Raw genomic sequence first — 144,179 nt, forward strand, 5'->3', positions numbered from 1 at the left:
CCCTCTCCTTTATCCTTCTACTTGGAATCTCTCTCCTTCTACCTGTCTCTGTCTGCTGAAATTGTGTTCATCTTTCCAGGTACATCCCTTACTTTTTCATCTTTAAGAAGTCCTCTCAGAAACCCCATAGGATATTTTCATGATATATACCATATTCCATGGTGTAATGTAGATTTTTAATTTTTAATTTTCTGAAGGTTTTTAATTTTCTGAGGGCAAGAGCTATAACCTAGTCATCTTCCTCTCCTAAGTGGGGAGTATCACCATGCCCTGACCAAGTAGCTATGATATGGGTACTAGCTCCATAAATGGACGAGCAGTGAGGAAAAAAGGAGATGATTATGGATGAATGAAGAATGTTAATAAGAGAAGTTTATTACACAGTGAAGCAGTGTTGGTAGCTCCAAAATCTCTCTTTTGGAAGGATTTGGGACAGCATCCTAATAAAAAAGGCCTGGAAGCACTTTATAAAAGGGAGAGAGAAGATCACATGTCAAACTAGAAGGATGGAGGTGAGAGGAGATAGGGCTCCAGAGAGGAGCAAGCCCCTTCTGTCCCCTTGAACTTCCTGCCAGTGCATGGGTTGCCCCTCATTAAATGTAATAGTAATTGTTGCTTTGGTGTAGTGAAATACATGTCTTGATGAAATTGCATTACACCATTTTTGAAAGAGAGAATACTCAAACATGTGTCACTTCTGTTTCTTGAAAGCAATTGTGATCCTGAACTATGCACACTTCTGGTTGGGATTATTTCTGTTTTTTACTGCCTGTTTGATTGAAGATGTGGCATGGAAAGCATAAGTTGAAGAGATGAGTGCAGGGCTCATCTATCCCTGGAATTGTCTTTCCCACAATCCCTGACCCAGAATATGAGCACTACAGGAATTCTGAAGAAATGGGTCTCTTGCTACCTCCTAGTAAAAGATTATTTTTGAAAAAGAAATGGTAAATCTAAACTTGTGCTTTATCTTGATATGAAAATATAGACAGCCATAGAAAAATTTAAAAATTAACTGGGCATGGTGGTGTATACCTGTAGTATCAGGTATATCAGTATCACTACCTGTGATCATGTCACTGCACTCCAGTCTGGGCAAGAAAGCAAGACTCTGTATCTTAAAAAAAGAAAAAGAAAAGAAAGGATATGTCATTATAGGAAAATATATAGACAAAAAGGAGCTTTGAGAAAACCTGTGAAGTCAGTAGGGATGCTGCCTTGTAAGGCAGAGTTTCTAAACTCCATCAAGTTGATAAAGTATGACTCAAAATTTATCTCTGTTTATACCTTAAACTGAGTGCTTGCTATATGATCACAAAGATCACAAATATGGCCCGGCTTCATATCCCATGCTTAAGAGAAAAACTGTGTATAGGTAAGGCACTTCAAATTAGAAGAGTGAAGTATTCTTCATTTTCTAAGCATCCCCAAATAGATATATTTACAATAAATTCTTCTAGAGAGGTAGCTCACAGGTCTATGAGAAAATCAATCACAAAGATGGCACTATTATGTAGGTAAAATATAAAATACTACTCAATTTTTTTCTTTCATGTTCTAAAATGTATTACTTCCAAAATGTCTTGTGTGCAATATAAATGTAGGGACTAATTTCCAAGATCATGTAAATTTTAATTTTATCCATGAGCAAAAAGACGGGCTGCTTAAAAAACATAATACTGATTGTTGTTTTTGGTGGTCCCAATTTCTCCTGCAAATATGTAGCAAATTCCTTGAAAATTGAGACTCTGGGCTGGGTGTGGTGGCTCACACCTGTAATCCTAGCACTTTGAGATGCTAAGGTGGGTGGATCACCTGAGGTCAGGAGCTCAAGACCAGCCTGGCCAACATGGTGAAACCCCATCTCTACTAAAATAAAAAAATTAGCCAGGCATGATGATGGGTACCTGTAATCCCAGCTACTCTGGAGGCTGAGATGGCAGAATTGCTTGAACCCAGGAGATGGCCATTGCAGTGAGCTGAGATTGAACCACTGCATTCCAGCCTGGGCAGCTGAGCCAGATGCCGTCTTAAAAAAAAGAAAAAAAAAAAAAGAAAAAGAAAATTGAGACTCTGGGCAAACACAATTATTTTGGGTTCCTGAGGTTAACAATTGAGACTTTAATTCAAACCTTACAGGTAAAGACATCAGATTCCATTTTTATCTCACCATTTCTCCCACAAGCATTGAGAATTTTTCTTTCCTGACAGTCAAGGATGTCTTTTGGGAAGGTCTTCATTTTGGCATTATCTTGACAACCAATGATATCTAATGCAAAGAGAGAGGGGAGAAAGAATATTACAGTCATATTTTCTTGTTTTTTTTCCCCATTCATTAAGTTTTTTCACTGTTCATGAAAAGTAAGTCATTTTAATTTCTTAAATGCTTTGATTTACCACTACTTCTATTTTCTTTTGTAAAACCATGTTCTGAAAATAACAGAGTCATAATCCTTTGGAAATAAAAGGATTATAGCCAGAAAAGCTGTTTTGTTAATCTAATGGATATACTGTATTAAAATATTAGTTCTGTTATTTGCTCTTTCAGCTGATATGCCCTATTGTGACACAACATAATCCCTTGCTAAATTTGTTCAGTTTTGCAAAGATAAGTTAGTTTTAGATAAATAAAGCGTAGTCTTGCCCATAGGAACAAACTGCTGCCCACTGCCTGGCATCACAGCCCCAGAACTCAGCTATTTCCAGGAGCCCACAGCATCTCATTTCTGGGCTGGGCTAGAAAGACCACTACTGAAGTCTAGAGGCACTTTTCTGAAAGGCATTTTTGTCTTGTTTTGTTGAGGGGAGCATGAAAGATAGTATATATTGGCGGCCACCTGGAGTATTTGCCCAAATTTGTAATCTCTATTTGATATCTAAGCTATACTCAATTTGTAATATCTATTTAATATGCTCAATTTGTAATATCTATTTAATATTTAAACCATACTCACCCCTCTCCTCAAAGACAAGAATTTGGTGAGTTTATTTGGGCATTTTCTCTTTGATCATGAGGCCCATATTATATCTCATATTATACTCCAAACCAAAAATATTTGTTGAGGCAAGTAAATTCATAGGCTTCTTCCAAGGAGAAGAAAGATGTTGTGAATTGTTTTCCTCTGAGAAGGCTACAGTGCTTCATGTGATTTATCTTTCTGAATTTGCAGCTTTAGAAAACATGTTTTTTCTTCACATACATTGAACAAAAATATTAATCCTGATTGTCTCCAACCACTCATCATTGGATATATGTTGTCAAATATTTCCTGAGGCACAATATGCTATGATGTACCTTTAAGTTCCCAGAATAGGTTTACAGTAGTGAGAGGGAACTGAGGAGCAGCTGAAGGTCTTATTTTGTGATAGCAACACATGTTGATGTTAGGGAGCTTCCAAGGTGATGCTGCTGTTCTTTCATCTTGAGTTTGGTCAATTTTTTCTTTTCTTTTCTCTTCTTTCTTTCTTTGTTTCTTTTTTTTTTTTTTTTTTTTTTTTTTTTTTTTTTTGGAGACGACGTTTAACACTGTCGCTTGGGCTGGAGTACAATGGCCTGATCTCAGCTCACTGCAACCTCCGCCTCCCGGGTTCACGCAATTCTCCTGACTCAGTCTCCTGAGTAGCTGGGATTACAGGCATACACCACCACACTTGGCTGATCTTTTGTATTTTTAGTAGAGACGGGGTTTCACTATGTTGGCCAGACTGGTCTCAAACTCCTGACCTTGTGATCTGCCCTTCTCGGTCTCCCAAACTGCTGGGATTACAGGACTGAGCAATTGTGACCAGCCACCTTCGATCAATCTTAAGGATGTTTTGTTTTGTTTTAAATTTTCATAGTCATCACTCTCTTTGGAAAGAGCTTTTAAATTCCAGGGCAAAGCAGGCCTACCTTTTCAAATATATTTCTTTGAGTGCTTAAGAAACTGAGTTGCTCCATCTTTCTGCACCTTCTCCATTTTTTTTCCCGCAGTTTTTCACTTGAATTTCAGGACCTGGCTGTTAAGAGAAAGTAAAGAGAACCAGAACGAGACAATTCAGTCACTTTTTTTTGGAGTCTGTCAACTTTCTGGATACAGACCCATTATTATTACAATATTTAAGTCAGATTTGGAACTCCATAAAATGCCTACACTATTGTCCTTTTAACCAAACTTTTCATGAGGAACCAAACCTATCTTTTATTAAAATAATTGACTGAGTATATGTGATACCTAGCTAATGAATATTTGTCTTAGAAGTATGAATTTTAAATTACCCAAAACTGTTTTAGAATCCCTTAGTTTATATTCACAGAAAATGTTTGCCTATGACAACATTCTTAAGTAAGCTGCTGTGTACCAGTTCTCATTTAGGAGAAATGTGTTAGTATTGCTTTATAAAACTAATATAAGCTCAAGGCCACTGAATACAGAGAAACTCATTTTCATTTATCTAACTGTATGTCTTGTACTTTGCCTTTGTTCAAACAATACAGTCCCCAATTCTAGAATGACTTTCTTTTCTTTTTTTGTTTGTTTTTGTTTTTGTTTCTTTTGTTTTGTTTTTTGAGACACAGTCTCTCTCTTTCACCCAGGCTGGAGTACAGTGGTGCAATCTTGGCTCACTGCAACCTCTGCCTCCCAGGTTCCAGTGATTCTCCTGCATCAGCCTCCCAAGTAACTGGGATTACAGGCGTGCACTGTTATGCCCAGACCGTTTGTTCCCCAAAGAAGACCACCAGAGTCCAGAGTCAAAGCCAAGCGGCAAGGATCTTTACTACAAGTTCGAACTTGGTCCCTCCATTCCACAGCATACAAGAGGGCCCCGAACAATGCGAGTGCTTGCTTTTTATAGCCCGATGTAAACAGGATATGTAAAGTTACAGGGGAACAAGGTAATTCTCTCGGTTACAGCATTACAATTGGTTAATATTATACATTTAGCATTTTTTAGTGGTTCCTGCTGCTTCCTTATCGGAGATTTCCCAGGTGGTGTTTTTCTGAAGTTTGAAAGAAATATGGAGGAATGTGTTTGTGCTGGGCTCAGGAAGTTAGGAGATATATGGGGGATGTGTCTCATTCCTTTCGTTCCCCCCTTCTTTTCAGGTAACTCTAGAGCCAATCTTGGGTCTTATAAGTCTGACTCTGTTTCAGCGTTTACAGGTTGGTATTGGGCTCTGAGGACCATGAGCTGAACGGTGTCAAGCCTTTCTCTGACAAACTGCAAAATTCTGTTAACAACACAAGGTCCTACGGTTAGCAGAAATAGTAGACTTAGCAGGGGTCCAAGGAAGGGGGCTAACAGAGAAAACATAGAGGAATTCCACCATTGGTCTGTAGCTGAAGCAAACTGCCGTGTTTTTACTTCAGCGCTTAACTTGCGTAACTGTTGGACTCGGTCTTTTACAAGCCCTGATTCATTTATGTAGAAACAACAGTCCTCTTTCAGAAACATACATGTACCACCTTTTTCAGCAGTGAGTAGGTCTAGGGCCCTCCGGTTCTGCAAGGTTACCTGGGCTAAGAACGTGAGCTGCCGCTGAAGGGAGGCAAGGGACTCAGCTGACTCCTCCATAGCAACGGCAAATTGTTGGTACAACTTGTTGCTTTCTATGAGGATGTGACCTAGGGCTCCCCCCGCTATCCCGGCCGCAATGAGGGATGCAGTGAGGGAGATTCCTGCAATGAGGGGGAGAAATATGGCTTGTGCAGGTCTCGGTCTAGGGACTGGGTGAATAGCAGTACTAGTCCAGTTACCGGTGTACCCTAGGAACTCGCCAGCAGTTAGTAGAGTCAACCGGGGAACTAATGTGACAGGAAGACACAGTAGGTTGGTAACAGAGGGACTAGATAGGTCCTTAGATAATGCCCCATTACACCAGAAGAATATGCCCGGCGGAGCCCTTAGGGTGATATTAGGGGGCACTGCAGTGATGCTGCAGAGGCTGGAATTGGTTCCTGAGAAACAGTAGGGAAACTTCTCCTGACTGGGGTTTAGGTATAGGGGCACGTTTAGGATAGGGGCATATGAGAGGTTTCGAAGGTTGTTAGCTTGGACAGAGGTAGAGGATCCCCATGGCAGAGGGACAGCGGTTAGCGGTGGACGCCCTAGGGTGGCACACAGAAAGCAGCCATACAGGCTGTGAAGTCCTGTAAGGTTAGCAAGCTCTAGTCCTTCCTGTAATAATTTTAACCAGGAGAAAGGATGTAAGTCTTGTGTTAGTCTGTTTTCCTGTCGTTGGATATTCCCGTGGACCAGGGGCAGTACCTGCACTAGGCCTCGCCACAGATAGAGGTGACTGCTAGGCCATGTGGAGGAGGGGGAGTAGTATACAGCCCCATGTTGAGGCGTGGTCCAACGGGAGTTCCAGGGGTCTCTAACTATCCATGTATATGAAAAGTCTCCATCCCGTCTACAATGGAAGGGCCACTTAGGGTCCAACTGTTCTTTCTCTCCCCAATAACGGGACCTATGGATGTTACAATAGTTATAAGGACAGCCGGCATCTTGGTGCCACCAATAGTGTTTACAATTGTATTCAGTCTGATCAAACTCAAAACATATTATTGGTGTCACTGGTTTGGCTATTTGAAAGCCAGTAAAATTTAGTAAAATTGGGCTATTGCACCCTGAGGAGGGGCAATCAGCACTGGCCAATAATTTCCCCGACTTATGAGGTTGTCCAGGGTGGGTTCGGTTTTCATAAAGCCAGAATCTCCAGACAAAGGGATTAGATGCTGGTTTGATGTTTTCCCCAGCGGCCACTAGGGCGGCTAGCGTTAGGGCTAGACTACCTAACTGCATGTTTGCAGTGAGCTATGTTGCTGGCGCAGGGTGAGTTTTAAGGGGTTGTTCTTAGCTCTGTCCACAGTCCATGTGGCCAGTGCTTCAGCTGCTGCCGTGATTGGTCCCAGAAGGTCGGAGGTTGGGTCCACTGGCTTGACGTGGGTGTAGTGGATCCACGATGCGATGCCTTCTACCTTCAGGGCAGTGGGTGTTGTCAGGAGTACCTGGAGTGGTCCCTTCCACCTGGGTTCTAGGGTCTCTTGTCGGTGTCGCTTAACCAGGACCCAGTCTCCCGGCTGGTACGGATGGGGTGTCGGTGGGGGACCAGTCTCATATAGTTCCTTCAGCTTGGGCCAGATTTCTTGATGAATTTTCTGCAAGGCTTGTAGGGAAAATAAGAATTCAGAGACATTTTCTGTTTCAGATTTGAGCAGATCATCTTTTAGACTGGGAACGAGGGGTGGGGGTCTGCCATACATGATTTCGTAAGGGGTAAGGTCTCTTTTAAGGTCCGATTCATCCTCTCTACCTGTCCTGAACTCTGGGGCCTGTAAGTGCAATGTAGTTTCCAATTTGCCCCAAGGATGGAAGCCAAATCCTGACTTACCTTAGCGACGAAGGCGGGCCCATTATCTGACCCTATCTGGATGGGGAAGCCATACCTGGGAAGGATATCTTCCAGAATTTTCTTTGCTACGACCTGAGCAGTTTCTCTTTTGGTTGGGAATGCTTCAGTCCACCCTGAAAAAGTATCTACAAAGACAAGTAAGTACCAATACCCGTACTTTCCTGGCTTTATTTCAGTAAAATCTACTTCCCAGTAGATACCGGGCCTGGTTCCCCTAAGTCTTGTTCCCACTGCAGCCTGGGACTGGGGGTAGGCGTTGTTAAGCTGGCAGACTTTGCAACTTGTCACGATGCTGCTGGCCATCTCGGCTGTATGTCTGAATTTGAGCTTAGAGCGTCTGATCAGGTCTATCATCCGCCGAGCACCCAGGTGGGTGGTTCGATGGATGTGTTCTAACACTTGTTGTCCTAATTTTTCTGGTAGGATGGTTTGGTCATTAGTATCAGTCCACCACCCATTCTGGATCTGTTTCAGGGGAAGCTTGTCAATCCACTGGAGATCTTGTTCTGAAAAATCAGGGAAATATGGCAAGTCCCGGGGGCCCGGGTCAGGGAGCTGGAGTGCAAGGAGTTGGCTGGGAGCCTTTGCCACATTTCTTGCAGTTTGGTCTACCAGAAAATTGCCTTGAGCAGTTGGAGTGGTTGGTTTCTGATGCCCTGGGCAATGCACAATGGCTAACTTTTCTGGCTTCCATAGCGCTGTTAACAGGGCTAGGATCTCTTGCTTGTTTTTTATCTCTTTTCCTTCAGCCGTTAGTAACCCTCGCTCCCTGTAAATGGCCCCATGTATGTGCGCCGTAGCAAAAGCATATTGGCTGTCTGTATATACTGTCAGCTTCTTCCCTGCCCCTAAGGTAAGAGCTTGGGTGAGCGCTATCAGTTCGGCCTTCTGGGCCGATGTCCCCGGGGGCAGGGGTTCCGCCCAGATTACCTCAGTCTCCGAAGTCACTGATGCTCCAGTGTACCTCTGGCCTTGATGTATGAAGCTGCTCCCATCAGTGAACCAGACGAGGTCAGCGTCAGGGAGTGGGCGGTCCTGCAGGTCCTCTCGAACTCCATGCACCTGAGCTAGTATCTCGGTGCAATCATGGAGTGGCGCGTCCAGGTCCGGGTTGGGCAGCAGTGAGGCAGGGTTTAAGGTCGTTGGGGGCAGGAAGGTTATCCTGATAGGATTTAGTAGTAGTCCTTGGTAGTGGGTGAGCTGGGTGTTACTTATCCATCGATTAGGTGGCTGTTTGAGTACACCTTCGATGGCATGTGGGGTAACGACCCGCAATTCTTGACCCATGACAAGTTTATCAGCACCTTGTACCATCAGAGCCATGGCTGCAATCATTTGGAGACAAGGGGGCCACCCGGCAGCCACTGGGTCTAAATTCTTTGACAGGTAGGCAACCGGCCTCCACCAGGGGCCTAAGTTCTGAGTTATTACCACCTTGGCGGCACCCTTACTCTCGTCCACGTATAAGTGGAAGGGCTTGGTGACATCAGGTAGTCCCAGTGCAGGCGCAGAGAGTAAGGCTGTTTTGATCTGTTGGAAAGCCGACTCGGCTTCGTCTGTCCAATTAAATGGCTGCTGCCCCCGTGTTGCCTGATACAAGGGTTTAGCCAGTTCTGCGAACCCAGGTATCCATAGTCTACAAAATCCCGCCGACCCCAGGAATTCCCTCACTTTTCAGGTGGATTGTGGCCTGGGGATCTGCAGAACAGTCTGCTTCCGGGCATCTGTTAACCAGCGCTGCCCTCCTTTTAGCAGGTACCCCAGATATGTTACTTCTGGCTTACAGATTTGAGCTTTCTTTGCCGAGGCTCGGTAGCCTAGATTTCCCAGAGCTTGTAAGAGACTCTTGGTCCCTTGAATACAAGCTTCTTGGGTCTCAGCAGCAACCAGGAGGTCATCAACATACTGTAGTAAAGTTATTTCAGGGTGTTTATGTCGGTACTCACCCAGGTCTTCATGGAGGGCCTCATCGAACAGGGTAGGAGAGTTTTTGAATCCTGCGGCAGCCTGGTCCATGTCAGTTGGCCACTTATGCCCCTTCCAGGGTCATTCCACTCGAAGGCGAAGAGCTTTTGGCTCTGAGGGGCTAAAGGCAAACTGAAGAAAGCATCTTTCAAATCTAAAACAGTGTACCATTGATGTTTAGGGTTTAGGGTACTCAGGAGGGTATACGGGTTAGGCACAGTTGGGTGTATGTCCACAACCCTCTTATTGATTTCTCTTAAATCTTGTACAGGTCTCTATTCTCCACTATTAGGTTTTCGTACCGGCAACAATGGAGTATTCCAGGGCGAGTGACATGGGCGAAGGACCCCTTGGTCAAGGAGCCGGCGGATATGTGGGGCAATTCCTTTCTTGGCCTCTAGGGGCATCGGGTATTGGCGTACCCGCACGGGGTCTGTCCCGGGCTTAAGTACAACAAGCAAGGCAGGACGGTGTTCTGCTAGTCCTAAGCCCCCCGTTTCCGCCCAAGCTTCTGGATATTGCTGGAGCCAGGTTGCTATGTCCTGGTCAGGGGCCGCTCGCTCCTGGTGGAGCTGGTACTCATCTTCTAGGGTTATAGTCAGGACGGACACGGGCCGATTGTGGGAGTTGGTCACAACGGGCCCCTCAGGGAGGAAATGGATCTGTGCTCCCATTTTAGTTAGCAGGTCTCTCCCTAATAGGGGACAGGGGCTCTCAGGGATGACCAGGAAAGAATGGGTTACATTCCTGGCTCCGAGGTTTACTGTCCTTTGTGTTGTCCATGGGTATTTCTTAACTCCTGTGGCCCCTTGTGCCCACGAGGACTTGGAGGATAATTTTCCATTAGTTTTAACTAGGACTGAGTGCTGTGCTCCCGTATCGACCAAGAACTGGACTGGGGACCCCTCCACTTGCAAAGTTACCCTAGGCTCGGGGAGGGGGTCTGAACCCCATCTTCCCTAGTCTTTGTCTTGAGTGACTAGTACGGGTGTAGACCTAGGGGGTCCCTGTCCTCGTTGTTTCTCTTTGGGGCAGTCTCTTACCCAGTGGCCAGCTTCCTTACAGTAGGCACATTGGTCTTTGCTCAGATTATCATGCCTGGGAGGCCGCCTAGGTTGGGTGTTCTCTGGCTGTAGATGCTCTTTCTGTACCACTGCTGCCAGGACCTTGGTCATTTTTTCAGTGGCCTTTATTTGCTTTTCCTCTGGAGTATCTCTGTTATTATAAACCTGCTGGGCTATCTGAAGGAGGTCCTGAATCCACTTTCCCTCTAAGTCTTCTAATTTCTGGAGCTTCCTTTTAAGATCTGGGGCTGCGTGATTTACGAAAGACATTATAACAGCTGCCTGACTTCCTGGAGCCTCTGGGTCTATGGGGGTGTACTGTCTAAAAGCTTCCATTAATCTTTCTATGTAGGTAGCTGGGCTCTCTGTCTTTCCCTGCAGAACAGAGTATACTTTAGCCAAATTAGTGGGCTTGAGAGCAGCTGCCCAGAGACCCGCCATTAGAGTCTGGCGATAAAGGCGTAGCCGTCCCCTACCTTCTGCCGTGTTGTAGTCCCACGCCAGCCTGGTCAGAGGAAAAGTCGCATTTATGAGGTCGGGGTTGGCAGTCGGTTGACCGTCGTCCCCCGGGACCAGCTTTCTAGCTTCTACCTGTATTCTCTCGCGCTCCTCTGTTGTGAACAAGATTCGGAGGAGCTGCTGACAATCATCCCAAGTGGGCTGGTGGGTGAACATGACACTATCCAGTAAAGCCATTAAATCTTTGGGGTTGTCTGAAAACCGAGCACTCTGGGTCTCCCAGTTATACAGATCACTGGTAGAGAATGGCCAGTACTGGAGCCTGGGGATTCCTGTGTCATCTGGGGGTCCTATTTCCCGAAGGGGTAAAGCCACCATGGAGTCAGGCGGCTGGGGGGGGCTAGCCCTCAAAGTGCGCCATCGTGTCCACCCCGCCGGCCCTTCAAAGTTACTTTCCCTTTCGGCGGGCCGTGTGTGCTGGCCGCCTCCCGTCCGCCTGCTCCCTCCCGCTGCTCAGCCCGGGGGGTGGGTCCGGGTGCGTTGGCCGCCTCCCGTCCACCTGCTCCTTCCCGCAGCTCAGGCCAGGGGGCTGGGGCCTGGGGCCCGGAGGAGTACGGAGCGGGTTCTGTGAACAGTGGGTCCCCACTTTCAGGTAGAACAGGATGGGGGGGCAGTTGGTTGCTTGGATTTTAGCGGCCGAGCAACCAGTGCCTTACAAGGTTCAGGGGCTAATTGGAAAGGTGACAGACAAGGAGGCGGGTTCTCAACAAGGTCCTGCCATATGAGGATATATGAGATTTGATCCAAGTGGCCCGCATGCCCAGGTAGGAAAATCTTGGACTTTACTCTAGTGATGACATCAAGTCGGAACGTCCCTTCCGGTGGCCATCCCACATCAAAGGCAGGCCATTCGGAGCAGCATAGGGTAATGAGCTTTCCCCTCCTGATTTCCAAACTAAGATTATGGCCCCTTGTTCTTACATCTTTGAAATTACTTGTAAGGAGAGATAGGGGAGTGCTCTGGGTATTACCCATCCTGTAATAATTTGTAGTCTCTTCCTGTAAAGGAATGTGGGTTAGAATCCCTGTGAAGGAAATCTGACATTAATGATATCTAGTCGCAAGCGCGCTTTGGCAGCCCGGGTCAGAAACGGCTGCTGCTCAGATTGCAAACGTGCTCCGGCAGCTCAGATCACGAGCGCACCCTGGCAGCCTGGGGCAGAAACAGCTGCTACCCAGATCGCAAACGCGCTCTGGCAGCTCAGATCTCGAGCGCACCTGGCAGCCCGGGTCAGAAACAGCTGCTGCCCAGATCGCAAACGCACTCTGGCAGCACAGATCGCAAGCGCGCTCCGGTAGCCCGGGTTAGAGTCAGCTGCTCGGATCGCAACCGCCCTCCAGCAGCACAGATCGCAAGCGCGCTCCGGTAACCCGGGTCAGAGTCAGCTGCTGCCCAGATCGCAAATGCGCTCCAGCAGCTCAGATCACAAGCGCGCTCCGGTAACCCGGGTCAGAGTCAGCCGCTGCCCAGATCGCAAACGCTCTCCGGCAGCTCAGATCGCAAGCGCGCTCCGGTAACCCCGGTCAGAGTCAGCCGCTGCCCAGATCGCAAACGCGCTCCGGCAGCTCAGATGGCAAGCGCGCTCCGGTAACCCGGGTCAGAGTCAGCCGCTGCCCAGATCGCAAACGCGCTCTGGCAGCTCAGATGGCAAGCGCGCTCCGGTAACCCGGGTCAGAGTCAGCCGCTGCCCAGATCGCAAACGCGCTCCGGCAGCACAGATCGCAAGCGCGCTCTGGTAACCCAGGTCAGAGTCAGCCGCTCGGATAAAAATCAGACGAGAGCCAAGGGACGTCTCCCACTCGTCTCCAATGGCTGTCATATAGCGCGTCCGCCAGGACTGCGCCAGCTTCAGTTTCAGACCTCGCGAGTCACAGATTCAGGTTCAGAACAGACACAGACAGACAAACGGAGACGAGCCGGCTCACCTATCAGTAGATCGATCCTAGTAGATCCGTTGACCAGGGGTCTGGTGGGCTTGGGGAATCCTGGACGAGCCCCCAGATGTTATGCCCAGACCGTTTGTTCCCCAAAGAAGACCACCAGAGTCCAGAGTCAAAGCCAAGCGGCAAGGATCTTTACTACAAGTTCGAACTTGGTCCCTCCATTCCACAGCATACAAGAGGGCCCCGAACAATGCGAGTGCTTGCTTTTTATAGCCCGATGTAAACAGGATATGTAAAGTTACAGGGGAACAAGGTAATTCTCTCGGTTACAGCATTACAATTGGTTAATATTATACATTTAGCATTTTTTAGTGGTTCCTGCTGCTTCCTTATCGGAGATTTCCCAGGTGGTGTTTTTCTGAAGTTTGAAAGAAATATGGAGGAATGTGTTTGTGCTGGGCTCAGGAAGTTGGGAGATATATGGGGGATGTGTCTCATTCCTTTCAGCACCACCACACCTGGTTATTTTTTGTATTTTTTAGTAGAGATAGGGTTTTACCATGTTGGTCAGGCTAGTCTTGAACTCCTGACCTTAGGTGATGCCCCCATCTCAGCTTCCCAAAGTGCTGGCATTAAGGGCATGAGCCACCATACCTGGCCTTTATTTTCTTATTATAATCTCAGATAAGCAGTTAAATGGAAATAAGAGAAAATGAGCTATTTCTATATACAAATAGGCCTTGATTTTTTTAACTTTCTAACTAAACTAATTTATTTTGAAGCACATTATATTTACATTTTCATCCATGTTTAGAATTAAACACTTTGACTGGCTATCCTTGCATACAAAAGGAGTCCAGGAAAAAAATTTCCAAAACAAAAAATGGAAAGTAAGATCCTAAATCAATCAATTTATTTTAAAAATCTCTAAGAACCTGGAAATGCTCTTAGGTAGACTGAAGAGTCACAAGTCTCATACTCATTTGTCAGTAGCCACAACCCTACTTTGTCCCTTCTGTGGTCATCTGTCCCCTTGATGTGGGATTAAATGAAGCCTGGACCACTCAGGGGTAAGCCATTTTCAGATAATGGGGCTTACTTTGTCAAAGTTGTGATGCAGAACACACAAAATCCTGGCTCCTGGTGAGACTTAAGTGATGTGCCAGTGGCTAATGCTTAACAACTCACTTGATGATCTATGAATATTAATGTTAGGCCATTCACTTGTAGATTTCAGACAGGGAATATTTTAGAACCTTTTTTCTCCCTAATTCATGCCTTATGAGATAAAATGTGCTTGAGAACACTGTTTTAAATTACCAGCACCCCTTCTACTCAAGTGCTACATGCAGAAAGAGAAGTCAAGTCATTCCCAGCATTGCAATGCAGTATTCTCCAATAGCAGCAAAGTTTCCAGGCTAGCTCACAGGGGCTAGCCTAGTGGAAATATTAACAAATTGCTGAATAACTCTCGTATATGGATGCAATTTCATCCATTGAGACCATGTACAATGCCTGGGAGCATAGAGATGCTCAGACCATTGCCCTCTGAGGACTTGTTTTGAATGAGAGGCAACAAACAGCTTCCACAGTGGATCGGATTCTCTTTGTTCTTGGCCTAAGATGTAGATTATAAGTGCCCAGCCTTCCTATTTCTCCTTGTACCTGTGCAAGCTGATGGCTCACAGCAGGTGGGGCACACATTCAGTGGCCTTGTTAGTCTAGCTTTAGAAGTCCATAAGATAAAAGGCAAAGTTTGAGTTCCCAAATAATTCATAATAAACAGCATATATTTTAACAACCTTTTTGACTGTCTTTTTTCCAACAAAAGACATTTTCTCATCTATTGTTTAAAATAAAATTCCACAGGCTCTGCTTTGACCTGCAGTATTTTATCTATCCTGAGTCTCAGGACACTGTCGATGGAATTAATGTATAATGTGTTAAGGCCTGTGTGACTTTCTCTTGTTTACTTTGGGGGAAAGGATGCCAGGCACATATGCAATGTCTCAGTGCTAATGCTCTATGATGGATTAACTCAAAGCATTGGGAGATGACTCATATTATTGTAGCATGCTTTCCATTATTGAAGGTGGAGGGTGGGTGGTGGTAGAATGTGATTCTACAGAAAAGGTCCACGTCTTCAGAATGTTCTCCTGGCACTTTTTATTTTGAGGCAAATGTGCTCAGTTTTTGTTCTCATTCTGTCTTTTGAGTTCTGATACCCAGCAGGATTTTCACATGTGTTTATGTTGAAATTAAACCAATGCAAAAATTTTTACCCGATATGTTGCTAATTCCTGAGCCTATTCTATTTACAGTTTTTTCCTCCTGTATAACCCATATCTTATTAAATGTCTTTTCTTCTTCTAGATTGTTTTCAATAGCAGCTCAATTTTAGTTTTATTCAGTCTCAATTTTAGAAAAACCCTGAGATTAGCCAAATATTTGAACATTGTTAGGTATTAATCAGTTTAATCAGAAAAAAAGATATAGGAACACTTCCTACAGTTCCAGAAGAGTGAGCTGTACTAGCTGAGGGTTATTTAATAACAAGTAGTATTTCATCAAAGCTTACATATGTGGACACTAATGATGAGTCATCACCAGAGGAAGATGAAAAATCTGCAGTCTGTATTTGTGTTGATGCCACTTTTCAGGGCAAAGGTTTTGCATCCAGACCATGCACTCTACCATCCTAAATCCATGGGTGCTGTGCCAGTGGCTGTTTTCATACCAAAAATGGAGGGAGAAAATGGGATAACTCCTGGGCTCTCTGACTGCAGTAAGGCCAAGGACGAGGGAACCAGCATCTGTTCACTAGGGTGAGGATTTAAAGCATCTTCTGAGTTTTCAAATCCTACCAAGAAAAGCTTCAGAGGCAGACCTTGAGTCTCTTTGAACTCCATCCTGTCTTTGAATGACTGGGCTCTTCAGCAGGTCTACAGATGTCTAGTTCTTTGTGGGGTGGTGGTAACTCTTGACATTTATTGTCCAGATCTGATCTGCAGCACTTAGGATGCCTCCAGCCTATGGAGATGGAGTATACATCATGCATGTTCACTGTACATGCTACACCACTTCTCAAGCCTCAACCTCTATCAAAGGGCTTTTGGGAATGGCCCAAGATGGGAGTAACCTCTCTTTTCAGCTGCGTCAAATTCTTACACTACGTTCTTTTGTTTTTTTCCTCATAATACAAGGCCAAGCACATCTGCAAAAAAGACATTGCTGGAGGAGGTGCAAGAGCTGGAAACCAAGTTTCCTGTCCTGGGAAAAGCAGTGGTGTGGAAGAGCAGTGGAAAGAGGTAGGGAGCTTCATCCCAATACCTACAGAAAACAAATTCTCCCAGTCCCTTTCTCTGTTTTTCTATTTATACATTTTTTTTCGCATATTGGTTTTCTATAGAAGCATAACATGCTCAGTTTTAAGCATTTTTGGTTATACTCAAATTTAAGTTGCACTCTTTCAGTGGCCACATGAAGTCTGACTTTCTGGGTCACTGGGTCTGTCTCTAGGTAAGAATGGGGGTTTTATTGGGTTTAGAGGTGAGCAAAACTATCCATGTGCCAAAAAATTGATGTCATAGCATTATTATCTTAAGGTGGAAAGGTGTAGGTTTAGCAATATTGTTGGGGAAACCAGCCCCACACCACCCAGCCCCACACCACCCAGTGGGTACCCCCAGTTTGGTGGAGACCAAGGAGTTAGAAAGAGACAGAATAAGCATTTAAAAGGTGGGTCCAGGGGACCGGAGCATCAGAGGCTTGCTCACTGCCCAAAGCTCTCGGGCTCCACCCAATTTATTGCTTTACAAGATCTTTGTTCTTAGGGCAGATGGGAGGGGTTGGAAGGGATGAGGAAAAGGATTAATCAGTGAAGGAGAACTCAATAAGATGCATAGCAGAGGTGGCTTCTGTGAATTTCCTTGAGCAAAGGCATGTGTCTAAACTACTTAAGATCTTTGACTTATCGGGACTGAAATGGATGGGAGTGGGTTTCAGGAGGAGCCAAGATGTTTGATTGTACTCCACTGCCTCAAGGGAGTGTTACCTCCCTGAGCAACCTGTGGAATGTCGCTGAGTGGTTATGCTCTCGGGGCATAAAGACATGAAGGCCATAAGGAGACTTTTCTCCTGAGAGGCCGCCCATGGCTCCCCATGGGTATCTCACACAGGGGAGACCAACTCATCTGACACCCCAGAAACTCTCTTTCCCACAAGTCTTCCACAGAGGAGTTAAATCCAAGCCTTTGAATTTCAGACTCAATTATTGTATCCAAGGATGAGTATCACACATGAAGGTTTGCATGTGAAATAATTCATGTTATTATTCATTTAAATCTTGTTAATCCCACTTCAGCATATCTAGGTGAGGGAGTTTTTTTTAATTAACTAATATTTCTGCTGGGGTTGAGAAGGATCGTGTGAACTTTGGAACAATATTGCTTCTTGCATTCCTAATTGCTTATGAATATCAGCCTGCCTGCCTTCCCTGCACGTAACAGCTAGGCCTGTGCATAATTTTTGTTTCATCACATATGTTAAGACTGTCTTAGAGTGTACTCTGTTAATATTTCTATACCACCAAGAAAAATTTTCCTGGCCTTGAGAAAAATTTTCAGAATACTAAAAACCCATTGCTGTATTAAGGATATGGAATGTCTAGAATATTTTGAATATCATTCTATAAATGCTTAGAAGGAAATCTGTAAGTAACTTCTAATGAAACACATATCTAGAAGTAAAATATTTATAGAGATTTCCACTTTGTGTTTTATATTTTATTTCTACCACATTTTAACACAATAAAGAAAGCTTTTTTTGTTAAAGAGAATCCAAAAATTTTGAGAGGCTTTAGAAATATAATTTCAAATAAATATTTTAGGAAGGAGATTATGACATATAGTTGAAGTTGTAGATTTTTGATTACATTAAGTACACTTATTAAGCATTCATTTTATAGCACCTACGCTAGTCACTAAAAAGTTATCAGTCTTAGCTGGGCGTGGTGGTGCATGCCTGTAATCCCAGATACTAGGGAGGCTGAGACAGGAGAATCACTTGAACCTGAGAGGTGGAGGTTGCAGTGAGCCAAGATTATGCCATTGCACTCCAGCCTGGGAGGCAGAGTGAGACCCTATCTCCAAAAAAAAAAAAAAAAAAAAAAAAATTACCAGTCAACAACACAAAAAGCACTGTATTCAATAAAATTAAAATTGTCAATATGTGGGGATACCGGTCTGATTTTACTGTAAGTGTATATACAACTGCTACATGTGAGTGAGGCATGCACAGGATTGTTTTATATTTCACTTGGCTTAAGCACATGGCTCAGAACCTACTAGAGTTTTAAGGACCTACAACATTCTTTGGGACCTGAAAAAAATATTTATAGGCTCCAAAAATTGGGGAGCAGGAAACCTTTGCATAATAAAACTAAGAAACACTTAAAACACTGTAAAATGAATATCAGTTGTAATAACTGTTAAGCTTAGGAAGCACAATGAGTTTATCATATTTAGAAACAATTCACAGGCTTTCTTATATCTCAAGAGTTCTCAGGTATACACAATTGCTGAGCAAGCATAAGCAATTTCTAAGTAAAATGAGAATTTCAGAGTGCCCCAAGTTCTAAAACTCCTTGAAAATATTATACAAGAAAACATTACATAAGGCTGAAATCGGGTGTTGGCCTGCTGGGCTCTTATCAGAAGACTCTGGAAAGAAACTTCTTCCATGCATGTTTATGCTGTTAGAAGAATCTATTGCCTTTCTTGCGTCTATAGAACTGAGGTAACCATTCCTTACTGGATGTCAACTCCAGGACAGGGGACACCTTTATATCCTAGAGGCTTTTATAAGGACTTTGTATTTGTCCCTACATCTTCAAGCCAGCAAAAATGAGTTGAATCCTTCTCATACTTAGAATTTCTCTGACTTCCCATTCTGCTGCATGTCTCTTATTTTCTGTTCTGCCACATCTTCCACTGGCTTTGTACCTTCCCCTTCTGCTTTTGAAGGCTCATGTGATTACATTGGGTCTGCCCAGATAACGCAGGATAAAATCCTTATTTTAAAGTCAGCTGACCAGTAACCTTAATTCAATCTGCAAAGTCCTTTCACAGCAGAACTTACATACAATTACAGTGTTTTATTAATTTACCTCGGGATAGGGAACTGGGGGTTTCTTGAGAATTCTGCCTACCCCAAGAAGATATTCTGGGCTCCTCTCTTTTATATAGAGTGTTGTTTCTTCCTCATATTTTAAAATTCCTCCTCTTAGGTCCTTAATCATTGAAAATACTTATCTTATAATCTTTATTTGCATTGTTATTTTATAAGACCCTTGGAGGGCAGTCTAAATGTTTGTGTCTGTTAATTTGTGATCATAGGGATTGGTTCCCTTCATGTTTCCTTATGTCTGATTGTAAATTTATTTCAGCCTGGGTTGAGGTTTTGTGTTTACTCTACCATCTGACTCCTTATGTTAATTTAATGTTTGGGACTAATCAAACCAGGCACATAGTGTAAATTCAAACCCAAAATCTATTTGAAAGCAAACCTATTTACATTATTATAGCACACTCTGTACCTCCTCTCCAGAGCATAGAGCAAACTGGACAAGCTTTATTATTGTCTCCCAATGTCGTGGTTTGGGGTTTGTGATTTCTGTGCATGTGTGTTTTTTTGTTTGTTTGTTTTTGTTGTTAAATGTTCTACCCTTCTGCTGAATGTGTACCCCTTTGAAAGTTTCAGCCATATGAACAGGGTCTCATCAGTTTCAAACTTTCATTTATTAGAAGCCTGAAATCTTTGTGTTTGGAACATTCAAACCAAAGTCCATACATTATTGAGACAGGATAACTTCTCTAAGGCAGCCTCTTTGAGCTTTAAGTTTTAAGGTATCCATTTTATTTCTGACCTCTAAAGATTTTTCTTAGTTTCTTAGGGACTCAGGTATTCATTTTAGGTAATTTTAATTAGGATAGTTTTTAGGTTGTCTAGTTTTTCTTTTTACCAGAAACAGAAATTCTTTCAGTGATTTATTTTTCAAACCAAGTTTTATGACCTCTACAACTACAACTCCACTCATGTCAGGAATGACTTTCACATTGCCAAGTCAGTAAATATTTTGTCTTGATCTTAGGCCACATTTCATCAAAAACGTGTTCATTGAGATATTCCTGTTAGAAATACTTTTTGCTTTAATATTCTAATATTTTTGCTTTTGTAACAGTGTGCTTAGCTTGGCTTTCCTATTTTTTCTTCTTTTACTTCACTTTAATCTTTTCAGGACTACATGTGCAGGTCTGTTATATAGGTAAATTAGTGTCATGGTAGTTTGTTATACAGATCATTTTATTCCCCTGGTATTAAGCCTATTACCCATTCATTTTTTTTTCTGATATTCTCTCTTATCCTACCCCACCTTCCACCTTCTGATAGGTTCAAGTGTTTGTTGTTCCCCTCTATGGGTCTATGTATTAACGTTTAGCTCCCACGTATATGTTAGAACATGTGGCATTTGGCTTTCAGTTTCTGCATTGGTTTCTTAAGTGTAACAGTCTCCAGTTCCATCCCTGTTTCTGCAAAGGACATAATTTCATTCTTTTTATGGCTGCATAGTATTTCATGGTCTTACTATTCTGACAATTTTTAGTTTTCCCATAGCTTTGTTGTATCCTAAATTGTATAAAAATTCCTTGGACGTTTGCTTTTCTCAGTCCACAATTTTATCAGATTTTAATACTTAAAATATTTTTTCTCCAATATGACAATGGCTACTGAAGTGATCTCCCTGACTCTACTCCTCTGTTGTCTTTCAAGGAATTGCCCACCCTGCAGTCAAAGTGATTTTCTTTTTGAGATAAAGTTTCACTGTTTTTTTTTCTTTTTTTTTTTTTTTTTGAGATGGAGTTTTGCTCTTGTTACCCAGGCTGGAGTGCAATGGTGTGATCTCGGCTCACCACAACCTCCACCTCCTCGGTTCAAGTGATTCTCCTGCCTCAGCCTCCTGAGTGGCTGTGATTACAGGCATGTACCACCATGCTTGGCTAATTCTGTATTTTAGTAGAGATGGGGTTTCACCATGTTGGCCAGTCTGGTCTTGAATTCCTGACCTCAGGTGATCCACCTGCCACAACCTCCCAAAGTGCTGGGATTATAGGCATGAGCCTCCGTATCTGACCCAAAGTAATATTATTGATACAGGAGCTATGTAGAAAGAAATAATTTAAGCATATAATGAGGGATAAAGAGTCATTGACAGAGCTTCCCTTCTAATAAAAAGCAGCCCAGAAAATTATTTCTTTTTTCTAACAAAGAGCAGCCTGAAAAATTGAGCTGCAGACATAGATAAACATACTGGAAGCTTGCATGGGGCAATGCTGGCAACTATGCCAAGAGAAAAATGCTACCTGGGGGCCACACATAGTCAACATGGAGGTTCCATCTTCCCTTTTGTTACCATGTTTATAGGAACATAGAAATGGGCAACATGTCACAGCTTAGGCAGATAACCTGCCTGCATAATAAAAGATTAAAATGGAGCTACCAGAGATTCACCTTCTATGCAAATGGCACACCTGGTCTAACCAGTTTTTATGTCCTATTCAAATCAGACACTGCCTCCTCGCCAGCTGATCTTTAAAACCCTCTGTATTTTGCCATAGACAGGCAACCCATTTTTCCAGGACAACTCTTTGCAGCAGACAGCTATTCTCTTTCTTTTGACCTCCACTCTCAATCTCACTCTTTGTGTGTCTGCATCCTAGTTTTACATGGCCATAAGATAAGGAACCATGGGTGTTGGGTAAGTATAGCAGTGGACCCCAAATCTCTACTTTTATTTTGAGGTCTTTGCTCCTCAATTTTAAATTGTAAAATCAAACTTAAAACTGGGTATCTGATGGCCAGTTAAGAGGCTGGGTATCTGATGGCCAGTTAAGAGATGGCCAGTTGTGCTCACTACCATTCTCAAGATGCAGGTGAGGTGACAGGTTTGCTGTGGAATGCTGAGCAAATCCCCCAGTGCCCTCAGGATGCTGGGAATGTTGGTTCTGTTTTGAACGGATTAACTTTCACAAAGAACCTTGCCGTCCTGTGGGACTGGAGGAGATCCAGAGGCAGTTCCTGGCCAAGGCTACACCCCAATGTTACCCAAAGGCTTCTAGATGTACTCTTCCAGCCTCTTACTGCTCATTAGTCATCAGCAACACAATCTCCAAGGTTTTTTCATCAATTTTTTTTCTTTCCTCTCCATGACCACCATGTCTCCTGTCCCCTCTTTGTATACAATGCTGCAAACATTTTTACAGTTAAAGGAAATAATCATATCAGGCAAGATCAGCAATTCCACAGTAACTGGGCATATAGCTTAAGAGATTTCCATTTTTGTGATTTTTCTAGGAACAGAGGGTCTCCCCTCCCCTACCCAGTGAACATCTTTTTCTCTATCCTTTGTCTGGAAAGTACACGATATTTCAAGACCTACAGTGCCACCCAGTGGAATAGGAATCCTCTCCAACAGATACCTTGTCAGGCCTTTGCTGGAACACTGTATTTTCCCAATACTATTCCCTTTTTGCACCCCTCAACTATAAACCAAGCTTTATGCCCCATCCATGAATGGGAAAACTCAACAATGAGGAGGAAAATGTCTCCCAAAACCAAATTTTGTGTCAATAATTTCCCTTCAACAGAAAAACTGCCATTTGGTCACTACATGTTTTAAAGGCACCTGTTCTACTTCCTGTTACAACAATACTTAAATAATAAGGGGATTTCATGTAGTAAGGATGCTAACCAGAACCACTGCCTAAGAATATATACTTTAATCTGGGGTATAATAACAGCATATAGAGCACAACTCAGTACTCTCGCTCCATTAAGGGGCCTTGCCCACATACAACTATTACATAGTCTGTCCTGAGAGCCATCTATTGGGAAGCCACAGAGATCACAGAAGTCTAGAAAATCAAAGGGAAATCGCCAACAGAGGACTAAAGTTGAATTGGTAAGTGTGACTAATCCCATTGCTTAGTTCCCCCGGATCCATGTCTGAGGGTGATGTCTGCATCCACTTTAATGGATGCTGGGGCTCAGGGAATCAAGGAAAGAAACAGTTGAAAGGATACCCCCATTGGCACCTCCTTTACCCTGGATCATTCCAAAAGAAAGGAAGGACACTAGGCCGGGTGCAGTGACTCACACCTGTAATCCCAGCACTTTGGGAGGCCAAGGCAGGTGGATCATGAGGTCAGGAGATCCAGACCATCCTGGCTAACACAGTGAAACCCCATCTCTACTAAAAATACAAAAAATTAGTCAGGCATAATGGTGGGGGCCTATAGTCCCAGCTACTAGGGAAGCTGATGCAGGAGAATGGTGTGAACCTCAGAGGCAGAGCTTGTAGTGAGTCGAGATCACGCCACTGCACTCCAGCCTGGGTGAGCCATCTCAAAAAAAAAAAAAAAAAAAGAAAAACAAAAACAAAACAAGAAAAAGAAAGAAAGGAAGGAGACTAAAGGGATACCTTTTTCTCACTTCTCTTTTTAGATGGGTAACAGACTATCTTCAGCCTGTACTCCTCTGGAGTGCATTATGAAGCATTGGGACTCCTATGACCCCAGGACTTTGAAGAAAAAGTGGCTAATTTTCTTTTGCACAAAGGTATGCCCTTCTTATTAGCTTGAACTAACCTGACTTTGGAGGGAAGCCTTGATTTTAATACTATCCAAAAATTAGATCTTTGTAGATGAGAGAGCAAATGGGTCAAGGTTTTCTATGTACAGGTTTTCTTTGCCCTGTGAGACAACCTAGACCTTTGCAAACATTGCGCAATTGACCCAGCTCTTTTAGCAGTCATATCAGGGAGGCACAAAGGAAATAGTTCTCCAAAACTAGAAAGGCAACTTCTAGGAGAACCATCTGAGGGAGCAATCTAGTGTCCTAGCCCCTTCTGTTCCCCTTATTCAGGTCCCCCTCTAACCACACCATAGGCTCTTCCACTTCCACCATATCCAAAACTTCCCACTCCTCCAGCTTTGCTCTTAATCATATGGGAAATGTCCAATGAAGGTGATGCCACTAGCGTTCAAGTTCCCTTCTCATTTCAGGACCTTAGGCAAATAAAGGGAAACTTAGGCCAATTTTCTGATGACCCTGATAGCTATATAGAAGCCTTCCAAAATTTATCTCAGGTGTTTGACCTCTTGTGGAGGGACGTTATGCTGCTCCTAAGCCAAGCTCAAATGCTGCTGAAAAACAGGCAGCTCTACCGACATCAGAGGAATTAAAGATGAGCAATATGTCTCTTCTAGTAGGCCAAAAAGCAAAAGAGAAAATAGGTAAGGACAAAAAAAGGGAAAACACCATTCCCAATAAAAAGAGAGGAAATAACTCCTGACAACCCTCATTAGAACCCCAATGACTTCACAAATAAATGGAAAAGAAAACGCTTTTTATTGTGCATATTGGAAGGCCTGTGAAGAATTAGTGCCAAACCTCTTAGTTACTCTAAAATGTCCATGACAGACAAAAATCCACATGAGAATCCCACAACCTTTATGGCAAGGCTGAGAGAAGCACTAATAAAACATACCTCCATATCACCTGAAACAGTTGAGGGACAGCTAATTTTAAAAGACATGTTTATTACACAGGAAGCTCCTAATATTAGAAGGAAACTACAGAAGGAGGCTACAGGACCAGAGACCACCTTGGAAAATCTCTTGAGGATGGCCACTTTGGTATTTTATAGAAGGAACCAGGAGGATGTCCAGGAGAAAGAGAGGAAACACAGAGAAGGACAGGGGCTGTAGTAACTGCTTTACACACATGCAAGATCCAGGATCCCTGAGGTGCATCTGCTATTTGCTACCAATGTGGCAAGTCAGGGCACTTTAAGAAAGATTGCCCAGGGAGCAAGAAGCAGCCATCTGGACCCTGTCCAGCACATGGCAGTGACCACTGGAAATCAAACTGCCTCCAGAGATGGAGGTCACCATGTCCAAAACTGGTTTCACCAATGGTCCAGCAGGACTGATGAGAGCCTGGGATCAGACCCCCAGCTCCAGTGGTTCAAACTGCCATTATTGCTCAGGAACCCTGGTGATTCTGGAAATTGAAGGAAGGAGGATGAATTTCTTTCTGGACACTGGAGCCAGTTTTTTACTTCTCTCTAATCCAGGCCTCCCCTCTTTCTGTAGCATAACCATGATATTCATCTCAGGAAAGATTCTAACCTGATATTTTTCTCAACCACTTAGTTGTAGTTTGGGAGATCTATTATTTACACATATCTTCTTAATCATGCCTAAAATCCCACTCCTTTATTAGGTAGAGATATTTTAACTCACATGGGGTCAGCATTCTTATAGCCCCAGAACAAACTCTTTGTTTCCCCCTGGTGGAAACTAATATCAATTCAGAAGTGTGGGCAATTCATGGAAGAATAGGTCAAGTTATAAGCACTAGGCCAGTCCAGATTCACCTTATGGATCCCAGTTTTTTGAGGGGTTTAGGCGATAGTTAGGACAATATTCCCTAAAGCCAGATGCTAGGAAAGGGCTAGAAGCCATTATTAATAACCTGAAAATGCAGGGCCTCATCAAACCCTGTAACAGCCCTGCAATACAACTGTCCCAAGGAACACACCTTTTTTGGGTCATTCTTTCCAAGGCTTTACTGTGGCTTTACCCTTCAAAGTTAGGGCTGAACCCTTTTGAAATGCTATATGGATGGTCTTTTCTTACAAATGATTTTATTTTAAGGAAAGAGACCTCTTAGTTGGCTTAGCATATAACCCCCTAGCTCACTTTCAACAAGGATTAACACACCTTAGACAGAGAAATCCACCTACATAATAAAAGATTAGGGTGGGAGTTACCAAAGATTTGTGTTCTATGCAAAGGGCACACCTGGTCTAACCAGTTTTTTACACCCTATATAAGTCAGACACCACCCCATCACCATCTTATCTATAAAACTCCAGCATTTCACAACAGACCACCAGTCAATTTTTCCAGACACCTGTCTGCAACAGAGAGCTATTCTCTTTCTTTTGCATGTTAAACTTCTGCTCTCAACCTCACTTTTTGTGTGTCCATGTCCTTGTTTTCCATAGCTGTGAGACAATGAAACTCGAGTGTTACTCCAGACATCGAAGCTATTTTATTATGAAAGCATACTTCTGATTATGCAGTCTCCTGCTTAAATTTTTTAAATGGCTTTCCATTAGAATGAAATTTAAAAGTCCTTTATGCCCTGAAAGCCTACACCAATTGACTCCTAGCTTCATCTGTGAGTATCTTATTTCTTTTCTTACTTTACCATAATGACTGTATCAGCTAGGGTTGATTGTTGCATAAGCCACAGAAGTAAATTCTGTGCAATTTAAGCAAAAAGGGGGAATATATTACCTATTTCTGCTTGTTGCACAGAATTAAGTGCAATGCCTGTCTCGTAATTCTGGAAGGACAGAAATAAGCTTAGTTTTAAGAGTTAGATGAACAAGAATTAACTAATAGGCTTCATTTTACTACCATTGGACTAACATAGGTCTGACCATTTTCTGCCCTTTTGAGTACATGTTTAAAGTTTAAACACCCAAGAGAAACTATTATTGTCTTGGCATGGGTCACATGTTCAGCCATGGGCCAAGAGGGTATGAAATGTGGGAGGCACAATTCACTGATAGAAAATATAATGCTATTTGGGAAAGAATATAATGCTATTTGAAAGGAATTCTGAGTAAGTAAAAACAACAGAAATTGTTTCTAAGGATTTCTTATTAGTCGATGCGTCACTTTTGCAGAGATACCTGCTCTAAACTGTTAATCTCAGTGGTCATCTTTTAAAATTCTGTCAAAGCACATTTCAACTTTTTGTTGGGAACAGACCCCCCAAAATTTGGCCATAAACTGGTCCCAAAACTGGTCATAAACAAAATCTCTGCAGTACTGTGACATGTTCATGATGGCCATGATGCCCATGCTGGAAGGTTGTGGGTTTACTGGAATGAGGGCAAGGAACACCTGGCCCACCCAGGGCAGAAAACTGCTTAAAGGCATTCTTAAACCACAAACAATAGCATGAGAGATCTGTGCCTTAAGGATATGCTCCTGCTACAGATAGCTAGCCAAACTCATCCCTTTATTTTGGCCCATCCCTTTGTTTCCCATAAAGAATACTTTTAGTTAATCTATAATCTATAGAAACAATGCTTATCACTGGCTTTCTGTTAATAAATATGTGAGTAAATCTCTGTTTGAGGCTTTGAGCTCTGAAGGCTATGAGACCCCCAATTTCCCACTCCACACCTCTATATTTCTGTGTTTGTGTGTCTTTAATTCCTCTAGCGCTGCTGGGTTAGGGTGTCCGTGAGCTGGTCTCAGCAACTTTTCATGATAACATTAACATGTGTATGATTTTATAATCTCTATTTCCTTCACTTTAAGTTTCATAAAGGCAAGAATGACATCTATTTAGTTTTTTCTGTAGTATTATTACATCTATTATTTTATCTGGACATAAAAGGCACACATGATTTATATAATACTGTAAAATAAAGTAAATTATGCAAAATTTTACTGATGTAGTCAATTAAACGACGTTAAAATAAGAGAATTTTATAATGGAATAGAAAAATGTGTTTGTTAAAAATAAAAAGAACTGAAAATTCTGTATTTGGTATATAGGCAATTATATAGAAGAAAACAAAACCACAGACTATGCACTAAAATGCTTGAAAAATACTTTATCACTTTTTCATTTATGAAGCTTAGTTTTGATAGACACAAAATTCTTGGCTGGCTTTTATAAGGTTCCAAGCTAAAAGCAGGAGGACCCCAATCCCTCTGGTTTGTAAGGTTTTTGCTGAGAAATTAGCTGTTAGTCTGACAGGTTTTTTTTTATATATATATAGGTTACCTGATACTCTGTCTCACAGCTCTTAAAATTCTCTCTTTCACATTGACTTTTTTCAGACAAACAAGTGCTGGGGGAATTTGCCACTTCCAAACCAACACTACAAGAAATGCTAAAGGGAGTTCTAAATTTTAAAACAAAAGCTTGCTATACAGCAAAATAGAACCTCTTTAAAGCATAAAACTAACAGGGCCTATAAAACAATAACACAATGAAAAATACAAAGTGTCTAAGTAACAACAGGATTAATTGAATAGTACCTCACATCTTAAGATTAACATTGAATGTAAATGGCCTAAATGCTCCAAGTGAACGATTATAGAATGACAGAATGTATAAAAATCCACCAACCACATATTCGCTGTCTTTAAGAGAGTCACCTAACACATAAGGACTCATGAAACTTAAGGTAAAAGGTGGAAAATGATATTCCACGAAAATGAAAACTAAAAGCAAGCAGGAGTAGCTATTCTTATATCAAACAAAACAAACCTTAAAGCTACAAAGCTTTGTTGCTGTACAGTCTGTATCCTTTTTAATATTTAAAAAAAGACAAAGAAGGATACTATATAATGATAAAAGGATTAATCCAACAGGAAGATCAGTTTCCTTTTTTGTCTTAAAAAAAGACAAAGAAGAATACTATATAATGATAAAGGATTAGTCCAACAAGAAAATATTACAATCCCAAATTTATGGGCATCTAACACTGGAGCTCCCAGATTTATAAAACAATTCTTATTAATGAGAAGTGACAACATGGTAGCAGCCCTCACTCATTCTTCTTCTTTTTTTTTTTTTTGAGACAGAGTCTCGCTCTGTTGCCCAGGCTGGAGTGCAGTCGCCGGATCTCAGCTCACTGCAAGCTCCGCCTCCTGGGTTTACGCCATTCTCCTGCCTCAGCCTCCCGAGTAGCTGGGACTACAGGCGCCTGCCACCTCGCCTGGCTATTTTTTTGTATTTTTTAGTAGAGACGGGGTTTCACTGTGTTAGCCAGGATGGTCTTGATCTTCTCACCTCGTGATCCGCCCATCTCGGCCTCCCAAAGTGCTGGGATTACAGGCTTGAGCCACCGCGCCCAGCCCCTCACTCACTCTTGGTACCTTCTTGGCCTCCGGGTCCATTCTGGCTATGCTTGAGGAACCCTTCAGCCTGCCACTGCACTATGAGCCCTCTCTGGGGCTGGCCAAGGCGAGCTGGCTCCCTCTGCTTGCAAGGAGCTGTGGAGGGAGAGGCACTGGCAGGAGTCGGGGCTGCATGTGGCACTTGTGGGCTGGTGCAGGTTCTGGGTGGGTAGGGGCTCTGGGTGCCCTGCATTCGGTGTGGCCGGCCGGTGCCTGCTGGGCTTGATTGGGGGCAAGCTCCCTCTGGGCTGCCAGAGTTCCTGGGCTAGGTGCCACAGTCTGGTGGTGAATACCATTGAGAGGTAAAGCCAGCTGGGCTTCTGGGTCTAGTGGGGACCTGGAGAACTTTTCTGTCTAGCTAAAGGTTTGTAAATGCACCAATCAGCACTCTGTGTCTAGCTAAAGGTTTCTAAATTCACCAATCAACACTCTGTGTCTAGCTAATCTGGTGGGGGACTTGGAGAACTTTTGTGTCTAGCTAAAGGATTATAAACACACCAATCGGCATTCTGTGTCTAGCTAAAGGATTGTAAATGCACAAATCAACACTCTATCAAAACGAACCAATCAACTCTCTGTAAAATGGATCAGTCAGCGCTCTGTAAAATGGACCAATCAGCTCTCTCTAAAATGGACCAATCAGCAGGATATGGGTGGGGACAGTTAAGGGAATAAAAGCAGGCCACCTGAGCCAACAGGGGCAACCGGCTCAGGTCCCTTTCCATGCTGTGGAAGCTTTGTTCTTTCACTCTTTGCAATAAATCTTGCTGCTGCTCACTCTTTAGGTCCATGCCGCCTTTATGAGCTGTAATACTCAAGGTGAAGGTCTGCAGCTTCACTTCTGAAGCCAGTGAGATCACGAACCAACCAGGAGGACTGAACAACTCCAGACGCACCACCTTTATGAGCTATAACATTCACTGTGAAGGTGTGCAGCTTAACTCCTGAAGCCAGGGAGACCACGAAACCACCGGAAGGAATGAATAACTCCAGATGCGCTGCATTTAAGAGCTGTAACACTCACCACAAAGGTCTGCAGCTTCACTCCTGAAGTCAGTGAGACCATGAACCCACCAGACGGAAGAAACTCCAGACACATCTGAACATCTGAAGGAACAAACTCCAGACACACCATCTTTAAGAACTGTAACACTCACTGCGAGGGTCCGTGGCTTCATTCTTGAAGTCAGCGAGACTAATAACCCACCAATTCCGGACACACTAACACCTGAGAACTCAGAAAAACAGCAACACAGTAATAATGGGGAACTTCAATACTTTACTGACAGCACTACACAAATCATCAAGACATAAAGTAAAGAAGCTATGAATTTAAATTACACTCTAGAACAAATACACCTAACAGGCATTCACAGAACGTTCTTCTCCCAAACTGCAGAATATGCATTCTTCTCTTCAGCACATGGAAAATTCATCAAGATATACCATATAATAGGACACAAAAAAACAAGTCTCAATAAATTTAGAGAAATCAAAATCATATCAAGAATTTTCTCAGATCACAGTGAAATAAAACTGGAAATTACCTTTAAAAGGAACCCTTAAAACTCTAAAAATAAATGAAAATTCAACAATCTTCTCTTGATTAATATTTGAGTTAAAAATTAAATCAAGATGGAAATTTAACAATTATTTAAAACGAACAATAATAATGACACAAATTATCCAAACATCTGGGATACTGCAAAAATGGTGCTAAGAGAAAAGTTTATAGCATTAAATGCCTACACCAAAAAGTCTGAAAGAGCACAAATAGACAGCTAAGGTCACACTTCAAGAAACTAGAGAAACAAGAACAAAGTACACCCAAACAAAGCAGAAAGGAAGAAACAACAAAGATAAGAGCAGAACTGAAGGACATTGAAACAAAAAATAGAAAAGATAAATGAAACAAAAAGATATTTTCCCGAAAAGATAAACAAAATTGAGAGCCCATTTGAAGACTAGTCAAGAAAAGAAAAGAGAAAATCTAAATAAGCTCAGTTAGAAATAAAACTGGACATATTACAATCAATAACACAAAAATTATAAAAAATTATTTAAGGCTACTATGAGCACTTTTACATGTACAGACTAGGAAATCTAGAGAAAATTGACAGGTCTTTGAAAATATACAACCCTCTTAAATCAGTAAGAAATAGAAACCATGAAGAACTCAATAACAAGCAGCAAGATGGAATTGGTAATAAAAAGAAAGTTGCCAACAACCAGAAAGGCTAAAACCAGAGGGATTCACAGCTGAATTCAATTAGACATTCAAAGAAGAATTGGTACTATTTCTACTAATACTATTCCAAAAAATAAAGAAAGAGGAAATGTTTCCTAAACTATTCTATGCAGCCAGTATCATACTAATAGCTACAGCAAAGGCTACAACAAAAACGGATATCTACAGACCAATGTCCCTGATGAACATATATGCAAAACTCCTCAACAATATACAGCTAACTGAATTGAACAGTACATCAAAAAGATAATACATCATGACAAAGTAGGTTTTATCCTAGGGATGCAGGGATGGTTTAACATATGCAAGTCAATAAACGTGATACGTCTTATTAACAGAATTTTTTTAAAAGTATGATCATCTTGAAAATGCAGAAAAAGTATTTGATAAAATCCAGAATTATATTATGATAAATTTCCTCAACAAAATAGGCATAGAAGGCACTTACTTCAAACAAATAAAAGCCATTTATGACAAACCCACTGCCAACATCACACTAAATAAGAAAATTTGAAAACATTCCCCTTGAGAACTGCAACAAGACAAGGATGCCCACTTTTATCACTTATATTCAGCATAGTAGTGGAAGTCCTGGCCAGAGCAATCAAACAAGAGAAATACATAAAGGGCATCCAACCTGGGAAAGAGGAATCAAACTGTTTCTGTTCACTGGTGGTATGATCATATACTTAAAATACTCAAAAGGCTCATCTAAAAAGCCTCCAGATTTTATAAACAGATTTAGTAAAGTCTTAGGATACAAAATCAATGTACACAAATTAGTAGCACTGCTATACACCAAAAACAATGAAGCTGAGAATCAAATTAAGAACTCAATCTGTTTTACAATAGCTGCAAAAATAAATAAATGAATAAATAAATAAAATACTTAGAAATATATTTAACAAAAAAAGTGAAAGAGCTCTCTACAAGGAAAATTACAAAACACTGCTGAAAGAAATCATGGATGACCCAAACAAGTGGAAACATATTTCATGCTCATAGATTGTGACATGGTTAAGTTTGTGTCCTTACACTAACCTTATTTTTAATTGTAATTCCCATAATCCCCATTTGCCAAGAAAGAGACTAGGTGGAGGTAATTGGATCATGGGGTGATTTCCCCCATGCTATTTTTGTGGTAGTAAATTCTTATAAATCTGATGGTTTTATAAGAGTTTGATAGTTCCTCCTGTGTTCATTCTCCCTCCTGCTGCCAAGTGAAGAAGGTGCCTTGCTTGCTTCCCCTTTACCTTCCACCATAATTGTAAGTTTTGTGAGTCCTCCCAAGCCCTGTGGAACTGTGAGTCAATTAAATCTCCATTATATTTTATTATATATATAAATATATTTATATAACATATATAATATGTAAATATTATATATCAATAAATAATATATATATATTTCCAGTCTTGGGCACTTCTTTACAGCATATGAAAATAAGCTAATAGATATTAAAAATTATTGTGAAAAATGACCATACTGCCCAAAGCAATCTATAGATTCAATGTAATTATTATCAAAATACCATCATTTTTATTCACAGAACTGGAAAAAAAAACTATTCTAAATTTCATGTGGAACCCATAAAGAGCCTTCAGAGCCAAAGCCATACTAAGCAAAAACAACAAATCTGGAGTCATCACATTACCTGACTTCAAATTATACTTCAAGGCTCTAGTTACCAAAGCAGCATGGTACTGGTATAAAAATAGGCATGCAGACCAACAGAACAGAATAGACAAACCCTGAAATAAAGCCAGATACAGCCAACTGATCTTTGACAAAGCACACAAGAACATAAAATGACACCCTATTCATCAAATGGTGCTTGAATAACTGTCAAGCCACATATAGAAGAATGAAACTAAATCTTCAGCTCTCACCTTATACAAAAATTAACTTCTGATGGATCAAATTCTGAAATCTGAGACTAGAAACCACATAAATTCTAGAAGATAACATCAGAAAACCTCTTCCAGACACTGGCTTAGAAAAAGAATTTATGGCTTAGATCTCATATGCAAATAAAACAAAAATAAATCAATAAATGTGACCTAATCAAACGAAAAAGCTTCTGCATAGCAAATAACAATCAGCCGAGTAAACAGACAACCCAGAGAGACAAAAAATTTGCATGCAAACTATGTATATCAGAAAGAATTAATATCCAGTAACTACAAGCAACTCAGGCAAATTGGCCAGAGAAAAACAAATAATCCCATCAAATATGGGCAAAGGACACGAATAGAAAATTTTTTAAAGAAAATATACAAACAGCCAACAAACATGAAAAAATGCTGAACATCACTAATTATCAGAGAAATGCAAATTAGAACTACAGTGAGATACCCCCTTACTCCTGCATAAATGGGTATAATTAAAAAGTCAAAAAAAAAAGATATTGGCATAGATGTGATAAAAATGGAACACTTTTGCACTGCTGGTGAGAATGTAAGTTAGTACAACCACTATGGAAAGCAGTATGGGTATTCCTTAAAGAACTAAAAGTAGAACTACCATTCAATTTAGCAATCATACTTCTGGGTATCTACCACCCCACCCCCCTTAAAATATAAGTCTTAAAAAAAAAGTCGTTATATGAAAAAGACATATGAACAAGTATGTTTATAGCAGCACAATTCACAATTACAAAGATACAGAATTAACCTAAGTGCCCATCATCCAAGGAGCGGATAAAGAAAATGTGATATATATGCACCATGAAATATGACTCCCTCTTAAAATGGAGCAAAATGATGTCCTTTGCAGCAACTTAAATGGAGTTAGAGGAAATTATTCTAAGTGAAGAAACTCAATAATAAAAAAACAAATATTGTATGTTTTCGCTTATAAGGGGGAGCTAAGCTATGAGAATGCAAATGCATAAGAATAACATTAACATAAGGGACTTATATTATTCTAATATCTAGAATCTACAAGGAACTCAAATCAGCAAGAAAAAGTGAATAATTCCATCAGAAAGCATGCAAAGTTCATGAATAGACAATTATCAAAAAATGATACACAGTCAAAAACATACGAAAAATACTAAACATCACTAATTTTAACTCAAGACAGAAGGTTGGGAGGGGGTGATAATTTAAAAAACATATTGGGTACAGTGTACACTGTTCAGGTGATGCGTGCACAAAAATCTAAGAAATTAAAAACTTACCCATGAACCAAAAACCACCTGTACCCCAAAAATCATTGAAGTAAAAATAAAAATATTTAAATAAATATAAAAGGAATGGAAATATACCAATATATCAACAATATTTGTGGATGATTTTCCATGTATTTCAAATGTTTAATAATGAGTATTTGTTATTTTATAGAACATATCCAAAGAAGCAACACATAATGAGTAAAATTTTTCATCCTCATGTAGATATAGAGCTACATAAAAAATAGTTAATGCTACCCTGAGGAGACTTAGAAACACCTGTATTCTATTGAGATGACTGAGTCTCAAGAAACTTCAATTTTCTTTTGCTCTTTCTTGGTAATGAATGCATCCATCATATGGAAATGTATCCCACGGTCTAGAAAGAAAAAGTCAATGACAAAGGTTGGAATCTTGTGTTTATTCACTAGCTGCCACAGGGAATGGGGCATTAAAGCAAATTAACAACATAAAAATGTTTGTTATGGGATATTTTTGTCTATTTATTTTAAAGTTGCTTAGATTTAAACTTTGTATTTTTTGTTTTTCTTTTATTGACACATAATGTTTTACATATGTATGGGATACATGTGAGTATTTATTACATGCAGAGAATGTGTAATGATCAAGTCAAGGTATATAGGATATCATTTTGAATATACATAATTTCTATGTGATGAGAACATTTCCATACCTCTCTTTTAGCTACTTTGTAATATAAAATATATTGTTAACACAAGTCACACTAGCCTTCCACTGGACATTAAAACTTACTTTTTTCTATGTAAGTGTGTTTTTCCCATTTGCTAGTCTCTGTTCATTTTCCTCTCCCACCCTTCCACACTTCCCAGCCTCTGGTATCTATCAGTCTATTCTCTATCTCTGTGGGACCAAGTTTTTAGCTCTTATGTATGAGTTGAGGACATGTGGTATTTGAATCCTGTGCCTGGCTTATTTCACTCAATGTAGTCACCTCCAGTTGCAAATGACTTAATTTTATTCTTTGTTATAGCTGATATTCCATTGTGTGTGTGAGTGCGTACTACATCTTCTGTATCCATTGGCTCATTGAAGAAACATTGGTTGATTTTGTGTCTTTTTGATTGTGAATAATGCTGTGATACACATGTGAGTGCATGTATCCCTTTGATATACTGATTTAGTTTCCTTTGAGTAAATACCCAATAGTGGGGTCCTGAATCATCTGGAAGTTCTATTTTTACTTTTTGGAGAAATATCTATACTGTTTTCTATACTGGTTGTAGTAATTTACATTCCCACCAACAGCATATAAACATTAATTTTTATCATATTTTCAACCGTGTCTTTTATTTTTTGTCTTTTTAATCATAGCCATTCTAACTGAGGTAAGATGATGCCTCATTGTGCTTCTGATTTGCATTTCCCAGAGAATGTTCAGCATTTTTTCATGGACCTGTTTTTCATTAATGTGTCATCACTTGAGATATATCCATTCATGTCCTTTGACTACTTTTTTAATGAGTCTTTTTAATATTATTCTTGAGTTGCTTGAGTTTCTTATATATTCTAAATATTGGTTGTCAGTTGAACACTTCTCAGTATATTCTATGCAACAGTTTGTCTCTTTGGTGTTTTGATTATTTCTTTTGCAGTGCAGAAGCTTTTTCATTTATGATAGTTTCAATTTTTTAATTTTGCTTTTAGTTGACTGTGGTTTTGAGGTCTTAACCAAAAAATCTTTGCCTGGACCAGTGTTCTGATTTTTATAATGTTTTCTTCTTGTAGTTTTATACTTTCAGGTCTTATGTTTAAGTCATTAATCCATCTTGGGTTGACTTTTGTGTATTGTGAGAGATACAGTTTCAATCTGTTGCATATGGATATTCAATTTTCCCAACACCATTTATTGAAGAAGGTATTCTTTCCCCAGTGTACATTCTAGCTACCTTTGTAGAAAATCAATTGGCTATACAAACAGAAGTGTATTGCTGGGTTCTCTATTTTCTTCCATTGGTTTTGCTCAGGATTAATTTGGCTATTGTAGTTCTTTCTAGGTTTCATACAAATGATAGATTTATGGTTTTTTTTATTTCTATAAAAATGATGTTATTTTGGTAGCAATTGCATTGACTCTAGATTTCTTTGGATGATGTAGTCATTTTAATGATAGTAATTTTTTCTATCCATGAGCATGAGATTTCTTTAAATTTGTTTGTGTCCTCTTCAATTTCTTTCATCAGTGTTCTGTAGTTATCTTCACAAACATTTTTCATGTCTTGGTTAAATTTACTTGTTGGTAATTTATATAGCTATTGTAAACAGGATTGCCTTCTAGCTTCATTTTTTGACTATTTTATTGTCAATGTGTTAAAAAACTACTGATTTTTGTGTGTTAATTATTTTTTTTCGATGGAGTTTTGCTCTTTCAGCCAGGCTGGAGTGCAATGGCATGATCTCAGCTCACTGCAACCTCTGCCTTCTGGGTTCAAGTGATTCTCCTGCCTCAGTCTCCAGACTAGCTGGGACTACAGGTGCATGCCACCACGGGCTAGTTTTTTCACTTTTAGTAGATACAGGGTCTCACCATGTTGGCCAGGCTGTTCTTGAACTCTTGGCCTCAGGAGAGTCACCTGCCTTGGCCTCCCAAAGTGCTAGGAATTCAGGCATGAACCACAGCACCTGGCCTTGTTTGTGAGTTCTTACTGTCTTTTATTGGAGTCTTTTTTAGGTTTTTCTATATAAAAAATTATGTCATCTGCAAAGTGGACAATTTACCTTCCTTTTGCAAGTCAATTTGGATGTCTGTTTTTGTTTTTTTTGTTTTTTTCTCTTGCCAGATTACTGATTAGGACTTTCATGTTCAATAAGATTTGTGAAAGTGAATGTTCTTGTTTTGTTCGGTGTCTTAGAGAAAAAGCTTTCAGCTTTTGTCTGTTCAGTATATTGTTAGCTTTGGGTTTGTCACATATGACCTTTACTACTTTACAGAATGATCTTTCTATGTCTAGTTTGTTGAGAGTTTTTAATATGAACAGATGTTAAATTTTATCAATTACTTTTTCTACATCTATTGACCTAGGTATATGGGTTTTGTCCTTCATTCTACTGAGGCAACGTATTCAGTGTATTGATGTGTATGCAAGCATCCTTGAATTTTGGTATAAATTTCACTTGATCATGGTGCATTACCTTTTGATGTGCTGTAGCATTTGGTTTGCTAACGTTTTATTAAAGATTGTTGCATCTATGTTTATTACAGATATTGGCCCATAGTTTTGTGTTGTTGGTGGTGGATCCTTGTCTTGTTTGGTATTGTGTCCTCACAAAATAAGTTTGGAAGCATTCCTTTCTCTTATGTGTTTTTGAAATAGTTTGAGGAGGATTGGTGTTCATTCATTTTTTATACATTTGGAATAATTCAGCAGTTATTCGACCTGATTTTGTCTCTTTTTTTGTTGGGAGACATTTTTTTACTGACTCAGTCTCATTATTCATTGATCACTTCAGTTTTTCTACTTCTGATTCAGTCTGGATAGGTTATGTGTTTATAGAAATTCAATCATTTCCTCTATATTTTCCTGTTTGTTAGCATTTATAATATTCTCTAATTATCTTTGGTATTTCTGTGATATCAATTGTAATGTCTGTTCTTTTATTTTGCTGATTTGTTTCTTATCTCTTTTCTTGGTTAGTCAAGCTAGCAGTTTATCAATATTGGTTATATTTTTGAATAACATATCGCTTCATTGACCTTTGTATTTCTTTCCTTAGTCTCTCTTTAGTTTTTCTCCAATCTTTATTATTTCTTTCATCCTGCAAATTTTGGGTTTGCTGTGTCCTTGCTTTTTCACTTCCTTGAGGTGCATTGTTAGATTGTTTATATGAAATCTTTCTGCTTTCTGGTGTAGATGTTTATTGCTATTGCCTACCTGTTCTTAATGTGTTTGCTGTATAGTATAGATTTTGATATGTCGTGTTTTCATTTTCACTTCTTTCAATAGTTAAAAACATATCCATCTTGAAAACCAAACACTGCATGTTCTCACTCATAGTGTGTGATAGATATACAGCTGTTGTTACCATGGTGATGGCCAGTGTCATGCAGAAGATTGTACCTTGCTATTCTCTTGCTCAGTGGAATTCTTGCGGGCAATCAGCAAAAAGGGAAAAGCAAAAAAGGTAGGAAATATAATGGTCACATTGAAAGTAAGTCATTAACCATTCCACAGGATATTGACCTTCATCTAGAAACAAAGTCAGATACAGAAGTCAATACTTTAGTATTGCATTATTTTCCAGAATACCAGTGACTGGTGGATTTCACAGTGGCTGCTACAGTTGTGTATCTAGTAACTGAAGTCTATTACAAGTTTATGAAGCTTACACAGGAAATGAGTATCAGCTTAGTTTGGTGCCGGTTTGTTTTGTCTTTTGCAATCAAAGTTCTATTTTCGTTAACTACACAATATATTAAAGTAGAATATGGTGGTGAAAAATCTATTTGTGTCACCTTTGGATTTTTTTTCCTTGACAAAGCAATGGTAGTGTTGATTGTAACAGAAAATTATCTGGAATTTGGACTTGAAACAGGATTTACAAATTTTTCAGATAGTGTGATGCAGTTTCTTGAAAAGCAAGGTTTAGAATCTCAGAGTCCTGTTTCAAAACTTACTTTCAAATTTTTCCTGGCTATTTTCTGTTCACTCTTTGGGGCTTTCTTGACATTTCCTGGATTACGACTGGCTCAAATGCTTCTGGATGCCCTGAATTTGACAACAGAAAAAATTACACAAACGTTACTTCATATCAGCTTCTTGGCACATTTATTTATGGTTTTGCTCTGGGTAAAACCAGTCACCAAAGACTACATTAAGAACCCAACCTTGGGTGAAGAAAGTATCCCTTTAATGCCAGAAGCCACATTCGATACTCCGCGACTCTGGTTAATAATCCTGCTGTGTGCTTTGTGGTTGGCCATGATGTGTAGTCACCTGCAAGCTTATTTAAATTTAGCCCAAAAATGTGTGGATCAGATGAAGAAAGAAGCAGGGTGAATAAGTACAGTTGAGCTACAGAAAATGGTGGCTTGAGTCTTTTATTATCTTTGTGTCATTGCACTGCAGTATGTGGTGCCTCTGGTAATGCTGTTTCACACCACTCTGCTTTTGAAAACACTAGGCAATCATTCCTGGGGTATTTATCCAGAATCTATCTCTACCTTACCAGTGGATAATAGTCTGCTCTACAATTTTGTTTACTCTGAATTACCGTCAGCTGAAGGGAAGATGAAGGTTACTGTTACACAAATAACAGTGACACTGAGCAGCTTAAAAATAGTTTTACTCCTCTTCTTTTTTGAGGACTTCTGTCTTTTCTAACCTGGTGGATTGCTGCTTGCCTCTTTTCTACAAGCCTTTTTTGGGCTTTTTTTCACCAATATCTGACTGTGGCATGAATCTCAGTTAACAAAAAAACATATCAAAATCACACTTTAAATTCAAATATTTGTGTCCTTAAAGGGCTGATGAAAACCAGAAGAAAGTAAATACAATGGGAAAAAAATCAGAATATCTTGTATTAAATGTTTCCTTTGTATTCTCAGGGTGAATTAATGTTATAATATTTAAAATTACAAAATAGATTGTTAACTGTTACGCTGTGGCATTGGAATTTTAACTCTCTGTATTTACTGGTATGAGAGGGCTATCTACAAGGGTAATATTTCTGATTACCTTGGTTGACAGAAACCTCCAGCAGTCTTTGAAACATCTCAAATGACTCTAGTTATTGATTGCTTTTAACGGTATTATGGTACTGTTGGTAGTTATAGTGGCTGTCTATAGAACAACCTTCAAACTGAGCCATGCTTTAGGGGAGGGAAAGGGGCTAAAGTCTCTTCTGTTGGTAATGTATTAGTTACTCCTGAAATGATAAAATCCAACAGAAAGGAAGAGATAGCTACTGTATATTACAGTAAAGAAAACTGCATAGTTATTTTAAATTTAATGGAGGTGAATATGGTTAATATCTACAACTACTTCAGCTTGAGAATAGGAAGAGTATTGTTTTAAAACATATTCTACCCAACTAGAGGGTTCTTTTAAAATGATTGGCCATATGAACATTTGTAATCTTGCCATTAGGCTTGGACCTGCCATATTTTATTTTATTCTATGATCCTAAATAGTTCCTTTTAATAGTCTAAAAGTATTTATCAAACTGATCAGACTTTAAAGAAATTACTTTGTAAACCTGCTGACTACCTGTATGTATTGTACATTTATTATATATTAAATATATAATATATTGAGATTATAAAAGATGGGAATATTGATTCCTTATAATATTTTAAGTTGCAGAATGTATGTTAAAAAGTGATTTGAATGAGATGATTTGTATCTAGAAATTTTATTTCCTTTTGGAATGAGATTAAAATACATTTTTAAAGTTCAAAAAAATGTCCATCTTAACTATTAATTGATTCAGTGGTCATTTGGGATTATGTTATTTAATTTTCATGTATTGATATAATTTCCAAAGATCTTCTTGGTGTAGATTTTTACTTGTATTTTATGGTGGTTTGAGTTATTTGCAATACATATTTTTTCAATGTGTTGTCATGTATATCCTATTGTGTTTTATTTTTATTTATTTATTTATTTATTTATTTTTGAGACAGAGTCTTGCACTGTCGCCCAGGCTGGAGTGCAGTGGCATGATCTCAACTCATTGCAAGCTCCGCCACCCGGGTTCATACCAGTTCTCCTGCCTCATCCTCCTGAGTAGCTGGGACTACAGGTGCTGGCCACCACACCCAGCTAATTTTTTGTACTTTTAGTAGAGATGTGGTTTCACTGTGTTAGCCAGGACAGTCTCGATCTCCTGACCTCATGATCTGCCCACCTCAGCCTCCCAAAGTGCTCGGATTACAGGCTTGAGCCACCATGCTGGGCCAGCCTATTGTTTTTCAGATGTTGAGATTTGTAGTCTGTTATGGAGAATATGCTAATAAAAAGAATGCTTATTCTGCCTTTGTTGGATAAAATGTTTTGTAAATATCTATGAAAATCATTTGGCCTAAATTCCAGTTTAAATCCAATGTTTGTTTTTTGATTTACTGTTTTAATAATCTTTTTCATTCTGAGGTGGGGTGTTAAAGTTTCCCACAGTTATTGTATTGCAGTCTATTCCTCTCTTTAGATGTAGTAATATTTGCTTTATGAATCTGGGTACTCCAGTGTTTGGTGAATATATATACTCAGAATTTTTATATTCTAACTTAAATTCTGGGTTGTGTGGTATAAGTATAGACATTTCTGCTTACTTTTGGTTTCTTGTTGCATGAAATATCTTTTTTCATGCTTTTATTTTCTTGTCTATATTTGTCTTAATAGGTAAGGTGCATTTCTTGTAGGCAGCCTATAGTCAGACCATGTTTTCTAAGTTCATTCACACAGTCTATTATCTTAAGTGAATAATACAATACATTTACATTCAAGGTTGTCTTTGATATCTAAGGTAGTGTTTCTGTTATTGTCTTAACTGTTTTATATATTCTTTGTTCCTTACTATTTATCTGACTTTGTCATTGCTCTTTGTTAGTTTTTTATAGTGGTGCCATGAGTCCTTGTTCTTCCTTTTTTGTGTATTTGCTTTACCAATGGGTTTTTTACTTTTATGTGTTTTCATGAAGGTTATCCTTTTGCTTCCAAGTTTAGAATTCATTTTATAAATAATTTTCATCTTAATTTCTTTGTTGACTTCATGGTCATTCATGTTGTTTAAATTTCATTTATTTGTATAGTTTCCAGAATTTCTCTTGGTATTGATTTCTAGTTTTGCTCCACTGTGGTCAGAGAAGATACTTAATCTGATTTTGGTATTTTAAAATTTGTTGAGACTTATTTTGTGGCCTAAAATATGGTCTATTTTGGACAATAATCCATGTACTGATGAGAAGAATGTATATTCTGCAGTTGTTGAGTAGAATGTTCTGTAAATATCTGTTAAGTCATTTGGTCTAAAGTCCAATTTTAGTCCAATGTTTGTTTCTTTTCTGTCTAGATAATTTGCCTAATGCTCTGAATGGTGTGTTGAATTTCCCAAGTATTATTGTATTGCTCCCTATCTCTCTGTTTATGACTAAATATTGGTTTTATAAATGTGGGTAATCCAGCATTTTGTAAATATATATTTATAATATGCATGTTCTTAATGAATTGACCCCTTTATTATTATATAATAATCCTTTTGCATTTTCTTAACTGTTTTTGACTTAAGGTATGACTTATCTGATATAAGTGTAGCTTCTCGTTTTTGCTTTTAGTTTTCATTTACATGGAATATCTTTTTCCATGCCTTTACAGGTAACATGAGTTTCTTGGAAGCAGCATATAGCTCAAAAATGTTTCTAAATGTATTCAGCCAATCTATATATTTTTAAATGAATATTTAATCCATTTACAATCAAGGTTTACATTGATATCTGTGGTTTTGTTCCTGTCATGTTGTTGTTTTCTAGTTAATTTATAAATTATTTGAATTTTTCATTTTCTTTGACTGTCGTTGTTTGGTGGAGTCCTGTAGTAGAGTCCTATGATTTGTTTCTCTTCCTCCTTCGTGTGATTGCTTTACCAGTGAGTTTTATACTTTCATGTGTTTTCCTGGTTGTAAATATTGTCTTTTTACTTCCACGTTTAGGAATCAGTTGAGCATTTTTTGTAGGGCCAGTCTAGTGGTGACACATTTCTTCAGCATTTACTTGTCTGGAAAAGATTGATTTATACTTTATTTATAAAGTTCAGCCCTGCTGAATGTAGAATTCTTAGCTGACTTTATTTTTTCTTAGAGCATTTTGAAAATGCCATCCCACTGTTTTCTGGCCTTTATGGTTTCTCCTGAGAAACCCACTGTTAGTCTGATGGGGTCTCCTTCATAGGTGAATAGATGCACTTTTCTTTCTGATTTTAGAATCTGTGCATTTACACCGATTTGAGACAGTCGGATTTTAATGTGCAGTGGTGAAGTCCTTTTTGCACTGCATTTGTTAGGGATCACTGAGCCTTCCATATCTGAATGTCTAAATCTCTTGCTAAATGTGGAAAGATTTTATCTATTATTTCATTAAATAGGTTCTCTAGGCCTTTTGAATTCTCCTAACCTTGATAATACAATTCATAAATTGGTTTGCCCTATGTAGTCCCAAATGTCTCAAAGAGTTTCACTTATTTTAAAAATTCATTTTGCAAAATTTTGTCTTGATTATTTTAAAAGACCTATCTTCAAGTCATAGAATTTTTTTTCTTTTCCTTGGTATAACCTATTTTTTAACGTTTTAAATGTGTTTTGGGTTTCCTCCAATAATTTTTTTTTTCCTTCAGAATTTCTGGTTTTTATTTTCTTTTCTAAGATACCTATTTCCTTTCTCATTTGTACCTTGAATTGATTTTCTGACTTTCTTTTATTGGTTTTCAGATTTCCCTTGCATCTCACTGAGCTTCTTTAAACTTAATGTTTTGTATTTTTTAGGGGTTGATGAATACGTTTGTTATCATGATAATGGTGAGGGTTTCATGGGTATACATGTGTCAAAACTTAGCCAAATTTTACACTATAAACAGGTGCAGTTTATTGTATGGAAATTATACATCAATCAAAACATTAAAATAGAGCCACAAACTCCTTTATATTTCTCTCAATATGAGATGGATTATAATTCTCTTCCCCTTGAGTGTGGATTGGCCATATATGTCAGTACAGAATAATATTTCTGTACTGCAAAAGATACTGATAAAAGAATAAAAAGAAAAGGCACAGAATGGGAGAAAATAATTGAAAAACACATAACTGATAAGAGACTGGTATCCAAATATGCAAAAAATAAAAAACACTCAAAACTCAAGAATGAAAAATAAACAACCCGGCCAGGTGCAGTGGCTCACACCTGTAATCCCACCATCTTGTGAGGCCGAGGCAGGTGGATCACGAGGTCAGGAGATGGAGACTATCTCCTAACTAACATGGTGAAACCCTGTCTCTACTAAAAATGGCTAACCCGGTGAAACCTTGTCTCTACTAAAAATACAAAAAAGAAAAAAATTAGCCAGGTGGCGTGGTGGCGGGTGCATGTAGTCCCAGCTACTCGGGAGGCTGAGGCAGGACATGGCGTGAACCCAGGAGAGGGAGCTTGCGGTGAGCCAAGATTGTGCCACTGCAATCCAGCCTGGGCGGCAGAGCGAGACTCTGTCTCAAAAAATAAACAATAAAAAACACTTAAAACTCAAGAATAAAAAAATAAACAACCCAATTATAAAATGGCAAAGGATTCAAACAAATACAAATGTAAAAGTTGTAAGGCTTCACTAAAGAGCATGAAAGTATGGCAAATAAGCATATGTTAAGATGTTCAGCATCATGTGTCATTAGGAAATAGAAATTTAAAATAACAATGACATACTGCTACACCCATATTAGAATGGCTAAAATCTAAAACACTGACTACACTAACCCTAGCAAGGATGTAGAGTAACAAGAGCTTTCATTTATTGTTGGTGGAAATGTTTATACATTCTATTTATATATTCTATAGTTTTATATATTCTATTGGATAATTTAAATGTATTTTCCTTCTCATAATCTTCCTATAATTATATTTATATTTTTATACTTTGTCTTTATTTGGTGATATTCATTCTGCTCAATATTTTAGTTTACTAATCTTTTTATCATGTGAGTCTAACTTGATATTTAACCCAAATATTGTGTATTAAACTTATTCATTTTTTTTCAATTTATCTTTGGCTCCTTTCCAAATATGCTTGTTTAGTTTATAATTCCTTGATCTTTTCAAATCACTTTTAAAAATTTTCCATTTGATTACAATGGAAACTGCTCAGGGAAATAAAGTTGTGTCTGCCTTTCCCAACCCATACTAACTCACCCCTCCCATGTCACCCACACATTTAATCTCCTCTTTGTTTTCCTGAAAACCTGGCAACCGCATGGTTTCTACTGTTAACCTTAAGATTTTTCACCTTCAGCAATGTTGGCTTCAGTTGAGGGCTAGCCATTTCCTGTCCAAAGATCACTATGTATTCTCCCATGCCCAGAGCTCCAGAAACAACTATGACTTGAGACATAGAGAATGACTTACCCACTTAGGTAGAGAAGATTAAGGTTTCTTCCTCCTTCCCAGGAGATCTGGGACCTACACCACCACTGAGTTTATACTATAAAATAAAAAATATCACACTCATCCCACAGATATAAAAAGTATAAAAAAAAATGCGTAAGGAAAACCTACTCAGCCGGGCGCGGTGGCTCAAGCCTGTAATCCCAGCACTTTGGGAGGCCGAGATGGGCGGATCACGAGGTCAGGAGATCGAGACCATCCTGGCGAACACAGTGAAACCCCATCACCACTAAAAAGTACAAAAAAAAAAAAACTAGCCAGGTGAGGTGACGGGCGCCTGTAGTCCCAGCTACTCGGGAGGCTGAGGTAAGAGAATGGCATAAACCCGGGAGGCGGAGCTTGCAGTGAGCTGAGATCCGGCCACTGCAGTCCAGCCTGGGCAACAGAGCCAGACTCCGTCTCAAAAAAAAAAAAAAAAAACAAAAAAACCTACCTCTATGTAAATAGTATCACTGTTGATTCGATAATTTTAATAGTTTAACTATCACCAAAAGGAGTTATCTCAAAAATGCAAATTAGGCTAAACATCCAAAAATTAGTCAGTGTAACACAGGATAAAAATAAAACAAATACAAAAAAAAAATTTGATACACACAAGAACACTTAACAAAACCAACATCTATTTAAAGTAAAACCCAAAGCAGTCCAGAAATACAAGAAAACTTCCTAGACCTGCTAAAAGGCATCTATAAAATGTGCAGCTAATGTCACATGTAATGGTTAAAACCTAGGTTTGGGAAAGTTATTTTAGAAAAAAGACAAGAATGGACTCCACCTGGGGATTGGAAACTTTACATATGATGTTATCATACAAATAAAAATTTCTAAGAAATTTTGAAAAACCCACTAGAACTAATAAATGAGTTCAGCAAGGTTGCATGATTTAACATTGGTACAATTTTTTTTTTAAGATGGCTAACTAGGAGCATTTCAAACCAACTGCATCCATTTAGTACCATAATAGTATATAGACAATCATATATTCAGCATGTTGTCCAAGAGAGAACACAAGAGATCAACAGAAAAGTGACAGGAAATGACAAAAACTAGAAAGGAAAAGAAAAACAGGCAACCTGTGTGGCCAAGACTGGCTGGAAAATAGGAGTGACTCTATAATATAGGAGAAAGTAAGCAACAGCATTTCTCTGGTCCATTTTCTCACTAGGGAATCATAAAATCTAGATCATGAGAGAGCACTTTGACCCTCCCAATCCCTGAATCTAGCAAAAGGAGCAGTCAGGTGACTGAGAAGAAACCACTCAAGGGAGGGAACATGCCCTTGGTTCCACACACTTCCTGTAGCCTAAGAAGCTATAGCAAGATGACCTTTTTAATCCTAGCTCCTAACAGAGTGTTCATGGTCCTAGTCATCAGGGTTGTTGTCATTCCTAGTCATTAAGGAAACTCAAGCTACTGCGCATGGAACTGGGGCATGAGCAGGGAGTGGGCTAGCACAACCAAGACTGAGAAGCAAGCATGACATGGACAGCAGCCAACAGCACTGAAAGTGGGCATTATCCCCAGGACTTGAGCAGGATGACAGTTGTCACAGTGGCTTCGTCTTGAGCTGTGGAGGAGTTCCTATGACCCAGGGTTGAACTAAAGAACAGCATAAATTTCTCAGGTCTGACAGAATAGCCAGGGTGTTTGTGACAGGTGGGAGGAGGGAGCAAGCGCCAGTGGGGCTGGGCATGAGAAGGATAAATTTGCCCAACCACCAGTCAAAGTTGTGGGTGCTGAGACCACCACCACCCTCCCTGTGGCAGGACCTCAGGGCAGTGACAGTTGCCCCTCACCCAAGCATTTCACCAGCCCCCTGAGGATTGCCTCACTCCTACCAATTACCTCTATGCAGGCACTCATCACTGGGGAAGTTTGAGTGCAATTCAGCTCCATCCAGTATCACCCCTTCCTTAGGACAAAGTGCAGGATCCAGGGTTGTAAGGAGATTCCCCAACCTAATCCACCACCTGGGACAACAAAGTGTGTCTTTTGGGGTCACTGAAGTTGGGCATAAACAACACACTGCTTCCATCACAGCTGGCTTTTACCTGCAAGTGCCACCAACTGGCCTAGATGCTGGCATACACAGCCCATTACAACCATTGCCAACACAGCTGGGACTCAGAAGAGCACTGGAGACTTGGAAGAGCATTTCATCACTACTGATTTTTCCATTGCACATGCCACCATGACTGTCCAGAAGTTTGAGAGTCCATTCGCCCTCCCAGTATGCTACAATTACAACTGGCATCTGAGTAAGTTACCCTGCTGGTGGCCTGCCTGGAGTCACCAACACAGGTGCCAGCATATGTCACTCTAGGTCAAAAGGATAGATAAACTTAGTTCACCAACACTAGCACTGAAACCTAGAGATGGGCCCATACAGCATTTCAGTGTAACCAGCACAACTTCACTGTAGCCCCTAGAAATAACCCCACTGTAATGCACTGAGGAAACCATAGATACCACTAATGATATTTTACAGCCAAAGAAATCACACAGAGACTTCACAATTGAATGCAAAGCCAATAAACCCTACCCAACCAACATTCTACTCACATCTTCAGGAAAAAAATCCTCACCCTCAAAGAAAGTAAATTCAAAAATAAAAAGTGACTTTTACATCAGATGCATAGAAATCAATGTACAGACACAAGAAACATAAGAAAGCAAGGAAATATGACATCCTTAAAGGAACACAATAATTCCTTAACAAAAGATTTTCTTTTTTTTTTTTTGAGACGGAGTCTCATTCTGTCTCTCAGGCTGGAGTACAGTGGCACAATCTCGGCTCCCAGGTTCACGCCATTCTCCTGCCTCAGCCTCCTGAGTAGCTGGGACTACAGGAGCCCACCACCATGCCTGGCTAATTTTTTTTTTTTTTTGCATTTTTTTAGTAGAGATGGGGTTTCACCATGTTAGCTGGGATGGTCTCAATCTCCTGACCTCATGATCCACCCACCTCAGCCTCCTAAACTGCTGGGATTGCAGGTGTGAGCCACTGCACCAGGCCTATTATTATATAACTGGCCCCCAAACTGTCCATAAACAAAATCTCTGCAGCACTGTGATATGTTCATGATGGCCATAACGCCCATGCTGGAAAGTTGTGGGTTTACTGGAATGAAGGTAAGGAACACCTGGCCCACCCAGGGCGGAAAACCGCTTAAAGGTGTTCTTAAACTACAAACAACAACATGAGCAATCTGTGCCTTAAGAGCATGTTCCTGCTGCAGATAACTAGCCAGACCCAACCCTTTATTTCGGCCCATCCCTTCATTCCCCATAAGGGATACTTTTAGTTAATCAAATATCTATAGAAACAATGCTAATGACTGGCTTGCTGTTAATAAATACATGAGTAAATCTCTGTTTGGGGCTCTTGGCTCTGAAGGCTGTGAGACCCCTGACTTCCCACTTCACACCTCTGTATTTCTGTGTGTGTGTCTTTAATTCCTCTAGTGCCGCTGGGTTTAGGGTCTCCCTGACCAAACTGGTATCAGGACAAAAGATTAATTTTCCCCCTAATTTTGGGCTATGATGAATGAAGTGGCTATGATCATTTACATATACATCTGGGTAGACATTTGTTCTGTTAGATTTCCAGTAAGAGTTATCTGATTTACTTCTTTATATACAGATCCTGCCTGCCTGCTTGCCTGTCTTCCTTCCTGCCCCTCCTTCTCCTCCTTCCCTCCTTTCTCTCCTTTTCTTCCTTTCTTTCTAATAGGATCTCACTCTGTTGCCCAGGCTGGAGTGTAGTGGCACAATCATAGCTCACTGCAGTCTCAAACTCCTGGCGTCTCGCCTCAGCCTCCTGAATAGCTAGCACTACACATGCACTCTGCCACGCCTAGCTAGATTTTTGTTTTTGTAGAGACGGAGTCTCCCAATTTTGCCTGTCTGGTCTCAAACTCCTGGCCTCAAGAGATCCACCCACTTCAGTCTCCCAAAGTTCTGGGATTACAGGTGTGAGCCACCATGACCTGTCTATATGGATTTTATTTTTTTAAAAAAGTAGTTTTAGTCCCACAGCAACACTGAGAAGAAAGTACAGAGAATTCTCATCTAGCCTCTACCCCTCCCCCAACATGCCCAACCTCCATTATCAACATCCCCCACCAGAATGGTGCATTTGTTACAACTGATGAACCTACACTGACACATCATCATCACCCAGAGTCCATGGTTTACACATGGTTTACACTAGGGTTCACGCTTGGTGTTGTACATGCTATGGATTCTGATAAATGGGCAGCGATATGTACCTACTATTACAAAATCATACAGAACAGTTCCACCGCCCTAAAACTCCCCTGTGGTCTGACTATTCATGCCGCCTTCCTCACTAAACCCTGGCAATCACTGACTCTTTTACTGCTTCCATAGTTTTGCCTTTTCCAGGTTGTCATACTTGGAATCATACAGTGTGTAGCCTTATCAGATTGGCTTCCTTCACTTGGTATTATGCATTTAAGTTTCCTGTTTATGGATAATATCTTTGCATCACTGAATAACATTCTATCATCTGGATGTACCACAATGTGTTTATCCCCTTACCTCCTGAAGGATATCTCAGTTGCTTCTAAGATTTGGTAATTCTTTTAAAAAGCTGCTGTAATCATCAATGTGCAAGTTTTTGTATGGACATAAGTTTTCAGCTCATTCAAGTACATGCTAAAGAGATTACTGTATCATATGGAAAGAGCGTGTAATTTTATAAGAAACTGCAAATCATCTTTCAAAATAGCTGTACCATTTTCATTCCCACCAGCAGTGAATGAGAGTTCCTGTTATTCTACATCCTCCCCGGCACCTGATGTTGCCAGTGTTTAGAATTTTGGTGATTCTAAGAGGTGTGTTATGGCATCTCACTGTTGTTTTAATTTACAATAACTTAATGGGATATGATGTGGAGCATCTTCTCAATTGCTCACTTGCCATCTCTATATCTCCTTTGGTGTAGTACCTGTCCAAGTGTTTTGCCCATTTTTAAATCACAGTGTTTACTTTCTTATTGTTGAATTTTAAGAGTTCTTTGTCTATTTTGGATAAAGTCCTTTAGCCTCTCCAGCAGCTGGGACTACAGGCTTCTGCCACCACGCCCGGCTAATTTTTTGTATTTTTAGTAGAGATGGGGTTTCACCGTGTTAGCCAGGATGGTCTTGATTTCCTGACCTCATGATCTGCCGCCTCAAAAGTGCTGGGATTACAGGTGTGAGCCACCTCACCAGGCCTATTATTATTATAATTTAAGTTCTAGGGTACATGTGCACAATGTGCAGGTTTGTTACATAGGTATACATGTGCCACGTTGGTTTACTGCATCCATCAGCTCGTCATTCACTTACTTATTTCTCCTAACGCTATTCCTCCCCCAGCCCTCACCCCCCAATAGGCCCCAGTGTGTAATGTTTCCCCTCCCTGTGTCCATGTGTTCTCATTGTTCAACTCCCACTTATGAGTGAGAACATGTGGTGTTTGATTTTCTGTCCTTGTGATATTTTCCTGAGACTGATACTCTCCAGCTTCATTCACGTCCCTGCAAAGGACATGAACTCATCCTTTTTAATGGCTGCATAGTATTCCATGGTGTATATGTGCCACATTGTCTTTATCCCATCTATTATTATTATTATTATTATTATTTTATTTTTATTTTTTTTTTTTGAGACGGAGTCTCGCTGTGTCTCCCAGGCTGGAGTGCAGTGGCGTGATCTCGGCTCACTGCAAGCTCCGCCTCCCGGGTTCACGCCATTCTCCCGCCTCAGCCTCCCAAGTAGCTGAGACTACAGGCGCCCGCCACCACGCCCGGCTAGTTTTTTGTATTTTTTTTTTTTTAGTAGAGACGGGGTTTCACCATGTTAGCCAGGATAGTCTCGATCTCCTGACCTCGTGATCCACCCGCCTCGGCCTCCCAAAGTGCTGGGATTACAGGCTTGAGCCACCGCGCCCGGCCCAATCCCATCTATTATTAATGGACATTTGGGTTAGTTATCAATTCTAATCCATTATATCATGCTGTTTTCCTGTCCTGCCTCAGTACCAATGACCTGAAGAGCCTTGTTGAAGGAAGACTCCATCTGATGACTCAGAGCAAGTATTTTTTAGTGTGTTATTGTTATTAGCAGAAAGAGGGCCATAAAACACATGGGGTGAGCTGAATATATTCTAGGCAAAAGAAGAAAATATTCAAATTCTCATGTTATTTTATCTAATTATTTTATCTCTTTTGGTGTGTGGCTTATAATGTGTGTATTGTATTAATAAAATTATATAAACATGTAGTTTACAAATAGTTGCCAATATTATTAGTGCATGTCCAAGTATTATGTTACTGGAAGTATAATCCTCAAAATATACCATTAAGCTCTTAAGTCAATAGTACCCTAACGCTTTTCCTGGTTCCATCGTGACAGCTGAGCAAAATTGTTCTGAGGGTGCAGACAGATGCTAAAGCACTCTCAGTTATCGGTTCTGGCAGTAAGATGAATGTGTTTCTTTACTAACTTATGCTCTTGGACAAAGATAACAATTTTAACTATAAAATGTGTTTCTTATAAACTCATAGATATCAGGAGGTTATAGAGCAATGTTCTACAGTATAGTTCATAATTGATCTTGACATATAATTGGGCCCACTTTTATCTCAAAAGAGGCTGAGTAATTATGGTACTTTTTCGTTTTTTTGTGATGTAAGGCTAAATTGTTTGAGTCACTGGATTAAATAGATTTGATAGCACAATGGTGCCTACAATCCTGGCAAATAACATTAGTAGCTGCAAAATTGTTCAGTGAAATCATGCAAGGTGTTCTGATGTCATGTATTTCCTGAGACAACTTGAGGAAAATTATATTTTAAATTGGAGACCAAAATATTGTTCAAGGCATAAGAGGGGATTCCTGTATTAAGAGGGATCTCAAAAAAAAAATCATGTTATGATCATTTTGTCGCAACTTTATAGTTTTCATAAAGTTATTGCAAGTAGTGTTTACTCTCTTGAAAAGTCAGTGATGGACATCAGAAATACGCGGATGTGTTGAAATGAATTTACATAAAGAATCTCTTAGATGGAAACTAAACTGAGAAAGACCCAGGGCCATTTTTAGGTGGTATAGCTAAGAGGGTTTTGGTAAGCACAACAATGCCCTCCAAAGATGTTTACATTCTAGTTCTCAGATACTAGGAATATATTATATTTCATGGCAATGGGCATACAAAGTTACACATCAGATCAAGATTGCTAATCTTCTGATGAAAAACGGGGATATTATGAATTATAATGGTGAGTTCAGTGTAGTAATTAGGGTCCAGAAATGTGAAAGAGATACAGAGAATGGAAAGTGTCAAAATGATGGCATCTTAGAAAGATTTTTTCAACTGTTTGCTTTGGTAATTTTCTCCATATTAGCTTAAAATTCTACCAAGTTCACATAAACTATACACATATAATTGGATAATTTCATATGTTAACAGTATCAATATAAAGTGAGAGAATATAAAACAAAAGTATAATGTCTAAAAGGGGAGACCTAGGTACAATTAGAGTATAGATAGTGTACATTTTGTAAGGTCATAATTGTGGATGGCTTGGTGAGACAAATATTAATACATGTATGTTTTAATAATAATTATTAAATTATTACATACACAATTTGGTGTAGAAAATAATGTAGAGGCTGAATGATCAAGAAGTCATATGAGATAGTCTAGGTTTATCAAGGGTAGGAGGATAATGTAAAAAATGAAGATGATTTGTGATGATATTGACTACTAAATAATAAACACTGATGATATGAAGTCTTTCTTTGCCAGATATACAAAATAGATTTTCTCTTTGCCATTTGGAAGGACCCACTTTCCACTTATGTTATCATTAAAAGATCCCTTTTATTTCCAAGCTGGCATTGGAGTCCACCAACACTGTCTTGTTTGTTTATTTGTTTGTTTTTTCCTCCATATCTTCACATTCTTTCTGAATAACAAGCCTAAGTCCCCATGACCTGATCACCTGCCACTTGGCCTTTATTCACCTAGTGATGCTTCTCATAGTAATGGATTTGTTTTCTCTAGATGTATTTGAGTCACTTCATTTTTGGAATGACTTCAGATGTAAAGTGTAATTCTACCTGAGCAGAGTGACAAGGGGGCCTCTCCATCTGCACCTCCTGCCTCCTGAGCACTTTCCAGGCCATCACCATCAATCCTAGCACCTCCTGGTTGTCAAGAGTTAAGCATAAATCCATAAATTACATTATCCATGTTTTCTTCTTTTTTTGGTTCCTCAATTTATTTTCCAGAAGTAACACGATCATGTATACAGTAGCTTATTTCAAGTGACACAGACCAGGCAACTGACAAATAAATACTGACAAGTAAATATTGCTCATTTTCCCAGATAATCTCTATAATCAAGGGACTGATTTTTATTCTGGCATTTTCCCTGAATGTTTACTTTGTAGAAATTATGTTGCTCGCAATTGTGTGCATGGTGATACTCTTGTTTAACCATCAGAGGTGATCTCAGCACCTTCACAGCCCCAGCCTCTGCTCCAGTCCCTCCCCAGAGAAAAGGGCCACCCATACCATCCTGCTGCTGGTGAGTTGCTTTGTGATCATGGGCTCAGTGGACATCATTATTTTATCTTCCTTAACCATGTGGTAGGTTTTTAACTCAGTTATCCCGGATATCCAAAGGCTCACGATCCATCTTTAGGCTTACGTTTGTTCTTTGGTACAGATCAATTTGTCCTTTTGTACAAATCAATTGATAAAGGAATAATCAATGTTCTGCAAAAATAAATTCAAAGAGACATCATTTTTTAATAAGATCATAACAAAAAAATAATCCTCTGAAAACAGAGATTTTTCCTTCATCAGTTAAATTATTGAAGTAGTACAGGATTTTCATCTGACTTAAGTACAATGTGTGAAATTATAATTTCATATCTAAATACTTTTGAATTTCAGGCTACCAAGAATTATTTGGTTTCCTTAGTTCAAAGTCCACCAGGTTTTGATATTCCCAAATCAAGTCTCTTACTCTTTAATTTTTATACTCTTTAATTTTTAACTGTATACACAAAAAGCATTTCTTTCTTCTTGAAGTGTGCTCTTAAGAAGCTCTTATTTGTAACCAAAAAACTTAGTGTTTTCTTTTGAAAATATTTTAACTTAGACTTTTTTTTGACTAAGGTATTTTAGCTAAGTATCTAATTCTTGCTTTAATATTTTACTCACCTGTATTAGTATTCATTCTCTGTTTCTGGCTCTACAAAAGCTGTGGAATTTTTCTCTCATCTTTGAAAGTTATGTATTTTTCTCTTGCCAATTTTTAGTGTTTTCCTCATTTTTGGTGTTATACAGATTATGATTTCTTTTATGTATTATTTATTTTTTTCTTTTGTGAACTCCCAATTTCTGAATTCAAGGATTCATGTTTTCAATTGTACAAACTTATAAATTACCAATTGTTTGACTATTGCTATATATATTTTTTTGAGACAGAGTCTCACTCTGTTGCCAAGGCTGTGTGCAATGCCGCAATCTCCACTCACTACAAGCTCCACCTCCCAGGTTCATGCCATTCTCCTTCCTCAGCCTCCCCAGCAGCTGGGACTACAGGTGCCCGCCACCACGCCCAGCTAATTTTTTGTATTTTTAGTAGAGATGGGGTTTCACCGTGTTAGTCAGGATGGTCTCTATCTCCCAACCTCGTGATCCACCCACCTAAGCCTCTCAAAGTACTGGAATTACAGCCGTGAGCCACCTCGACCAGCCAACTATTGCTATTCATTTTAAAATGTATTTTACAGAAAAAATTATATTTGTTTTGTTTCTCATTCTTCTATTTCTACTCTTCATGTATGTATAATTATATTTGTGTTTTCTATTACCTTTTCTCCTTTTACTCTATTGGACTATAATAATTATGTTCACTAATTTCTGTTCACTAATCTCATCAGCTTAGATAATACTTTAATTTTTAACTTATATGTTGAGTATTAAATTGATTTGTTTTATTTGTAATTATCCTCCATTTGGCTGAATATAATGTTTTAAGCTTGTAACTTCTTGTTCTTTCCATGTTTTTTTTTACATTGTTTTTAATGTATTGAATTTCTTCTGACACTCATTCTAGTAACTTTTTTTCTCTGTGTGCAAGGTAAGTTATAATTTGATTCTCAGATTTGAGATCTGCCATAAGTTTAAGACTTTTTTTTTCCATATGCATTATGGGGAAGTCGGACAACCTGCATGGATTTGGCATCATTATAGTCACCCATATCTAAGAGCAGCGCTTGCTCCTTAGCATGATGAGTTGTTTCTGGATTGTTTCTTTATTTTAGTTATATACCTGAGAGATTATAATATTTTCCCTTCAACTCTATTCAGCATTTTAAGAATTCTTATGACTTTCTAAGAATTTTAGCTTTCTGAATTAATGTTTTTAATGTGTATTGTACTTTCTCAAAAAGCACAAATATCAATAGTGTACACATGAGGAAAACCATATATATATTCTGTTGTAGATGACAGCATCTTGTAACAAAACCCTAGTTAGTTCATTTATTTATTTTTATTATACTTTATGTTCTAGTGTACCTGTGCACAACGTATAGGTTTGTTACATATGTATACATGTACAATGTTGGTATGCTGCACCCATTAACTCGTCATTTACATTAGGTATATCTCCTAATGCTATCCCTCCCCCACCCCCACACCCCACAACAGGTCCCAGTGTGTGATGTTCCCCTTCCTGTGTCCAAGTGTTCTCATTGTTCAGTTCCCACCTTTGAGTGAGAACATGTGGTATTTGGTTTTCTGTTCTTGCGATAGTTTGCTGAGAGTGATGGTTTCCAGCTGCATCCATGTCCTTACAAAGGACATGAACTCATCCTTTTTATGGCTGCATAGTATTCCATGGTGTATATATGCCACATTTTCTTAATCCAGTATGTCATTGATGGACATTTGGGTTGGTTCCAAGACTTTGCTATTATGAATAGTGCCACAATAAACATATATGTGCATGTGTATTTATAGTAGCATGATTTATAATCCTTTATATATATATCCTGTAATGGGATCACTGGGTCAAATGTTATTTCTAGTTCTAGATCCTTGAGGAATCGACACTCTGTCTTCCACAATGGTTGAACTAGTTTACAGTCCCACCAACAGTGTAAAATTATTCCTATTTCTCCACATCCTCTCCAGCACCTGTTGTTTCCTGACTTTTTAATGATTGCCATTCTGACTGATGTGAGATGGTATCTCATTGTGGTTTCAATTTGCATTTCTCTGATGGCCAGTGATGGTGAACAATTTTTCAGGTGTCTGTTGACTGCTTAGATGTCTTCTTTTGAGAAGTGTCTGTTCATATCCTTTGCCCACTTTTTGATGGGGTTGTTTGTTTCTTTCTTGTAAATTTATTTGAGTTCTTTGTAGATTCTGGATATTAGCCCTTTGTCAGATGAGTAGATTGCAAAAATTTTCTCCCATTCTGTAGGTTGCTTGTTCACTCTGATGGTAGTTTCTTTTGCTGTGCAGAAGCTCTTTAGTTTCATTAGATCCCATTTGTCAATTTTGGCTTTTGTTGCCATTGCTTTTGGTGTTTTAGACATGAAGTCCTTGCCCATGCCTATGTCCTGAATGGTATTGCCTAGAATTTCTTCTAGGGTTTTTATGGTTTTAGGTCTAACATTTCAGTCTTTAATCCATGTTGAATTAATTTTTGTATAAGGTGTAGGGAAGGGATCCAGTTTCAACTTTCTCCTTATGGCTAGCCAGTTTTCTCAGCACCATTTATTAGATAGGGAATCCTTTCTCCATTTCTTGTTTTTCTCAGGTTTGTCAAAGATCAGATGGCTGTAGATGTGTGGTATTATTTCTGAGGGCTCTGTTTTGTGCCATTGGTCTATATCTCTGTTTTGGTACCCGTACCATGCTGTTTTGGTTACTGTAGCCTTGTAGTATTGTTTGAAATCAGGTAGGTAATGTGATGCCTCCAGCTTTGTTCTTTTGGCTTAGGATTGTCTTGGCAATGTGGGCTCTTTTTTGATTCCATATTAACTTTAAAGTAGTTTTTTTCCAATTCTGTGAAGAAACTCATTGGTAGCTTAATGGGGATGGCATTGAATCTATAAATTACCTTGGGTAGTATGGCCCTTTTCACAATATTGATTCTTCCTATAGATGAGCAGGGAATGTTCTTCCTTTTGCTTGTGTCCTCTTTTATTTCATTGAGCAGTGGTTTGTGGTTCTCCTTTAAGAGGTCCTTGACATCCCTTGTAAGTTTGATTCCTAGGTATTTCATTCTTTTTTGAAGCAGTTGTGAATGGGAGTTCACTCATGATTTGGCTCTCTGTCTGTTATTGGTGTATAGGAATGCTTGTGATTTTTGCACATTAATTTTGTATCCTGAGACTTTGCTGAAGTTGCTTATCAGCTTAAGGAGATTTTGGGCTGAGATGATGGGGTTTTCTACATATACACTCATGTCATCTGCAAACAGGGACAATTGGACTTCCTCATTTCCTGATTGAATATCCTTTATTTCTTTCTCTTGCCCAATTGCCCTGGCCAGAACTTCCAACACTATGTTGAATAGGAGTGGTGAAAGAGGGCATCCCTGTCTTGTGCCATTTTCAAGGGGAATGCTTCCAGTTTTTGCCCATTCAGTATCATATTGGCTGTGGGTTTTTCCTAAATGGCTCTTATTATTTTGAGAAACATTCCATCAATACTGAATTTATTGAGAGTTTTTGGCATGAAGCGTTGTTGAATTTTGTCAAGGGCCTTTTCTGCATCTATTGAGATAATCATGTGGTTTTTGTCTTTGGTTCTGTTTATATGCTGGATTACGTTTATTGGTTTGTGTATGTTGAACCAGCCTTGCATCTCAGGGATGAAGCCCACTTGTTCATGGTGGATAAGCTTTTTGATGTGCTGCTGGATTTGGTTTGCCAGTATTTTATTGAGGATTTTTGCATTGATGCTCATCAGGGATATTGGTGTAAAATTTTCTTTTTTTGTTGTGTCTCTGCCAGGCTTTGGTATCAGGATGATGTTGGCCTCATAAAATGAGTTAGGGAGGAATCCTTCTTTTTCTATTGATGCAAATAATTTTGGAAGGAATGGTACCAGTTCCTCCTTGTACCTCTGGTAGAATTCGACTGTGAATCCTTCTGGTCCTTGACTTTTTTTGGTTGGTAGGCTATTAATTATTGCCTCAATTTCAGAACCTGTTATTGGTCTATTCAGGGATTCATCTTCTTCCTGGTTTAGTCTTGGGAGAGTGTATGTGTCCAGGAATTTACCAATTTCTTCTAGGTTTTCTAGTTTATTTGCGTAGAGGTGTTTATAGTATTTTGTGATGGTAGTTTGTATTTCTGTGGGGTTGGTGGTGATATCCCCTTTATCATTTTTTATTGTGTCTATTTGATTCTTCTCTCTTTTCTTCTTTATTAGTCTTGCTAGTGGTCTATCAATTTTGTTGATCTTTTCAAAAAACCAGCTCCTGGATTTGTCAATTTTTTCAAGTGTCTTTTTGTGTCTCTATCTCCTTCAGTTCTGCTCTGATCTTAGTTATTTCTTGCCCTCTGCTAACTTTTGAATGTGTTTGCTCTTGCTTCTCTAGTTCTTTTAATTGTGACATAAGGGTGTCAATTTAGGATCATTCCTGCTTTCTCTTGTGGGCATTTAATGCTATAAATTTCCCTCTACACACTACTTTAAATATGTCCCAGAGATTCTGGTATGTCGTATCTTTGTTCTCATTGGTTTCAAAGAACATCTTTATTTCTGCCTTCTTTTCATTATGTACCCAGTAGTCATTCTGGAGCAGATTGTTCAGTTTCCGTTTAGTCGAGCTGTTTTGATTGAGTTTCTTAATCCTGGATTCTAGTTTTATTGCACTGTGGTCTGAGAGACAGTTTGTTATAATTTCTGTTCTTGTACATTTGCTGAGGAGTGCTTTACTTCCAACTATGTGGTCAATTTTGGAATAAGTGTGATGTGGTGCTGAGAAGAATGTATATTCTGTTGATTTGGGGTGGAGAGTTCTGTAGATGTCCATTAAGTCCTCTTGGTGCAGAGTTCAATTCCTGGATGTCCTTGTTAACTTTCTGTCTTGTTGATTTGTCTAATGTTGACAGTGGGGTATTAAAGTCTCCCATTATTATTGTATGGGAGTCTAAGTCTCTTTGTAAGTCTCTAAGGATTTGCTTTATGAGTCTGGGTGCTCCTGTATTGGGTGCATATATATTTAGGATAGTTAACTCTTTTTGTTGAATCAATCCCTTTACCATTATGTAATGGCTTTCTTTGTCTCTTTTGATCTTTGTTGGTTTAAAGTGTGTTTTATCAGAGACTAGGAGTGCAACCCCTACCTTTTATTTTATTTTCCGTTTGCTTGGTAGATCTTCCTCCATCCCTTTATTTTGAGCCTATGTGTGTGTCTGCATGTGAGATGGGTCTCCTGAATACAGCAAACTGATGAGTCTTGACTCTTTATCCAATTTGCCAGTCTGTGTCTTTTAATTGGACCATTTAGTCCATTTACATTTAAGGTTAATATTGTTATGTGTGAATTTGATTCTGTCATTATGATGTTAGCTGGTTATTTTGCTCATTAGTTGATGCAGTTTCTTCCTGGTATTGATGGTATTTACATTTTGGCATGTTTTTGCAGTGGCTGGTACCGGTTGTTCCTTTCCATTTTTAGTGCTTCCTTCAGGAGCTCTTGTAAGGCAGGCCTGGTAGTGAAAAAATCTCTCAGCATTTGCTTGTCCGTAAAGGATTTTATTTCTCCTTTACTTATGAAACTTAGTTTGACTGGATATGAAATTCTGGGTTGAAAATTCTTTTCTTTAAGAATTTTGAATATTGGCCCCCACTCTTTTCTGGCTTGTAGAGTTTCTTCCGAGAGATCCGCTATTAGTCTGATGGGTTTCCCTTTGTGGGTAACCCGACCTTTCTCTCTGGCTGCCCTTAACATTTTTTCCTCCATTTCAACTTTGGTGAATCTGACAATGATATGTCTTGGAGTTGCTCTTCTCGAGGATTATCTTTTTGTCATTCCCTGTATTTCCTGAATTTGAATTTTGGATTTCCTTGCTAGGTTAGGGAAGTTCTCCTGGACAATATCCTGCAGAGTGTTTTGCAACATGGTTCCATTCTCCCTGTCACTTTCAAGTACAGCGATCAGACGTAGATTTGGTCTTTTCACATAGTCCCATATTTCTTGGAGGCTTTGTTCATTTCTTTTTACTTTTTTTTTTCTAAACTTCTCTTCTCGCTTCATTTCATTCATTTGATCTTCAGTCACTGATACCCTCTCTTCCAGTTGATAGAGTAGGTTACTGAAGTTGTGCATTTGTCACATAGTTCTCGTGTCATGGTTTTCATCTCTATCAGGTCGTGTTAGGACTTCTCTACATTGGTTATTCTAGTTAGCCATTTGTCAAATCTTTTCCCAAGGTTTTAAGTTTTTTTGCACTGAGTTCATACCTCCTCCTTTAGTTCGGAGAAGTTTGATTGTCTGAAGGCTTCTTCTCTCAACTCGTCAAAGTCGTTCTCTGTCCAGCTTTGTTCTGTTGCTGGCGAGGAGCTGCATTCCTTTGAAGGGGGAGAGGTGCTCTGATTTTTAGAATTATCAGCTTTTCTGCACTACTTTTTCCCCATCTTTGTGGTTTTATCTACCTTTGGTCTTTGATGATGGTGACGTTCAGATGGGATTTTGGTGGGGATGTCCTTTCTGTTTGTTAGTTTTCCTTCTAACAGTCAGGAGTCTCAGCTGCACGTCTGTTGGAGTTTGCTGGAGATCCACTCCAGACCCTGTTTGCCTGGATATCAGCAGCGGAGGCTGCAGAAGAGTGATTACTGCTGAACAGCAAATGTTGCTGTCTGGTTGTTCCTCTGGAAGCTTTGTCTCAGTGGTGTACCTGGCCATGGGATGTTTGAGGTGTCAGTCTGCCCCTGGTGGGGGATATCTCCCAGTTAGGCTACTCGGGTGTCAGAGACCCACTTGAGCAGGCAGTCTGTCCGTTCTGAGCTCTCAAACTCTGTGCTGGGAGAACCACTACTCTCTTCAAAGCTGTCAGACGGGGACATTTACATCTGCAGAGGTTTCTGCTGCCTTTTGCTTGGCTGTGTCTTGTCCCTAGAGGTGGAGTCTACAGAGACTGGCAGGCCTCCATGAATTGGGGTGGGCTCCACCCAGTTCGAGCTTCCCGGCCACTTTGTTTACCTACTTAAGCCTTGGCAATGGCGGGTGCCCCTCCCCCAGCCTCTCTGCCACCTTGCAGTTAGATCTCAGACTGTTGTGCTAGCAATGAGGGAGGCTTTGTGGGTGTGGGACCTCCAAGTCAGGCATGAAATATAATCTCTTGGTGTGCTGTTTGCTAAGACCCTTGGTAAAGTGCAGTATTAGGGTAGGAATGACCCGATTTTCCAGGTGTTGTGTGTCACAGTTTCCCTTGGCTAGGAAAGGGAATTCCCTTCCCCCTTGCAGTTCCCAGGTGAGGCAATGCTTTGCTCTGCTCCGGCTCTCACTTGTTGGACTGCACCCACTGTCCTGCACCAACTGCATGACATGCCCCAGTGAGATGAACCCAGTACCTCAGTTGGAAATGCAGAAATCACCCATCTTTTGTGTTGCTCACACTGGGAACTGGAGGCTGGAGCTGTTCCTATTCGACCATCTTGGTAACACCCTAGTTACCTCATTTAAAAGACAGCTCTCCTCCAGTATACTATGAGGTAACAAAAATTGGTACTGTGTAATTTTTTAAATATTAGAAAACTGATCTTACATTTTGGCAAATGATCTTACATTGGCAAAATTACTTATTTGAATTTAGGTTTTGGCTCTCATCATATTCTTCCTTATTAACATTTCCTTCAATCCATAAATGCAGTCTCAGTTTGAATCTTCCTTTTAACCAAGAAGTTAATTTTTAAAACCTTAATAAAATTTGAATGTAGCTAGATATTATTTGTTGGCTACATATTAGCCAATAATTTCTGTTACTTACAATGATCAGAAAATATGATCTGAATTTCTGTTGTCATAAATTCAATAACATATTTTAGGCCTAAATCTTTCCATTTCAAATCCTTGGGTCTGGTAGTTGAAAATAATGATTATCTTTTGTTTTCCTGCCAAAAGTTCTTCCCATTTATTTCTATGCCTAATTAGTCAAACTTTCTAATAAATTTATTTAACACTAATTATGTTTATTTTCTTGCTGTATACCAAAACCATCACTTTTGTAATTTAAATGTCACCTAATGTGAGTGAAAATGTGTCAGAGACTAGGGAAGAAGGTAGATGGAGAAAGGGAAGGTGTTGATCAAAAAGTACCCAAGTTTCAGTTACACAGGAGGCAAAAGATTGATCTAGTGCAAAAAAAATGAGTTTAATAAATAATAATGCAGTATATATTTTGAAATTGCTAAAAGTAGATTTAAAATTGATTTACATAATGTTTTACATATTTATAAAGCACATGCGATATGTTGCTACATGTATAGAATGTGTACTGATCAAGTCAGGGTATTTGTGCTATCCATCACTTTGAGCATTTATCCATTCTATATGTCAGGAACATTTCAAGTTATCTGTTCTAGCAAGGAAATATAAAATACATTATAATTAACTATGGCCAACCTACAGTGCAACTAAACACTAGATTTTATTCTTTTCCACCTGTGGGTTTGTATTCATTTACCACCCTCTTTTCATTCCCTTTCTCACCCACACACTGTGCCGGGCCTCAGGCATATAATATTCTACTCTCTGTGTCTATAAGGATCATCTTTTTAGCTTCCACGTATGAGAGAATGCATGCAAAGATTTTCTTTCTATGTCTGGCTTATTTCACGTAACTTAATGACCTCTGCTTCCATCCATGTTATTTATATGGCCCAACACTGTTCATAAATATATACACACACGTTTACCACATTGCATTTGTCCAATTATTCATTGATGGAAACTGGTTAATGTTATATCGTTGCTATTGTGAATAGTGCTGCAATAAACACACAGTGGGGATATAATTTGAAGAGGTTTTTTGTTGATGTTCCATACAGATTTTAAGATTGTTTTGTCTATGTTTTTGAAAACAGTGTTAGTATTTTCATAGAGATTGCATTGAATCTGTAGCTGGCTTTGGGTAAGTATGCTCATTTTGATGGTATTAACTTTTTCATTGCATGAAGATGAGGTGTCTTTCCATTTGTTTGTGTCCTCTACATTTTCTTTCATCAAAGTTTTATTGTATTTTTTTAGATGTATTTCACCTTATTGATTAAGTGTATTCACTAAATATTTTATTTTTGTAGCTATTGTAGATGAAATTGCCTTATTGATTTCTTTTTCACTTAATTCATTATTAGTGTATGGAAATGTTATAGATTTTTATTTGTTGGTTTTTTATCTAAAACTGTATGGAAATTATAGTTTTTTTGTTGAGTTTTTAAGTTTTTCTAGATATAACATCATGACATCTACCAAAAAAAAAAAAAAAAAAAAAAAAAAAAGACAATTCGAGTTTGTTTTCATGAATGAATTTTATTTCTTTCTCTTACCTGATAGCTCTGGCCAGAACTTCCAGTACTAAAATAAATAGAAGTAGTGAAAACAGGTGTCCTTGTCTTGTTCCCATGCTTAGAGGAAAGTCTGTGAGCTTTACACCATTCAGCATAGTATTAGCTGTGACTTTGATTATATGATCTTTATTATGTTGAGGTATGTTTCTTCTATGATATGCCTAGTTGGCTGAGTTTTTTTGTTGTGAAGACCTGTTGAATTTTATCAAATGACTTTTCTGATTGTTTGAAATAATTATAAAATTTTTGCCCTTCCTTCATTTTGTTGATGTCATGTCAAATGTTCGTTGATTTATATATGTTGAACCATCATTGCATCCCAGAGATAGATCCCACTTGATCATACTGTATTATTATTTTTTGATGTGTTATTGAATTTGGTTTTCTAGTATTTTTTGATAATTTTTACGTCTATGTATATCAGGAATATTGGCCTGTAGTTCCTTTCAGTCTTGTGTTCTTGTCTGATTTTGATATCAAGGTAATGCTGGCCTAATATGAGTTAGAGAGAATTTCTTCCTTTTAACTTTAATGTTTTGATATGGTTTGAGGAGAACTGGTGTTAACTTTCTTTGAAAGTTTGGTAGAATTTGGCAGTGAAGCCATCCAGGCCTGGACTTTTCTTTGTTGGGAGACGTTTTATTACTGATTCAATATCATTATTCATTATTGATCTACTCAGGTGTTCTATTTTTTCTTGATTTCAATCTTGGTAGGCTGCATTTGTCCAGGAATTTATTCATTTCCTCTAGGTTTTTCTAGTTTGTTAGTGTATAGTTGTTCATTATAATCTCTGATAATCTTTTGTATTTCTGTGATATCAGTTGTAATGGCTTTTTTATTTCAGATTTTATTTATTTGGATTTTCTCTTTTTATTGGTAGCCTAGCAAGTTGTCAATTTTGCTTATCTTTTTGAAAATCCAATTTATGTGAAGTTGATTGTATTGTGTGTTTAGTTTGTATTTTGTTTACTTCTGCTCTAATCTTTATTATTTTTTTCCTTCCATCGATTTTGGGTTTGGTTCATTTAAAACATTACATTCTTTATTAGAATGCTTTGTACTTTTTTGATATAGTTTGATGCTATAAACTTCTTTCTTACCATTGGTTTTTTGCAGTATTCCATTAGTTTTGGTACATCATGTTTTGATTTTTGTTTCAACAATTTTTAAAAATATCTTTCTTAATTTTTATCTTGACCCAATGGTCATTCCAGAACATGTTGTTTAACTTCCATGTATTTGTACAGTTTCCAAAGTTTCTCATGTTATTGAAGTCTCATTTTATTTCCTTGTGGCCTGAAAACATATTTGATATGGTTTTGACTATTAAAAATTTATTGAGACTGGTTTTGTGTCCTGACATATGATCTGTCTTGGAGAATGTTTAATGTACTCATGAGAAAAATTTGCTTCTGTCATTGTCGGATGAAGTGTTCTATAAATGTCTGTCAGATCCACTTGGTCTAATTTGCAGTTTAAATGTAATGTTACTTAATATTCTGTCTAAATGGTATGTCTAATGATGAAAGGGTGGTATTGAAGTTTTCAATTATTATGTATTGAAGTCTATCTCTCTCTTTAGATCTAATAATATTTGCCTTATATATTTGAATGGTCTGGTGTTGAGTGCCCATATATTTAAAATGGTTAAATTCTCTTGCTGAATTCATTCCTTTATCATTGCATAATGTCCTTCTTTGTCTTCTTTTACTGGTTTTGAATTAAAGTCTGTCTTATGTTACGTAAGTGTAATTACTTCTGCATGCTTTTGGTTTATGCTCATAAGAAATTATTTTTTCAAACCCTGCTCTACAGATGTCACATATTTTTTAGTTATTCTTGTACTTTTCTGAAAATCGTAGCTGTCTGCCTTAAGACGTTTAAAAATATATATTTTCCCAAAAAGCGCAAACGTCAATTCATTACTACTCATGAAAACATTTCACATGTATTTTTTTGTGGCACATCAGCATCTCTTGAGAAATCCCAAGTGGAACACACTCCCATTCCCCAATATATCATAAGATAAAAATAATTTATGGAGCATATTTTTATATTAAAAATCTAATTTTATGTTAGACACATTGCTGAAATAATAATACTCTACTACAAAGAATAATACCTATAGGTGGCCAGAAATTACTCTTTTTTCTATAGCATTAAGCTAATCTTGGTAGAATTATTATTTCATATTAAGCTTTTTGACTGCAATCACAGTGTTTCCTTATTAGACTTTTCCTGAATCCATAAAAAAAAAATTTTAATTTTTCACTTAATCCAGAAGTAAGAAGATCTTAATGAAATGTCCATGTGGCTAAATATTATTTGTTGCTTACACTTTATTTAATGGTTTCTATTGTCATTTTCAGTGGCCAAAATCTATGACCTGCTGAATTTCTGCCATTGTGAATTAAATGACGTATTTTAGACCTTAAGTTTTTCCATTTAATATACTTTGTCTGATATTTGATAATGATGTACATTCTCTCTTTATTGGTCAAAAAGGCTAACCATTTAATTATATGCCTTAATTAAGCTTTCTAATAAAGTTATTTAACATTATTTATCTATATTCATTTGTTGTATGCCAAGACAGTTGATTTTTTAATGAAAATTTTAATATAAACTAATATAAACAAGAACGTGCAAACTTTTTTTTCTCAAGAAATCTTTGGGCTATTAAGTTTAAATTCTAAGGTATTAAGCATATAAATAATACCTTAGAATGACACCTAAAATATTGTATATACTAAGTGATGGCAACTATGTTTCACAAAATTGTCTTTTATCAAACAATTCTTCAAATATAATATTATTTTGTATTTTTATTAAAGTTTATTTTTGGCCTACCTAAAAGTTGCTAAAAAATAAGAGGTAGGCATATTCTGCCTTTATAAATTCTGAAGTGAAATGGCAGTTTCAATAATTTTCTTTAGATACAGTAACTTATTTTTGTCAAACAGTAAATAAAAGTTTTAAACAGCACAGTTATAGTCATATTCTCCATCCTATAACACAGAAAATTTTAAGTCATTCATTAATTGGGCTACAGCCTTATTCTATATTATTACTCCAGAGTGTTTGTTTGTCTATCTATTTGTTTGGTTTTTTTGAGATGGAATTTTGCTCTTGTTGCGCTGGAGTGCAGTGCTGCAATCTCGGCTCACAGCAACCTGCCCCTCCTGGGCTCAAGTGATTATCCTGCCTCAACCTCCTTAGTAGCTGGAATTACAGGCATTCTCCATCATGCCTGGCTAATTTTCTGTGTTTGTTTTTAGTAGAGACTGGGTTTCACCATGTTGGCCAGGCTGGTCTGGAATTCCTGACCTCAGGTGATACCTCTGTCTTTGAAAGTGCTGGGATTACAGGCATTAGCCACTGCCTCTGGATACTCCAGAGTTTTTGATGCCAACTGCCTAGAAAATATATTTTTATGAATACTACAAAATAGAAATACACGTTTTGATAGGTACAAACTATAAAAGTTAACTAAAAAATTGAATATATAAATAGACATATATGAAAAAACAAAATTTATAAATAATTATATGTTAAGAATATTAAAATGTTTTTGCATAAAAAAGCTCAGTGACAAATTGCTTAAATTATAAATTACATCAAGTTTTAATGAAGAATTAATACAAATTATATACAAAAACTCAGAGCAATATAAGAAAAGGTAACATTTCCCAATTCATCTATTAGTTAGTATTAGCACAATAAAAAAAAGCATACAAAAGAATCACGCATAAAAGAAAACCATGAACCAATATTTTGTATGAATATAGACACATAGGTTGTCAAAAATACAAATTGAATCCAACAATGTATAAAAAAGATTATACATTATGACAAAGAAGGATATTTTCACAAATGCAATGTTGGCAAAATATTCAAAAATTAACCAAAGTATTGCATAATATACTTTAGTGAAGGGGAAATTATTTAACAGACATAGAAAAAGACAAGATGAGAAATCCAATATCCATTTGTAATAAGATTCACAGCTAACTACTGAAAGAAAGAGAATCTGAGTCCTGCTTAAAGCCATCTATTAAAACCTACTGCTAACATAAATAATAGTGAAATAATTAGAGCATTAGTTATAAGTTTTGAAACAAGAGAATAATTTAAACCATTTTAATCAACATTGTACTAGAGGTATTATCCCCTAAAATTAAACTAGAAAAATAAGCAAAATTATCCAGATTAGAAAAAAAGCACGATCTTTTATTACACAATACATACTCTTCTACATAAAAATATGTAACAAATTCACTAAAAACTTAATCAAGTTAACATCACAACTACAAGACAAACATATTTACACTAAAATATTTTAAATTATGACATGAAAATATTTTAAATAATAAATTGAAGAAATTGAATAAATTGAGAGCTATCCAATGTTTAAGAATAACAATGTTTAGTATTTAGATTAAAATAACCAACAAATTTAGATTCAATGCAAATTCCCAATTCTGTTTTAAAATAGAAATTGACAAGCTTTTTATAAAATATGAATGTACAAAGAAAACCAAATATACACAACAAATTTGAAAAATAATCCAATGGCTTATATTAAAAATATCAATTCCTACTACAGTGTTACAGTAGATAAACAGTATAGTGCTATTATGAAGATAAATCTAAGTAGACTAGTAGAATAAAATTGACAGTCCATTAGTAAATACATTAATATGGTAAACTTATTTTGTCAAAGATACCAAGAAATTTCAATAGGAAAAAGATATTTTTGTGATCTTGGTTTAGGTAAGAACTTTGAAAAATAGAACACCAAAAGCATAATCAAAAGGAAAAAAAATGGATTGTATCTTGTTGAAAATGTTTTATTTTTTAAACATTTACATGAAGAATACGAAAAGACAAGATGTTTAATAAGAGAACAAATTTTAAATTATATATCAGTTTAGGCCATAATATCCAGAACTTATAAACAATTGTTACAAGTCAATAATGAAGCAATTAATTTAAATGGACAAATACATATTACATAAATTTATTTTTCCAAAGAAAATACACACATTGCCAAATTTTATGTAAAAACATGTTCAGTATCAGCCATGAGAGAAATACAAATCAAATTACAATAAAATAGTAGTGAACTGCCACTAGAATGGTTATAACTGAGAGACAATAAGTGTTGAAAACATGCAGAGAATGTGGAACCCATATACATTAGAACTGGGAGTGTAAATATTGCAATCATTTTGAAATAAAAATATAATTGGCTATTCCTCAAAATTTTGAACATATAATCAACATACAAAACATAAATTTTACTCTCATGTATGTATGTAAAAGGAAATTTCTACACCCATAAAAAGATTTTTATGTGAATTCTCAGAGCAGCAATATTTATAAAATGTACAAGTAGATACAACCTAATATCTATCAAGTTGTAAAAGAAAAAATAATAAATTATCTATGCAAACATTACCTCTTGATAGAGTTACATAATAATGCATGCTTCAAAAGGAATGTAACAAAAATATTAAGCTAAGTTAAAAAAAGACCCAAATAACCACATCATTTATTATTCCATTTATTTTAAATCTTTATAATAGGCTCATGTATAGAGATGTAAAATTTACTAATTTTTGTCTAAATCTGTCATGCTAAAAGAAAGAGAATGAAAATAGAGTGCACTTTTCTTTCAAAAGTGGAAATATTTTAAAGTTATTTTGTAACTGCATTTTTTTTTATTATACTTTAAGTTCTAGGGTACATGTGCATAACGTGCAGGTTTGTTACATATGTATACTTGTGTCATGTTGGTGTGCTGCACCCATCAACTCGTCAGCACCCATCAACTTGTCATTTACATCAGGTATAACTCCCAATGCAATCCCTCCCCCCTCCCCCCTCCCCGTGATATAAACATAACAAAAAGCTAGAAAATTTACACTTCAAACATGGGATTACTATATTATATAAAATATATGCCTGTAAAGCTCTTTAAAATACAAGCATGTCAACAGATGTTAAGGTTGTTCTGACTTTCAGAAGCCTGTCATGAATTGTGAAAACCAAATACATTTATTATCCATTTCAAGGAATGATAAATGAAGGGAAAGAGGCAAGGTAACATGTTGAGATTTGGGCTTCTATTAACCTCATCACCCAAATAGTGAACATAGTACCTAAGAGCTAGTTTTTCAACATAATGGTAAATTTGTCTTTCATTTTAACCTTTCAGAGTCCCCAGTGTCTATTGTTTCCATCGTTATGTCTGTGTGTATTTATTGTTTAGCTCCTACTTATAAGTGATAACATTTGGTACTTGATTTTCTGCTTCTGCATTAATTCACTCAGAATAATGGCCTCCAACTGCAACCATGGTGCTGCAAATAATATAACTTCAATCTTTTACATGGCTGCATAGTCTTCCATGATGTATATGCACATCTTCTTTGTCCAATCTACTGTAATAAGAACCTAGATTTATTTCATGTATTTGCTATTGCTAATAGTGTTGAAATAAACATACAAGTTCAGGTGACTTTTTGCTAGAATATATATATATATATATATATATATATATATATATATATTCCGCACCCCCCCCGACCTTTGGCTAGACCACATCCCTGCCAATATTTGTTTTTGTTTTTTTGTTTTTGCTTGGTTGGCATTTTTTTACTTTTTAATAATAGTCATTCTAACTGGTGTGAGATGGTATCTCAATGTTGTTTTAATTTACATTTCTCTGTTGATTAGCAATGTTGAGCATTTTTTATATTTGTTGGCTGCTTGTATGTCTTCTTTTTAAGAAGTGTTTATTTGACCTTTGTCCTTTGACCACTTTGTTGGAGTTATTTATGTTATTCTGTTGATTTAAGTTCCTTAAAGATTCCAGATATTAGTCCTTTGTTGGATGCATAGTTTGTAAATATTTTCCCCCATTCTGCAGGTTATGTGTTTACTCTGTTGACTGTTTCTCTTGCTGTGCAGAATTCCAATTGCCAATTTTTATTTTTGTTGGATTTGCTTTTGAAGTCTTAGTCTTAAGTTCATTTCCTATGCCAATGTCCAGAAGATATTTTTCTAGGTTATCTTCTAGGATTTTTGTTTTTTGAGGTCTTATATTTAAGTTTCATCAATGTTGTGTTAATTTTTTTATATGGTGAGAGGTATGGGTCCAGTTTTATTTTTCTGCATATGGCTAGCCAATTCTCCCAGCACCATTTATTGAATACGGTGTCGTTTCCCTATTGCATATATTTTGACTGTTGAAAAGACCAGTTGGTTGATGATGTGTGGATATATTTCTGGGCTGTCCATTCTGTTCCAGTGATATATGTGTTCATTGCTTTTACTAGTGTCATACTGCTTTGCTTAATATAGCTTTGTAGTATATTTTGAAATCAGGTAATATGATGTCTCTGGCTTTGTTCTTTTTGCTTAATATTGCTTTGGCTATTCAGGCTCTTTTTTGATTCCAGATAAATTTTAAGATTGCTTTTGTAAAAATTTTGTGAAAATGGCATTGGTAATTTGATAAGAATTGTGTTGTGTCTGTAGATTGCTTTGGGTAGTATGGACTTTTTTTTTTCATCATCATCATTATTATTATTATTTAAGTTCTAGGGTACATGTGCATAATGTGCAGGTTTGTTACATATGTATACTTGTGCCACGTTGGTGTGCTGCACCCATCAACTCGTCAGCACCCATCAACTTGTCATTTACATCAGGTATAACTCCCAGTGCAATCCCTCCCCTCTCCCCCGTCCCCATAATAGGCCCCGGCGTGTGATGTTCCCCTTCCCCAGTCCAAGTGATCTCATTGTTCAGTTCCCACCTATGAGTGAGAACATGCGATGTTTGGTTTTCTGTTCTTGCAATAGTTTGCTGAGAATGATGGTTTCCAGCTGCATCCATGTCCCTACAAATGTCACAAACTCATCCTTTTTCATGGTTACATGGCATTCCATGGTGTATACGTGCCAGATTTTCTTAACCCAGTCTGTCACTGATGGACATTTGGGTTGATTCCAAGTCTTTGCTATTGTGAATAGTGCCGCAATAAACATACATGTACATGTGTCTTCATAGCAGCATGATTTATAATCCTTTGTGTATACACCCAGTAATGGGATGACTGGGTCATATGGTACTTCTAGTCCTAGATCCTTGAGGAATCGCCATACTGTTTTCCACAATGGTTGAACTAGTTTACAATTCCACCAACAGTGTAAAAGTGTTCCTATTTCTCCACATCCTCTCCAGCACCTGTTGTTTCCTGACTTTTTAACGATTGCCATTCTGACTGGTGTAAGATGGTATCTCATTGTGGTATTGATTTGCATTTCTCTGATGGCCAGTGATGATGAGCATTTTTTCATGTGTCTGTTGACTGTATGAATGTCTTCTTTTGAGAAATGTCTGTTCATATCCTTTGCCCACTTTTTGATGGGGTTGTTTGTTTTTTTCTTGTAAATTTGTTTGAGTTCTTTATAGGTTCTGTATATTAGCCCTTTGTCAGATGAGTAGATTGCAAAAATTTTCTCCCATTCTGTAGGTTGCTTGTTCGCTCTGATGGTAGTTTCTTTTGCTGTGCAGAAGCTCTTTAGTTTCATTAGATCCCATTTGTCAATTTTGGCTACTGTTGCCATTGCTTTTGGTGTTTTAGACATGAAGTCTTTGCCCATGCCTATGTCCTGAATGGTATTACCTAGGTTTTCTTCTGGGGTTTTTATGGTTTTATGTCTAACATTTAAGTCTCTAATCCATCTTGAATTAATTTTCATATAAGAAGTATGAATGGATCCAATTTCAGCTTTCTACTTATGGCTAGCCAATTTTCCCAGCACCATTTATTAAATAGGGAATCCTTGTCCCATTTCTGTTTTTCTCAGGTTTGTCAAAGATCGGATGGCTGTAGATGTGTGGTATTATTTCTGAGGACTCTGTTCTGTTCCATTGGTCTATATCTCTGTTTTGGTACCAGTACCATGCTGTTTTGGTTACTGTAGCCTTGTAGTATAGTTTGAAATCAGGTAGTGTGATGCCTCCAGCTTTGTTCTTTTGGCTTACGATTGTCTTGGCAATGTGGGGTCTTTCTTGGTTCCATATGAACTTTAAAGCAGTTTTTTCCAATTCTGTGAAGAAACTCATTGGTATGTTAATGGGAATGCCATTGAATCTATAAATTACTTTGGGCAGTATGGCCATTTTCACAATATTTATTCTTCCTATCCATGAGCATGGTATGTCCTTCATTTGTTTGTGTCCTTTTTTATTTCACTGAGCAGTGGTTTGTAGCTCTCCTTGAAGAGGTCCTTTACATCCCTTGTAAGTTGGATTCCTAGGTATTTTATTCTCTTTTGAAGCTATTATGAATGGGAGTTCATTCATGAGTTGGCTCTCTGTTTGTCTGTTACTGGTTTATAAGAATGCTTGTGATTTTTGCACGTTGATTTTGTATTCTGAGACTTTGCTGAAGTTGCTTATCAGCTTAAGGAGATTTTGGGCTGAGACAATGGGGTTTTCTATATATAGAATCATGTCATCTGCAAAGAGGGACAATTTGACTTCTTCTTTTCCTAACTGAATACCCTTGATTTCTTTCTCTTGCCTGATTGTCCTAGTCAGAATTTCCAACACTATATTGAATAGGAGTGGTGAGAGAGGGCATCTCTGTCTTATGCCAGTTTTCAAAGGGAATGCTTCCAGTTTTTGCCCATTCAGTATGATATTGGCTGTGGGTTTGTCATAAATAGCTCTTATTATTTTGAGATACGTTCCATCAATACCGAATATATTGAGAGTTTTTAGCAGGAAGGGCTGTTGAATTTTCTCAAAGGCCTTTTCTGCATCTATTGAGATAATCATGTGGTTTTTGTCTTTGGTTCTGTTTATATGGTGTGTTACGTTTATTGATTTGTGTATGTTGAGCCAGCCTTGCATCTCAGGGATGAAGCCCACTTGTTCATGGTGGATAAGCTTTTTGATGTGCTGCTGGATTTGGTTTGCCAGTATTTTATTGAGGATTTTTGCATCGATGTTCATCAGGGATATTGGTCTAAAATTCTCTTTTTTTGTTGTGTCTCTGTCAGGCTTTGGTATCAGGATGATGTTGGCCTTGTAAAATGAGTTAGGGAGGATTCCCTCTTTTTCTATTCATTGGAGTAGTTTCAGAAGGAATGGTACCAGCTTCTCCTTGGACCTCTGGTAGAATTCAACTGTGAATCCTTCTGGTCCTGGACTTTTTTTTGTTGGTAGGCTATTAATTATTGCCTCAATTTCAGAGCCTGCTATTGGTCTATTCAGGGATTCAACTTCCTCCTGGTTTAGTCTTGGGAGAATGTAAGTGTCCAGGAAATTATCCATTTCTTCTAGGTTTCCTAGTTTATTTGCGTAGAGGTGTTTATAGTATTCTCTGATGGTAGTTTGTATTTCTGTGGGGTCAGTGTTAATATCCCCTTTATCCTTTTTTATTGCATCTATTTGATTCTTCTCTCTTTTCTTCTTTATTAGTCTTGCTAGCCTTCTATCAGTTTTGTTGATCTTTTCAGAAAACTGGATCCTGGATTCATTGATTTTTTTTGGAGGAATTTTTGTGTCTCTATCTCCTTCAGTTCTGCTCTGATCTTAGTTATTTCTTGCCTTCTGCTAGGTTTTGAATGTGTTTCCTCTTGCTTCTCTAGTTCTTTTAATTGTGATGTTAGGGTGTCAATTTTAGATCTTTCCTGCTTTCCCTTGTGGGCAATTAGTGCTATAAATTTCCCTCTCCACACTGCTTTAAATGTGTCCCAGAGATTCTATTATGTTGCATTTTTGTTCTCATTGGTTTCAAAGAACATCTTTATTTCTGCTTTCATTTATTTATGTACCCAGTAGTCATTCAGGAGCAGGTTGATCAGTTTCCATGTAGTTGAGCAGTTTTGATTGAGTTTCTTAGTCCTGAGTTCTAGTTTGATTGCACTGTGGTCTGAGAGACAGTTTGTTATAATTTCTGTTCTTGTACATTTGCTGAGGAGTGCTTTACTTCCAACTATGTGGTCAATTTTGGAATAGGTGCGATTTGGTGCTGAGAAGAATGTATATTCTGTTGCTTTGGGGTGGAGAGTTCTGTAGATGACTATTAGGTCTGTTTGGTACAGAGTTGAGTTCAATTCCTGGATATCCTTGTTAACTTTCTGTCTCGTTGATCTGTCTAATGTTGACAGTGGGGTGTTAAAGTTTCCCATTATTATGGTATGGGAGTCTAGGTCTCTTTGTAAGTCTCTGAGAACTTGCTTTATGAATCTGGGTGCTCCTGTATTGGGTGCATATATATTTAGGATAGTTAGTTCTTCCTGATGAATTGATCCCTTTATCATTATGCAATGGCCTTCTTTGTCTCTTTTGATCTTTGATAGTTTAAAGTCTGTTTTATCAGAGACTAGGATTATAACCCCTGCTTTTTTTTGTTTTCCATTTGCTTGGTAGATCTTCCTCCATCCCTTTATTTTGAGCCTATGTGTGTCTCTGCATGTGAGATGGATCTCTTGAATACAGCAAACTGATGGGTCTTGACTCTTTATCCAATTTGCCAGTCTGTGTCTTTTAATTGGACTATTTAGTCCGTTTACATTTAAGGTTAATATTGTTATGTGTGAACTTGATTCTGTCATTATGATATTAGCTTGTTATTTTGCTCGCTAGTTGATGCAGTTTCTTCCTAGCATCGACGGAGTTTACATTTTGACATGTTTTTGCAATGGCTGGTACTTGTTGTTCCTTTCCATGTTTATTGCTTCCTTCAGGATCTCTTGTGGGGCAGGTAGGGTGGTGACAAAATCTCTAAGCATTTGCTTGTCTGTAAAGGATTTTATTTCTCCTTCACTTATGAAACTTAGTTTGGTTGGATATGAAATTCTGGGTTGAAAATTCTTTTCTTTAAGAATGTTGAATATTCGCCCCCACTCTCTTCTGGCTTGGAGAGCTTCTGCCGAGAGATCTGCTGTTAGTCTCATGGGCTTCCCTTTGTGGGTAACCCGATGTTTCTCTCTGGCTGCCCTTAACATTTTTCTTTCATTTCAACTTTGGTGAATCTGACAATTATGTGTCTTGGAGTTGCTCTTCTCGAGGATTATCTTTGTGGCATTCTCTGTATTTCCTGAATTTGAATGTTGGCCTTCCTTACTAGGTTGGGGAAGTTCTCCTGGATGATATCATGCAGAGTGTTTTCCAACTTGGTTCCATTTTCCCTGTCACTTTCAGGCACACCAGACATAGATTTGGTCTTTTCACATAATCCCATATTTCTTGTAGGCTTTGTTCATTTCTTTTTACTATTTTTTCTCTAAACTTCTCTTCTGGCTTCATTTCATTCATTTCATCTTCAATCGCTGATACATCTTTCTTCCAGTTGATTGAGTTGTTTACTGAAGCTTGTGCATTTGTCACGTAGTTCTCATGTTATGGTTTTCATCTCTATCAGTTCTTTTAAGGTCTTCTCTGCATTGATTATTCTAGTTATCCATTCATCCATTCTTTTTCAAGGTTTTTAGTTTCTTTGTGCTGCTTACGTAGTTCCTCCTTTAGCTCTGAGAAGTTTGGTCGACTGTAGGCTTCTTCTGTCAAATCGTGAAAGACATTCTCCGTCCAGCTTTGTTCCATTGCTGGAAATGAGCTGCGTTCCTTTGGAGAGGGAGATGTGCTCTGATTTTTTGAATTTCCAGCTTTTCTGCACTGCTTTTTCCCCATCTTTGTGGTTTTATCTGCCTTTGGTCTTTGATGATGGTGATGTACTGATGGGGTTTTGGTGTGCGTATCCTTTCTGTTTGTTAGTTTTCCTTCTAACAGTCAGGACCCTCAGCTGTAGGTCTGTTGGAGTTTTCTTGAGGACCACTCCAGACCCAGTTTGCCTGGGTATCAGCAGCGGAGGCTGCAGAAGGTAGAATATAGCTGAAGGCAAGTGTTGCTGTCTGATTCTTGCTCTGGAAGCTTCGTCTCAGAGGTGTACCCTGCCGTGTGATGTGTGAGGTGTTGATCTGCACCTATTAGGGGATGTCTTCCAGTTAGGCTACTCAGGCAGTCTTGAGCAGGCAGTCTGTCTGTTCTCAAATCTCAACCTCCATGCTGGGAGATCCACTGCTCTCTTCAAAGCTGTCAGACAGGGGCATTTACCTCTGCCGAGGTTTCTGCTTCTTTTTGTTTAGCTAGGCCTTGTCCCCAGCAGAGGAGTCTACAGAGGCAGGCCAGCCTCCTTGAGTTGTGGTGGGCTCCACCCAATTTAAGCTTCCTGGCAGCTTTGTTTACCTACTTAAGCCTCAGCAATGGCGGGTGCCCCTCCCCCAGCCTCACTGCTGCCTTGCAGTTAGATCTCAGACTGCTGTGTTAGCAATGAGGGAGGCTCCATGGGTGTGGGACCCTCTGGGCCAGGTGTGAGATATAACCTCCTGGTGTGCCATTTGCTAAGACCCTTGGTAAAGCACAGTATTAGGGTGGGAATTACCCAATTTTCCAGGTGTTGTGTGTCTCAATTTCCTTTGGCTAGGAAAAGGAATTCCCTTCCCCCTTGTGCTTCCCAGGTGAGGTGATGCCTCACCCTGCTTCAGCTCTCACTGGTCGGGCTGCACCCATGGACCAGCAAGAACTGTCCGACACACCCCAGTGAGATTAACCCGGTACCTCAGTTGAAAATGCAGAAATCACCCGTCTTCTGTGTCACTCACGCTGGGAGCTGGCGGCTGGAGCTCTTCCTATTCAGCCATCTTGGGCACTCCCCATGGTCTTTTTAAACTGTGAAAATTACCTGGCTTCTTCCATAAAAATTTGTGTTCAGCAGGTCTAAGTTTGGGGCTAAGACTGTGTATTTTTAACTAACAGGCAAAAAGAACTTAAGGAAGAAGTTTTGTCTAGTGCAGATGAGTTTTTGGGGGAATGGTGAGAATTTCTCAAGTTTTTTTTTAAGGGAGACAAAATAAGAAAGTGAGAAGAGAAATGGATTAAGTGCAGCAGTAATTTATGTGTGTGGATTTCCTTCTTACCTTCTGAGAGAAACGCAAGTGAAGGACTGAAGTTATTTTACAGTTTCTTGTGGAAGTGAGCTGTGCTTTACTGAATAAGACATCTCTCTCTTACTGGATTATATGAGTCTAATGCAGTTTTAAGGAGGCAGAAACATCTTTGGATGAAGAAGGCTATAGAGAGAGACTTGGGAGTTTTAGGTACACCAGCAAAGTTTGAAGCATTCCCCAGGAGAATCAGGGAGGGACCTCATCACAGATATGGTACAGAGGTCCTCAGCTGTGTGTGATAATGACTGAGCTAGAATATCCTCAGTTTCTAGTAGCCCCTGTCTGAATGGTTCTGTGATTTTTTGCCAGGATTACTTAGCCACACAGTTGTAGCAGTGGAGGAAGCAGAAAGCTAGATGAATCCATGGATGGAATTTTTCAGGAGAGTAACATCGGGCATGAAGGCAAGAGAGCCGAGTGTGCTGGAAAGAGAATGATTATTTGGGGATGGTAGTTGCTTTAGCTCTCTATCGCCACAGTGTTGCTCCTAGCAAACCACCACAATCCTCAACTGCATGCATTGGTAAGCTCTTTTGCTCATGGGTCTGGGATGTGGGAAAAGCTCTAATTGCTGATGTGTCTCTGATGCTGTAGGTGGCCCTGCTGGTGTCTACTGGATTTGTTCATATTTCATGGATTTCCTGGCTGTCTGCTGACCCTGGAAGTTCTTAGCTAGAGTGACAGAATCAAAGTATGATTTCGAGGCAAAGGTACATGGCAGTGTATGCACAAATGGCAGGTTTAACATTGGGGCTATTTTTGCTGTCTCCCACAGTAGCTGCCAATACATTTTAGCATCTTTTTGAAAACGTTTCAACTTATGTTTTAGATTCTGGGGATACATGGGCATGTTTATAACATGGGCATATTGCATGATGCTGAAGTTTGGGGTATACATGATTCCATCACCTGGGCATGTGCATAGTACACAATAGGTAGTTTTCCAGCCCACACCCCCTCTGTTTCTCCCTCCTCTGGTAGTCCCCACTGCCTATTGTTGCCATCTTTATGTCCACGTGTACCCAATGTTTAGCTTCCACTTACAAGTGATAATGTGCAGTGTTTGGTTTACTATTCCTGCATTAATTCACTTAGGATCATGGCCTCCAGCCACATTCATGTTGCTGCAAAGAACATGATTTTGTTCTTTTTTATGGCTGTATAGTATTCCATGCTATATATGTATTACATTTTCTTTATCCAATCCACCATTTATGGCCATCTGTGTTGATCCCATGTCTTTGCTGTTGTGAATAATACTTTTACTATCATTTGAAAGCATACCTTTATAAGGGAATACTTTGTACAGATAAAACAAAATATAGAGAAAAGTCATTCAGATCTTTTTTATTTAAAATGCTTGATATTACTACCTAATAAAACCTCAACCATCTAAAATAAAACCTCAACTATCTTAAGCAACTAATGCAAGAAATACTATTCTTTCATTGTTCTTTTTATCATGAGCCCTGTGTGTACGTATCTCTTTTATGGATCTCAATCAGGATTCATTCAGCATTTTCAAGATAGAAAATGTGAGAGTTATAATTAAATTCTGCCTCTCTAAAATCATTTCTGGTATTAAGTTTCCTTCTGGACATTCTTTTTTTGAAAAATGAGTTAAGATATGCAAAATAACTTTGTACTTTATCTTCACTATAAAAGCGCCTGGAGTGAACTTCTTCTCTACTCAGGCTAAATTGCTAATTAGTTCAAGGTACACCAGAGATGTGATCTTGGAATCTTCTGATAGCCAACGTTTATTAAAACAGTAGTCATTGGTCTCGATTAGATTTTTGTATGTATGTGGGGGGTGGGGGGCAGTGGGCAGCTTAGAGTAATTTTAATGTGTTATAAAGACAAGTGTTGGATGGGTGCAGTGGCTCATACCTGTAATCCCAGAACTTTGGGATGCCAAGGAGAGCAGATAACCTGAGGTCAGGAGTTTGAGACCAGCCTGGCCAACACGGTGAAACCCTATCTCTACTAAAAAACACAAACAAAACAAAACAATCAGCCGGGCATGGTGATGGGTGCCTGTAATTCCAGCTACTTGGAAGGCTGAGGCAGGAGAATCACTTGAACCCAGGAGGCGGAGGTTGCAGTGAGCCGAGATCATGCAGCTGCACTCCAGCCTGGGCAACAGAGTGAGTCTAAAAAAAAAAAAAAAAAAACTAGCATGGAAGATTTTGACAATAGTTGGCTACCTAACAAAACCCACTAACACCACTTTAAATCAGAATTTTGTGAAGGGTACGGCCTCATCTTGAGACATACTGTTTTTCATCCTCATGTGTACACTTGATTTCTCTACAGCTGACACTGTTTAGGAGTCCTATTATATACTTTCATAAGCTCTTACCCTTCTTCTATTACAGAAGTTGCTTGCAATTCTTGGTGTGATTTGACTGGGATTCCTTCCCTACTGGATGGTGAGATTCATGGGGGCCGAGCTCTCTGAGCTCTGCTCATGTTACTGGAATCTCAGCCACTGACACACAGCAGGGCCTCAGTGAACAGGTGCATGAACAGGTGCATGAGATCCTTCTTCACAAGGACAAAGTAGGTACCTGCTTGCCTTGAGTGATTTAAAGCATTTTAAGGCATGCTTTGCTGCCTCTAGATATTTCTCTGGTTAGATCCCCACAAAGATATCTGTAACATTAAGTTCTGGGACCACATGAGAGCAGATTAGCTGCTCACAGATTCCTGAAAGAAATGCAAAACCTTTTCTCTGGCCCCAGGTACTCAGCTTACTTTTTCCCCTTCCATCTCTTTTTGCCTTGCCAACATGGAAACTGGAAACCCCATGGAATTATTTCTCCCAGCTCTTATCTCTGAGGGTAGAACTCAATCACCACCCACCCTTAGTTTCTGTTTCTGCAGAGCTAGTTGCAATAGAATAGCAGTAATTTGCATCTCCAAGCTTCTGTGACCTGGATGCATGGCATTTTCTGAGACTCCGGCCTCAAGGGTGCACAGCTCCTCTGCAGGTTGCCCCTCTGAGTCCCTGCTGGGCTTTGGGCTGGACAGCTCTGCCTTCCTGGCCCTAGGAACATCCCTGTGATTGACATAGCTTGGCTTCAGTGAAAAAACACAAAGTGCCAGTTTTTCACTTCGGTTTACTTTTTTCCCTTCCTTTGCAAACAGAAGAAAAACTATTTTCCCCTTGTGCTTTATCAAAAGATATACATATATATGTTTTAGTTGACATATTTAAAGCAAGAGAATAGGATCACTTCTTTCCACAGCCTCTTAGTTTGTATACAGGGCCTTTTTTGTTGTTGTTGTTGTTGTTGTTGTTGTTAATATCCATGCTTTTAAATATATGTGGAAACACACAGCTACAACGACAGGTTTTTCAATTCTCAGATTTTCTTTTTTCTAATCTGCCTCCAGCACTGGCCTAAGCCTTCCCAGAACTCTGAGTGAACATTACTGGAAGCCTCAGGAGAAAGTCTCCAGCTAGATCTGCATTTGTACAACTGTCAGGATTTTGCCTCCTTTTAAGTCTTAAATCAGCCATTGACAGGTTTGCAACATAAAGCCAAGATGGAACTCTCCCAGGTATTCAAGCCTGGAAACAAGTAGAGATAAACAAAGATAGTAGCGTTTGAGGCAAACACACTGTCTTTAAGCTAGACTGGAGTCGGTTTGGGTGAGTACTTTTCCAGGAGTTTTGTTAGCGATCTGGGGAAGGCCGAATACTTTCAGTCCTGCGTGTTTGCTTCTCTGACCTTTATAAATAGGAAACATCCAAACAGGATGTTAAGGAGATTTCTTGTTAGCTGTAATTAAGCAAAAGGGATGGGATGGAAGGTTTTTATTCCTTAGTCTTCAGCCTGTTCTTAGATATCTCTTCCCTCCATGATAAAGGCCCAAAGGGAAATTTTATCTTCTTGCTGCTGGGTTGGGGCAGGTGGTCTAGAAGTAGGTGGTGAAGTTAAAGAGAAACAGCCTTAAACTATTTTTCCCTCCCTCTCTCCCTCCCTTCCCTCCCTTCCTTCCTTCCCTTCTTCCCTCTCCCTCCCTCCCCCCCTGCCTCCCTCCCTCCCTCCCTCCCTTCTTCCTTCCTTCCTTCCTTCCTTCCTTCCTTCCTTCCTTCCTTCCTTCCTTCCTTCTTTCCTTCCCTCCCTCCCTCCCTCCTTCCTTTTTGGCCACTCTTTGTTTTCCCCAAATCATCTTGTTCTTTTATTTTTGGAGGTGGTCGTCACTATTTAATGAAATCTGTCTTTTATGGTAAGATCAGCAGCAGCATGTCAAAAGCGTGCCTACTAGGTTCTTTGGTTGAGATGACTTCAATATCCTAAACCCCTGTGTATTATTATAGGAGAGTTCACTGTTAATTATCAGCTAATAACTTATTTATTATGTACTTACTATAATGTTTGTTGAGCCTGTAGGAAATATGTAAGTGAATAAAATACAATCCCTGCCTTCAAGAAACTTCTAATTTAGGGAAGAAAAGCAATACACATCTAAAGAGATAACTGTACCAAGACAATTAGTACCACGTGTGGCCTAGACAGGGAGGCGTTTAAGGGCAGTGCTGGTACAACATGGCCCCTCACAGCTCTGCTGACTATTTTTTCTGTGCTTGTGATCACTGACAGTCTGTGGCCTGGAGCTTCTGTAAGAGTGTTAATCATAAATATCAGATTTCTGTTTGTAGCAAAGCTGTGAAATTCAGCACTAGCAAGGTATTTCAAAGTTCCAGATGAAAACCCTTGAGGTACCATGTGAAAGGACCCATATTTGCTAAAGCGACTTGGAGTGAAATTCAATGTCTGGCAAAAGATCCCCTCTGGGTGAAGTATGGGAAGTGCTCTCTCGTCTCCCCTCTCTTTTATTCTCATTCCCTTTTTGTCTCACTTCTCCCTCATTTCCTCTGACCCTTTTGCTCATTTTAGTAGCTTTCCCAGTCTAATTGGGATCCCCTGCAACAGAGGGTCAGCGAAGGCTGGAAGAGAAAGGAGGGATATTCCGAATGAGGAAGGCAGGATCCTATTACAGAGGTAATTTGCCCACAAGTGAAATTTCATGTCTAACAAATATACTGCCCTATTCCAAATTCACTGCAATTAAAACTCAACTTCATCATCTAACTGTACTCAGCGAAGTAGAGTAACTCTTGGGATATAATTTTGAGTGTTCTTATTATAATTGCTAAATCATAAAATCAGTCAATTCACACTGGGTCTGTAGAGCATTAATATCTAATAATGAAGTCCTACCATGGTGGGAATTCCACTCAGTTCTTCTTCCAAGATATTTCCATTAACCCTTGATGAACAAAATATATAGAGTCTCAAGGAGTCAGATTCTCCAGTTCTTCCGGATACTCAATTAGTTTGTACAAGGTAATATTTAAGATGACTGGGCAAGGCTTCTGTAAGAGTGGAAGAGGCTGAAAGAATCATAGTAAAGCACAAGGCAGGATGGTTGTGGGTGTGTGGGTTGGTTTGTTTTTATTTTAGAACTGTGAAGAGAACATCGTGGAGCAGAAAAACGGGGACACAGGATAGGTATATACCTGCTGGAAAGGTATGACCTCTTTTGGGTTGGCTTTTGATAGACATTTAGAAACATTAGAATTACATTGTAGAACTTTGAAATCTAGTTATGAGGTGAAATATGTGGAAGTGAAATGTAAAATGTGACTCTTTTTGACACCATTGATTGTTGTTGCAGCTGAAATAGAATCCTCTTTTTGTTGGTGATACTATTTACATAGAGGTAGATTTTCCTTACACATATTTTTCTTACACTTTTCATAGCTGTGGGATGAGTGTGATATTTTTTATTTAATAGTATAAACTCAGTGGTGGTGTAGGTCCCAGATCTCCTGGGAAGGAGGAAGAAACCTTAATCTTCTCTACCTCAGTGGGTAAGTCATTCTCTATGTCTCAAGTCATAGTTGTTTCCGGAGCTCTGGGCATGGGAGAATACATAGTGATCTCTGGACAGGAAATGGCTAGCCCTCAACTGAAGCCAACATCACAGAAGGTGAAAAATCTTAACGTTAACAGTAGAAACCACATGGTTGTCAGGTTTTCAGGAAAACAAAGAGGAGATTAAATGTGTGGGTGGCATGGGAGGGGTGAGTTGGTATGGGCTGGGAAAGGCAGACACAACTTTATTTCCCTGAGCAGTTTCCCATTGTAATCAATGTGTTGGGTCAGTACCAACCTCTCTACCTGGGATAAAATATTTAACACATGTTTCTGTTAGCCTCGAAATATGCTTTGCCAATTTAAGTTTGTATTTGTAGGCTTGGGGTCTGGATTAGGCCCAGAACTAGTGGTCTAACCTTAGGCCAACCTCTTCCATGAGTTTTATATCCAGCTTTGGGTGGAGCTACAGCCTCTGAGGACCCAATTATATGAAGTTCTCAGAAGTGAAACAAAATTCAGGAGAGTGATCAGAGAAAAGGCTCCATTTTCCCCCTCACTGTTGCCCTAGTCCTGGGGAAATTAACATAGTGGACGATTATCTCTTAACTTCTCTAGGCAGTTGACTGTACAAAATGGGGGAGTAAGGCATAACCGCAGGTTCTCTTCCTGCAGAAAAGAATCTGGAAATAGATCCTCTCTTTTATAAAAATATTCCACAATGACCAATGTGAAGTAGCCTTACCGAGAGCATGCATTCTCAGCAGGGGTGACTTATCACCCCCAAGGAGCAACAACTGCTCCTTGAGGATGGGGCAAAACAAATCTCAGATACTCAGTGGTGCATAGGCTTCCAGGGGGCCAGAACACACAGCGCTGCTTCAGAGCACATGACCAGCATTCAAGTGTTATGGATTGAATGAAGTTGCAATTAGGAAAAAAGAAATCTCTAAAAATGCTCCTTAAGGAAACCATAATAAAAATATGGTTAAAAAGCATTGGTCAGCCAAGCGCGGTGGCTCACGCCTGTAATCCCAGCACTTTGGGAGGCCGAGGCGGGCGGGTTGCCTGAGCTCAGAGACGGTGAAATCCCGTCTCTACTAAAATACAAAAAATGAGCCGAGCGTGGCGGCATGCGCCTGTATGTAGTCCGAGCTCCTTGAACCTGCGAGGAGGAGGTTGCAGAGAGCCGAGATAGCGCCACTGCACTCCAGCCTGGGTGACAGAGCGAGACTCTGTCTCAAACAAAACAAAACAAAACAAACAAAAAAGAAAACAAAAAAAGAAACAAAAAAGCACTGGTCTAGAGTAAGGTATGATTTTAGGAGGTACGATGGTGACTTCATTTTTATAATAGTCACAAACTTCCTTGTTTTTGGAATGGCCAAACGAATTAAATGATGGAATTAATATTCTGGCAAACATTTTAAGTGGTTGACGTGGTCTGTTTGTGTTTTGTGATAGCCCAGAACAAATGGTGCCTCAATTTCTTTCTGGGGAGATACCTTTCCCTATTGTGAAAAATCTGGTGGAATGGGAAATCCAGATGTCTCCCCATCCAACTATGAAAGCCCAAGAGTTTCAGGAAGTAGCATCCACCTGATTCTTCTTTATTTCCTTGATATAGTGTAAGGCAGGCACCTTTTCTTGGCCATCTGGACCTTGAATTAGAAGAAGAGACAGAATAAGTGACAAAATGGTTGTATTTTTTAAAATTTCAATAGCAGCACGCTGACTGTTCCTACAATGCCTATTTCCCAGTGCTCCACCCCTGCCCACTCAAAGCTGCCCCTCTTTTGCCTGCTTCCAAACCTTTTCTTCTGCCTTCCTGTCCACATTGCGTACTCCTGAAATCCTGCTCACATTTCACCAATATCCAGTCTCTCTTTCTTTAATAGTACAACTCCTGAGCTTTAGCTAGGCACATGAATTCCCAGCTCAGGATATTTCACCCTCCCTTGCAATCTGATGTAGTCATAAGACTAAGTTCTGGTCACTGAATGTAAGTGGAAGTAATGTATGCTACTTCCAAGTTATTCCTTGATAATGGAAGGTTCACATGCTATCCTGAGCCTCTCCCTTTAATCTTGGCTGGGAGATGAAAACTGGGCAGCCATCTTGAACTATGAAATGGAAGCATGTTGAGGATTGCAGAGTGGCTTTACTAGCCTTGGATTGCACGTTTCTGGACTGTGATCTGAGAAAGAAATATGTACCCTGAATCAGCCAATCTACAGTGGGTCGCTGTCACAGCATCTTGGCATCTACCCTGAATAATTTAACTTCTAATAAGTTCTTTATGAACAAACGTATCTGACATGCCTAATTAATTAGTGTTAATAATATTAAAATATTAATAAAATTAAAACTTTAGGGGTTTTGTAGTTCAAATATTGGCAGACATGAAATGTTTAAATGATTCCATAGCCAAGAGAAGCTGTGCAGACACTGGAATATTTATAGAGTAAGACAGTAAGAATCATGGTATTTGTGTTTCCGTAACACTGAAGAACCATTTTCACCTTGGATCCAATCTAGAAGTTATTTTTTTCCTGCTAAAGCCTAACTTGGATAAAATCCTCTTCTTCCCAAATGTGGAGCAGAAGCCATAGGAGGAGAAAACTGAGTTTCCATAGAACAGAGGACAGAGACACAGCACAGAGAATAAGATTTTATTTCCAGAGTTGTACAATAAAAGCAATGGGATTTTTGTAGAATGTTGGAGGAGATGAACTAGCCTAGTAATATAATTGCTACATCTCAAAACTTTAATTTTTGAGCAATTACTCATGTAGACATAGTTTTCTATATGTTTTCAGAAAGACCCTATGGCATAGACATTTACTGACCACCAAATATCTATGTGCTTCTCTACATTTTCTAGCCTTCCTGCAATTAGGTAGAACCATACGGCTGGTTCTGGCTGTGAAAAGTGTGATATATTATTCCTAGGCTTAAGCATTTAAGAGCCAACATATGTAGTTAAAAGCCTCCCACAAAGAAAATGCCAGGCCCACTTGACTTCACTAGTGAATTCTATCTAACATTTAAGGGAGAAATCATACCAATCCTCATAAAATCTTAGAGAAAATTGAAGAGGAGAGAATATGTTCCTCTGTAGTCTATGAGGCCAGAATTACTCTGATAGCAAAACCAGATAAAGACTACAAAAAAAGAAAACTACAGCCCAGTTTCCCTCTTGAACATAGATGTAAAAATTCTTTAAATTTTAGTAAATTGAATCAAGCAATATATAACATAAAAAGTATAATGTATCACAACCAAGTAGAATTTATCCTAGGAATACAAAGTAGTTTTAACATTCAAAATTCAATCGGTGTAATTTATCACATTAACAGATCAAAAAAGAAAAACAGTATTATCATTTCGATAGATGCAGAGAAAGCATTTGACAAAAATTCAACATCTTTTCCTGGTAAAATTTTCCGCAAACTAAGACTAGAAGGAAACTTCCTCAAACCACTAAAGAACATTTCAAAAGAACTGCAGTTAATATCATACTTAATGGTGAAGGTAGAATAATTTTCCCTAAGGATATCTGCTCTTGCCACTTCTATTCAATATTGTACTGGAAGTTCTAGTCAATGAAATCAGGCAAGAAGAGAAAATAAAATGTATTCAGATTAGGAAGAAAAAAATAAAACTATCTATTCAAATATGGCATGATTGTCTATATAGGAAATCCAGGTTGGGTGCAGTGGCTCATGCCTGTAATCCCAGCACTTTTGGAGGCCAAGGCAGGAGAATCACTTGAGGCCAGAAGTTCGAGACCAGCCTGGGCAACATGGTGGACCCTGTCTATTAAAAAAACCCAAATCCAATAGAATTTACAAAAAAGTTGTTAGAACTAATAAGTAAGTTATATATACCATTTACTATACAAGCAATCAGAATTGAAATTTTTAAAATAATGCTATTTGTAATAGCATTAAAAATATGAGAGATTTGTAGACAAATCTGGCAAAAGCTGTGCAAGATCCGTGTACTAAAAACATTTAAATATTGAGAAAAATTAAATTTCATGGATCAGAAGACTCAATATTTTTGAGATGTCAAGTCTCCCTGAACTGATCTTTACATTCAACTCAGTCCAAATCAAAATCTCAGTAGGCTTTTGTCATGGAAATTAACAGACAAATTCTAAAATGGATATTGAAATGGGAAGAACTAGAGCAGCAAAAACTACTTTGAAAAAGAAAAATAAATTTGGAGAAATAACACTCCCTGACTTCAAGATTTATTAAAAAGCTATTTTAATGAAGATAATGTGGTATTGGAGTAAAGGCAGACAAACAGATCAATGCAACAGAAGAGAAACTCCAGAAATAGACCCACACATACAAGATCAATTAATTTCTGACAAAGGTGCCAAGGCAATATAGTGGAAAAAAGATAGTATTATCAACAAATGATACTGTAACAATCACACATCTATATGCCAATAAAAAGAGCACTTTGATCCATGTCTAGAAGAAAACGTACAAGAAAATCTTTGTGATCTTGGACTAGGCAAAGCTTTCCTAGATATGACACCAAAAGCACGATCTATAAAAGAGGAAAATAATGTGGAATGAACTTCATTGAAACGAAAAATGTATGCTCCTCCAATGATGATGTTAACAGAACTAAAAGACAAGCCACAGGTGGAGAGAAAATATTTGTAAATTACATGTCCAGTATATATGAAGAACTCTAAAACCAATCATAAGAATATAAAGAAGCCCCCAAAATTTGGAACAGACACTTCACGAAAGTAGATATATGGATGACAAATAAGCACAAAAAGATGCTCAACATCATTAGGGAAATTCCAATTAAAACCACAATGTGATATTACTACATACCTATGAGAATGGCTGAAATTTAAAAGGCTGGTTATGTATACCAAATGTTGGGGAAAATATGGAGAAACTAAAATTCTCATTCCCTGCTGGTAGGAATATCAAATGGTACAACGACTTGGAAAATAGGCAGTTTCTTTAAAAGTTAACCATACATCTATCATATGAGCCAAATCAGAGTTATACTGAATGAATGAAGCCAGAACAAAGGTTACATACTGTATATTATTCCAATTCTATAAATTCTAGACAAATTAAACTAACGTATAGTGAGAAAACATTAGTAATATCCTGGAGGAGGGGATGGAGAGGGGCAGAAAGAGAAGTTACAAGGGGGTACAAACAAACTTTTGGGTGTGATGGATGTGTTCATTATATTGAATGTGGTAATGGTATATATACTTGTTAAAATTTGTCAAACTGTACACTTTAAATATATGCAATTTATTGCAGTTCAATTATACTCCAATAAAACCATTTTGTCAAAACTGCTGTAAGGTAAAGATCAGATTAAGGGTGTAGCCCTCAATAAAATCTCTCACCTGTACAACATTACTCAGGGAAAAAAATATAATTAAGATGATGGCCTTCTCTGCCCTCTTCTAGATTCTTTCATTATTAAATCAATAGAGAAAGACGTGGGATTTACAAAACAGCAAAAAATGTGCCAGATCTGTTAATTATGTCCTCAAAAGAACTATGGGTGTGGCTGTTACATAGCATTGACTACAACCATATTTTAAGAAGTCTAATAAGGCTTTATTAAGTTTATTTTTAAAGTGTCAAATTCAGCGGTTTTAGTATAGTCACAAAGTTGTACAACCAATATCACTAATTCCAGAGCAGTTTCATCAGCCCCAAAAGACACATCATACCTAATTAGCACTCACTTTTCATTCCTCCCTCCTGCTAACCCCGGGAAACTAGTCTACTTTCTGTTTCTATGGATTTGCCTATTTTGGAGATTTCTTATACATTGTATTATATAAAATATAGCCTTTCGCATTTGTCTTCTGTCATTTAGCATAATGTTTTTAAGGGTCATCCGTGTTGTAGCATGTGTCACTGCTTCATTCCTTTTTATGGATAAATATTCCATTACATAGATGTGCCATTTTTATTAATCAGTTTACCCATTGTTAAGTCTAATAAGTTTTTAAGAATCTTGTGGCTGGGTGTGGTGGCTCAAACCTCTAATCCCATCACTTTGGAAGGCAGAGGAGTGTGGATCATTTGAGGTCGGGAGTTCAAGACCAGCCAAGTTAACATGGTGAAACCCTGTCTCTACTAAAAATACAAAAATTAGCTGGGCAGTAGTGGCGCGAGCCTGTAATCCCAGCTACTCGGGAGGCTGAGGCAGGAGAATTGCTTGAGCCTGGGAGGTGGAGGTTGCGGTGAGCCCAGATGGGGCCACTGCACTCCAGTCTGGGCAAGGGAGTGAGACCCTGTCTCAAAAAAAAAAAAAAAAAAAAATCTTGTACTGTTGGAGAAGCCACAAGTCTGGGCAATAACAAATGAAACAAAATAAGACGACTATTCAAGCCTTAAAATCCTCCAAGGACCTTGAGTATATACAACCTTTATTTAATCAATCAATTTTTTTTTTTAAATAAAACGAAATAGGACGGGTGCAGTGGCTCACGCCTGTAATCCCAGCACTTTGGGAGGCCGAGGCGGGAGGATCACGAGGTCAGAAGATCGAGACCACCCTGGCTAACACCGTGAAACCCCGTCTCTACTAAAAATACAAAAAATTAGCCGGGTGTGCTGGCGGGCGCCAGTAGTCCCAGCTACTCGGGAGGCTGTGGCAGGAGAATGGCGTGAACCCAGGAGGCGGAGCTTGCAGTGAACCGAGATTGCGCCTCTGCACTCCAGTCTGGGTGACAGAGCGAGACTCCGTCCCCCTCCCCCCCCCCCAAAAAAAAAACAAAACGAAATAAACCATCTTTGGGTCCCCAGTCTTCTAAGGCCAGCAGACAACACTAGATAGACTGAAGGAGGGCATGTATGTTCTTCAGTAACTAGTTATTGCAAGAAGTGGAATAGAAAAAGGAGAGCTGCTAGAGGGCAGGTCAGGGACCACCAAGAACAATGGACAAGAGAGTTTCTTCCAGAGAAAAAATCAGGGCCTGATTCAGAATGTTCTTCACTCTCAGGATGGGGGCCTCCACTCACACACAGCAGAGTTTTGGAACTGCTACATCCGGTAACTGCTGTGTGTCTCTTTCTTTCCCTTTCCAAATGAGAGTGCTTATTTCCACCATTATATGTTAGGTGTGTGTTGGAAGGGGAGGCCAGACAATTTGTTGTTTTCATTAGGCTTTTGGACCAAGAAGAACCAGGACTGGTCCAGAGGTGAAGGCTATCATGCATTGCCCAGAGATGCAGAATTATAAACTATATTAATAGATTACATGGGACTTTGGGTGGCCTCCTTTGGGGAATGGTGGAGGGTATTCTATACACGGGAATGTATTTAGATCAGGAGGAGGTTTCCCTTTGGCTAAAGACAACTTTCCAGAAAAGGAAGCAGCTGTGAGCCACTGGCCAACACTAACAGCAGCTGCGAGATGTATGCACCTGCCTGGTGAAAGTCATCAAGGTGGGGAGCACCAATAGCATCTACTACAGGGTTAATGGAAGCAAGGGGATATTTGGTAAACAGAAGTGTGGACCGTGGCAGAAGCATTTAGTGCACATTGAATATCCATGTGTTTCCCCACATTTCCAAGCCCTCTTTACAAATAAATGGGGTCATGCGGCCAAAGTGCTTGAAGAAGTAAAATTTGTCACTTTCAAGGCAAAGCATTTAAGAGTCTCCTAGTTCTTCTCTTTTCCTGCCTCAGCAATCATGAAGCTCAAATGCTAAGATATCAGCGTCGGCACGATGGCTCACGCCTGTAATCCCAGCACTTTGGGAGGCTGAGGCACGTGGATCACCCGAGGTCAGGAGTTCAAGACCAGCCTGGCCAATATGGCCAAACCCGGTCTCTACTAAAAATACAAAAATTAGCCAGATACAGTGGAGCATGCCTGTAATCCCAGCTACTCAGGAGGCTGAGGCAGGAGAATCACTTGAACCTGGGGAGTGGAGGTTGCAGTGTCGCCTGGGCGACAAAGCAAGACTCCGTCTCAAAAAACAAACAAACAAAAACAAAGATGTCAGCGTCTCCATTAGCCTGTGTCGCTATGTGGAACAGAGCTACCCGCAATGCTCACCTTGTTGGCCCACATTTAACTTATATCCTGAGCTCAAAATAAACCTTTGTTGTGTTAAGTCACTTGTTTGGATGTGTATTTGTTATATTTTGAATTGGTTTATCCATTCGAGTTGGATTAGGAAAGCAGAGATACTGTAAGTGATATGGAATTTTGAATTTATGATAAGGATTACATCTTATGGAGTTGTGGAAGCTGGTGAAGAACCATATAGAAAGCTGTTGTCCATTGAGTACACAAAGAAGGAAGCAATAGATACAGGGACCTCCTTGAGGATGAAGGGTGGGAGGAGAGTGAGGGTTGAAAAACTACATATCAGGTACTATTCTCACTACCTGGGTAGCAAAATTATCTGTGCACCAAACCCCCAACATGCAATTTACCCACGTAAAAAAATCTGCAGTGTACCCCCTGAACCTAAAATAAAATTGAAAATAAATACATTAATAACTAATAAATAAAATCATAGCCAAAAAAAGAGTTATGGCCTCTGCATATGATGATGAGTGTGAAGTCATTGTAGGTAGCAGGGCCAGAAGTCAGAAAGAAACGTTGGATATAAAGTGGGAGAAAGCAAGGCCAAACTGGAGCCCATAAGGACAAACTGGAAACCATGCATTACTGACCGTCTCCAGTTTCAATGATGTGCGTGACCTGCAGAAGTTGGCATCTTTTGTCACGGAGCTGCATATGCATCTGGCTCAGAACTTAAAGAAACTGAAGGAGGTCAGGAAGGAGGTAAAGAATCTGTGGGTCCAGCTGTTGTCCCGTATCAACAAAGTGACCCAGCATATCCGCAGCGATATGTACAGCCTGCAGGATTGCCTGGCACCTTACACTGAGCTGCAGAGAATAATGGCTACTACCTCACCTTTACCTTCTAAATTCTCATGTGGCCAACCACAAAAGAGAACCACACAGGGAAGGAAATTCTGAGAAACATAGTTCCAAGTTAGCTAAGTTGACCTACAAAACCACTACATGTAGCCTAACGTCATACAGACTCAGAAAAGTGATGGCAGTGTGACACCCAGAACTTGAGTAACACAACAAAGTAAGAAAAAAATCAAAATGAAGACAATTATCTCAGCCACACTTGGCTAAAAATATCCATCAATTCATAGAGAAAGCAATTAAAAACTAAATGTAGGAAATCAAATGATTATAGTCAGTGCTGCACACAATTTAAAGTATAGTGATTAAGAGCACTGATTTTGTAAAGTCAAAAATCCATTTACAAGCTGTATGATATTACACAGTGACTTCTTTTCTCTGTGACTCATTTCTAAATCTATAAAATGGGGATAGTAAAACTTTTCTCATAGGGTTGTTGTGAAGATTAAAAGAGTTAATAAAAATAAAGCCCTTGTAACTGCGTTTGGTGCATAAGTGCTTATTAAATGTTAATATTTTAGTTATTACATATAACCATGCTTTAACTTTATGTAAGATACACACTTATGATGCTCAGTAAATTTCTACGTTGTCTTTATGAAGTTCCAGGTGAAATGTTTCTCCATGTGTTATGGCAGATAGGTACTTGGAATGGGGACCCCTGCCTGAGAGTTGTAAGCAAGATGCTGTTGTCCAGAATGGGGAAAACCAAGTCTGTAGTCTCTCTTGCAGAATGCTTCCCTTTCAAAAAGATGTCTGATATAATCTATAGCTCAGTAACATGAATTATTATCACTTATATATTAAGTTGGTGCAAAAGTCATTGTGGTTTTGCCATTGAAAGTAATTGCAAAGCCGCAATTACTTTTGCACCGACCTTACGTGCATATATGTTTACGTGTGTCATTGACATGGGGCTTCTGACCTAGAACAGTGATATATTCACATTCTGTGAATAATTCGAGAGAAAGCAGAGACCATCTACTTTAAAAAAAGAAACTCTTCTAAAATTTTTCCTGTGTCTTCTGTTAAGGCATCCTCTTAGGTAAATAAAGCCAGGGTATTCAAGCAAGTACAATTGTGGTTTATCAGACTCAATTCTAGATCTGCTGATAATTTTCCCTCGAACATCTGTATGTATTTGTGTGTATGTGTCTGTGCACAAGAGGCTATTATCAAATCAGAGTTTGTATTAGTAGATGTTCACAGCCAATTTGGTTGATGGCATTTTGTTAACAGGTATGGCTGGGCTTTTCCAATTTCTCTTATAAAAAAGAAAAAAGGTATTCAATGACATGTAAAAACATCATAGAGATGGTTAGGTGTAGTGGCTCACACCTGTAATCCTAGAACTTTGGGAGGCAGAGGCAGGAGGATCACTTGAGGCTAGGAGTTCAAGATCAGCCTGGGCAACATGGCAAGACCCTGACTCTACAAAAAAAATTTTAAAAAAATTAGTGGAGCAAGCTGAACATGGTGGCACATTCCCATACTCGCAGTTTCTCAGGAGGCTCAGGCAAGAGGATCACCTGAGCCCGGGAATTTGAGGCTGCAGTGATCTGCTACTGCTTCTTTGCACTCTAGCCTGAGCAACACAGCAAGACCCATCTCTTTAAAAAATCATACAGTTGCATTCATTGAGACTTATGTCTGCATTCTTTTCAAGGTCTCTAGGTAGTGAGTGGGCTCTTCCTGATTGTCATGGTTGATTCCATGCCATCAGCCCTCTTGTCTCCAGGGGACCCATATGGAAAAAAGTTACCCACATTCCTCTCTATCTGACCATGCTGTTCAACTTAAATCAGATCAATGTAGATTTTTTTTAAACTGAAGGATGTGTGGCAAATAATTCTGTTTAATAAGAGAATCCTGATTTTTAGCTAGGAATATTTCTTCTAAGAATAAAGGACTACATTTTCTGGCTTCCCTTGTTGCAGAAATGTGATCAAGTTCTGGCCAATGGGATTTAGTGGAGGAGGTGTGTGCAACCTTTGGGAAGGCTGTTTAAAGGAGCTAAGTGTTTAAAGGAGGGCTTTTTGCTTTTCTTCCTTGTTCTTTCCTAGATGGAATACAGACATAATGGCTGGAGCTCCAGCATCCACTTTGGGATGTGGGATGACCTAAAGGACAGAAGTTGCATGGTAAGAATGGCTAGGCAAAAAGTTGGGATGATCGTAGATTCCCGATGACTTTGTGAAGTTATCATACCAATTGTCGTCTGTATACCTATGAGCTTGTTTTGTGCAAGAGAATAAACTATTGTGTTTTTAGCCACTGTATTCAAGTCTCTGTTACAACTAGCTGAATACAATACTTAATACAATCAGGAAGTCCTGGAAGGTTTTTAGAAACATTTTCTTTGCCAGAATGGTATCTCCTATGGATCCTCCTTCAGTTCCAAATCTAGCTTTCCCACCTCAGGTTGGTGACAACTGCCCAAATTCAAATGACCATTGAATTCTCCCTCATTCCTTTCTACATGAGGAACTTCACCCTGGGGTTCCTTAAAGCATTAAGCAGTGTCTTTGATTTCAGCCAATAGGCCTGGACAGAGACTAGCTGGTGGCTCCAGCACAATCCTAGTTTTATAAATGATGATAATGTGGATCATCCATTCTAGTTTAGACATCCTATCAGTGACAACTGCAGAGTTGATGGCCCATTTAACTATGACACCAACTGTGTCATGTCAGTTTAGGCCCTCTGGAAAGCAGATGTCAATATGGAGTTAGATGTACAGGAGATATATTAAGAGTAACACCTGTAAAGGATAAAGAGGAAGGTGAAAACCCATAGATTTTGCAGATATAAGTGGTGGGCTTAGTTTGTAATAGATGGGGAAAGCCTCAGCTTTGCTTGTTTCCCAAGGCTGAGGTCCTGGTTCGAGGTGAATGGTGATTGCAGCCATATATTTAACGGGAAGAGTCTGGAAGTCAGAGAACCATAGAAGTGCTGAGATAAGCTCTCCATACTTCCCGGGTGGATGGCCAAATTAAACACATGGGAGAGACCCAAAAGATCCTGGGGAAAAGTGAAAGCCAAGGGAAACATGAAAACTGGCTGCAACTTTGAATACATTTTTTAACCACACATAGTTCGATCAGCAGAGGGTAGAAGCTCAAACTGTTTCAACACAACCTCAGCCAAATTAATTGGCAATCACTAAGTTATTCAGAGATGGGGGCAATCTTTAGAAAGTTGGGCTGAAATGTTAAATAAGAATTAAAAATGTGAGCAGAGACATCAGTGACTGCATACTAGGAGTGAGGTGAGTGAAGGCAGATGCTGCAGTTTAAGTTCAGAAAAGGTGTTAAACACCAAACAAGCAAAATAAACAAAGAAAAAGGCTTCAGAAAAATAAAACAATCGAGAATCATTATAATATATTCTATAAAATATTATCTGAAGTGTTCAATTTTCTTTTTTTCTCTCTCTATTTTTTTTAATACTGCTCCTTGCAGAGCAGGGTTACCCTATAGGCAGTGTGCCGAGAGTAGCCTGAAGTGTTCAATTCTAAACTAAAAATTGATAGACATATAAAGAAACTGGAAAGTGTAACCTAAACGCAGAGGGAAAAGTAGTCAATAGAAACTGACTCTGATTGAACTCAAATGTTGGATTTAGCAGAGACTGTCTTCAAAGCAGGTATTATAAATTTGCCAAAGAAATTAAAGAAAACTATGTTTGATAAATTAAAAGGAAATATGTTAATAGTGAGTTAACAAATAGAGAATCTTAATAGTGAAATAAAAAAAATTATAGAGTTAAAAAGCACAATAACTGAAATGAATTTTTTACTTTTTATTTTACTTTAAGTTCTGGGATACATGTGCAGAATATGCGGGTTTGTTACATAGGTATACGTGTGCCATGGTGGTTTGCTGCATCTGTCAACCCATCATCTAGGTTTTAAGCCTTGCATGCATTAGGTATTTGTCCTAATGCTCTCCCTCCCCCACCCCCCAACAGGCCCCTGTGTGTTCTGTTCCCTTCCCGGTGTCCATGTGTTCTCATTGTTCAACTTCCACTTATGAGTGAGAACATGTGGCGTTTGGTTTTCCGTTCCTGTCACAGTTTGCTGAGGATGACGGCTTCTGGCTTCATCCATGTCCCTGCAAAGGACAGGATCTCATTCCTTTTTATGGCTGAATAGTATTCCATGGTGTATATGTACCACATTTTCTTCATCCAGTCTATCACTGATGGGCATTTGGGTTGGTTCCATGTCTTTGCTCTTGTAAATAGTGCTGTAGTAAACATATGTGTGCATATGTCTTTATAGTAGAATGATTTATATTCCTTTGGGTATATACCCAGTAATGGGATTGCTGGTATTTCTGGTTCTAGATCCTTGAGGAATCACCACTCTGTCTTCCACAATGTAAATTAAGCTAGTTTACATTCCCACCAACAGTGTAAAAGCATTCCTATTTCTCCACAGCCTCACCAGCATCTATTGTTTCTTGACTTTTTAATAATCGCCATTCTGACTGGCGTGAGATCGTATGTCATTGTGGTTTTGATTTGCATTTCTCTAATGATCAGTGATGTTGAGCTTTTTTTCGTATGTTTGTTGGCTGAATAAATGTCTTCTTTTGAGAAATGTCTGTTCATATCCTTTGCCCACTTTTTGATGGGTTTGTTTTTCTCGTAAATTTGTTTAAGTTCCTTGTAGATTCTGGATATTAGACCTTTATCAAATGGGTAGATTGTCAAAATTTTCTTCCATTCTGTAGGTTGCTTGTTCACTCTGATGATAGTTTCTTTTGCTGTGTAGAAGTTCTTTAGCTTAATTAGATCTCATTTGTCAATTTTAGATTTTGTTGCAATTGCTTTTGGCGTTTTCATCATGAAATTTCTGCCCACACCTATGTCCTGAATGATATTGCCTAGGCTTTCTTGTAGGGTTTTTATGGTTTGGGGTTTTACATTTAAGTCTTTAATTCATCTTGAGTTAATTTTTGTATAAGGCATAAGGAAGGGGTCCAGTTTCAGTTTTCTGCATATGGCTAGCCAATTTTCCCAGTACCGTTTATTAAATAGGGAATCCTTTCCCCATTGCTTCTTTTTGTCAGGCTTGTTGAAGATCAGATGATTGCAGATGTGTGATGTTATTTCTGAGGTCTCTGTTCTGTTCCATTGGTCTATATGTCTGTTTTAGTGCCAGGACCATGCTGTTTTGGTTACTGCAGCCTTGTAGTATAGTTTGAAGTCAGGTAGCATGATGCCTCCAGTTTTGTTATTTTTACTTAGGATTGTCTTGGCTATACGGGGTCTTTTTGGTTCCATATGAAATTTAAAGTAGTTTTTTTCTAATTCTGTGAAGAATGTCAGTGGTAGTTTGATGGGAATAGCATTGAATCTATAAATTACTTTGGGCAGTATGGCCATTTTCACAATATTCATTCTTCCCGTCCACGAGAATGGAAAGTTTTTCCATTTGTTTGTGTCGTCTCTTATTTCCTTGAGCAGTGATTTTTAGTTCTCCTTGAAGAGGTCCTTCACTTCCCTTGTTAGCTGTAGTACTAGGTATTTTATTCTCTTTGTAGCAGTTGTGAATAGTTCATTCATTCATGATTTGGCTCTCTGCTTGTCTATTGTTGGTGTATAAGAATGCTTGTGATTTTTGCACATTGATTTTGTATCCTGAGACTTGGCTAAAGTTGCTTATCAGCTTAAGGATTTTTGGGGCTGAGATGATGGGGTTTTCTAAATATAGAATCATGTTGTCTGCAAACAGAGACAATTTGACTTCCTCTATTCCTATTTAAATATCCTTTATTTCTTTCCTTGCTTCATTGTCCTGGCCAGAACTTCCAATACTATGTTGAATGTGAGTGGTGAGAGAGGGCATTCTTGTAATGAAGATTTTAACAAAGCTGTTTAAACTGTCAGTTTGGTCAATTTATTTGAGCCCTATTTTATTTTTTTGGCAGCTGTAAAGAGTAAATTACTTAATGACATACTGTTAATCTCTGAAACAGAGATTATTCATAAAAGGCAGAGAAAATAATTATTTTCAAATGTTATTATGTTTCTGCTTTCTTTCTAAAAGGTTTTTTGTGATTAACAATTAAGTGTTGAAATATAAGCCAGGCACGGTGGCTCACCCCTGTAATCCCAGCACTTTGGGAGGCCGAGGCCAGTGGATAACCTGAGGTCAGGAGTTCGAGACCAGCCTGGCCAACATGGTGAAACCCCGTCTCTATTAAAAATACAAAAAAATTTGCTGAGTGTGGTGGCGGGTGCCTGTAATTCCAGCTACTCGGGAGGATGAGGCAGGAGAATCACTTAAACCTGGGAGGTGAAGGTTGCAGTGAGCCAAGATCCAGATCGTGCCATTGCACTCTAGTCTGGGCAACAAGAGTGAAACTCTGTCTCAAAAAAAAGAAAAAGAAACAAAAACTATTTGCCAACTCCATTGAGTCTTACACAAATACAAGAATAATGTTTCCTGCAGTTGTTTATGGAAGGTTATATTTTTACTCTGGAATTATTATTGATAACATAATTCATATTATTTTCAGATACTTGGTCACGGCAGGCAGTTGCTTTAAGCAAAGTGTACTATGTTTGCTTAAAAAAACAAGTTTTTCTTCAGTTTTTTCAGCTGTGCTCAAATCCAGATAGTTCAGAGGGAGGTCCATGTTTCTCTGTGTTGTCTGGATTTCCATTTCTTTCAACCTTGGCCATTTCAATCCCTTCAAGATCTCTTTTTAATGTGTCCTATGGTTTACTTAATGTCTAATTTCTTCCAACCCATCACATTTCTCTTTTATGGTTATTTCCCTTGGTATTGGATACCAACCCTTAGGAAAGTGCTCTGCTAGGTCTCGAGAATGCAAAGTTTACATCATGGAGGAACTTTAGAGAATAAGTAACATATAGGCATGTAAATTATACACCCACTGTCTAGTTGACATCAATTTTATCAGTTTACACATGTACCTTCTTACTCCTTTCTGCATTGCTTCACCCACACACTGTCTGAGCCCTGTGTCTTATATTTCAATCCTTGATGAAAGCAGACTTTGCTGGTTTTATAAATATGAAATCCTGTCACTAAGAAGGCATAATCTTATAGTTCTGACACTGACCCCATGCTGAAGACTGGGGTGCAGTCTTTTGGAGTATTTTCTCTTCTGACTCCTGAAATCACTGACTTGGATATATTTGTGGCCTGAGTAATCCCTTTACTAATGATTGTGAAAAATGACTAAAATATCACCCAATTATGATGCTCTATTCAGGTTTTCAAAAAGAAGGCATAAAATCCCTTGCAAGTCATCTAATCTTGGAAACAAAACTTGCTTTCAAATAAATTCAAACAGAGTCTGTTACAGCCTTAGGGAACAAACAGAATGCATTGATTATTCCATTTATTTGATGTTTAGGCCCATCTAAGAAAGTAGTGATAAATTCATGCCTTAGTAAATTGTAGACAATTTCCATTATTCTGTTTCCTCCTCTACCCACCCCTTCCCACACATACCCACTAAAAATGTTGCTGCCACCACTATCCTAAAAGCCAAAGAATCATTTTTTGTAGCACTAAAGTGGAGCGTGAAGAATGGGATAAAGGGTATTCCATGTGTATGCCATTTTCTTGGAGTAGTTCTGTGATACCCATCCCACGGCCCACATCCAATTTACTGGATGTGATAAGACTTAGAGTACATATGTTACGGTTAGGGATAATATTTGTACATACTGTAATAATGAATTTGCACTGCGTGGATTTTTTTGGAGTCCACACTATTATCAGTATGGGAGGTGAAGAGAAAACACATGTGTTTGGATCTTCACTGAATACTCTGGAGAAGAGAAAGAGCTGATGAACAAAACATGGAGAACAAAATCGTTCACTCGGGTACAAGAGAAACAATCGGGGTGATGTTCGCAGGTCCTTGTGATCAGAAGTAAGAATGGGGAGGGAGGCTTCTAAATATTTTTAAAAGAGAGTTATAGCTATGGCACCAGTCTTTGAATATATAGGAAGACCAAATCCTGGGTTATTAGAGGTCAAATGGGGGAAACTTACTGGGGATGAGAAGGGAAAGGGTCAAAGAGCCTTGCCAAGTTGTGTCATCATATGATGCTAGAGTGTACTTACATTAGCAAAAGGGAATTTGGGACTCAGTTAAGCTCTTTTACATATTTTTCTCGTATTCTTAGGACTACACATGTAGTGAATTTTTATACTATGTTGTCTCAGCATCATTTTGAATATATTGGACTTTCTCATACCAGAAGCAGGGCTTAGTCACCCTTGACACAGTTTCCAGCTCTCCACCTCTTCCCTGTTCTTCAATGTGGTCGATCCAGATATCCACCTTATACAGTCACCAGCTGGTGACCACCTCCCTACGGGACAGCTAGATACAACCTGCTTGACTGGCCCCATTGACCCCCCACACTCTGCATGGGCCGCACGGATCTGCCACAGTGACCCCTTCTCAGTCACAGCGTGCCTCCGTGGAACTCCTGCCTGCTGGCTTTCAACCCACCGAGGAGAACTCCCCACGGGAAAGCGGCCTGGGAATGCCTGGACCCGGATTAAGGCCTAGGCCCACAGGGCCCTCACTCTCTCTTGCTCCCCACCTGCTGGCTAAGCATGGATGGCCCAGAGGGTTTCTTCCTTCCTGCTGGCCCTGAGAGGAATCTGTAAAGAAGACGCTGCCTCTGGTATCTCACGCGTTCTGTGGAGCTGCCTCTCTGTGTCTCACCCCACCCACACACCTAGACCTGACTTCCTTCCCAGTCGGCGTTCTCGTAGAGAGTGGCTCTCTTGGCAGGAATACACCGGACACAGGTCAGACAAGGGTCACAAGGGCGTCTGCGACTATAAACAACTTTCTTGTGAGAGGGACACCTGGTCATGAGTTGATCACTTAGGAATGAGACTGTCTACCAGGATAAAGAAGTGTCCCGAGGCCCCGTCCCCACTTCAGGGGCGCTCGCGCTCCTCCTCTCTACCCCTCACTGTGGGCTCACGCGGCGAGGGTCGTGGTGACCTGGGGGGCATGGGGCCGGCGAGCTCTGGGAGGTTCGCACCCTGGGGGACTGGCAGCCCAGTTCCCGGACCCAGGCGAGGCCCCCAGCTTATGACCCGCCCCCCATCGCCGTGATCCTCAGGGCCGGGGACCCCCGACTCCACGCGACCGTGACCACATCCAGGTCGCCCCAAAAACACAGACACGTCCTTTCTGACCTGATGATTCCACTCCCGTCATCTCAGAGACTGTCCAGCACCCCCCTCCCTCGGCCTGGGAGTTTGTCATGGCAGTGCGGCAGACAACCCATGTACACACGCACGTCTGGCCTGGGTACACCTGAGGTCACCTGACCACATAGAACCCCTCCCCATCTCTTCTGACCCGAGGATTCTCCCACTCGCTCTTCCTGTGACGGTGTCTGGCGTGGGGGAGGGTGGTTGTCCCTTTTCCCCAACCTGGCCACGATGACCTTGGCACTGGGTTCAGCAGAACCCCCTCCCACATACACCAGCCCTCGTCAAACCCCTGTGACCAGTTTCACTACCACCATCTTGGTGAGTGTATGTCTGACCTCTCCAGAAATACACATCGACCCCTAGCCAGCCCGAGGACTTTGTCACCTGTGCTCAAGTGATGGCTCCCCTTCTCTTCACACCCACCTGACCTGGGGACACCTGAGGCCATTGTGACTCTATCTAGGCCTGCCCCCTAACCTCCAGCACACATATACCTGCTTTCTGATCAGTCCCACCATATCAGTCCCTGACATCTTGTCATCCTAGATCAGCACCTGTCCCGCTCCACACACACCTGGCCTGGGAACACTGTGACCACATGTAGTCTCCTGGCTTTTTCCCTGAAGAGCCTGGTTTCTAAATCATCTGGGCTGGAGGCAATCAGATTTTCAAACCCTGTGAACACCACCCCCGACCCATGATCCTTTTTGTGTCTTTCTTGACCCAGTAAAATGCTTTCAGGTAAAAAAAAAAAAAAAAAAGTGGTGTCCCATGAAAAGCTGTTTGTAACCTTCCCCTGGAGTTCTGTCAGGGCAGGGCTAGAATCTATAGCCACTCCCCAGAGAGATTCCTCAAGACTGAATTAGAGGAAAATCAAAACACATTTACGCTTTGGAGAAAACTTGACTGTTTTATGCTGTTTGAATTGTCTTCTAAAAACGAGTTTTAAATTATAAAAAGTATTAAAATAAATATTTCATGTTCCTTCACTGAGTTAATTGTGAAAGCATGTGGATTTGCTCTTCACTGGCACACAGAGTAGGTATATTCCATTGTGGTAGTTTCCTTGTTTTTCTGGGATCACAACTAGCCTACACTTTCCAGTTTCCCTTGTAGTAAGTTGGGCACATGTCACTGAATGCCAATGGAGTGTGGGCAGAGTGATACATGCCACTTTCAGGCCTCGAAAATGCCAAGGCCCAAAGAAAATGTTAAAGCCATGAGATGATAGATGCTAAGGTCCCTGAATGTGTGGAGCAAAGCCAGCTACTCACCCTTAGAGTACTATGATGTGAACAAGAAATAAACATTTATCATTTAACAACTCGTATTTGGAGTATCTTTGTTAGAGCAGTTAAACTCCCAGACTAACACAACCGTGACTTTCAGAGAATATAACCTGGAAATTTCTGCTAATTATTACCAGAAGCTTATTTGCGAGAAATAACATTCTGAAGGTGTATAGTAATTTTTAAGTTCAGATCAGTTATTCTCAATTCTTAGTGTTGTATCAGAATTACTAGGAAGCTATTTTAAAAGACGTATATCCCAAAAGACTAGCCTTGACCTAGTGAATCAGAACTAGATAAGACATAGGCAGTTATATTTGAAAAACTTCCTTGTGTTTTACATATACCCTTGGCTAGGAATCACTACTCTAAGATAACCCAGATTTTATCTTTAGATGAAGCCAGATTATCTGACCTCATTGTTTTGGGGCCATATAATTTATTTTCCTGGATTGGGTTGTTTTAAAGTATATTTTGATTGTACTTAAAAAAAACTAACATGTAATAACACTGATCTTTTTGTGTAAACAGTTCTACAGTTTTATAAATTTTACACATTTACGGTTTCATGCTTTATCACAAAAATTAGGACACAAACCATTCCATTATTTCAAAACACTGCCTCATAATACTCATTTGAAGTCACACCCTTAACCCCTTGAAACCACTGATCTGTCATCCATCATTAACAGTTTTGTGTTTTCGCGACTCTCATAGAAATGAAATCATACAGTAGGTAAACTGTTGAGATTAGTTTCTTTCACTCAGCATAGTGCCTTTGAGATTTATTCAAGTTGCTGCAGATATCAACAATTTATTTCTTTTTAAGGCCGAGTAGCATTCCATTATACAGACCTAATATAGTTTGCTTTCCAATTACTATCGAAGGATATTTGTGTTGTTTCCTGGTGTTGGAGATTGTGAATAGAGCTTCTATAAAACATTCGAATACAAGTTTTTGTGTGAATCTAAGTTTTCCTTTCTTGAGGGCAGGCGTTTTTAACTTCAGTATTATTAACACTTAGGAATGGAAAAGTCGTTTTCAGGGTTATCCTGTGCATTGTAGGATACTGTGTCGCTGGCCTCCACTCACTACATGCCAGTAGCATTCTCCTCACGACCTCCCCACTCCAAGTTGTAACAACCAAATATGTCTCCAGATATTGTCAAATGTCCGCTGGGGTGGGGAGAGGGAAAATCTCCCTGGTTGAGGAATACTGCCTTAAAGGTATTGAAACATCTAATATTACTTTAGTGTGAGACTGCTAGTGACAAATATCACCTTTTGTATTTAAAATTTTTACTGATACATATTTGTGAATATTTATGAGATACGTGTGGTATTTTATTACATGCTTAGAACGTGTAATGATCAAGTCAGATTTAAGGGATCTATCACCTTAAGTATTTATCATTTCTATGTGTTGGAAACATTTCAAGTCCTCTCTTCTAACGATACGGAAATATACAATACATTGTTGTTAATTATATAGTCACCCTACTCTACTATTGAAGATTAAAACTTGTTCCTTCTATCTATATGTTTGTACATCTGATGTCTATATGTTCGTATCCATTAACTGACCTCTCTTCATCCTCATTCCATGCACCTGTCCCAGCCTCTGGTAACAATCATTCTACTTTCTATCTCTATGAAATCAACATTTTTGTTTCCCACACACGAGTGAGAATATGTGAAATTTGTCTTTCTGTGCCTAGCTTATTTCACTTAATATAATGACCTCCAGTTCTATCCATGTTGCTGCAAATAACAGGATGTCATCCTTTTTGGTGGATGAATAATATTACATTGTGTATATATACACCACATTTTATCTATTCATCTGTTAATAAACATTTAGGTTGATTTCATATCTTTGCTATTGTAAATAGTGCCACAATAAACATGGGGGTGCAGGTATCCCTTTGAAATATCACCTTTTGTTTTAAAATGTTTCTGCTACCTACATTTCTGAAATAAATTTTCTCTGGATCTGAAATTCTAATTCGGCAGGTTTTTTTTTTTTTTTTTTTTTTTTTTTTTTTTTTTTTTTGACAGGGTCTCACTCTGTCACCCAGGCTGGAGTACAGTGGCATGATCTTGGCTCACTGCAGCTTTGACCTCCCGGGCCCAAGCAATCCTCTCATCTCAGCCTCCCAAGTAGCTGGGACTACAAAAGCACACCACCACTCCTGGCTAGTTTTTGTATTTTTTGTGGAGATGGGCTTTTGCCATGTTGCCCAGGCTGGTCTCGAACTCCTGGGCTCAAGTGATCCTCCTGCTCTGGCCTCCCAAAGTGTTAGGATTACAGGCATGAGCTACCACACCTGATCTGTTTTCTTTCATTACATTAAAAAATAATTACATTACCTTTTGGCTTTCACAGTTTCTGTTGAGAAGTCAGTTTTGTCTTCATAGTGTTCCTTTCAATATGCCATTCTTCCTGACAGCTTTAAATATTTTTATGTTTGGTGGTGCTGTGGTCACCTCACAGAGGTGAAATGAATTTCCCCCCAACACAAGATTTACTTATGATGATGTCACATACACATCCAGAAGGTATGAAAATGTTTATTATATACATGATGAGTCTTACTGGGGAAAGCAGGCATGCACGCATCCTAAGCTGGTCGAAAAACATCTTGAGAAAATAGAGAAAGAAGACTGACTTGGGATTTTTATGGTAGTTGAGGGGTGGGGCTGGGATAAATGTTCCCACATGCAGGCTGAGGCTTGAGTGTTTTGAACTTCCAGCTACTACCAAAGGAGGGAGCACCTGGGCTTTCTTATCAGCTTGCCCAGATGTAGGGCAGAGGGAAACAGGGAGGAGTGGGCTTAAAAATTGTCAATGAACATCACCAATGGAGTCACACTCTAGCACAGGTGTTAAGTAATTTTATTATGGATTAGTGTTGTTTTATATTTTTCTTGCTTGGGGTTTTTAGTGCCTCTTGAGTCTTTGGGCTATGACCTTTCATTTTGAAAAGTTCTCAGAAATTTTTCTTCAACTATTGCTTTTGTTCCATTTTCTCTTCTCTTTTTGGGATTCTAATTACACATATATTTGACCATGTCATACTACTACAAATATCTCAACAACTCTCTTTTGTATTTTGCATAATTTTGTCTCTCACATCATATTTTCTTCTGGACTCTTTCAGTTTACTTTCCTTCCATCAATATATGAGTAAATCCACACATTGATGTCTTCATTTTACTGTTTGTATTTAGTTCTAGAATTTAAAATTTATTATTTTTTTCACAGCTTCCATTTTCTACTAAAGTTCTCACTGTTTTGTATTAATTCCTTGAAAATATTAAACTTCAGAAACAACCAATACCTCGTGGTGAAAAGCAGCCCCATGTGCCAGGCGCATCTCTTTGGGCTTCATTTCTCTCCCAAATTTTGACCTCATAATTCTTCTTCTTCTTCTTCTTATTTTTTTAGATGAAGTCTCGCTCTGTTGCTCAGGTTGGAGTGCAGTAGCTTGATCTTGGCTCACTGCAACCTCCGCCTCCCAGGTTCAAGCAATTCTCCTGCCTTAGCCTCCCAATTAGCTGGGATTACAGGCGCATGCCACCACGCCTGGCTAATTTTTTTGTATTTTTAGTAGAGACAGGGTTTCACCATGTTGGTCAGACTGGTCTTGAACTCCTCACCTCAGGTGATCCGAACCTCATACTTCTTTACTGTTCTGATAGCATTCAGATACTTTCAAATTTGTTTCAATAGATATACTTTAGTCCAACTTTTCTACCTGTTCCCAGTGGTAGGATGGTCTGAGCCACTTACTGGGAATTATTAGAAATCTAGAGACTTGCTTTTAAATTCATGATTACATTTTACAAGACAACTGTCCCTATTTGTAAAATGTCAATGCCATAAAAAAAAAAATGGGAAGAGAACTCTTTTAGATTGAAAGAGACTTAAAAGACTAACAAACAAATGCAGGGCATGGACCTTGATTGATTTCCAGTTTAAATGAACCAGCTTGTAAAAGACATTTTGAGAAGAGCAACGGAAATGTGAATATGAGATTGGGTAGCAGTTGACATTAGAAAATTATTGCTAAATTTGTTAGGCAAGATACGAGTATTGTGGTTACACAGGACAATGCACAAAATGTCATTTGTTGACATGCATCCTGATGTATTTAAGGTTGGAATGTCAGGATGTCTAGTTAAAACATGAAGCAAACATAGCAAAGGATAAGTGAAAGATCTATGTGATGGGTTCTTGGGTATTTACTATATTATACTTTCTTGTATATTTGAAATATTTCAAAATAAAAAAGTTTTTAAAAACCACAACAGACTAATTTTAAACAAACAAGTTTAATATTTACAGTAAATTTTCCAGCTTTAATTTCTAAAGTCTTATATTATCTAGTAATTACTGACAAAAACAACTTATACGTCTATCTTTTGCTTAAAGTTTTCTCCAATTGGTTTAAACTTTTATATTAATTTTCTAATTAATTGCTATATGCAGTAAATTAAATAATTGTAATAATTAAGAAGTCAATATAAATCTGATGGCAAGTTGTAACATATGTTACCTATAAATATAAAATCAAATGTTCACATGCACAGAGTTTTAATGATTTTTAAGTAATTATAGGCTAAAAACAATACAACAGAAAACTTTTCTGCTGTAATAACCTTTGTGTCCACAGGGAAAATTCTGTAAAATCTTTAAAAGTAGTGTACTACTATTTTGACAGGTTCTGAACAAATTACTTGGACAGACTGCTTCTAAAACTCAAAAGATTTTCTAGAATATTAAAAAGGTGAAAAGGTGTTCACCTTGGGACAGATTTTTTTTTTTTTTTCAGATGGAGTCGCACTCTGTCACCCAGGCTGGAGTGCAGTGGCGCGATCTTGGCTCACTGCAAGCTCCACCTCCCAGGTTCATGCCATTCTCCTGCCTCAGCCTCCCGAGTATCTGGGACTACAGGCACCCTCCACCATGCCGGGCTAATTTTTTTGTATTTTTACTAGAGACAAGATTTCACCATGTTAGCCAGAATGGGACAGATTTTTGCCACTGAACCAGATAAGATCTTTCTTAAGTAAAAATAAAAAGTGTCTTATTGTCACTTACACATTCCTTAGAGTTAGATACAGTTCTCTAGCCCACTGCTACTTAAGACATTTCATCTATTATAATAAACACAGTATACATACCAGATGAAAATAGAAGCAAGTGAAACTATTTGGGAATGCAGCTTGCTGTGGCCAGATACGTTTTCACGTTGTAGTTTTAGTGAATATTTTCAGGGTTAGGATAACATTTCCTGATGTTTTTGGTTGTTAGTATTGTACAGTAACACTATGCCAAAGTACTCCTCTGTCACAATTGTTAGAGGGACTGCTTATCAAGTCTGTCTGCTGTCTCTGAACTTTCCTGTAGCTTCTTCCAACAGAAACATCCTACTTCACTGTTGAATACAGTTGCACTACCTCATGATCCTGACTCCCCACACTCCAAAGGCTTAGTATGCATCTGTATGCAACAGGAAACTTCAATTACCTTAGTAGAATGATCACTTTTCTAGTCAATTCTTTAGCTCTCATTTCCTGCTTAAAATCTGAGATCAAATTAGGAAAGATTACAACTGAGATAAATCCAGGGTCTATTTCAACATGTTTTCCTTGTAAACTACTTTCTCTTGCCAAAATAATGTACGTTGTTTAAAACAGAGGTCACAACTTGGCCCCCTGAGAGCCAAATTCAGCCTGTAGTTATGGTTTGGCCCTAAGATTACACACACACACACACACACACACACACACACACACGCATGCACACATGTGTATGTGAATGAGTTATCCATATAAAAACCCAGATTTCCAGCTTCTTTTTAAAACAGCTGAGGGGCTGGCAATCAGAGCACAATACTGGGAAACAGAGCAATTGCCAGCTAGAACAGACTGGCAGCAGCTCCAATGTGCTTACCTGCCCAGCCAGTGAAAACAATTTAGTTATGTGACTCCTAGTTTAAATGCATTCTTTGTTCAATTCAATAAAGTATCTCCCTCATTCCTGAGAAGATTTTTCCAACCTTTTGATTTGCCTCCTCTTTTTACTTACTAGTTTCTTATTCTTACAAGGTAAAAAAGTAAAGCACATGTTAAAGTTCTGTCTAAAAAGATACTCTAAGCCTTTTTTTGTTTTTTTGAAACAGAGTCTTGCTGTCACTCAGGCTGGAGTGCAGTGGTGCGATTTTGGTTCACTACAATCTCCGCCTCCCAGGTTCAAGCAATTATCCTGCCTCAGCTTCTTGAGTACCTGGGATTACAGGCGAGCACCACCATGCCTGGCTAATTTTTGTATTTTTCATAGACATGGGGTTTTGCCATGTTAGCCAGGCTGACGTCAAACTGCTGGGCTCAAGTAATACCTCCCCCTCGGCCTCCCAATGTGCTGGGATTACAGGTGTGAGCCACCACGCCTGGCGGGTATTCTATGCTTTTTAAAGAACTACTATCAGATGAGAAATCTTTAAATCATGGGCCCCAGCAAAAGGAAATATTAAGTACAGAAATACTTTCGATTTTGGTTGCCTCACAAAATCAAAGTGGGCAGAAAATCTCTGAACTGAAGTTGACGAACATAGTACAGAAATCAGTATGGCTCTGTCCCATAATGCGTATTCTGCATCTTATCTCTAATCCTGTGGCCACTTGGGTCTCCTGTGGGTAGCGGTCTGTGACAATAACTTCTTTCTTGTTGCCACAACCCTGATGATTATAATACTAGTTGACCAAATATTCCCCTTTTGGATGCCTCTGACGGTGTTCTGTTGGAACAGACACAGTCTTCCCTGCTCATGGAAAGATTTTGTTTTCCCTCTATGGATTTATAATAGCGTATGGGTAACAGAATTGTACCGCAATGAAGCATATGGCAAATATTTTCAAAAATGGAGTTTAACCTTAATGCATGTGTGCACAAATCTCTGAGAAACAAATCCTTGTCCAAACACTACAAGTGTAAATGTGATCATTTGTTTAGTCATCACTTAACATTTAATACTTGCTCATTGTGTCTAGGATACTGAAAAAGATAACCCTGACAATTCCTGCCTTGATGTAACTGGAGATACATTAAATGAAAGTTTTAACATCACAAAGTGCCTCCACGGGAGACATATCATTAAATATCCAGGATTTAGCAAGAGTTTCTAGCGAAAGAATTTAGGAGACCAGACACTATAAACAATTGAAGGGTTTTCTTGGTATGATGTGTAGCTGTCAAACTGAAGCACTGATATGGGCTGAATTTTGTTTCCCCCAAAAAGATATGTTGAAGTCCTAACTCCCAGTGACTCGGAATGTAATCTTATTTGGAAACAGGGTCTTTAGAGAGGTAATCAAGTTATAAGGGAATACTTAGGGTAGGTTCTAATCCATTACGACTGGTATCCTTATAAAAAGAGGAAATGTGGACACAAATACACACAGAAGGAAGACAGTATGAAGACAAAGGACTCCAGTGATACATCTGTAAGCCATGGAATGCCTGAGACTACCAGAAGTTAGGAGAGACACCTGGGAGAGATCCTTCCCTGGTCCCTTCAGAGGGAGCACGGCTCTGCCAACACCGTGACTTCAGACTTCCGGCCTCCAGAACTGCGAGGCAACACGTATCTGCTCTTTTAAGCCACCCAGTTTGTAGTACTTTGTTAAGGCAGCCCTGGGAAACTAATATTATATAAAAGCACCTTTCAAAACTACATTTTCTTATTGTATAAGGAGGGACTTTTTGAATACCAAATTTTCTTTGATCTTAAATGTTTTGACAAGGATTTGCATGCTTTTTTATAAGACCTAAAAATCTTATCAGTGCTGATATTTAAAAAATTAATACCTATTTAACACTTGATCCATAATATATCTGAACAATGTCAATTGTTCATAATATATCTGAACAATGTCAATGATTCCCTAATGCTCAAGTCAATGGATTCTATTTTTCAGGTCCCATTAAGGTCAGTAAGAAAGTGTAAAGTCATACCATTATAGAGAGGAGAAAGGAATGAATAGGAAAGATAACAAATATGAGTAGTTTGGGGATTAGAAGAAATCATTTAACTTTTTGTAAAGCTATAAAGTTATCAGTAAGGGCAGCCAGGAGCGGTGGCTCACGCCTGTAATCCCAGCATTTTGGGAGGCCTAGGCAGACAGATTGCTTGAGCCCAGGAGTTCGAGATCAGTCGGGCCAACATAGCGAAACCCCAACTCTACAAAAAAATACAAAAATTAGCTGCTTGTGGTAGTGTATGCCTGTAATCCCAGCTACTTCGGAGACTGAGGTGGGAGGATCGCTTAAGCTCAGGAGGTAGAGGTTGCAGTAAGCTGAGATCACGCCACTACACTCCAGCCTGAGTGACAGAGCAAGACCCTGTCTCAAATAAATAAGTTATCAGTAAATGCAACTCCATTTATTTTTGAAACTAGTATAAATTGATCATTATATTCAATTCTATCGATTATCTCTTCTGTGTTTTTAATGAGTTCTCAGATATATTTTAAGTTTAGTGTCCATTCATTTAGAAAATAGGTTTTTAAATTGCCATAATATCTCTTATTGATCATCAGAGTCACACCCCATTTTCTTCATTTCACTCACATGTAACTGTAGCTTTGTTTTCTTAGTTTCTGGCATATAGGAGATACTTGGTATTTCTTCAATGTAAATGCCAGATAGGGAACCAAATCTAGAAAAGAAATATAATACAAGTATTCAAAGCCCAAGGGCAGATGGCTGGTATGTTTTTATAGTGGTTTTTATAAAAATGTGTACCCTTATTATTAAAATTATCTCTTGGTATTGATGATTTTCAACAAATCACCTTATTAAAAAGTATCAATTGTTTTGAGGCCTCTAACAAAGCAGGGAGACTTCATCTTCTTTGTCTCATGCACCTCCTCCAAGTGTCTGGACTTAATCCTTTCTTTGGAAATAAGCTATTTGCCTAAAAGCTATTTGATTTCCTTGGTCTCTAAGCTGTCCCTTTCTCTCTTTGAATGACTGGCCAAATGACCAGTACAGTGGGGAGGTTCTAAGATGATCTTTATGATCCTTGCCTTCTGGTATTCATGCCCTTGTGCTATTCCCTCACTTTGAGTGTGGGTGGGACCTGTGACTTGCTTCTAGCCAGCAGAATTTGGCAAAGATGGATGTCACTTTCATGATCATGTAACCTAAAATTATGACCTCTGTCTTGTTAGCAGAGTCTATTGACCCTTCCCTGTTGGCTTTGATGAAGGAAGCCACCATACAGACAGGTTCGGTCCCATAATACAAGTGTTATTAGTTTTTACTGCTGCACAATAAATTACCATAAATTTAGCGGACAGATACATGTATTTATTATCTCACTGTTTTTATGGGTCAGTAGTCTGAGTACTGCCCAACTGGGTCCTCTGCTCAGGGTCTCGCAAGGCTGTAATCAAGGTGCCAGCCAGGGCTGTGGTCCAATCTGAGGATCAGGTTCCCCTTCCAGGCTCACTGGGTGCTAGCAGAATTAAATTTCTTGCAGTTGTAGGACTGAGGCCTTCCAATCCTAAATGTTGTCCACCACTCCCTGGCACATGGCCCTCTCCATAAATATGGCAGTTGGCTTCTTCAAGCCCAACAGGAGAGCATCTCTGTTGTTTTGAATCTCTCTGACTTCTTCCATGTCAGACCTTTAGAGCCTCTTAGAAAGGGCTCATCTGATTAGGTCATGGCCACTTAGGAGTATCTCTTTTTTGCTTAACTTCAAGTCAACTAACAAGGAATTTTAATTACATCTGCAAAATCTTTTCTCTTTTCCACAATATGTAACCTAAGCAAAGACATGACATGCCATCATATTCATTGGTCCAACCCACACTCATGAGTAAGGGATTATTGAGAGCATGTGGCACCAGCAGGTGAGAACCTTGGGAGTCATCTTAGAATTCTGCCTACCACAACTGACATATCTTACTACCACTTGTGAGCTTTACTTCAACTTGACTCCTGTAGTTTATATTTTAGTATTTTTGCAATATTGTACTGTCATTGCAATAGCCACTTTTTATTATATTTACCTTTAATATAATTAAAATTCTACTAAATGTAACATTTACACAGAAGACTACTTTTTAAGATTTCAAAATCACATCTATTCTGAATTAACATCCTTACAACCCCTGTGCATGAAATGCAAAGACAAAGTTTCTTTTTCTTTGTTTAAATGGAGCAATGGTCACTGTGACTAAAGAAGAAAATGTTCTATTCACAAGTTAGAATGGGGAAAATGAAGATAGTTTGCTCCATTGAATAAGTAGTACCTGAGAGCATAAACAAACAATGTTTCTATCAGAGTAGACCTGATATGGTTTGGATGTTTGTTCCCTCTAAATCTCACCTTGAAATGTAATCCCCAATGTTGGAGGTGGGTCCTGGTGGGAGGTATTTAGGGTCATGGAAGCAGATCCCTCATAAATGTCTTGGTGCCTTCCTCTCCCATAATGAGTGAGTTCTCACTCAGAGTTCATGTAACATCTGGTTGGTTACAAGAATGTGGCACTTCCACCCTCTCTCTCTTGCTTCCTCTTTCGCCTACCATGTGACGTGCCTGCTCCTGCTTTGCTTTCTGCCATGAGTACAAGCTAACTGAAGCCTCACCAGAAGCTGAGCAGATGCCACTAAGCTCCCTGTACAGCCTACAGAACCATGAGCCAATTAAACCTCTTTTCTTTATAAATTACCCAGCCTCAGGTAGGTATAGCAACACAAAAATGGAATGACACAAGACTTAGGAGCTTTATCATTCCTATTCTTTGTGGCAGAGCACTGTGTGACTGAACCAAATGTGGTTACTACTGTCAATGCCAGAGACAGTTGAAATGAGCAAGCCTAGCTATGTTCAACTCTCCTATGGTGGTGATGGGTGGAATGGTCAAACGCTCCAGATGATACCACATAATCTGCAATGTTTTCATGGCAAATCATTTCCCTAAAGAAAGGAGTAGGGGCTGGGCACGGTGGCTCACGTCTGTAATCCCACCACTTTGGGAGGCTGAAGCAAGCGGATCACGAGGTCAGGAGTTCGAGACCAGCCTGGCCAATATGGTGAAATCTTGTTTCTACTAAAAATACAAAAATTAGCTGGGTGTGGTGGGGTGTGCCTGTAGTCCCAGCTACTCGGGAGGCTGAGGCAGAAGAATCGCTTGAACCCGGAAGGCGGAGGTTGCAGTGAGCTGAGATTGTGCCACTGCACTCCAGCCTGGGTGACAGAGCTTCTGTTTCAAAAAAAAAAAAAAAAAAAAAGAAAAAAAGAAAAAGAAAGGAGTGGGAAGCAAAGAAACTTCTGCACTCAGTTGTCCACAAGATGTACTGTTTATACAGTTGCAATGAAATTTTCTTTACTCAGGGGTAAATGCATTTTGCATACGTCTATATTTTAAAATTATTTTTGCCCCCATTTTGTCAATTGCTAATGCCAAGCACCTCCTAATTTTATTAATACTCATCAATTTTAACAGTGGAACTGACCAGATACAGGTTATTAAAATATGTTCATTATAAACAATTTTACCTCAGTTTTGTAAAAACTGTAAATACATCAAAAACTGTTACAGTGTCATGAGATTGCAAATATTGCCTTATAAAATTATAAAGAAGTCAAATTGTTTAGTAAAAACTATGAAATATCTTATTTCAATTTTCAATGTATAAAAATGTATTTTTTATTGCAACACCGAACAGTTAGGGCCACAACACTTGAGGGAGAAATTGAGATACACATATTTTGAAACAACTTGTTAAAAATATTAGCATAAATAAATATCAAAACTGGTCACACTGATAGAAGCCGAATAAAACATGTTGACTTATATCTTTAAAAGATTACCATCAGAAACTTTCCTTCATAAATTATAATGTTTTTCAAGTATAAATTACAGTACACTTGGTGACTGTGAAAACATAAATATATATTTATTGTATTGTACAGGATTTTGATCTTCTCTCTGTATTTGCTGGTGGAATATTCTGATGATTCTGACTCATGTGGTTCTGGTCAGCATCTTTATTATCGCTTTTTAAAATGATCTGCTCTCCTATGGATTTTATCTCTGAGAGCGGCTCATCGTTATCCTTGACCATCTTTTGATTCATTGAGGGGACCCTTTTGAATAGAAAAATCTAGGAAAAAAACACACACACAAATACTCATTTCCATAAGTGAAACATTCACTTAACAGTATTTAGGGGATATCATTTTCAACAAGTATGAACATGATTTCATCATCTCTTTATGGGTTACCACATGTATTAAGGTGCATTCTTAGCACCTGTATTTTTCCTTTCACCAAAAGGCAGTCAGGATTCCACCCTAAAACCACAAGACCTCTCAGGGTCTAACATTCAACACCATCAACACCTTGGTGATATATTATCTTTTTCTTCAAAGAACAAATTTAATGTTTCACTTTGTTAAGTTTGTAAGAGAAAAAATATATTAAAATTAGAATATTACCTATTGTAACTTTTCAATGTATCCAGGAGGGGTAATTTTCAGGACATGTCTGTGATTCTCAGTGTATGGCAGCTACAGTGAATTTCTATTGTAATATTCTGAAGGAGAACAATGTACCTCCCCACTCCTGTAGATGAGAACTTCTGGCAAAAAGTTAGTGCTGCTTGGCCGGGCGCGGTGGCTCACGCCTGTAATCCCAGCACTTTGGGAAGCCGAGGCGGGCGGATCATGAGGCCAGGAGATCGAGACCGTCATGGCTAACATAGTGAAACCCCATCTCTACTACAAATACAAAAAAAAAAAAAAATTAGCCAGAGGTGGTGGCGGGCGCCTGTAGTCCCAGCTACTTGGGAGGCTAAGGCACGAGAATGGCGTAACCCAGGAGGTGGAGCTTGCAGTGAGCCAAGATCGTGCCACTGTACTCCAGCCTGGGCGACAGAGCGAGACTCTATCTCAAAAAAAAAAAAAAAAAAAGTTAGTGCTGCCAAACGACGGCTGTGAGCCTGTGTGTGTGGGTCTGAGTAGGCAGTCGAATATGTGGAGCTGCTGCTCAGGGGAGGCTGGGGCTACAGATACGTAGAATATAAGCAAGAGATGAAAGTAGCCCTGATAACCCAGAGATTCCAGGCAGGTAGAAAACAGAATATAAGAAAAGAGACAAAAAGAGCAGAGTGAGAGGCAGGCAGAAGAGGAACTAGAACTGAGGACCAAGGTTTGTACGTACAAAATCGGGAAAACTAGGCAGCTCTGAAGTCAGGAGAGAAAAATACATCAAGAAGGGAGTGGCCAACAGGGCCACATGCAGAAGAGATGAAGGTGACAAAAGTTTCATTTGATTTAGGCCCTTTGAGAATGTAGCCAGGAAGAAAATAGGATTCTTGAAGAGCGGTAACACAAATAATGGTTTTGACAAGATGCCAAAACAAAAAGCAGGAAACAAAAACCAGGTGAAAATTTGGCTCTTCCAGAAATAAAAATAGTGCTAATGATAATAGCTTACCTCCAGCTTTAAAGAGTGGAGAAACTAGGGCAAAAAGTGGTAATCCAAAAAGTAAGAGTCTAGAAAAAGGATCTATGGATTAAAATGGAAGAACTCCTGTTCCTGCTATGGTGAAGAAATACACAACTTCAAAAGGTGAAGAAATATACAACTTCAAAAAGTCTGCTACTATAAAATACCAAGAAATGCTGATTAAGTATAAAAAATAAAATTTTATAATGTGCAGGCAATCTCCCCAAAAACTAAGGGAAATTCTTTTTGACCAAAAAAGAAAGAAGGAACAGGAAGCCCCAGAGGTGATTAAGAACTGAAATAGCATCTGCTGACTCATAACTTAGACCTTTAACTTTGAAACAATTTGATCTCACAAAATGAGGGGAACCCTACATAATGTGAGGACCTTCTAAGTACTATGCCCTTAATATAAGTCTACCTACAAACATTGTGGTCAACTCTTAAATGAGAAATGAACTTAAAGTGGTCCCTCAGTCACTCCAGAGCTAATAAAGGCTAATGCAAACTCTCTAGAGATGGATTTACTCTGAGGCCTTAAAGGATTTCCCCAAAAAAAGTCCCAGTGAAACATGAACTCACAATACAAATTTCAAAACACATATGGAAACAAATCACCATTAGCAAGTCAGCCAAAGCAACACACATGTTTAGACTCCTAAGAATGACATTGGAATTACTAAATACAGAATGTAAACTAAGTGTGCTTAAAGGACTAGAATTAAAAAAAAAAAACACACACACACACACACACAAAACAAGATACTGATTTTAAAAGACCAGATTGATTTAAAAAAGAACAAAAATACAACTTGACTTAAAATGTGAAAGATGTTGTCACTGAAATTAAAACTTAATAGGTAGGTTAAATAGCCAAGTAGTCTCAGCTGAAGAGAAACTATGGAATTGATGAAGGCCCTGAAATTACCCAGAATATCACTTACACATAGAAAATATGAAGGTGATATTAAAAGACATGTACCATAAAATAAAAAGTTTTATATCAGAATTTGAAAGGGGGGAAGAGAAAATATTCAAATATATAATGGATGAGAATTTAAAAAAAAATGACAAATGACATGAATTCTCAGATTCAAGAGTCATAATAAATTCCAAGTAAGTTAAAATTTAAAAATCCATATCTGCTGGGCATGGTGGCTCAAGCCTGTAATTTCAGCACTTTGGGAGGCCAAGGCAGGCAGATCACCTGAGGTCAGGAGTTCGAGACCAGCCTGACCAACATGGAGAAACCCCGTCTCTACTAAAAGTACAAAATTAGCCAGGTGTGGTGGCATATGCCTGCAATCCCAGCTACTTGGGAGGCTGAGGCAGGAGAATCGCTTGAACCCGGGAGGCAGAGGTTGTAGTGAGCCAAGATCGTGCCATTGCACCTCCAGCCTGGGCAGCAAGAGTGAAACTCCGTCTCAAAAACAAAAACAACAACAACAACAACAAAAATTCCATACTCAAGCATCTCATAGTGAACTGAAAACATCAAAGACAATCTAAAAAGCAGCCACAGAGAATGGTAGGTTATATACAAAGTTATCAGCAATTATACTAAAGCGAAATTATAGACAGCAATAATGGGAGCAGATACTAAGAGAAAGTAACTGTCAACCAGTCACACTATCATTCAAGAACTATGGTAAAATAAAGATATTTCAAGTGAACAGAAACTAAAAGTTTTAACTATCAACAGACACCTGTGATAGGAACTTCCAAAATATTTCTTCAGGAAGAATAAGAATTCCAGAAAGGACAGCTGAGTAAAAAAGTAGTATAAAAATTACTAAAAACATATGATTTGTGATGTTAAAAAATTTTAAATACTGGGTAACATAACTTCTAAAATAAGAAAGAAGAGGTGATAGGCAAGAATATTCTTCTAAGGTCCTGGCATTATTTGGGAAAAAAGATAGGAATACTGATGAGCTTTAGATTTTAGGTATGCATGTTAAAAATGTCAAAGACAAAATCCAGCTGTATAGGTCATTTACAAGAGACACATGTAAAACATAAGTTAAAGGATGAAAAGAAGATCTTCATTCAAATGCTAACCAAAGGAAAGGTAGTATATTAAAAATATGTGACATCACCTGAAATTCTTCAAGTTTCGGGGCCATAAAAACTCATACTAAGATAGTTACATTATGTGGATCGCCATATGAAAAGTAAAAGGAACAATTCAATACTTTGGTCTTAGCATTAAAAAAGACAATTCATTTCACTTACCTTCTGTGTTTTTTTCATGTCGTTGCTTGGTGTTGATTCACTATTTTCTAGGATTTCTAATGAACTGCTCTCTGCATCACCAAGCATGTATCCTACAATTGGATCATTCAGAAATACCAGTTTTAACGAATAGGGAAAAGAAAAGACCTGATGCTCTCAGTGAAACTCTATGAACCCTGAGTTGTGGGGTAATACGAAAAGAGCTCACCCCTGGAGTAGTGGACAATATCTACACTGCATATTTCCTGAAAAGTTGAGGTAAAGTGAAAAGCCCAGAATGACCTCAACAAAGTTGTAAATGTTTAGATGACCAGTATCCAAATACAGCTACAAAGGTAATAGTAAATGTTAGAGACTTCTGTAAAATACGAATTACTTTAAAAATTAACCTAGTTATAATTACATTCTTTGTACTCAAATGGATATGCTATTTTTTGTTTCAAATTAATCCACATGTTCTATATCTGAATAATTATCTTTAAAGTATACTTGTGAAGCATATGCATTGTTTTAATTTTATATTTTCAACTACTTAAAGCTTATATTGAATTTCTTTGTAGTGCTTTAGGCTATATGTTAAGTATACTTACAGGTGATACATTTTATAACACTTGCTTAAAATATTGTATAACTCTTGTGGCAGAAGTTAAAAGGAATAGGATTAAGGAAACTATTCATTCTTCACTTAAGTTTAGATCAGATATCCAGTATTACAGATAGTTATTTATTTTTTTTTAACTGGGTTATATTTTTTATTTATTTTTAATTGGCATATTTAGACCATCTGCATTTAAGGTAATTTGCCATTTTATTATTTGTTTTCTATTTGTTTCTTGTGGTTCTTATTCCTCTGGTTTTTTTTTTCTTTTTTTTTTTCTTTTTTTAAAATTTATTTACTATTATTATACTTTAAGTTGTAGGGTACATGTGCATAACTTGCAGGTTTGTTACATATGTATACTTGTGCCATGTTGGTGTGCTGCACCCATCAACTCGTCATTTACATCAGGTATAACTCCCAATGCAATCCCTCCCCCCTCCCCCCTCCCCATGATAGGCCCCGGTGTGTGATGTTCCCCTTCCTGAGTCCAAGTGATCTCATTGTTCAGTTCCCACCTATGAGTGAGAACATGCGGTGTTTGGTTTTCTGTTCTTGTGATAGTTTGCTAAGAATGATGGTTTCCAGCTGCATCCATGTCCCTACAATGGACACAAACTCATCCTTTTTTATGGCTGCATAGTATTCCATGGTGTATATGTGCCACATTTTCTTAATCCAGTCTGTCACTGATGGACATTTGGGTTGATTCCAAGTCTTTGCTATTGTGAATAGTGCTGCAATAAACATACGTGTGCATGTGTCTTTATAGCAGCATAATTTATAATCCTTTGGGTATATACCCAGTAATGGGATGGCTGGGTCATATGGTACATCTAGTTCTAGATCCTTGAGGAATCGCCATACTGTTTTCCATAATGGTTGAACTAGTTTACAATCCCACCAACAGTGTAAAAGTGTTCCTATTTCTCCACATCCTCTCCAGCACCTGTTGTTTCCTGACTTTTTAATGATCGCCATTCTAACTGGTGTGAGATGGTATCTCATTGTGGTTTTGATTTGCATTTCTCTGATGGCCAGTGATGATGAGCATTTTTTCATGTGTCTGTTGGCTGTATGAATGTCTTCTTTTGAGAAATGTCTGTTCATATCCTTTGCCCACTTTTTGATGGGGTTGTTTGTTTTTTTCTTGTAAATTTGTTTGAGTTCTTTGTAGGTTCTGGATATTAGCCCTTTGTTAGATGAGTAGATTGCAAAAATTTTCTCCCATTCTGTAGGTTGCCTGTTCACTCTGATGGTAGTTTCTTTTGCTGTGCAGAAGCTCTTTAGTTTAATGAGATCCCATTTGTCAATTTTGGCTTTTGCTGCTGTTGCTTTTGTTGTTTTAGACATGAAGTCTTTGCCCATGCCTATGACCTGAATGGTACTACCTAGGTTTTCCTCTAGGATTTTTATGGTATTAGGTCTAACATTTAAGTCTCTAATCCATCTTGAATTAATTTTCGTATAAGGAGTAAGGAAAGGATCCAGTTTCAGCTTTCTACTTATGGCTAGCCAATTTTCCCAGCACCATTTATTAAATAGGGAATCCTTTCCCCATTTCTTGTTTCTCTCAGGTTTGTCAAAGATCAGATGGCTGTAGATGTGTGGTATTATTTCTGAGGACTCTGTTCTGTTCCATTGGTCTATATCTCTGTTTTGGTATCAGTACCATGCTATTTTAGTTACTGTAGTCTTTTAGTATAGTTTGAGGTCAGGTAGCGTGATGCCTCCAGCTTTGTTCCTTTGACTTAGGATTGTCTTGGAGATGCAGGGTCTTTTTTGGTTCCATATGAACTTTAAAGCAGTTTTTTCCAATTCTGTGAAGAAACTCATTGGTAGCTTGAGGGGGATGGCATTGAATCTATAAATTACCTTGGGCAGTATGGCCATTTTCACGATATTAATTCTTCCGATCCATGAGCATGGTATGTTCTTCCATTTGTTTATGTCCTCTTTTATTTCACTGAGCAGTGGTTTGTAGCTCTCCTTGAAGAGGTCCTTTACATCCCTTGTAAGTTGGATTCCTAGGTATTTTATTCTCTTTGAAGCAATTGTGAATGGAAGTTCATTCATGATTTGGCTCTCTGTTTGTCTGTTACTGGTGTATAAGAATGCTTGTGATTTTTGCACATTAATTTTGTATCCTGAGACTTTGCTGAAGTTGCTTATCAGCTTAAGGAGATTTTGGACAGAGATGGAGCTTTCTAAATATACAATCATGTCATCTGCAAAGAGAGACAATTTGATTTCTTCTTTTCCTAACTGAATACCCTTGATTTCTTTCTCTTGCCTAATTGCCCTAGCCAGAACTTCCAACACTATGTTGAATGGGAATGGTGAGAGAGGGCATCCCTGTCTTGTGCCAGTTTTCAAAAGGAATTTTTCCAGTTTTTGCGCATTCAGTATGATATTGGCTGTGGGTCTTTCATAAATAGCTCTTATTATTTTGAGATACGTTCCATCAATACCGAATTTATTGAGCGTTTTTAGCATGAAGGGCTGTTGAATTTTGTCAAAAGCCTTTTCTGCATCTATTGAGATAATCATGTGGTTCTTGTCTTTGGTTCTGTTTATATGCTGGATTATGTTTATTGATTTCGAATGTTGAACCAGCCTTGCGTCCCAGGGATGAAGCCCACTTGATCATGGTGGATAAGCTTTTTGATGTGTTGCTGAATCCGGTTTGCCAGTATTTTATTGAGGATATTTGCATAGATGTTCATCAGGGATATTGGTCTAAAATTCTCTTTTTTTGTTGTGTCTCTGCCAGGCTTTGGTATCAGGATGATGTTGGCCTCATAAAATGAGTTAGGGAGGATTCCCTCTTTTTCTATTGATTGGAATAGTTTCAGAAGGAATGGTACCAACTCCTCCTTGTACGTCTGGTAGAATTCAGCTGTGAATCCATCTGGTCCTGGACTTTTTTTGGTTGGTAGGCTATTAATTATTGCCTCAATTTCAGAGCCTGCTATTGGTCTATTCAGGGATTCAACTTCTTCGTGGTTTAGTCTTGGAAGGGTGTAAGTGTCCAGGAAATTATCCATTTCTTCTAGATTTTCCAGTTTATTTGCGTAGAGGTGTTTATAGTATTCTCTGATGGTAGTTTGTATTTCTGTGGGGTCGGTGGTGATATCCCCTTTATCATTTTTAATTGCGTCGATTTGATTCTTCTCTCTTTTCTTCTTTGTTAGTCTTGTTAGTGGTCTGTCAATTTTGTTGATCTTTTCAAAAAACCAACTCCTGGATTCATTGATTTTTTGGAGAGTTTTTTGTGTCTCTATCTCCTTCAGTTCTGCTCTGATCTTAGTTATTTCTAGCCTTCTGCTAGCTTTCGAATGTGTTTGCTCTTGCTTCTCTAGTTCTTTTAATTGTGATGTTAGAGTGTCAATTTTAGATCTTTCCTGCTTTCTCTTGTGGGCATTTAGTGCTATAAATTTCCCTCTACACACTGCTTTAAATGTGTCCCAGAGATTCTGGTATGTTGTATCTTTGTTCTCATTGGTTTCAAAGAACATCTTTATTTCTGCCTTCATTTCGTGATGTACCCAGTAGTCATTCAGGAGCAGGTTGTTCAGTTTCCATGTAGTTGAGCGGTTTTGATTGAGTTTCTTAGTCCTGAGTTCTACTTTGATTGCACTGTGGTCTGAGACACAGTTTGTTATAATTTCTGTTCTTGTACATTTGCTGAGGAGTGCTTTACTTCCAATTACGTGGTCAATTTTGGAGTAAGTACGATGTGGTGCTGAGAAGAATGTATATTCTGTTGATTTGGGGTGGAGAGTTCTATAGATGTCTATTAGGTCTGCTTGCTGCAGAGATGAGTTCAATTCCTGGATATCCTTGTAAACTTTTTGTCTCGTTGATCTGTCTAATGTTGACAGTGGAGTGTTGAAGTCTCCCATTATTATTGTATGGGAGTCTAAGTCTCTTTGTAAGTCTCTAAGGACTTGCTTTATGAATCTGGGTGCTCCTGTATTGGGTGCATATATATTTAGGATAGTTAGCTCTTCCTGTTGAATTGATCCCTTTACCATTATGTAATGGCCTTCTTTGTCTCTTTTGATCTTTGATGGTTTCAAGTCTGTTTTATCAGAGACTAGTATTGCAACCCCCGCTTTTTTTTGTTCTCCATTTGCTTGGTAAATCTTCCTCCATCCCTTTATTTTGAGCCTATGTATGTCTCTGCGTGTGAGATGGGTCTCCTGAATACAGCAGACTGATGGGTCTTGACTCTTTATCCAGTTTGCCAGTCTGTGTCTTTTAATTGGAGCATTTTGTCCATTTACATTTAAGGTTAAGATTGTTATGTGTGAACTTGATCCTGCCATTATGATATTAACTGGTTATTTTGCTCGTTAGTTGATGCAGTTTCTTCCTAACCTCGATGGTCTTTACATTTTGGCATGTTTTTGCAATGGCTGGTACTGATTGTTCCTTTCCATGTTTAGTGCTTCCTTCAGGGTCTCTTGTAAGGCAGGCCTAGTGGTGACAAAATCTCTAAGCATTTGCTTATCTGTAAAGGATTTTATTTCTCCTTCACTTATGAAACTTAGTTTGGCTGGATATGAAATTCTTGGTTTAAAATTCTTTTCTTTAAGAATGTTGATTATTGGCCCCCACTCTCTTCTGGCTTGTAGAGTTTCTGCCGAGAGATCTGCTGTTAGTCTGATGGGCTTCCCTTTGTGGGTAACCCGACCTTTCTCTCTGGCTGCCCTTAAGATTTTTTCCTTCATTTCAACTTTGGTGAATCTGGCAATTATGTGTCTTGGAGTTGCTCTTCTCGAGGAGTATCTTTGTGGCGTTCTCTGTATTTCCTGGATTTGAATGTTGGCCTGCCCTACTAGGTTGGGGAAGTTCTCCTGGATGATATCCTGAAGAGTGTTTTCCAACTTGGTTCCATTTTCCCCCTCACTTTCAGGCACCCCAATCAGACGTAGATTTGGTCTTTTTACATAATCCCATACTTCTTGCAGGCTTTGTTCATTTCTTTTTCTTCTTTTTTCTTTTGGTTTCTCTTCTCGCTTCATTTCATTCATTTGATCCTCAATCGCAGATACTCTTTCTTCCAGTTGATCGAGTTAGTTACTGAAGCTTGTGCATTTGTCACGTATTTCTCGTGTCATGGTTTTCATCTCTTTCATTTCGTTTAGGACCTTCTCTGCATTAATTACTCTAGCCATCAATTCTTCCACTTTTTTTTCAAGATTTTTAGTTTCTTTGCGCTGGGTACGTAATTCCTCCTTTAGCTCTGAGAAATTTGATGGACTGAAGCCTTCTTCTCTCATCTCGTCAAAGTCATTCTCCGTCCAGCTTTGATCCGTTGCTGGCGATGAGCTGCGCTCCTTTGCCGGGGGAGATGCGCTCTTACTTTTTGTATTTCCAGCTTTTCTGCCCTGCTTTTTCCCCATCTTTGTGGTTTTATCTGCCTCTGGTCTTTGATGATGGTGATGTACTGATGGGGTTTTGGTGTAGGTGTCCTTCCTGTTTGATAGTTTTCCTTCTAACAGTCAGGACCCTCAGCTGTAGGTCTGTTGGAGATTGCTTGAGGTCCACTCCAGACCCTGTTTGCCTGGGTGTCAGCAGCAGAGGCTGCAGATGATAGAATATTTCTGAACAGCGAGTGTACCTGTCTGATTCTTGCTTTGGAAGCTTCCTCTCAGGGGTGTACTACACCCTGTGAGGTGTGGGGTGTCAGACTGCCCCTAGTGGGGGATGTCTCCCAGTTAGGCTACTCAGGGGTCAGGGACCCACTTGAGCAGGCAGTCTGTCCCTTCTCAGATCTCAACCTCCATGTTGGGAGATCCACTGCTCTCTTCAAAGCTGTCAGACAGAGTTGTTTGCATCTGCAGAGGTTTCGGCTGTGTTTGTTATTGCCCTGTCCCCAGAGGTGGAGTCTACAGAGACAGGCAGGTTTCCTTGAGCTGCTGTGAGCTCCACCCAGTTCAAGCTTCCCAGCAGCTTTGTTTACCTACTTAAGCCTCAGCAATGGCGGGCGCCCCTCCCCCAGCCTGGCTGCTGCCTTGCCGGTGGATCACAGACTGCTGTGCTAGCAATGAGGGAGGCTCCGTGGGTGTGGGACCCTCCCGGCCAGGTGTGGTATATGATCTCCTGGTGTGCCTGTTTGCTTAAAGCGCAGTATTGGGGTGGGAGTTACCCGATTTTCCAGGTGTTGTGTGTCTCAGTTCCCCTGGCTAGGAAAAGGGATTCCCTTCCCCCTTGCGCTTCCCAGGTGAGGCAATGCCTCACCCTGCTTCAGCTCTCGCTGGTCGGGCTGCAGCAGCTGACCAGCACCGATCGTCCGGCACTCCCCAGTGAGATGAACCCAGTACCTCAGTTGAAAATGCAGAAATCACCGGTCTTCTGTGTCGCTCGCGCTGGGAGTTGGAGACTGGAGCTGTTCCTATTCGGCCATCTTGCTCCGCCCCTGCTCGATGGATCCTGAACGACTACTTTGAAGGACCATGTACTATGATGATAATGGCTTAGATTAATATCTCTTATTACATGCCAGATATTGTTCTAAGCACTCTATGTATGAACTCTTTAAATTCCCATATTACGGAAGAGAAAACTGGCATGCAGAGAGAGGTTAAGTTGCCCATGGTCTCTCAGCGAAAGCATGGCGGGGGCTGAGAGTTGAACGCAGGAAGCCTGGTTCCAGAATCTATGTTCCTAATAACTACACTCTACTGCGTCTTGAAAGAGCACAGAACAGTAGTCTTCAGACCTTTTAGCTTACACATCTTCATTTATAATCAACCAAAAGCCAGAAGACATGAGAGCTCATTAATGTAGCCCATACAAATCAGCTTTCCTGGGTAGATATCTAGCACTAGAGGCGATCAGCTGGTGCACAGACTCAAGTTAGAAGATTCAGGAATGAGGCTGAGAAAAAAGGCAGAGATCAAGGAAGATTACTCAGCAGAAGCAATACATGTGTATTTATATATTTGTATGCATATGCTACTGTACTACTATATTGTGTATATTGTAACGCATACACAATAAACAAAAGATTTTAAAGGGTGTGATAAATAAACATAACTAAAAGTTATATTATTTGTTTTGATCCACCAAGATGGATTGTCTTGAGCATTTCCTAGGGCAGGGGTCCCCAACCCTCCGGGGCTGCAGACCTCTACCGGTCTGGTCCATGGCCTGCTAGGAACTGGGCCACACGGCAGGAGGTGAGCAGCAGGAGAGCATTACTGCCTGAACTTCACCTCCTGTCAGATGAATGAAGGCATTAGATTCTGATAGGAGCACAAACCCCATAGTTAACTGCGCATGTGAGGGATCTAGGTTGCCCGTTCCTTGTGAGACTCTAACTAATGCTTAATGATCTGAGGTGGAACAGCTTCATCCCAAAACCTTCCTCATCCTCCCAACATTCCCCACCCTCTGGTCCGTGGAAAAATTGTATTCCAAGAAACTGATCCCTGGTGCCAAAAAGTTTGGAGGCCACTGCCCTAGGGGACATGCACCCCAATTTAGAGAATAGGCTTTATCACTTACTGCTTTAGTAATCTGAGCAAGCTGCTTACTCTCTGTCTCTGATTCTTCATCTGGTAAATCAGGATAACACCTCCTAATTTGCAGGATTGTTGTGTGGTTTAATTGATATGATGTGTACAAAACTTGCAGTGCCTGGTTTTCAGCAAGCTTTTTACTTATTACTTAGTTTCTCCCAGAATTTTGATTCCTAATATTTGTGTTTCATGGTCTGTGTTTTTAAAATTTCATTACTTCCTACCCACTCCTGTAATTAAGCTGCAGGCAGCCCTGCAGTTAGACGTGGTGCATCTAGATGGAGCCAGATTAATAGCTTTTTCCATGCTGCATTATTGCAAATATGGCGCAGCTGTGTCTCTGACAGAACAGAAAATTGAGGAGGAGATATCTGGAAAAACCTACGTGCATTTTACTTTGTGCAAAGCACTATAGGAATTGGGAAGGGGGGAGAAAGGGAGGACTCACTGACTGTCAGACACTTAAAAATGAATGGCCCAACTGTTCAGCAATTGTATATCTGTGAACAGAAGCTCCGTTTTACATCAGCTCTTAGTCACTGCCCTTTGTGAGTGGGAATCAGGCTTGAAAATTCTGAGTGTACTTTGAGTCATTTTTATCTGTGCCTTTCTGTGGGGGACTTTTTCCTAACAGGGTCCCTTGAAAATATTCTGTCTCATTTACTACCATTCACTAAAAATTTCACCTTTGATCCCAACTCTGAGTTTTTTTCCTTCTTTAACCCTCTTTGAGAGTGTTAAGTCTGTTGGGTTTCTTTGGCACAAAGTTAACCAGAAAAGAAATGTCCTTGAAGGCATATCAGTCAGATTTCCAACTAACAGATTATACCCTCTTGTTAGGATAATTTGGGAAGGATTTATTTATAAAGGAACTAATTTTGAGGGGTTGGAAGGAGACTGGGGTAACCAGGAGGCATAGTGCAGAAGATCCAGGTATAACAGCATTAGAGCTGTTACCATTCTTTGGCCCAAAGAGAGAAAGGGATGGAGAGTTTCTTAGAACTTGGAAGGAAAGAGAGTTGTGTAGAGCAGTATACCTTGAGAGAAACAGTGAATTTCTATTAAGGAGCAAGCCAACCCAAGATGTCCTTACAGAGAGGGGAGAATAAATATTCTGATTTACTCCCTCCCTCCATTCTCCTGCTGGGATTTCACTGGCCAAACCCAACCAGAAACTAGAAGATATGAGAGCTCATTGATGCAGCCATGCAAATGAGCTTTCAAATCAGCTTTCATACATAGATACCTAGTATGACTTGAGGCTGTCAGCTGGTGCTCAAAAATAAAAAAATAAAAATAAAAATAAAGAGAGAGAGATCAAGAAAAGCTACAGAGCAGGAGCAATCTGGCTAGGACACTACTGCTGGATGCAGGTACCGCTTTCACCAAACTTTTAATTTTATTGTCCCTTTATTTTTCAATCACAGTCTTCAGAGCAAAGTCCTAGGTGGGAGCATTCCATTGGCTGAGGCTAGTTCATCTGCCCACACCCTCTTTGCCAAGGGGTAGGGAGAAAGAATATTGCTTGCCTTTGCCCTCCCTGGTAGGAAATGGGCTTCTGCTTTTTTTCAAGACTCACATAATTAGAGATTTGTAGATATTAAAAAACAGCTCAGAAACAAGGGAGTTCTCTCTCCTTTAAAAAAAGTTAAGTCTCCACTAACAAACGACCTCCTAAATCTTTATTAATCTGCAACAGGAAACTAGCAGACAAGAGTACAGAGATCTGTCTTTCTATTTCCAGTTCTCTATCTTTTCTCCCTCATTTCCTTCCTTCCTCCGTTTCCTGATCTCAGAAAGCCCCTTTATCTCTCTAGATCTTTGTACAAGAGAGCAGCATTAAGATCACCAAATCTAGTTGAGAGTTCAAATTCTGTGCCGTCAAAAAACATATGTAGGCCCACCAAATAGCATGCCTTAGTCGACATTTTCCTGGTAGAAACCTTTTGGTTCATTGATACCTAAACTTCATGGAAGATGCATGTATCTCAATACAATGTTGTGTTTTTCTCAGCTGCTCTTTCTGTGGGAAACATTTATATTATATTTATATCCTTGAAATACAATGTAACATTTTTTAACAGAGTAAAAGATGAGACACACATAAGAGACTCTTCTGCACTGTGTGCGCCTTCTGGTATGTGTTCACAAGGGACAACAAATATTCTCACTCTCTGAAAAGTCCATCTACACTTTTCTCCAAATTTCCTTGCCTCTAGTCTCTAGTCTTGTTCCTTCCATGTCCCTAAATATCTGGCCAAACCATTAACCCCAGCTCGTGATTTGGTATAGGTCTATGCCTCGGGTCTTCTCTCTCTCCAGGTAAAATGCAGTGAGAGGCACTGCTTGAAGGTTTGCTCACCAGAAGCATTTGCTGTATTCACCCCTTGGATTCAGCATAGATGCTCGACCTACAATGAATCTTGAATTGTTGGATCCAGACCAATCTATAATTACATTTCTCAACCTTCATCAATCGTCCTTACAGTCTATTCCCATACACAATTCCCTGAATTTTTCCAGTATGAACTAGAAATCTGGAAGCTCTTTGGCCTTGTCTGGCTTTTGATTTTGTTGTTGCTACCGCCCTCCAAGGGCCATGCTGAAATCTGACAATCTTGGGAAATGATAGAGAAGACAGGAGGATGACGAGAATTGGCTTTCTCTTGCAAGTAACTCTCTCAGGTTAAAAAAAAAAAAAAAAAAAAGCATCTTCAATCAAGGGAAGAACAGTTTCATCAGACAAAGTAAGAGAGATTTCTGAAGCTGGCAAAAGAGATTTAATGAGAATTAAGGGTTCAGCATTCATGGGGTCTTCTAATTCTTCTCATATATTTCCATGTCAATTTTCCAGCTTTCAATCTAACCCAGATAATGCCACAATACGCACCTAAGAAACCTGTCAGGGCTGTGAGTACTACTGACACTGTAATTCATCAGCACACAAGATCAAACCAAAGTCTGAATTTATCTTTGACCACCTCAGATCTGCTGAGGCAAATGACTTTTTTCACCATTAAGCTATTTGTTATAAGAAATAGCCACCTCATCAGCTGTCATTGAACTCCTCATGCCCTTTATACTATTCTTGAATCATACTCTCAATGGACATTCCAGGTGACCATAGGCAACTGTTTAAGTTGTTTTGCATGTGTGTTTCTAAGATTCAGTTTACTGCCAGTCAACCAGTCCTGATTTTTAATTTTCCCTGAGAATCAGTTGCCTGTGGCTTATTTTGTGATACCGGTTTCTGAATCAGTCAGAGTTCTTGAGAAATAAAAAGGATTTAGTGGGATCACTTTAAGTTGATCAAATAGTTTCTTCTAAACTAAACAATACATCCACACTTTGCCCCCTTCCTTTTTTTTTTGTTTTTTTGTTTTTTTTTTTGTTTATTTGTTTTTTGCAAACAAGATCAGGCATGTTTATTTTTAAACGAGAGAAATTATAAACCAGGATATTCTTTTAAAAATTAGGTAGAAGGCAAAAAACCATCAGGGAAGGCTTAGAGTTTACGGAAAGTCTAGAGATAAATGCTTGGGCAAAGGAGAGAAACTAGGGAAGAGAGGCAGCAGGAAATTGGGTTAGGATGTTGCTGCTGACTTTGCTGTAGTCCACAACCGCTACGGGACCTAAACACCATGGCAAGGCCTTGCTAGCCACGGGACACAGCATTATTTGTTGGTAAATCTCAATTTACTGCCTCTTTTACTTTAGTCCTTCAAGATCCAAAGCCCCAGGTGGGGAGCATTCCAGACCGGATCAGGTGCCCATGACCTGGCTTAGCAGCGGGTGGAGAGAGGGCGTAATACTTTACACTAAACAGACTCATAAAATGGGAACTAGTTGGGGGGCGGGTTCGGATGCCAGGCAATGAAAATTTATTTTCTCTGAATCAGTAGTAGAGAGAGCTTTCATTAGGAATCCAGAAGTTGTTTTCTATTTCTCACTTAAACACTTGATTTCTTTCTCTTTCTCCCTCCTTTACCTAATCTTAAGGAAATCACTATACCTTTCTGGTCCTCTGGAGCAGAGAGTTAAACTGAGATATTCAGGGTGTATCTATATCTAATCCACCTATGTCTAACGCTCTATCATCTTAGACCTCTCACAAATCTAGTAAGGAAGGTACTATGCTTACATGAGGAGTTTAATAAATGCATACATAGTCCAAGATCATTCCCTTTATCTAAATGGTTGCTTTTTTTAAACGTTTATTTTAGGCTCAGAGGTACATGTTCAGGTTTGTTATATGGATAAACTCCTATCACAGGAGTTCGTTGTACAAATTATTTCATTACCTAGGTACTAAGCCTAGTACCCAATAGTTATTTATTTACTTATTTTTGCTTCTCTCCCTCCTCCTACTAATGGGTAGTTTTAAATGATCATTTTGACCCAGTTTCTTACTGAATACGAAACTTTTACATATGTCAGATTCTACATATTTAGGGAATTCCCCTATAATCGTTGATATTAAAGCATTTTTACTTTACTTACCCTTTAACGTTTTATGTTTATTTTAATGGACCCCTCAGTAACCACTCCACCCCAGTCCACAAAAGTTAAAATGCATATAAAAATCAAGGTGAACCTTAGGGAGAATGGTGATATAGGAAGTTGATATTCCAGGAGACCTTAGAGTCTTATCAAGGTGGATGCATCAGTTTTACTATAAAATTCTTATCTATCTAATTATTTCACCAGTTTGATTAAATGAAGCCAAAATTGGTATTGATGAAAAGAGAAAGCACAATCAAAGAAGCAGATAAGCAAATAATTGAACGCAAATAACTTTTAATTATACTCACTTAATAAAGTTAAGGAATAGTGTCAGGTGCCAACATCACTTTGTCAAATCAAAGAGCAGTGTTGGGATGAAAAAGAAGAAAATAGCACAGAATGTGTTGAAAATTGTGGTAAATTTCAAAATTGTGAAACACTATTATATGAATTTGATTGAAAATAACCCTGATTCCTAGGTGGAGAATACGTTCAGACCCTCCAATGAAAACCCCATTTTTGCATCCCTCCACACATCTTAATTACTTGTAGAATTCTACTAAAGTCCAAAAACTTCCCCAGACCCAAATAAATAAGTGGGCTTCCAGGAATGGCAATTACATCTGGCAGATTTAAAATGCTTTTCCACTTGAAATTATAATGGGAATATTAGCAAATTGCTTTAACTTTAAATTTATCAAATAGTTTCTTCTAAACTAAATAATACATTCACACTTTGCACCCTTCCTTGTTTTTTTTTTAATTTGCTTTTTGCAAACAAAATCATGCATGTTTCTTTTTATACAAGATAAATTATAAACCAGGATATTCTTTTAAAAATTAGGTAGAAGGCAAAAAATACTTATTTCTCCCCATAGTATTTAATTTTTTTGTAGAATAATAACATATGTAAAACATTACGAAACTAATAAGAAGAATCAAAGTTATAATATGCAGATAATATGGTTCTTTAAAGTAAAAGTAAGGCTTCCTTTGTGCCCTCTTAATGAACATTCCATCATAAATCTAACCAATCTTGTATCCTCTTATCACCATAGATTGGTTTTGTCAGTTTCTGAACTTTTTTTCTTTTTTGAGACAGCGTCTTGCTCTGTCGCCCAAGCTGGAGTGCAGTGACACGATCTCGATTCACTGCAACCTCTGCCTCCTGGGTTCAGGCAATTTTCCTGCATCAGCCTTCTGAGTAGTTGGGATTACAGGCACCTGCCACCATGCCCCGCTAATTTTTTGTATTTTTAGTAGAGATGGGGATTTTACCATGTTGACCAGGCAGGTTATGAACACCTGACCTCAAGTGATCCACCCATCTCGGCCTCCCAAAGTGCTAGGACTACAGGTGTGAACCACCACGCCCGGCCAGTTTCTGAATTTTCTATAAATGAAAAACACGCTTTATTTTTTATATCTAGTTTTTTCACTCAATGTTATTTCTGTGAAGTTGTTCCTATTGTTTTTCTCCCGTCCTAACCCAAAATTATCTGGATTATTTTTTCTCTCTGTCTAGTGTCCTATTGCCACGATGCATGGCATGTAAGAAAAAATACCTGGTAGTAATATAAACTAACCAATACATACAGAAGATGATATGTGAACAACATACGCATTGGAGAAAAAGAGTATGGGGGTGGAGAGGATTCAGAGACATTATTAGAAACTGAAGATGATCTTGATGTGTTATTTTCATATGGATTTTGAAAAATGTATCACTGATGTCTCTAGAGTCGTTCTGTGTTCAAGTGATTGGGGGAACCTACTTCAGAAAAAGACTGAGCTGTTTCCATGTACCCTGTTGCTTTGAATAAACAGACTGTAATTGTACATTTTAACTGGCAAAAAGGTAGTGAAGGGATTTTATGATCCATTTTTATTATACATCTTCATTACACCGGAAGGCAATAATCACTCTTGGCATTTATAGAGTCTTTTGTATTTTCGAAGTACTTAACAATCATTTATTGTTTTATCTTATTTTCATCTTAAATGGGATAGGTTGGTTAGCATAACAGGGTCACAGAAGGACAATAACAGATTAGAAACTTGTTATGTTAGACAGTTGTACTGAGGGAGAACAAAGATCCTGGCTTTCACATTATTTAGGCAAGAAGGGAAAAGAAGAAATAAGAAAACACATCATAGGTCTTCAGTGAGAAACACTGTTTCTTTTTTATTTTCCACTAGTTTAGAGGACAAGAGTGTGATTTTTTGTTGTTGTTTTTTGCCTTTCTATTCTTTATTTTATTTAAATTTATTATTTTCTTAAATTTCACTTTTTTTTTTTTTTGGAGATAGTGTCTTGCTTTGGCACCTAGGCTGGAGGGCAGTGGCGCTATCTCAGCTTACTGCAACCTCCGCCTCCCGAGTTCAAGCAATTCTCCTGCCTCAGCCTCTCAATGCGTAGCTGGGATTACAGGCGTCCACCACCACGCCTGGCTAATTTTTGTATTTCTAGTAGAGCCAGGGTTTCACCATGTTGGTCAGGCTGGTCTCGAACTCCTGACCTAGTGATCTGCCTGCCTCAAAGTGCTGGGATTACAGGCGTGAGCCATCATGCCCAGCCTGAATTTCACTTTTAATACAGCACCGGGATGGAGTTGGGGGGATGAAAGAGAGACGGACACCTCAACACTTTTATTTCTAGGAAAGTGGTTAGAATAAGCCAAGAACTAAGCCAGGGATGGGGCCTCTCACCACATGTGCCAATGGTAGCAGTTACCAAAGCTAACATTTATTGAACACTGAGCTGGGTACTGTACTACAGTACTCTGTATCCGTTATTACATTTCATCCTCACAACAAAGCTATGAGTACGAGCTGCTAGTACTGCTTGCCAGGTGATTTGCTTACTTCTTAATGGCAATACATTGCATAACAATGAAGGTGACCTGGAAATCCACGAACTCCTTAGTTCCCTGGAAGAAATGGTGAACTCCAGTTGAAAAATTCTGGAGGAATAAATCAATAATGGTGAATATGTAGCACCCATGACCCAGGCTCCAAACATTCAACAAAGCCCCATGAAAAGGGCTTGTTTCTCTTGAATCTTGAAGACAAGATTCCCATGGTCTATCTTCCAGACCCTAAATAGGTTCCATCTTTACAGGCCACAGAGTTGTTACCAGTGGAGCAGCCTTGAGAGAAGAAGGCTGTGTTTAATCTTTAGCTTAAGATGAGGGCAGAGCCCCTGCTTAGCAGATATAGCCCAATAAAGCAATCAAGAGCAGGTCAAGAGCACTTCCCAAGTAGGGTCTGGAGAGAGGCACCAACTACAAAGATGGTTTCGAGTTTCACCAAAAACTAGAAATGGGCAGAGAAGGCATTCACCAAGCAGTGACTTTTGAAGCCATCGAAGACATGTCTCCTGGGCTCAATGGGAGAATATTGCCATGAAAATTATTACTGAGACAGTGCTCCTGGACGAAGCCCTGGTAGTAGAAAGCAATGAAAATGATCTCATGGGGTCCCTATCACTCAGGCCCTGGGAGTGTCTGGTAGTCACAGGGAGCATTAGGGCTGATTGTTGAGACACTGGTGAACTTTGAACCTCTGTGATTTCCCTGTTTGCTCAGTGCCTGATAGCTTTCAGTCTGCTGACAAATCTCCTTTATGCAGTTTGACCTCTGAACTTCCAATGGGGAGGAATTGGAATCAGCCTATGGGAGAAGAGATAGCTTTAGGATTCTGTGTGGGAACTTGAAGAGATAAAAGGGCATCCTCGCCCTTTGCATCTCAACTGCCTCTGACACAAGGTTGGGTCATTAATCATATTTGTTTACCCCTTTCTTACCTCATAAATTGTCTTGTGCATTTCCTAATCTTGTCTTCTATGCAGAAATTTACCAGATCACAAAATAAAAAGAACCAGGTATGGAAACTTGAGATTTTTGCCCATATCTAAGCTCGAAAAATTCTGGATTCTGCTTAAAATCAATAACTTCCAGGGAAAATGATTAACAGAAGAATGATTTCAATGGAAATGTAGTCTATACGACAAGAGAGAAGTGAGATTATACTTGAATTTGATGATTGGCATTTCACACTCTGTTCAGAATTTTAGTCTTTATGAGGGACCCTGTCTACCTTCTTCAAATGCCTCAATTGAAAGAGTATGGCAGGAAAAGGGATGGAGAGGGGATCAGAGATAATCTTCACTGATTTCACAATTTCCCCTAGGGCCCGCCTGTTTGAATAAATACCTAGTGGTTATATAGCAAGAAAACACCCCTGAATCAGTATTTTTAGACAAACTACCATTACCATTACCATCTGTTAATTAGAAAGTAACTCTCAGATCGCTTGAACCCAGGAGGCAGAGGTTGCTGTGAGCTGAGGTTGTGCCACTGCACTCCAGCCTGGGTGACAGAGTGAGACTCTGCCCCCCCCCCCAAAAAAAACCATAAAAAATGGAAAATAAAGTAATTCTCAGATTCTCTGTAAATCAGGAGCTCTTTTGCTCCTGATTTATATATATATATATGCATGTGGAAAGAAAAAAAGGAGCCAGCTGATAGATGATTTCCTTTACTATAATAATTCTAACTTATTTCTTATTGCCATTTTCCACACAGGTCCAAGCCACAATACAGTCTCACAACAGAGCAGAGCTTTACAGCTTATAAAACATTCTGGGAATATTAGAATATTAACACATGAAGATTTTTAGGTCCTTCAGCACATTAGATATGACCTGGGACATAGAGGACTCTTAAGAGAAATTGGGCATCCATATGTGGAAAAAAAAAAAAAACCTCAATCTCAACCTCAAGCCTTAGACAAAACTCATAATGGATCATAGATCTGAATGGAAAATATAAGGCTACAACACTTTCAGAAGACATAGGGAGACAATCTTTGTTACCCTGGGTTATGCAAAGAGTTCAACAGCATGATCCGGAGAAAGGAAACAAATAGTAAATTGAACTTGATCAAAATTTGAAAATTTTGCTTTGTGAAAAACATAGTCAGGAGGCTGAGAAGACAAGCAACAGACTGGGAAAATGATTTGCAAGTTACATATCCAATAAAAGTGTTGTATCTGAAATATATATGTAGAACATTCAAAACTAAACATTAAGAAAACAAAAATTTCAAGTAGAAGAAGAAGAAGCATGGGGGTCAGGCAGTCTCAGTGGCTCACACTTGTAATCCCAGTGTTTTGGGAGTCTAAGGCTGGAGGATTGTTCAAGACCAGGAATGTGAGACAAGCCTGGGCAACATAGTGAGACTCTATACCTACCAAAAAATTTAGTTTGGTGTGGTGGCACACACCTATACTCCCAGCTATTTGGGAGGCTGAGGCTGGAGGATCGCTTGAGCCCAGGAGGTCAAGGTTACAGTGATCTATGATCACACCATTGTGAAATCGTCTTTGCAAAATTATGACAGACAGTGAAAGAGATCTAACTTGACCGAATCCATCTGGCTTCTAACCTTCAAACTGTCCTTGTTCATTCCTGAGCATAGGCTGAACTAATTTTGGGAGAAACTTAGTTTATAGTTTTTGATTTAAACAAAGACAGTAACACCCCTTTCCCAAAGCGACCTCCTTCCTGCCTGGGGACTAGACTTCCTTTGTAGGACTAACGAGAGCCACCAGATCAGATGAGCCAGTTTATTGACCTGGTGGTGCCAGCTGATCCATCAAGTGCAGCACTGATACCCCAAGCACTGATTTTAGGAGCAGTTTAGGGAGGGTCAGAATCTTGTAACTTCCAGCTGCATGACTCTTAAACCATATTTTTGTTTGTTTGTTTTTTTGAAAGCGCAGTCTTTTTCTGTCACTCAGGCTGGAGTGCAGTGGTGCAAACTCAGCTCACTGCAACTTCCACCTCCTGGGTTCCAGTGATTCTCCTGCCTCAGCCTCCCGAGTAGCTGGGATTACAGGTGTGTGCCATAACACCTGGGTAATTTTTGTATTTTTAATAGAGACAGTGTTTCACCATGTTGGCCAGGCTGGTCTCGAACTCCTGACCTTAAGCGATCTGCCCACCTTGGCCTCCCAAAGTGCTGGGATTACAGGCATGAGCCACCGTGACTGACCCTAAACCATAATTTCTACTACAAAGGCAATCTAGTCCCCAGGCAGGAAGGAGGTTTGCTTTGGGAAAGGACCGTTATTGTCTTTGTTTAAACTATAAACTACGAACTAAGTTTCTCTCAAAGTTAGTTCAGCCTCTGCCCAGGAACGAACAAGGACAGCTTGGAGGTTAGAAGCAAGATGGACTCGGTTAAGTTAGATCTCTTTCACTATCTCAGTCATAACTTTCAAAGGTGGTTTCAATTGCATTCTAGCATGGGTGACATAGTAAGACTCTATCTATAAAAGAAAAAAAAGGTAGGAAAATATTTAACAGATATTTTACCAAGAAAGATAAATGTATGGCAAATAGGACATGAAAAGATGCTCAACATCATTAGCCTTTAGGGAAATGAGAATTAAAACCACAATTTGTACTACATAACTGTTAGGGTGACAATGGAAAATATTTGCAATACCAAGTGGAACAAACGGACCTCTCATGCATTACTGCTGAGATTGCAAAATGTTATACTAACTCTGCCAAACCACGTGACAGTTTCTTCAACAGTTAAACATAACATATGACTACCAGATATACAGCTATTCTACTTCTAGTTACCCTAGATAAATAAAACTTACATTCACACAAAAACCTATATGCAAATGTTTGTAGTAGTTCTATTTACAAACTCCTCAAGCAGGAAACAACTCAATTGTCCTTTAATAAGGGAATGGATAAATAAACTGTGATGTATTGATACAATGGAATACTACTCAACAATAAAATGGAACATATTAGTGATACAACAACATGGGTAAATCTCAAAGACATTATGCTAAGGAGCAAGTCCAAAAATACTACACAGTTTACCGTTCCGATGACGTCACATTCTGGAAAAGGCAAAACTATAAGGGAGACAGGAGAAGTATACCAGGGATTAGAAAAGAAGAGGATGTGATTACAAAGGAATTTAAAAGGGAGTTTTCTGGAGTGATACAACCATTCTGTATTCTGATTGTGGTGGTGGTTATACAAATCTACACATGTATTACAACTCATAGCACTGTAGGCTAAAAAATGTTAAGTTTATTATATACTAATGTAAGCATTTTTGAAATAACAAAACATATCAAGTACATTCATTTAACAAAAGAAAAATTGTGAGAGAGTATTGATTTCCATTTGCAGATAAAGAAACTGACTTCCCCAAGGTTATTCAACCAATAAATAAATTCTGAACTAGAATCCACTTCTAGAACATTATTTTTTTCTGTTGTTATATGAGAAACAAACCTTCAAATACCTAAGCCAAATTGTGTATTAGTTAGCATAGATTTGATTGCAAGTAACGAAAACCCCAATTCAGAGGGATTGTCCTTCTATAAGGACATTTGCTATTTCACATAATGAAGTGGCAAGTGGTAGGGAGGCTCATGAGGCTGGTTAATTTTGCAACTCAGTGATGTCCTAAATGACTAAGACTCCTTCCTTCTTCCACTCAGTCAACCACAGCTTCCTTCTAAGGCTACCTCCCCTCATTGTCATAGGGTGGCTACTGGTCTCAGACAAGGATACAAGCTTCTTTGTCCATATCCAGTGGAAAATAGCTCACCAGCAACAATCCCACAGAACTCGGAAGACTTAACTAGTGTGTACTGCATGCAAATGCCATGGCTTCTTAGGATCTTAAAGATTCTAGGCAACCAGCTATAAAAATTATTTATGTAACTAGTAACACTGAAACAAATCAGAACTTCGCACTACAGTAATTGCCATCTGTCTTTTTTTGTATGGATCTCACATTTGCAGTATTTTTTTGATAATAACTATCTATGCCCGGGCTCTAAGACACTATACCTCATGTTTGATTAGCATGTTAAAATTCCCACAGCGCTATAATAACTCGTTTTATTTAGTAGGACAGGTGAGGACTCTGAGGGTACTGAATGACTTAGCCAAATTCACCATGAGCGAGTGACTGAGCCAGAGGTCACATCTGATCTTCAAACATCATTCCCATCTTTGTTTCCTTTATATCACATTGATTTCCTCTTCAGTGCTTGGATTTCACTAAGGAAGCACACTGGCAATTTCAAAGAAATATTTCAAGTTTATACAGATACTTAAAAGCTCAAAATGTCAGAGAACTAACATTCTTTATATCCCCAATAGCAACATTTGGCTATTTGGAATTTTATTCTCAGTAATAGGATAAATGTGAAATCCTAGCATCTCATTAGCTTCTTCATCTCCCTTCTCTCAACATCCAATCAATTTTCCTGATGGGCAAATTCTAATGTCTAAATCTCTCTTGCATCCATCTCCTGTTTTTGATTTCCACAGCTCTAATATGTGTTCAGGCCTTATATTTGTCACACAATAACCTCTTTGTCTCTTTGCCTCTATTTTCTTCATATTGTACTTCTTACACAATGGCCCCAGGTTAATGGTTTCAAAACCCAATGCAAATAATGACATATGTCTTCTTGTCTGCCCCAGCTCCAAAACTGTAATAATCTTCCTTTGACTACAGATTAAATTCTCAACTCTATAATCTGGCTTTCAAGGTCCTCAGCAATCTGGCTTCAATATTTTGTTCCAAACCTTGAGACAACCCTCCTTTCTGGATGGGAGTACTAGACAGTGGTATACAGGAGCCAGCTCACAGGAGCTTGCAAGAACTATTTTTATACCTCTCTCTTCATCTCTGTGTTCAGTGATGTCACATTAGTAGCTTGAAATTGGCTGTGGTGGGAATATTTACACCTTACAAGTCAGACTGCTACAATTCAGAGCTTATGTTTTTGTTTGTTTGAAGAGCTAGTTATTAAACATTTACCAGCATACCACTATTTACAGGTTAACTGGGACTGAACTTGAGAGTGAGGGTGCAATATGGTATTGGGGACCAAGTTGTTGACACAGAAAACCTAGGTACCAACTCAAAGATGGGGGGCCAGGGGGAAAAGAACAAGAAGCTGTGTTGCAAAACTGTTGAGAAGGCAGATCTGGGCAAAAGTTGAGTTTCCATAGAAGCAGCCACCGAGGAAGGGATTTGGGTTCAAGTAGTTGATTTGGGAGGTAGGCCCAGTAAGCACTAGTAGGGTAGTGAGGGAAATGAGACACGGAAGGGAAGGTGGCTAATACAGGGTAGATTGATGAGCAGGTTATTACTGTGGGCAATTGAGGTTCAATTCCACTGGGGACCTTTTGGGGAGCATGTAGAATATGCTTCATAGTTGCCACTGCTATGGTTTGAATGTCACCTGAAAAGCTTATGTTGAAATTTAAGTGGCATTGTGATGGTAGTAAGAGGTGGGACTGTTAAGAGATGTTTAGAACATGAAGGCTCTGTCCTCATGAATAGATTAATGTGGTTATCACAGGAGTGGGTTTGTTATCGAGAGAATAGGTTGTTATAAAAGCAAGTTCAATCCTCTCTGTCTGTCACTCTCACCCTCTCTTGCCCTTCTACCTTCTGCCATGGGACGGCAACGCACAAAGACCCTCTGCAGACGCCAGAACCATTCTGTTGGACTTCCCAGCTCCAGAACTGTAAGCCAAATCAACTTTTCTTTATAAATTACCCAGTCTGTGGTATTTTATTACAGCAACACAAAATGGACTAAGCCACCCACATGAAGAGTGAGGAATATGAGAAGTTTATCCTGAAGAAAACAGCAGTGGGTATTTGCATTAAGAAGCAGCAGGTGTGTAGGGGAAGACCGAATGCCAAGGGGATATAAACAAGATACAGACACTCATGGTTTTTTGTTTTCATAGCATGCTTGGTGGTGGTGGGGCTTCATTTCAATGGCCAATGATGGAATGTATTTTTCCAGTTATGTATCATTTGTTGTTACCCTACACACTCTATTTGTTCCTTCCTTTGGGTCTACTCACAGGTTCCTTTTTTGGCTACAATATCTTTTGTAGCTCCCTCTAGTTTTGAATATTTTCTGATTCTTGCAATTCATCAAAAATCAGTGCCACCTTTTTCAGGAATCCCATCTAATCCCCACCCCCTGATGATACAAGCTGGATGATGGTCAAGTCAAGCTGGAGGTCTCCTGTGGCTTGAAGCAAGGGAGCAGGTAACAAGCCCCTCTCCCTGGTTAAGATGTTTGGGGTCAGAGAGCAGAGACAGAAATTGTATTCTGGAGTCATTCCAAATGGTGAATATTGGAAGGAACTCATCATTCCTGTTTTATCACTCTGTCTCTCAGAACCCACACAGCACAGAGGATTGGCTTATGATGGCTGCACAATTGATGGTGGCAGAGAAAACTGGATGAATGAAAGTCTAGGTGAACAAAGAGAACTAGATAGGTATCCAAACAAGAAAGTTAAAATTGAATTAGAGGAATCATGGGGTCAACAAGAGCCCCTGGATGAATTCTGAGGATGAACATCAAAGCCTGTAAAGTAACACAGACTCCACATATGACACAATCAGCAGAAGATGGGTAGTTGAAATCTACCCCTCAACAAGTCCATTGAGATGTCCTGCCTTTTGAGATTCAGTGAAATTGCTTTTAACTTCATCCCACTTGTGGTGCAGCTCCCCTTTTCCAATTTCTCTAGGAGTTATTGGTGTCTTAACTTTTTCTTAGTTCCCTCTGGCTTTGAGATCCTGCATCCGTAGCATTAGGAGGGTTTGTGAATTGCTTTGGCATCTCAAAATGCTGCCTGTACTCTCTAGCATGGAACTGCAGACACTTCTTGATTTCTCCCCAAGCATTACCAATATGAGTTGTGTGTATGACTAGCACAGTTCGGTGAAGATACGGGGTCAAGCTATGGGCTTTATATCAGCCTGTGGTTTGGCCTCATCTCCCTCAGGCTCCATGCAAACATTCTATTTCACTTCTCTATTATGTGGAGCACTTTTGCTCTCTGAAATCTATTCAATAACTGGCCTTGTTTGCCTCTTCAGAGATGCTTTATTATGTTTTCAAAGTCACTCTCTCCCTTCTCACCTCTGTGCCTTTGCAAGCAGTTGCTTCTGCCTGGAATATCCTTTCCAGAACGGAAGATTTGGTAGAGGTCTGGAAATGTCAGTCTTTCCCCTCACTTCATCTCACATCATAGGAAATGGTGTCAATATTTATTTGTCTACTAGTATTAATTATGACATCACAAACATCTCGGCTCCTGAGGTGGCCATAGTTGGTTTTTAATTAACACTTTTTGGAATCCCACAAACTTCTGGAAAATATTTACTTGGGTTTGCTAAAGTCATATAAATTGACCAGAAGAGGCAGCCCTACCCCTACCTCTCCTCTCCTTCCTCCTACCCTTCCTACCTTAGAGGTTTCCCGCTTCAATGAAGCTGGACAATTTTGTCTGGACCTCTCCTACAGGCTTGTATTATGGATATTTGTTTATAAATCATACTACCTTTACTGAACTGTGAACTCTGCAAAGGTGATGTCATCTTCCCTCTCTGAAACTTCAGTGTAGCCCGGTATCTGATACAGAATTGACTTCAAATCATCTGATTTATAACTGAGGATAAATGAATGAATAAATGTGAAGTTGCAGATGGCCCCCTAGTGATCTGAATAGGCTGCTAGGGGAGGAGTATATGGTATCCCCACTTACCACTTGTACTGACTGTGGGCTCCTGTTAGAATCAATAGGCAACTATGTCTTTTCTTTTTCTTTCTGTCTTTTTATTGAGACAGAGTCTCACTCTGTCACCCAGGCTGGAGTACGGTGGTGCAATCTGGGCTCACTGCAACCTCTGTCTCCCGGATTCAAGCAACTCTCATGCCTCAGCCTCCCAAATAGCTGGGATTACAGGTGTGCACCACCATGCCTAGCTAATTTTTGTATTTTTAGTGGAGACGGGGATTCACTATGTTGGCCAGGCTGGTCTCAAACTCCTGGGCTCAAGTGATCCGCCCGCCTCAGCCTCCCAAAGTGTTGGTATTATAGGCATGAGCCACCACGCCTGGCCAGCAATTATTTCTTTATTGAAGACTTATGTGCAAGGCACAAAGGAAGCTCCAGGACTGAGATATTTTTTACTATACCTTCTCTATCTTCTTGTACCCCCAAAATAGCTTCCAGGGCACTTGTATTTGTTTTTGTGGAAAGACTGGCAATTAGAGATAGAAAAGTGAAATAAATGGAAATAGTACTACTCAGGGCTGTCACATCTACCTCTGTGTTTTTGCAATGCCAGTTTGCATTTTCTGAGTGAGTTACTTCTA

The 144,179-nt window shown here is 39.1% G+C and overlaps 1 long non-coding RNA gene and 1 pseudogene across 1 annotated transcript; both read left to right on the plus strand.

The window, feature by feature from the left end:
* Window positions 1-804: 804 nt before the first annotated feature.
* LOC135964939 (uncharacterized) lies at window positions 805-51,775 on the plus strand. The gene is made up of 5 exons (XR_010577681.1): window positions 805-947; window positions 14,698-14,761; window positions 16,032-16,136; window positions 43,136-43,223; window positions 51,523-51,775. It is a non-coding gene; the product is annotated as an uncharacterized lncRNA (long non-coding RNA).
* On the plus strand, window positions 37,540-39,740 carry LOC135964938 (transmembrane protein 161B pseudogene; annotated as a pseudogene).
* Window positions 51,776-144,179: the final 92,404 nt, after the last annotated feature.

The sequence above is a fragment of the Macaca fascicularis genome, chromosome 9, assembly GCF_037993035.2.
Source record: "Macaca fascicularis isolate 582-1 chromosome 9, T2T-MFA8v1.1".
Lineage (NCBI taxonomy): Eukaryota > Metazoa > Chordata > Mammalia > Primates > Cercopithecidae > Macaca > Macaca fascicularis.